This window comes from Mustela nivalis (genome assembly GCF_964662115.1).
Source record: "Mustela nivalis genome assembly, chromosome: 11".
NCBI lineage: Eukaryota > Metazoa > Chordata > Mammalia > Carnivora > Mustelidae > Mustela > Mustela nivalis.
The window spans coordinates 39,127,024-39,271,202 of record NC_139030.1 but is presented as its reverse complement, the minus strand read 5'-3'; the positions used below and the strand labels follow the sequence as shown (position 1 = coordinate 39,271,202).

The 144,179-nt window shown below is 36.3% G+C and overlaps 1 protein-coding gene and 1 pseudogene across 4 annotated transcripts; one reads left to right on the top strand and one right to left on the bottom strand.

Annotated features, from left to right (window-relative positions):
- The first annotated feature begins 54,579 nt into the window (after window positions 1–54,579).
- Window positions 54,580–140,637, top strand: UBE2E3 (ubiquitin conjugating enzyme E2 E3). 3 transcript variants are annotated; one of them, XM_082690577.1, is made up of 6 exons: window positions 54,580–55,188; window positions 56,237–56,455; window positions 58,256–58,306; window positions 133,407–133,539; window positions 138,660–138,807; window positions 139,999–140,637. In XM_082690577.1, exons 2-6 carry the CDS (start codon window positions 56,262–56,264, stop codon window positions 140,094–140,096), a joined length of 624 nt encoding a protein of 207 aa, XP_082546703.1. In that variant the 5' UTR covers window positions 54,580–55,188; window positions 56,237–56,261; the 3' UTR covers window positions 140,097–140,637. The 3 variants fall into 3 exon arrangements, with proteins under 3 accessions (XP_082546703.1, XP_082546704.1, XP_082546705.1); XM_082690578.1 differs by lacking the exon at window positions 54,580–55,188 and adding an exon at window positions 55,350–55,790; XM_082690579.1 differs by lacking the exon at window positions 54,580–55,188 and adding an exon at window positions 55,495–55,601.
- LOC309844200 (large ribosomal subunit protein mL48 pseudogene) lies at window positions 137,259–138,603 on the bottom strand (annotated as a pseudogene). Its single transcript has one exon. The product of its transcript is annotated as a large ribosomal subunit protein mL48 pseudogene (transcript).
- Window positions 140,638–144,179: the final 3,542 nt, after the last annotated feature.

Here is a 144,179-nt window from a genome sequence, read left to right as displayed (position 1 = left end):
TTCTTTCCTTTCTAAGTTTTCTATTCCGAAGTGTTTACTTCTAAATCATCCATAGGCCTGCATTCCACCTGAATTTCACTTGACTGTCATTTTAGAAGTTGTTACTGTGCTCTTATAATTACCATTCCCAATTAGATAATATATAGCTTCCTATATATTTTTATTACTATTGTTATGATTTTTAGTATTCTAGTACTACTTAATGTTTAAAAGCATATATATATATATATATATATATATATATATATATGCAATATACTAATTATAGTCAAAAGGAATGTGGATTAAAAAATGTGATGTTGAGGATGGCCTAGGTAATTATATCAGGAAACTGCTTCCATTTTTAAAAAATCTAGGTGATAGTTTATCATTTCTATTACAGCCTAATCTGGTGATTAACAATTTTGAAAAATATGAGATAATATTCTTAAGACGGCATTGGTTCTTCAATCTGTAGAACTGGATTGTCACTACTCTTGTCTTGGTGTCCTCTAGTCTTCTGTTGTGGTATTATATTATCTTGTACCCAACCTACATTCATCAGGCTATAGTTTAATTCTGTGCCGTGATATTCTCTAAACAGTAGAAGTCCTTTCTATGTTTACCTTTAGTTTTTAAGAGGTATTAGGTTTAAATTATCCTTTATGTACCTATCACTTAACTTTTTAATTTATCTTAAAATGTTTTCAAGTCTCATAAATACAAGGCTCTTCTATAGACTTGAAGTCAAACTAAGTATTCTCTCTGCCCAGTGGAATGTCAGTCTAGCTAAGGACATAAAACAAATTATCATCACAAACTGGGTTGCTGGACAAACGTAATCCAAGTTCTTTTGAGCTGTACAGTTTTAACTATGAAGTTTACGGTGTAAACTGCATGTTCACTGGAAAATGGAGATGATCCTGCCACACCAACCCAGACTCCATGAATCACCAGGACTGAAGCTGCTGACATGGCAAGTGTGTCTGCTGCCCCTCTCTCAGAGTACACATCATGAACCGTGATGAATGCTTTCCTCCTAATGACACTGTTGGTACTACTATTACATACATTTTAGCAATAAATCAGGGCTCTGAGAAGTTACATTCTTTGCCCACGTGCCACAGTTAGGGCTCCTTTGGAGTCCAGCCCCTATCTTGGACTCAAAAACTTGGTCACCTTCCCCTGTAGTATCACTCATGGCAGAATCACTGTTCCTTTAGTAAATCCTCCAAAGAACCTCGTAGAGCTATCTGTAGGAACTGTAGAATTTGATCCATGCAAAGTTTATCAAGACTATTACCTTTGCAGGGCACCTGGGTTGCTCAGTGGGTTAAACCCTCTGCCTTCAGCTCAGGTCATGATCCCAGAGTCCTGGGATCAAGCCCTGCATCAGACTCTCTGCTCAGCAGGGAGCCTGCTTCCCCCCCTCTCTCTCTGCCTGCCTCTCTGCCTGCTTGTGATCTCTGTCTGTCAAATAAATAAATAAAATCTTAAAAAAAAAAAAAGACGATTACCTTTGCAACATTCATAATTAAGGCATTTCTAGAAGAACTGAAAAGAAATGAGATCAATAATTGTCACTGCCTACAGTATTGTGTTGTGAAGGATTCTGAATAGGGAAATGTTGCCATAATTAATCACTGATATTTACCACGAGCATAGAAAGGGGAAGTAGTTGTTACAGCTCAAGTATTTTTTTCCATCCCTAAGCATCTGTGAAGTAGCAGAGTTTATATATCTTACCTACAATATAATTTGCTGACTTGTTGGTCACTTTATTTTCCACTATAATCCATGCTTCTATCTACCATGACCCTCTGTGTTGCCCTCCCTTATCACACAGCACACTAATTTTTCTACTCTTGCTGGTATCACTACCTGCTTCAAACAGTTCTTTTTATAATCATTAGGGGGAACGAACTTTAACCCATTTAATTTATTATCTTTATGGAAAGGCTACAGTTTGTTACTTTGAAGAATTAGATATCATATGGACATAAAGAATCAAAATTAACATATAGGAATAAAAAGTAATTTATAGTCACCAAGAATTGAGTAATGGTTACCATAGTAAACTTAACTATGAAGTTAAGGCTTTCTAAGATAGAAAACTTAACCATAATAGTATGGAAACAGGCTTTTTCATGATTAATAAGTTAGACATATTACATATCATAATTGTGAGCAATAAATTCCTTCTGCAGGTAAAGGAAACCTCTAAGATGACAAATTGGCAATTTTTAAGGGTTGACTAGCTTCCTCAAAATGTCCTATGGGCAGAAAAATAATATATCATCTACTGCAAAGTGTCTATTGCTATCTATGTAATAAGAGAAGTAAAAATAAACACTTGGACATCGGTGAGTCTTGAAAAGAAAGTCAAATTTCTAATAAACTCCTAGAACCTGAGAGTCAGCAAGGACCTTAGAGACCAGCCCAAAGCAGAAATGTGTTATATGGATTCCCTAATAGATTACAGCCAGCCTTGGCTTCCACTCCTACAACAGAGATCTTATTTTCTCCCCAGGCAGCCCTTCTCATAGGGCTACAGATTGAAGTGTTATTTTAAAGTTGTTGCCTTGAGTCAACAATCTGCCTACTTTTTGCTTTCACCCCTGATTCCTGCTCTGCTCTCTGGAATGATGGAGTGAAAATAATCCCTGTGCTTGACGATCCTTTAGATATCTGAAGACAGCTATTAAGGTTTTTCACTTGGCTGATTCCTAAGGTTAACCTGCTTTGGTTCCTTCATTTCTTCCTGCAGATCATGGTTTCCTGACACGGCCAGCATCTGCTGGTCACTACCGATTATAGACGTCTCTCTGGAATTAAGGGGGAAGGAGTGCTGAATTAAGCAAAGTAACTTTTTGATGTATCTATTACATTCCAGGCACTGGGCCAATGCGGTGTGATTATCTCAGAATGAAAGGATCGACACTCTTCATAATATTCTTTTAAACCATGTGGTCAGCTAAACTTGCACAGTATTTCACAGGAACTGCTGGGTTTTTTTCCTACTGTTTTATACTTACGTATTTGCCCAAGTCTAGGTAGCAGAGCTTTTTTCCTGCTAAATTCCTTCTCATTTTGATCTGGTATTTTTGCCTAGAAATATGCCTTGGCAGGGTTGAGGGGGAAAAGTTCTGAATCCCAAGGCTAGCCATTGGTAAACATTTAAAATCCAATAATTATGTCTTCTATTTCCATGGGCAAAGTATTGACTAGGACAGAGTCAGGAAAGGAATTCTCTGGTCTTCCATGTTGACTCTCTTTCCAGATTGAAACAGAAATGCTGCTACCCTTATCTTGCATTTTCATGCCTGGGTATGCTTTATAAAACATTTGAAAACTGTGATCTTATTTAAACCTTGCAGCCACCTACTAGATTGATTTATTATATCTTTGTTTTATGGGTAGGGGTATTAGCAAGGCCACACTGCTGCCAAATGGCACAGCGAGGACTCTAACACCGGTTGCTGCTTTCCCTTCTGTACTACTGACCCTTCCAGTGGGATATATGTTCATCCTGAGGACAAATACAGGCTCTCTCACCACCAACCCAAACTGCCATCGAGTTTCAGACAGCATCATGAAGAAAGGGAGATTCTCAATAGCCCCTAACTGAACATGTATTCTACCCACGAGAAACAAAGCAAGCCAATATTTAAAAGTAATGTAGCCATCGCTGTTTTAGTTGTGATTGTTAAGTAAGTTACAGTTACAATGGACTATGATCCCACAATATTACCAGCTTATCCATAAGGATATTGTGATGGTAATTCTTTTTTCTAAAATCATCTTATACCAATCTTAACATTTTGTACATACCAACCTAGTAACTCTGATAGAGTCAAATATTTTGCCATATTTTATCCTAAAAAAGCCATGTAAAGTCTTACATTCTTTTCTAACTAGTAAACATTTTTATAATAACGTATTCTACCATCTCACAATGGATAGGTTTTTACTTTTCTGAAATGGGGTTATTATCATCCTTCAAGTCTCCAGGAAACTTTGCAAGACTCTATGAACTTTTTGAATATTTTCAAGGACATTTTAGAAAACTGATAAAAGTTTCTTTGCCATCCTGGAATGATATTTCATGTTTCTGGGGACTCAAACTCAGTTGTAGCTATCAGAAGGTTCATATTTCCTCCTTACATACCTGGTCCATGATTGCATCTATAATTTGTTGATTTTCCATTTTTATTTGGAAACCATGCCAAATATGGAAGTTAAACAGGGTCTGGATATTGTTTGTGAAATCTAGAAACCTGAGATCATTTGCCTCTAACATTGAGTCTAACACTTTCTTGTTATCCTTTTTTCCTGCTCTAACCAACAGCTAAAAAAGTCACATGGGCTGTGTCCAGTAAAACTTTTTCAAACCCTCAGTTTATTCAGGGTTTTAAACTTTCTGACGCTATTTCTAGATATTGCACTCTTTTGAATTAGTCCTTATTTTTAAATCTCTTCTTCTTTTTTTTTTTAGCACATCTTTTTAAACAAAAGTTAATAATCAGAAAGCTCCTTATATTGTCATACTGATTTTTCACTAATGCTTCCTTGTTTTCTTTTTCTTTGAGATATTTGAATTTCAGTGGCATATTTTACACATCTCCAACCGTCAAAAAATGTTTTTAAAAAAAGAAAGAGGGTGCCTATGTGGCCCAGTCGGTTAAGCATCCAACTCTATCTCATCTCATGTCTCAATCTCAGGGTCATGAGTTCAGGCCCTGCACTGGATTCCACACTGGGCATGGAGCCTACTTTAAAAAAAAAAAAAAAAAAAAAAAATGAAGAAAGAAAGAAAAAGAAAGAATTTTCTTACCCATCACATGCCATGCCATGTACCACTTTAGTCCCTAATTTAGAAGTCTGTCTTTTCACTGAATTTTTTGAAATCTGTTTTCCTACTCTATTACTTTTTTTTATGGCCTTTGAGTTACTGGCAAGGACAAATTAGCTAAGAATATGGCCAAGGAAATCATACTACAGACAAACAGTGTGATAAATGAGTTTGACCAGATGTTTTCCTCTTTGGTTTAAGCTGAAAAAATCTGGAGAAATACTCTTCCCAATCTATACAGATTTCCTTTGGATAAAGCCTTGGCAGCACCAAATGGGATGGGAAAGGTCTTTGTAAAAGTAAACCACTATTCAGTGAAGTTTGATTACTGTATTTCTGTCATGCCAGTACCTCAGAACTTATTGTTTCATATGGTGGAAAATTCGAAGATGTATATGAAAGGATTAAATTTCCAATGCGTTCGGACTTGATATATTTAGGACCTGATATCTTATCTGTATTAAGGCCTCGCAGATTAGTCTTATCAGAAATCCTGACAGGTAGATTTCTATAAATGTCTACACATAGCTCCTGGCATTGTGGAGTAGCTACCTCAGGAGCTAATCAGTTAGAGCAGGGCTAACCAGAGACAAGGTTGCTAACGTGAAGACTGCTTCCACCAAAGTCACTTGGGACCCTTGACAAGCTGTAGACAAAAAGGAACTGGAAGCTTGACAGGTAGAAATTCATTTGTTCTCGCCGAATCTTTTGTGTATGTAGCACAGTGATGCCAGGCCTGTAGGTTAGAAGATTCTTTCCACTTATTTCATCATTTGGTCCCTTTCCAAACTAGGATATTTGAGTCACTAGAATATGGGAACAACAGCACCATGTTTAGGCCCCATAAAACTTTTTTATTACCCTCATTCCTGAATTAATAACATGCCAGAATTGTGTATTCCTAAATCTTTTGGCGTAATAACAACTGTAACATCAGCTAAGATTTTTTCCCGTTTGGTTGGATTTGTAAAGCTCTTTATATCTGCTCTTATTCTGTCCTCACAGCAGCCCCTTTAAGGTCAATGTGACTGACTATTTAAGTTGTACAGATGAGCAAACTGAGGTCCTTCATGAAAAAGCTGGATACTGACACAGCTGTGAGTGCAGATCTCCTTTCATTTCAAACACTGTATTCTTTTCATTATGTTAGTGCTGTGAGGACGTTTATAGTTTCTTAAAAATTCTGTGAGGACTCCAGAGATAGAAGCAGAGGGTGGTATTAGGTAAGAGCAGATTTACATAGCAAGGTCCATGACTGGGGGAAAAGGGGGTAAAGAGCCGTTGCACAGAAGGATTAGATGAGAACTAGCCAATGGTAAGAATGCCAATGGCTCAAGCCCTAGAATTGGCACAATTCTCAATTGGTATGAATCCTAAGATGAATTATTAGGATCTCTGGTGGCTGCGAAATACTTCACTGGACATGATGAGTAAATACAGAAGAGTACCAGATGTGAAGAAAAAAAGAAAGGATTGAGTCGTTTATAGTTAGTATGTTGGAAAAGTGGAAAGACAAAGACATTTCTGACTTCATCTCTTTATCCTTTGTAATAAACTATATTTCTGTTTAGCAAATAGTCTAATTCTTCTGCCTGCTGTGCTCTTTTACCACATGGCCCTCCCGATGGGAGGCTTGTACATTCCTTTCCTGCTGCACTTAGAATTGTTCACCAACAAAAGTTAACGGGTGTTGTCTGAGCGAAAGCTTTAAGAGCTAGCTTGCACTTGGCTCTGCCACTTTTCTCTGCCTCAAGATCAGTGACATCCAAAATAATAGGAGGTCCCTCAGCCTAGTTCCTGGAGACAAGAAATATGGAGGAGGGCCACAGCTACCTTGCAGTGAGCATAATCCCATGAGTGAGAAACCCTCATGGTTATGACCACTGAAATTTCAGGGCTTTTTGTTGTTTTTGTTACTATGGCATAACCTATACTGTCCTGACAGATATATTCCTTTTTCTATGTCTTTATCCTAAAAAAATTGGATAAATAGTGACATACACACTAAGTCAGCCACTTAATAATGAATGTCCTGCTTTTATTCATTTTTATTCATTTTTAAAATAAAAGATACAATGCGTAGGAATTAAATATTTCTTTAAAATATGATGCCAATGCAACAGAAACTGGGAAACTGAAATGATACATGATCATATGTATGAGAAGTTATCCAGATATAAGCAGCATAAATAAACACAAGATGAAAAGTCATGAAGTTTTACACATAGTTAGTGCTTAATCCTTGCAGATGCGGCAGTGACAGAGTTCTCCAAAAGCAGAGCATCCTATTGGACAAAGCAAAAAGTATATACATTTTTGTGAGTAGAGCTAAAAACCTTCCCAGATATTCCTTTAGTTCTAAGAATCTTTCCTAATTGTTCCCATTACACTTTAAAGTTGCCTGGTAATTCCAAAGCAGTAGTTCTGTTTGTTTGGTTTTAACAGCCTATTTTGGGATACCACAGTGGCTCAGTAGGTTAAGCGTCTGCCTTTGGCTCAGGTCCTGATCTCAAGGTCCTGGGATAGAGCCCTGCATTGGGCTCCCTGTTCAGCGGGAAGCCCACTTCTCCCTCTCCCACCGCCCCCCACCCCCGCTTATGTTCCCTCTCTCACTGTCTCTCTCTCTCAAATAAAGAAATAAAATCTTTATTTTTAAAAAAGCCTATTTTACTTAAATTTGCTATCCTCAAACTGAATGTCACAGGGAATTAGTTATTACTCATTTTAATCTTTATTTATTTTCTTACAAGAAAGGAAATAATCTGTATGTCTACACTGAGAATTTTGCCAGTGGTCATTACCTGTATTTTCATTTGTACATCCTCTGTTTAAAGAATAGCTTCTGGTATTATTATCTCATTACCAAAATTTAAAACTTTCACTTCTTTACTTAAGATGATGGGATTGGTTTACTTCAGGTAAGTTTCTTTCAGAGTTACCTTCAAGCTCACCTGTCAGGAGCTTTCTCGCCCTCTGTTATATACCATATCCCCTTAGCAGTATCAACAACACCTCAAAACATTTCTTTCAATGAACATTTCAGAGCACTCCTTATGATCCCAAACTGTGGTGTCCTAGGCATTTAAGGGTTCCTGTCAAAATACTAATGATTCAGTCAGAAGTTGCTGCTATTGATGCTAGGATCATTTCATTTACTGCTCAGCAGGGAGCCTGCTTCCTCCTCTCTCTCTCTCTCTCTCTTTCTCTCTCTGCCTGCCTATTTGCCTGCTTGTGATCTCTGTCTGTCAAATAAATAAAGTCTTTAAAAAAAAAAAAAAGAGCCCAAATAGGAACATATTAAACTACTAGCTCGTCTCTTTCTTGCTCTCACTTTCTCCCTCCCTCTCTCTCCCCCTGGATCCCTTTCAACTTCTGAAATTTAAAGCTAAGGTAAATTACTGCATCCTTTCCCCCAACCTAATATTACAGCACCTTATGGTTAATTCTGGCACTCCTCTCTTCTTTACTCTAGTTGGTCACATCCAGTCCCATAACTTGAACTGACTATTTAAGTTGTACAGATGAGCAAACTGAGGTCCTTCATGACAGTAAAAAAATAGAGTGTGGCTCTACCTCCCCTCCTACTCCCCTTACACTTGAACTGTGGCCTCTGTGGAGTATGAGGGGCTCAATCCCAGAACACTGAGATCACGACCTGAGCTGAGGGCAGAGGCTTTAACCCACTGAGCCACCCAGACGCCCCCCTCTTCTGTCTCCCTCTATCAAAGGTAGCCTTGGAACACACCTATAGATGCAGTATGAGGTCTCATCTACAGCAGAGTCTACATTTTTTGTATCTTTATGACCCAATAGAAATCAAAAGTTGATATCTTTTCCACTTGCATTGTTAGTTCATTCACAACACAATTTAATGTGGAAATTCAGAGTTTTTATTTATGATGTAAGATTAGGACTTGGGTACATGTAGAAGCTACCAGAGGGTACAAGAGTGGGTATTGTAGAAGATGATGTAAGATTAGGACTTGGGTATTGTAGAAGCTACCAGAGGGAACAAGAGTGAAGAAGCAGGTAGAGTGAACGGAAAAGCCAATACAAAGGGATATCCCCCCAGGTCATCGCTATGAGCAACAGTCTCAGTTCCACTGGGACTTCCTCAGAAGCCTATATAAAATGCCTCTCAGGGCTGTCCTCCTGAAGTCAGGAGGCTAGAGCAGGGGTAGGCCTGCTGTGGCCTGTGGGCCAAATCTGCCCTGTGTCTTTTTTTATAAATAAAGGTTTTTTTGGAACACAGCCATGTTAACTCATTTATTGATTGCTTAAGGCTCCGTTGGAGCAAAAGCACAGAGCGTCCTAGATGCCACAGAGACTATAGTCCTCAGAACCTAATATAATTATCATTGGGCCCTTTTCTGAACGAATTTACCAGTCTCTCTTCTAGAGCACTTATCCTCAAGCTCTCATTCACCATTGTAGGAGGATTTCTTGAGGAGCTTTCTCACTTCCCTGCTTCCTGGTATTGATTGTAAGAGGACCAAGTCATCTTAGAGTTGAGAGGCCCCTGGCTGAATGTGGAAGCGTGCTGCATGTGATGCCTGCTGCTTACTGTCAGTGAGAGGTGAGTCCAAACAGGCACAGAACCATCCCTTATAGCTTCAGCTGAAATTAATAGTGGGCCAAGAGATTGTAAATCATGCCTCAGTGGCATCTACTAGTCTTGATTTGGGCACATGCTAACAAGTTTGTACCTGGGTAAGTGAAAATCTATTTACAGAGGAAAATATTAACTAGTGAGGCTCCTAAATGAGACTTGGGGAGAATTGACTTACTGAATGAGGTGATTATTACAAACTAATTGACTAGTGATAACTAATCCTAACAATTGTTGAGTTTCCTTAACTTCTCCCATAAATTACTTTTATTTTCTTGCAAGCCATTGCCAGCCAAATAGTTTTTATTTTCTTTTGAAATTATTGTTTGTAGGCTTATACTTAAATAAAAATTGATAAATGCTTAATGGAAAAAAAAGTTGTAAGAACTTATAAAGAAATGAATGTTCAATCTTATTTCTTATTCCACTGCCAGAAGTTTAAAAAGATTTTGTGGTCGGGATGCCTGGTTGGTTCAGCCATAAGAGCATGCAACTCTTGATCTCAGGATCTTGACGTTGAGCCCATGTTAGGTGTAGAGATGACTAAAAATAAATAAGCTTTTAAAAAATTGTGGTTTGTATGTAATCTTAAAGATTTAAAAAATTTTCTATTTGAATATATATCACTTACATATGTTTAAAATAAACTATGAGCTTTTAACTAACTCTCTTTTCCCAAATGTTATATGTTAGACCTTTTTCCATATCATTACAAAAGTATTTTTATTTATTTATTTTTTTTAAAAGATTTTATTTATTTATTTGACAGACAGAGATCATAAGGAGGCAGAGAGGCAGGCAGAGAGAGAGGGGGAGGCAGGCTCCCTGCTGAGCAGAGAGCCTGATGTGGGGCTCGATCCCAGGACCCTGAGATCACGACCTGAGCTGAAGGCAGAGGCTTTAACCCACTGAGCCACCCAGGCGCCCCACAAAAGTATTTTTAAACACTTTTTAAAGTTTCCTCATTTTTAATGAGCCGTACAGTATCCCATTCCATATACATACTTTAACTGATTCCTCTGATAATGTTAAATGATTTCTAATTTTTTTAATTGATTTATTTATTTTCAGAAAAACAGTATTCATTATTTTTTCACCACACCCAGTGCTCCGTGTAATCCATGCCCTCTCTAATACCCACCACCTGGTACCCCAATCTCCTACCCCCCCGCCACTTCAAACCCCTCAGATTGTTTTTCAGAGTCCATAGTCTCTCATGATTCACCTCCCCTTCCAATTTACCCCAACTCCCTTCTTTTCTCTAACTACCCATGTCCTCCATGCTATTTGTTATGCTCCACAAATAAGTGAAACCATATGATAATCGACTCTCTCTGCTTGACTTATTTCACTCAGCATAATCTCTTCCAGTCCCATCCATGCTGCTACAAAGGTTGGGTATTCATCCTTTCTGATGGAGGCATAATTCTCCATAGTGTATATGGACCACATTTTCCTTATCCATTTGTCCGTTGAAAGGCATCTTGGCTCTTTCCATAGTTTGGCGACCGTGGCCATTGCTGCTATAAACATTGGGGTACAGATGGCCCTTCTTTTCACTACATCTGTATCTTTGGGGTAAATACCCAGGAATGCAATTGCAGGGCACAGGGTAGTTCTATTTTTAATTTCTTGAGGAATCTCCACACTGTTCTCCAAAGAGGCTGTACCAACTTGCATTCCCACCAACAGTGTAAGAGGGCTCCCCTTTCTCCACATCCTCTCCAACACATGTTGTTTCCTGTTTTGTTAATTTTGGCCATTGTAACTGGTGTAAGGTGGTATCTCAATGTGGTTTTAATTCGAATCTCCCTGAGGGCTAGTGATGATGAACATTTTTTCATGTGTCTGATAGCCATTTGTATGTCTTGATTGGAGAAGTGTCTGTTCATATCTTCTGCCCATTTTTTGATATGTTTGCCTGTTTCATGTGTGTTGGGTTTGAGGAGTTCATTATAGATCCTGGATATCAACCTTTTGTCTGTACTGTCATTTGCAAATATCTTCTCCCATTCCGTGGGTTGCCTCTTTGTTTTTTTGACTGTTTCCTTTGCTGTGCAGAAGCTTTTGGTTTTGATGAAGTCCCAAAAGTTTATTTTTGCTTTTGTTTCCTTTGCCTTTGGAGACATATCTTGAAAGAAGTTGCTGTGGCTGATATCAAAGAGATTACTGCCTATGTTCTCCTCTAGGAGTCTGATGGATTCCTGTCTCATGTTGAGGTCTTTTATCCATTTTGAGTTTATCTTTGTGTATGGTGTAAGAGAATGGTCGAGTTTCATTCTTCTACATATAGCTGTCCAGTTTTCCCAGCACCATTTATTGAAGAGACTGAGAAGAGAGAAGAACCACATGGTCCTCTCAATTGGTGCAGAAAACGCATTTGACAAAATCCAGCATCCGTTCCTGATTAAGACACTTCAAAGTATAGGGATAGAGGGAACATTCCTGAACCTCATCAAATCTATCTATGAAAGTCCCACAGCAAATATCATCCTCAATGGGAAAAAGCTTGTAGCCTTCCCGTTGAGATCGGGAACAAGACAAGGATGCCCACTTTCACCACTCTTGTTCAACATAGTATTAGAAGTCCTAGCAATAGCAATCAGACAACAAAGAGAAATAAAAGGTATCCAAATTGGCAATGAAGAAGTCAAACTCTCTCTCTTCGCAGATGACATGATTCTTTATACGGAAAGCCCAAAAGACTCCACCTCCAAACTACTAGAACTCATACAGCAATTCAGTAACGTGGCAGGATACAAAGTCAATGTGCAGAAATCAGTGGCTTTCTTATACACTAACAATGAAAATACAGAAAGGGAAATGAGAGAATCGATTCCATTTACTATAGCACCAAGAACCATAAGATACCTGGGAATAAACCTAACAAAAGAAGTAAAGGATCTGTACTTGAGGAACTACAGAACACTCATGAAAGAAATTGAAGAAGACACAAAAAGATGGAAGACCATTCCATGCTCTTGGATCGGAAGAGTAGACTGTTAAAATGTCTATACTGCCTAGAGCAATCTATACTTTTAATGCCGTTCCGATCAAAATTCCACCGGTATTCTTCAAAGAGCTGGAGCAAATTATCCAAAAATTTGTATGGAATCAGAAGAGACCCTGAATCGCTAAGGAAATGCTGAAAAACAAAAATAAAACTGGGGGCATCACGTTACCTATTTCAAGCTTTATTACAAAGCTGTGATCACCAAGACAGCATGGCACTGGCATAAAAACAGACACGTAGACCAGTGGAACAGAGTAGAGAGCCCAGATATGGACCCTCAACTCTATGGTCAATTAATCTTCGACAAAACAGGAAAAAATATACAGTGGATTTCTAATTTTTTACTATTCAAATGATACTAAAAAATAAAACAATAAAAAGCAAAGAAGGAGTGGTGCTCTATATATACATTGACCAAGCTCCTGTTGGTAAATACCAGTCTCCAGGACTGGACTGGATCCAGGATTCCTTAGGAAAATGGCTGATTCCAGTGGTAGGGTGAGGACAGTGAGCCTAGATCATCTTATTGTATTGGAAAGTAGGAAAGTGCTCTGAAAATGATTGCATTATATCAAAAGGATCCAAAAATTTGCTTGAAGTGGTTCTATTTGCCAAGTATGGTCCAAATTTGAGTACCCAAATATCAAAGGTTCTATCTTAATTAAGATAAAGTTAATATTATATGTTAATAAAGATTATTTTATTGACTAAAATTAGAAGTCACTAGTCCATACCAATACAAAGAAAATTGAAATACATACAGGAAAATAGAAAGTTCTTCCTTACAGTAGAAAGCAAACAATATAGAAGGAATGAGGAAATTAGAAAATCACTGTCTGGCAACCATCACATCAACAATTGACTTGGGTATGACTCAACATGAGATCCTAAAATTAGTGGGTGAAAGTTTGAAGGGTAACTGAATTTTTTTAGTCTCAAAGTATGTACCCACAAAATACCTATTAGTTACAAAGAGAAATATGATAATATTACACTAGAAAAACCTGGCAAGTACCTTAACCAAGTGTTCAAAATTAACATTACCCCTAAGAAGACGAAACTGTAGCATGTGCCTCCTGGTCTGACAAACTAAGGGAAGTACTAAAAAACGTATGATATGAACCCAGTCATGAAAATACATGAGACTGACCCAAAATAAGAAAAGGCTGCAAATTGCCTGGCCTGTATTCTTTTAAAAATGTCAATGTCATGACATACAAAGAAACACAGAAACAGTTCCAGATTAAATGAAACTAAAGAGACATGACAATGAATACAAGCCATGGGTTTTCTTGCCATTAAAAACATTACTGGGACATCTGAAGAAATCTGAGTAAGTTTTCCAGCTAAGATTACAGTACTGTATCAATATGAAATTCTTAACTTTGATAAATGTCTGAGCTTACATGGAAATTCTGGATTTTTAGGATATACAGAATATTTAAATGTTTAAATTAAACACAATGAAGTATTTAAGAGTAAAGGAGTGCTCTGTACAACTCACAAACACTGCAGAAAAAGTTGTGTAAGGCCGTGTGGAAAGAGGAAAAAGAGAAGGAGAAGAAAGCAAATGTAATGAAGTGTTAATCCTTGGCAATTTGGGGTTTATCTTCTTTGGTTATTCTTATAATTTTTCTATAAATCTCAGATTATGGCAAGAGTCAATTTTGTAAAGTACTCCAGTGAACAACATCAGTGTTTATAAGTATTTGTATCATTCTGAAAGAGTTAGTGTAGAAAAAATTTCAGTGGAATTGATAAATCAAGGAATATACACATTCTGGATTTTCAGAGAAACTGAAAAAATTCTATCTTACTCCTGTGTGCCATTTGATAATCCACAAATGATACAGAAGATAATCCATTTTTGACACTTCGATATCAACAAACATTGTCCCTCTTTTGAATTCAAGTCTGATAAGCAAGAAATGAGATCTCTTCACTACTGGGGCTTGCAGTCCTTTGATGAGGAGATAGGTTGAATATCTCTTCAGAGTTTCAGTAATCATTTGAATTTCATTCTGTTTAAAATGCCTGTTCATACGCTTTGTCATTTCAGGTGTCATTTTTTTTTCCTTAATCATTTATAAATTTTATTATGTTAAAAAGAGTAACAAATGTGATATTGATTGTAAATGTGGATTCTTTCATCCTTTTAATTGTGCTTTATAATTTTAGGTACTCAAGTGAGTCTTTTCCGTACCATGTTTAGAAACTAAGTCTATATAAAACTTTGTTTAAAGTTTACAACTTTTTTTTTACAGTTTTATCTTGATAGAAGGGAAGTTAATAACAATCTGTAAAACAAATGCTCCACATGTTCTACATTGAAAACAATTGTTACAGAATAGTTCAATTTTCCTAGCTTGCCCAAGATTTATGATGGATTTAAATCCCAAGGACAGATTTGGTAGATTTCCCTCATCTTCCCCCATCCCAGTCTCAGCAGATGACAGTAGATGTAGGGAAAGTGCTATCATCCTTCCCAAATCGGCTATCTTTTCCCAGAAATAGTATCTTAGTGTAAATATCCACCTGGAGAGAATCTAGTTGTTTTCTGCTCAAATGGGGCTGGCAGGCAGTGTCAGTCCCTTTGATCCCTTGAAAGCACATGGGCCCGTGGGCTGCCATCCTCTTGAAGGATCCTGTCATTCCCTGTCAATCCATATTAGACAAGCATAGTGTTTTGTAACAATTTATCTCCTTCAAGGTGATTTAGTTATTTTCTGCCGAGATTATGCTAGAGGATGTCATTACTTTTGTCCTGTCTGTCTCGTTCTTTTTATTGCCAGAAAATGTTGTCATTTACTTTCACTGATAATCTCTCTCTCTGAGAAAAGATTGTATTAATATTTTTCTGCTGGCTAAAATCTTCATTTTCACATCGAAGAACGTAGAAATAAGATTGCTGTGCCTGTTCTTTGAAGATGTTGTCACAAACAAACAATAAAGGACCCTAAGGAAAAGGGAACTCTAAAAGTAGCAACATGTTATACGTAGAATATTTTTAAAAGATCAGAGCATATTTATAAGCATTCGTTTACATGCACATTGACCTCTTTGAATCATAGTATGTTGAATCATAGTATGTTGGTTAAGAGGAAAGATTTGGATTTTACCATTGCTAGCTCAGTAGCACTGAATGTGTGTCATATGCTGTTATAGCTTACTCTTCTCATCTGTAAAATAGAAATAATTACTGTACTATGTCTTAGTGTTGTTGCAAAGTTTTACTTAGATAAATCCACGGGAAGTATTTTAATAGTACTTAGTACATATTAAGAACTCAGGGAACATTAGCTGTCATCATCAACACTATAAATAATCTTTATACATTGTAGTAATAACTATCCAAAATAATTAGATTCTGAAATAACGTATTTAATACTTAATAGTATTTTCTGTAATACACAAATGCCCTTTAACTGGACATTGACAGATATTGACTAAACCAAATATTCTCATTAACTCATGAACTACTACTATAAAAACAAATATCTGTGCAGCAGTTACAGAGAGCAATATTTCTAAAAATATGGCTTTAGTTATGTCAGACCTCTACAAAGAATATTTTTCATTTTTGGATAAGGATATTTTACCATAATTGCCTCTTGAGCTAAAGAAATTTGTAATGGACTTGCTGTAAATAAATGAAGGCTTCTTCCTCCTGGAGTCTTCTGCCATTTTTTTAGAGCATTCTGGAAAAGGAAAGATGACTCCATGACATCTCTTTCATTCAAACCTCGGACAGTTCCTTACACACTCCCAATCCCCCACTCTAACATTCCTCCTCCTCCAGGATTAGAGGATTTAATTTAGAAGGATTTTATGTTTCTTCCTATTTTGTTAGTCTTTCTTTATATATATATATATATATATATATATATATATATATATATATATATATATATACACATACTCTGTGTATTTCACATTTTGAAACAAAAAACAAGTTGCCAGGCAATAATCACTATATGATGTCTTAAAGAATACCTATCACAATAAAATAAATATGGCACAAATATAAGAAACAGAAAATTAGTGCAAAATGCACACTTTAAAATTATGAAACTTAAAATTGGCTTCTGTGTCTAATCTCATCAGTAGTTTGAATTACTGGATCTATTAACATATTGGGGATAATCACAAACATAGCATAGCTTTATTTAACCTGATGAACTAACTCATTATATCCTTGAATACAATGGACACTGACTACATAAAGATAAGATTGATTCACTGGCAATTGAATTGCCCTGCCCAATATGTGCTAATTAATGGAATAATAAAGGGAAGGTTGTAACAGAGAACAACAATTAAAATGTTGTGCGTACTTTTAAATTTTACTGATATATGCTTAAGACACATGAAATGCATAGATTTTAGAGGTACTTTCAGTTTTAACAAATGCGGACACCCATGTATTCCATATATTTCTCAAGATAACAGGGTACTTCTCTCTTTAGGAAGTTCTTGTGCCCTTTTCCCAGTCAATCTCTTCTACCTAGAAAGCAGCACTTTTCAGAATCCTATCACAAGAGATTAATTGCGTTTGGTCTAGAACTTCATGTAAGTAGAATCATGCAACTTGTACTTTTTGGACTCTGGCTTCTTTTGCTGCGTGGTCTTATTTGAGATAGCCACATTACAGAGTGTGACACTAATTTAATCCTTTTTTTCTGAATAGTATTCCATTGTATGAATATACTAGTTTGTTTATCCATTCTTCTTTTGATGGACACCTGGACAGTTTCCAGATTTTACTATTATGAATAGAGCTGCTATAAACATTCTTCTACTGTGCTTTACATTGTTACATATTTTCATTTCTGCCAGATAAACAGCAGGAAGCACAATACTCTGTAAATATATAATTTTTAACTTTATAAGAAACTGCTGCACTCTCCCAAAGTGGTTTACCGGTATTATTCCTACTAGCATTATGAGAAATCTGAAAGTTCCATATCCTGGACAGCATTTGGTATTGTGAATATTTTTGTGGTTATTTTCATTTTAACCCTTCTAATAAGGGGTGTCTCCTTGTAGTTTTAATTTGCTTCCCTGTGCTTGATAATGCTGAGCAATAAGTTCTTTATCAGATATATATGTTGCAAATATTTTCTCCTGAGTCTATGAATTGACTATTCATTACTTAGTGGTGTCTTTGGGAGAACAGAAGTCTTTGATTATTATGAACTTCAATTAACATTTTCTTTCTTTTATGATTAGTGCTTTCCAGGTCATTGCTAAGAAATTTTCATCTTAGCCAAGGTAGCAAAGCTATTTTGCATGGAATTCTTCTTGAAGTTTTATTAATTTAGCCTTTATGTGTAAGTCTATAAGCCCTCTTGAATTAATTTTAGTGTATAATATGGAGTGGGTAGTGTAGGTATGTTTAGTTTTTCTCCATATAGATATCCAAATGTTCCTAAAACATTGGTTGAAAATGTTCTTTCAGCACAGAACCACTTTGGGACTTTTGTATCAAGTCATTGGACCATCTACACATAGATCTCTTTGAGGGTCCTTTATTCTCTGCCATTAATCTATTTGTCTATATTTTGATCAACTTCACACTGTATTACTATACTTTTAAATAGTAATTTGCTTACGATAGCTTTATGTAAGTTTTAAAATCAAGTAATGTAAGCCCTTTTAAGATTATTTTGGTCATTTTAAGTTCTTTACATCTTTCACATAGTTTTTAGAGCCAGCTTGACAATTTATCAAAAAGTCTTATAGTAATTTCTATTAAGATTTCATTGGATGTACTGGTCAATTTGGCAAGAATTTATATCTTAAAAATATTGAATCTTCCTATCCAAGAATATGGTATATCTTTATTTATTTATGTCTGCTTTAGTTTCTATCGGCAGTGGTTTCTAGTTTCTGGTGTAGAGGTTCTATAAGTTTTTTGTTAAATTTATTCCTAAGTATTTTATAATTTTAGATTCTACTACTGACCATTTTTTAAACCCTTTTATCAGTTGTTCACTGCTATTATAGAGAAAAATAATTGAGTTCTGTATACTAATTTTGGATTCTCAATATGTTAAATTCACTCACTTTTAGTTGGTATTTAGTTGGAGATTTTTATAAGTTTTTTTGTTTATAATAATATCATCTAAAAATAGTTTTACATTTTCCTTCCTTTAAATCTTGTCTGTTTTCTTTTCTCATGGCACTAGCTAGAATGAGAATGTCTAAATAGTACAATGTTGAACAGAATTAGGGAAAGTTTTAATATTGCAACACAAGGCAGTAGACTTTTCAAAAATGAATTATATCGAATGAGTGAAGTATCTATCTCTAATGTTTTATGAATTTTTATTATTAATAGGTTCCTAAATTTTGCCAAATACTACTTACACATTTCTTGCAGTATTGTGGGGTTTTTTTTTCCTACTTTAAACTATTATTTTGAATTACATCAATTTTTTAATGTTTTTTTTAAGATTTTATTTATTTATTTGACAAAGAGAAATCACAAGTAGATAAAGAGGCAGGCAGAGAGAGAGAGAGAGAGGGAAGCAGGCTCCCCGCCGAGCAGAGAGCCCAACGCGGGACTCGATCCCAGGACCCTGAGATCATGACCTGAGCAGAAGGCAGCGGCTTAACCCACTGAGCCACCCAGGCGCCCCCAATTTTTTAATGTTTAAAGAACCTCACACTTATGTCTAAACCCCACATGGTCATGATTTATTAGGGCTTTATATCTATTACTTAATTTGATATGCTAGTATTTTGTTAAGATTTTCTGCATCCATGGTTATAAGCACGATGAGTTCATTTTTTTCTTGTGATATTATCTGGTTTTGTTAATACAGTTATGGTGGCCTTATAAAATAAATTGAGAATTTTTTTTCTTTTCTAGTTTCTGAATTTGTATATGTCTAATGTTATTTATTAGTTACGTGTTTGGTAGAACTCACCAGTGAAGGAGTTTTCTTTGTGGAAAGATTTTTTTATGAAAAGTTCAATCTCTGTAGCAGTATAGGGTATATTAGCTTTTTATTGCTGTGTTAATGAATTATCCCTAAAACTTAACAGCTTAAAAGAACAAATATTGATTATCTCACAGTTTCTGTGGGTCAGTGATCAGGGAGCAGCTTAATGGGTGCTTCTGACTTAGAATCTCTAGAGATTTCATTCAAGCTGTCAGCCTAGGCTGCCATCGTCTGAAGACTCAGCTGGTAGAGAATTCGCCTCAAGTTCATTCATGTGGCTTTTGGCAGGCCTTAGTACTTACTGGTTATTGACCACTAATGCCTTCCTTGGTGGGCTTCTCGAAGGCTTCCTAACTGCTGTGCTCACAAAATGGCAGCCGGCTTACCAGAGAGGGAGTGATAGAAGACAGAGATAAAGATAGATACAGATATAGATAAGGTATATAGAGAGAGACATGTAATGTCTTTTATAGTGGAATCTCGGGACTGAACATGCCATAATTTCTATTGTATTCTGTTGATCACACAGGCCAGTTCAGATAAAACATGGGAGGGGATAACACAGAGGTTTGAATACCAGTATTGTGATATATACAGATTAATACGATCATAAGTGGTGGAAAAAATAAAGGTATACTTTTCAGAAAAAATAAGTATTCATCCCAGTATCTGTACATATATTGGGAGTTTTATGCTTCTTTCTGACACTAATATAGAGAGGCATTGACAAACTGGATGAGTTAGGCAAGATAAAAGACCACAAATATTGCAGTGTTTCTCAAATGCCAAATGAAGAATGGTACTTACACCTGGTTGAAAATCTTAAAAAGCAGCATATTCTATGATAGTCCTCCCTTAAAGGATTTATCCTGAGAAAATACTCTGGATAAGTACACAAAGTTGTGTGTGGAGTCTTCACAGTGCTGGGGCACCTGACTGGCTTAGTCAGTAGAGTGTGTGACTCTTGATCTCAGGGTCATGAGTTCAAGCCCCACATTGTGCATGGAGCCTTGTGTAAATTAAAAAAAAAAAGTCTTCACAGTGTTATTTAGCAAAGAAAAATATGCAAAGAACTTATTTGTTCAAAAGTAAATCATGTCACAGGAAATTGGTATTTTGTAGCCATCAAAATGATTTTCTAAACATATTCACTGACATGAAAATGTTTTTATCTTTGGTTCTAAGTAGAATAGAAACAAGTTGCAAAAAATAGAATTTCCACAGAATGGTTTCATTATATGAAAAATATATGTATAAAAAAGTCTAGATATTATTTTTTTTAAACGATTTTATTTAAGAAAGAGAGCACCCATGCGAGAAGGGGGAAGTGCAAAGGAGAGGAAGAAACAGCCTCCCTTCTGAGCAGGGAGCCCAATCCAGATGCGGACTCCACTCCAGGACCCTGGGATCATGACCTGAGCTGAAGGCAGATCTTAACCGACTGAGCCACTCAGGTGGCCAATAGTATAGATATTATTACTGAAAATATTAACAGTTATACCACAATGGACATCTGTTGTTTTAGCTAACCCAATATCTATTTCTCCTTCTCCTAAAAGCAAGATCTAGACTTTTCAATGATCCTTCTCTTATCCTCTGTTCAAATGACTGGTGGAATTAACTCCAACCCCCAAGTTCAACAAAGGGGTTGACATGGAACCTACTCTCAAGCAACAGTTGTATTCCCAGCCAGCCACAGACACTGATTCAGGCTTAAGATTGAGAGAGTCAAATCCCAGACTTTCGTTTGAATAAATCTGGAGGTAGAGTGGCTCTGTTGCTCCTCTGTGGACACCAAGAGATGGTGGGCTACCTGGGGAGATCATTTGAGTATGCATTTCCAGTCAAGCCCTAGGGTCTCTCTCTTGGGCTCTACTCCCCTATGTTACATCATCATGTTTCTCCCCACCACAGACGCCTCTACTTGCCTTTGCTGCATTTTTTGGCTTTTGGACTGAATTAGGAAAAAAAGGAAGGAAGGAAAGATGGAAGGGAAGGAGCAATGAATAGAGAGAGAGGAAGAAAGCTTGATGTTCATTGATTTATGAAAAAACAACTAGGTACGAAATTAGGGAAATATATTTGAGACAAAGGAAAACAAAGGGGGAACCAAGATCATTGTGATTTTCATGATTAAAGACTCACATATAGAAACAAAAAGAGCTATTTTGAATTCAATGGTATAAGTTACAGGGAGGCATATTTGCTTCAGTATAAGCAACATAGTGATCTAACAATAAGAGCTGTCTAAAGGTAAAATGGGATGTCTTGTAAAGTTATGAACCCTTTGTAACTGGAAGCATTGAAGCAGAGACTGAATGCCAATCATCCAAGTTTTGTACAGGAGATTCATTCCTGCCTTAAAGGAAGGATAGCTCCAAATGACAACTAAATTAGTTAACCTGGGTGGGTAACTAACTTGGGAACCCTGGGCTTTCATTTCATCTTTTTATTTCCTAATATGACAAATGAGTCTTTGCACAGCACGCTTTTTAACATAACTCAAAAAAATGTCTGAAAGAGGATATTTGGGAAAAGCAGTACTAGCAATTCTCTACTAGCAGAAATAATTAGGTCCTGATCTTCTTGTGACTCAGAACAATCAGTAGTCAGTGCATTAAATACAAAGAACCTAACGTGACACAGTGTTCCCTTTTGAAAAATAAAGCTATTTTGAATTATACAAAGAAGAGAAATTTCCCTTAGATAAAATTGAAAACATTACATACCATATCAGGGAAAGAGAAACATTTTATTTTTATCAGCGTGGGACTTTAGAGTGTTTTTTATGAAAACATGAGCATGACAAAGTGAAAAAAAAACAAAAAAATATTGATAAATTTCTGAACTGTCATATTTTAGCTAATGGAGTAAAATTGCTCAGGTCCTTATGGAATAAATTTTACACATGAGTGTTCATTCCTTTAAGCAATAAAAGTTTTGTTTTGCTAGAAGTCTTTTTATAAATGTATAGGTACATTTGTCACTCTCCTGCCTTAACAGAGAATATAATAATAATAATAACAACAATAATAATGCCTTAATGACCCACAGAATTATCACTGTATGCTCAACTTACGTGGAGGTCCTCAGAGTCTTCTGAAGCATATTATGTATAATATATATATACACATATGTATTCCAAACTTAACATGCCATTAATGTGTGTTTTGAGTAATATTGTCTCCTTTTTAAAGTTTTTCAGTTTTCTTCCTTACTCTCAGACTTCAATGCTGCTAATAAATCTATCTCTGGCAGCCTTTTTCCTGATGTTAAATTTGTTGCTTTTTATCTGCTACCCTTTTGAAAAATGGATTACTTAAACAGCATAAGAACACACAAGAAAGATTAGATCAAAACGGTGGGCTGAGCACCTGTGTGTGCCTCGTCTTCATTTCCCAAATCCTTAGAAATGAAGGAAATCAATGTTGTATGTGTGCAATACAAGAATGCATGGCATTTTCAAAATCAGTTTATTTGAGGTGTATAATTCCTGGGGGAGTCAAAACTGTTTGGAGTATCTTGGTTCATAACTCCTCCCTGCAATACTGGAGCTGGGTTGGAGGATTTTTGATGGAGAGACAATCAAAACCATGTGGTTAGTGGGAAAGAGGCTTGACAAAAAGCATAGCATGGTCAATATGGGGACACTAGCTAAAAGGAGACCTTCCCCTCCACCATCCTGGCCACTCATCAAATGTTGAAAAGCTTGGATTTTAAAATGAGAAACTGACCCTTTTCAGTTTAACTTGAGCAGAATTCACATTTTATTTAAGTTGACATGTAAACAGCTTACAAAAATGATAAATTTTAATTTCTATGTAAATTATTTAATCCCTTAATAGTTTTGGAACTAGAGACTGATGACTTTTTTCAGTTCTGGATGATTCCAAGTTAACATTGTTTCAATGTTACCTCTCTGCCAGTCCTTCCAGTCTCTTTCTCTAAAATTCTTCTTAGAAGGACATTAGAATTGTGTCACCTACCCTCCGAATCTCTTAATTGCCATTCCTTATTTTAATTTCTTTTGTCTCTCCATACGGTGTTTTAGGTGAATTCCTCAGACTAACTTCTCATTCCCTAATTCTCTCTTTTACTATGCCAATGTATCAATTAGGTATTGTCTCACAAATCACTTCAAAATTTAGTAATTTGAAATAAGAACAATGTATTTCTTGTTTCTCATGATTTTGTGGGCTGGCTGGGAGATTTTCTGCTAGCCTTGCCTGGACTCCCTCTTGCAACTACAGCTTCCTGGAACGTCAGCTCGAGCCTGTGCTTCACTGGGCTGTGGGACTGCTGAAGTGACCGAACCACTCACTCCATGTGATCTCTCACTGCCCAGGGGAGAGCCTCCGGCTTCTGCATTCCCAGCAGCAGAAATATATTGGGCCCAATACTTATGTACTTTCCAAACCTCTACTTGCCTCACTTTGGCTACTGATCCACTGGCTAAAACAAGTCACAGAGAAATAGATTCCACCTTTTGATGGCAGGAGCTACAAAAAAATGTATGCCCATTCTTCATACTTTACCATACCTCGCTAGAACTTACTGATCATCTACATTTCATATTATAAGTATGGTTTTTCATTTATAATTTTTGTAAGTCTTTCTTCATACCCACATATTCTTTTTTCATGCCATTTTGTTGCATGAAATCTTATTGTTATGATGAATATATATATATATATATTTTAAATTTCTTTCTTTGAAAGAACAAACTTATTTTAAGATCTTTGTCATATTGTTCCATGCAACGAATTTCACAGAGGGTGAATTTATGTTCTGCTTGTTAACTTTGTTGGTTGTCTTTTTTATCACTACTTTTTTCATGAGGTTCATCTGAGGGGTGCATTTTGTTTTGATTTTATGTTTTGGTTCTCAGTCTCTCTCCTCCACCTATCTTACTTTTACTTACTTTCCCACTCCTTCAGACCTCTGGTCCAGAATTGAGTCTTCTAATGTGTTTTTGGGATCCCACACTATTATGACCTATGGGTTTAGAATGGATTTGGGCCTGAGGCCAGAAGGCAGCTTGACTCAATTTTCAGTTAAAGTCTTCTTGCTTCTTGCTTCCTGTTTCCTTAGCCTACACTTTCCTGTGAGTCCCAGACAGAAAGTCAGAAGGAAGAAGGTGGAGGGTAAAAATACAGGGCCTTCCATTTTTCACCTTCCTTTCATTAGGGTGGGTAGGAAAGGTCCCACTCCAGCCACTGGCTTTAAGCTGTGAGTCAGGTCAGACCCCCTATCTCCTGTGGAGGATTTTTAACCTTCCTTACCAGAAGGAGTCATCCATTCCCCACTTCTGTTTTCAGGCTCATCCTCTGGCAGGCCTTTGGCTTTAGTCCCACTTACTCATTCATATTTCTGCTGGTTTATGAGCCATGAAAATGTTTACATGTTTTGGGCTCAGTCTATGGATTTTACATTTTATGTATTATGGCAATGGTTTTCAATGAGATGTAGTACATTACATATGAGTGTATTATCCAACTGACAAAAGTCCCACAATTGTTTCAGCAAAGCACCTTTTATCAACTCAGGAGTATATGACAAGCACAGGAAAAGGTGTTCAATATTGCTAACTATTTGGGAAATAGAAATTCAAATCACAGTCAGGTGTTACCATATAATTATTAGAATAGCTAAAATTAAAATCTGATTGTACCAAGTGTTAACAGGATATAGAGCACTGTTGGTGGGAATGAAAAATTACAAAACAAGTTTGGAAAACAGCCTGGCAGTTTCTTAAAAAGTTAACATACACCTACGCACCATATGATTTAAGCATTCTACTAATGTATTTACCCAATTAATGCATTCATCCCCATAAACACTCATATATAAATGTTTATGACAGTTTTATTTGCAATGGCCAAAAATCCAAATTCTATCAACAGCTGGATGGGTGAATATGCATACAATGGAATGTTACTTGGCAGTTAAGAGGAATGAACTATTAATGCAGAATGAATCTCAAAATAAGCTGAGTGAAAGAAACCAGACAAAAAAGAATGCATACTACATGGTCCCATTTATAAACATCTAGAAAATGCAAACTAATCTACAGTGACAAAAACTAGATCAGTAATCATCCGGAGATAAGAAATAGAGATGGAGAAGGGTGGAAGGTAGAAATCACCGAGTCATAAAGGAGATTTTGTAGGTAATGAACATGGTTATTATGGTGATGGTTTCATAGTACTTACATACCAAGCTTAAATTATAACTTGATATCCAGCTTATTATATACTAACTATGCCTAATAAAGCATTTTCTTTTTTCTTTTTTTTTAAGATTTATTTATTTATTTGAGAGAGAGAGACCCAGTGAGAGAAGGAACACAAGCAGGGGGGTGGGAGAGGGAGAAGTAGGCTTCTCTCCAAGCAGGGAGCCTGATGTGGGGCTTGATCCCAGGACTCTGGGATCATGATCTGAGCTGGAGGCAGCCACTTAACAGCTGAGCCACCTAGGTGCCCCAGTAAAGCTTTTTCAAAATAATTTGATGCCTTGTACTTCCGAGCTAGTTTAACTTGGACATACTGGTTTTACTTAAAGTGAAATTGTAATATTGGGGCACCTGGGTGGCTCAGTGGGTTAAGCCTCTGCCTTCGGCTCAGTTCATGCATGGTCTCAGGGTCCTGGGATCAAGCCCCCCATAGGGCTATCTGCTCAGTGGGGACCCTGCTTCCCCCTCTCCCTCTGCCTGCCTTTCTGTGTACTTGTGATCTCTCTCTCTGTCAAATAAATAAATAAAATCAATCTTTAAAAAGTAAAATAAAAAGAAATTGTAACATTGACAAAAATATTAACAATGACAACTAACATTTTTGGGCATCTTGCCAAGCCAGTTATCATGCTAAGCATTCTGCTGGGTCATCTCCCTTGACCCATTCAACAAACTTGTCAGTAAAGAATTACTAATAACCCCATTACCTACATAAAGAAGCCTGGGCTTCAAAAGACTAAGTAACTTGCCCAATAGTTGACATATTGGTAAGTGGTAAAAATGGGATTTGAACCATAAACTGTGGTTCCAGGGCCCAAACTTTTATTTAACATTACCCCTAGTTGGATGGGAAGGAAAATTTGCCTCAATCTTAATCAGTTTCTTATAGTCTTGTCATTTAAAACTGCTCTCCCTCACCCTGATTTTTATCTCCTCCTAGGAAAAGCTAATAAGTTTTTTTTTTTTTTTCCCAAGGATTGGGGGGTGGTTCAAGAAAGAGCATCACCTAGTTATGTCTTACCAGGTTACCTATGTATGGAAAAACTAAAATTATGGGGTGTCCTTGCTGATTTTTACATCCAGTGATCACCCTCACTTGTCTTTACTGGAGTATTTTATACCTTTTAGAGACAGAAATGGATAGTATACCATAATTCTTGTCCATAGAATTACAGATTATCTTGTGAGATACTATATTGATTATTGCCCTATAGACAGTGACTTCTTTTAGCCTTTGTTTTATCCATTTGTATACAAATTTCAGCATTTATCATCTGACTGTAGGTTGTCTTTTGAACTGATTGTAACATCTACTGGTTCCCTCATGAATTAGTAAGTTACATAAACTCTTTAACTTGTGTTCATTTTGTTTGTATGAGAGACATGATTTTGCCCTTAAAAAAAAAACTATCCTTTAATAAGTGTATAATTTAAAATAATTCTAAAAATATACTACCTAACAGAGCAAGCAGCTCAATGAATTTAGTGATCTCTTCCTAACCCTGTCCAACCACGAAGCTCCCTCTGTATATATTTTTTAATGACTGTGGGAATTACAATTCTAATGTAAGACAATGATGAGCCCCTTCCATTGTGTCTTATTAGATAAAGTTAGGTTTGGGAATGGGAAGTAGAGACCAGACATAAAAAAGAGTTGGAGAAGTTCAAATGGGGTTTTCCCTCCCATAAAGGGATGTAAAGTTTAAAGACAAGAGAGCAAAAGCATGTGCAGACTTTAAGACTGCCTTCTTGTGACATCTGTAAGGGGAAAGGAAGGAAGCCAAATACATGTTCTTTGGCTTGAGGGGATCATAGAAGGAGCTGCAACCTTATAAAGCTGAGTATTTGGAAAGAAAGTAAGAAATATCTGCTTTGTAATGATGAGTGTATTAAATACAGATGACTCATGGTTTTTTCGAGTTCAAATATCCATGTTCTTCTCTGTCCCTTGGTTAAGGAAATAAGGTGATAAAGACAGAGCAGATGAGGAGGCCTGACCAAGATGCAGGCGCCTGGAGCCTAAGATTAAATAACTGTCAGTACAGAGAATCAGAAAAGCATTGACAGTTCTAGAACTGAACAAAGCCTTGTTATCCAGATTATCTTCCATAAAGGAAAACAAATATGGATATCTGGTTCAAACTAAAAGGGAAATTCTGAAAGCTTTCCATAAGAAAAACAGTAAATGGGAATTGAGCATATATACTTAAGGCATGTAAAATAGCAGCGGTGCTATCTTTATAAATAAATAGTGTTTTATCTAAGATGACATTTAAAATGCTTAACAAGAAAGACCTATCTGGAAGGATGCAGGAGCAAGGTTTTGGAGGCCCCAGGCTGTGCCTGACTTTGAGCTGGGATCCATGCTGGATGATGGAAAATCCAATAGCCCCCGGGCAAATAACCAAGGTCACTGAGGCAAGTGACTGGCACTTGGAAGGCTGGGGAAGTGCCTGCTTACAAATTACACGGAATTATTTTTGCTATTTTAATTAAAATGCTTCTCTCTCTCTCCCGATCTCTCTCTCGTTCTCATACGTACTTGGTATGCTCACCTAAGCAGAAAAAACAAAGAACTTTAAAAGAACTGGTCACTGTATGAGTTAGGAATGGGCAGAGCTACAAACAATAGAAAAGTGTAACAGAGGGGCTTAACAGAGTTCTTTTTCATTGCGCGCGCGTGCGCGCGCACGTGCGTGCGCGCACACACACACACAATCTAGATATGAGCAGTCCAAGGTTTGGACATACGATGCGTAGAAGACATCATCAGGGACCCAGTCTCCTTACATCATCGCTCCTCTATCCTTAGCCATCCTCACCATGCTTGTTGCCCCCCACCCTTCACATCTAGGTTTCAGGAGAGAATGAGATAGAAGAGTGCAGGTGTTGTAGCTGTCTTAGGAGAGCAGACATCTGCTTGCCTTTGGCCAGAAGGGTATCTGTCACATTACCTACCCTAGATGCCATGCAGCATCAGTCAGTCAGTATTTTCAGTGATGCACTTTGTTGCCTTGAACAAAACAATAATTTATTAGTGAGGATAAAGGGGGAAAAGCAATATTGGTTGGATAAAAATACACTACACTCATCTAAAAACTCCATCACAAATTGGATAGAATTGGCTCTACCAATGAATTCTTAACATTTACAAAAAAGTCTTAAAATAGCAAAGTACAGCCAGTCTGCTATGGGTTTTTAAATAATGTATTGTGTCATTCAGTAAATGTTGTTATTTTTAAATTTCACATCTGCAGGGATGTATGTAATCACAACCTCATGTTTAAATGGAAACCGTTGTATTACATATAAGCTGTTTCCAAACATGTATAACTAATCAAATTTTTAAGCCAAATTTCTTCATCCATGCAGAAAAAAACACTCCTCATTGATGTTCACATAAAAGCTTTTCATGAATGTAAGATTAATTTTGTAGTGTTTGAGGAGAGAGGAAGGGCATAATTTTAAAATTGTAAAACTATCCTAGTGGAGGCAATCAAGAATAAAGGACTTTTCAACTTAAAAGAAAACATTTTAATTTCGGAGCTACTCATTCCTTTAAGATAGTTATATTTTGCTCTTCCTGGTTTGTCTTCTTTTCTAAGGTGATCTTCAGTTTCCATTCTTTCTCTATTTTTGTTTGAGTTTTAATTTTTTTCTCCATTTCAGAATGGAATTTTTATAAGAGTGGTAGAGAGGTGTTTTTTTTTTTCTTCCCCAAATTGCCCAACTTTAAGTATCTCTATTCTAGAAAATGGTGTTGTCATTTGTCTCTGCAGAAGCTTTTCATAGTTTCTAGTACAGCAAATGAAATGCAGTAAGCTATGTTCCCAGTTTAAAAACATCTATGATGAAATACTGTGTAAGAGTTCATTGGAGAATAACCCTTGCGTAAAGCATTTGGGCATTGCTTTATTTAGTGTGAATCCCAGTTTGGGAAGAAAAATGTTTTCAGAATAGTTTCCTTTTGGTAAGTCTTAATACTGCTGGATTCTTGAAGTGCAGCAGAGAGGAGAGGAGTCAGGTAGAGACCAACATACACAGTCAAGATCCTGCTACCCACATACAGTATATATAGTGATATAATGCCTCAATCAAAAACTAAGCAGTTCCCTGAAAAATAAAGATGGAGAGGAACAAGTGGACATTTCCAACATAGATGTTAGTTCTTTGTTTAATCTATACGTATGTTCCATTTGAATTAACTCAAAGTAAGTAGGCTGAAATACTTACTCCATTGCTTGAAGCCCACTTACCCTAAATTTATGTCACTAATGACAATGTGTGGTGGTGACCTCTTTTCCTCCTTTTCTTTCTCAAGTCCACACAATGCCTATCTGACATTGAATGGACCCCGTGAGTCACCTAGATCTAATCAGAGAGAGCTGTAAACTTGGCCAAGAGTGTGTTGTCACTATAAAATGTCATATGCTGCTAGTGAGGGTATAAGTTGGCTCAATGATTTGGAAGATCATTTGATAATGCAGCAAGAGGCTTTTAAAAACACAGCAATTCTACTTTGTGCTCACATCTCATCATGTCCTTTGAATAAAGCAGATTTATATATAGATGTTTATCATAGCATGTTTATAAGAGAAAGAATAAAATAACTTCTAATTATTAGGTTATTAAGACATAACCTAATATATGGTTATGATCAAAGGGTAAAAGGAGTGCCTGGGTGGCTCAGTCAGTTAAGCATCTGAATTTTTTTTTTTTTTAAGATTTCCTTTATTTATTTGACGGAGAGAAAGAGAGAGAGAGCAGAGTGCACAAGCAGGGGGAGCGGCATCAGAAGGAGAAGCAGGCTCCCCACTGAGCAAGGACCCTGGGATCATGACCTAAGCCAAAGGCAGACACTTAACTAACTGAGCCAGCCAGGTAACCCAAAGCATCTGATTCTTGATTTCAACTCAGGTCATAATCTCAGGGTTGTGAGATGGACCCCCTTGTTGGGCTCTATGTTGTCATGGAGCCTACTTAAGAGTCTCTCTTCTCTCTCTGCCTCTTTCACCTTGTCCTACTCTCAAAAACTAAACAAAACAAAAACAGAAAAAAAAAAAAACCACAGAGATAGAGTGAAGAGATAAAGTTTGAAATAGTATATATTGTGTGACCTGAATTTTTTAAATTATTCATACAATATGACCTAACATTAAAAAATTATAGAAAGAAAATCCAACCATGTCATATCTAGATAAAGCAATTTTCTCCTTCTAAGCAAACTTTATACATTTATCTTATTAATTATTTTGATTAAATTCCTAAACATAGAAATGATCCAGTATATTGTTATGTTTCAATGTTTTACATCACATTTTCAAATGACCATTCAGAAGTGTTATACCATTTTATGTATGTTTATTGTAAGCAAGCTGTGTTTCCTTTCTTCTTCATCTTTTTCTTTTTTTAAATGAGGGAGGTGGACAGAGGGAGAAAGAGAGAGAGAATCTTAAGCAGCCTCCACACCCTGCATAGAGCCCAATGCAGGGCCTCATCTCACAGCCCTGAGATCCTGACCTCAGCTGAAATCGAGAGTCCAGTGCTTAACCAACTGAGCCAGCCAAGCACCCCACCAAGCCAATTTTCTACTTAGGTGCACCCAGCTTTCCAGGTCTTCTTTATATTTTTATTTATTGTCCAAATTATCTATATCAAACAAGAACATTTTAATGATAAAAACACTTAAACACACATGAAAAATGGCTGTGAAGATACATATTAGAAAGACAGATCAACTGAGAGGGAATACCTTGTCCTTCAAGAGTGATGGTCAAGAGTTTCTTGGAACCAGCCTAAGACCCATACATCAACCTCAAGTATCTGTCTTATCTTCCTTTCTTTAACTAATTGGTGTTTCTACTTAAGTATGTCATCACCCACCTTGCATTAGAAGTGCCAAAAATGGGACTCCCAACCTAGCTCCCACTAGCCTCATTTTTATTAGTGCCATCATCCTTCTCTCACACTTGAAACCTTTGAGCAATCTTGCACTTCTCCTTTCTTGCCTACCAAGTTACCAAATTATAAACTTTCCTGAACCCGCTCTCTGTCTTTTCTTTTCTATTCCTATGGCTCCCACCTTAGCTCAGGTTTTCATTGCTTTTTTTACGCAGCAAATATTCAGCACCTCCTCTGCACAAGACATTCCACGACAGCGATGTCACTAGGACAGATGCCGTCCTACCTACCCTCATGGAAGTTGTAGTCTAGCAGGATGGACAGACAGTTAATGACAAATTATGCAATTAATCACCTGACTACAGCTGTGATAATGCTTCCAGAAGAAGGACTGAGAATTGTAAGAGCAAGTAACTAGAGAGACTTATCTAGTCTGGAGAGCTCAGGTTGAAGATTGCTTGAGGAAGTGCCATTTGTTTTGAGCTCTGAAGTGAAGGCATTAACTAAGTGAAGCAAGGAGAGAGCACTCTAGGCATAACGAATGATGTGTTCAGAAAAACTGCGGAGGAAGGGACTTGGGGCATTCAGAATACTGGGGCAAAGCCAAGTTGATTGGAGGACAAAGAGAAGAGGAAAGTGGTCTACCCTGAGGCAGCCAAGGTAGGGTGGCCAGATGATGCTGGCCCTTATACGCTATGTAGTAGACTGCAGAATTCAAACAGCCTAAAAATAGCCTCTGACTCCAGGGTACAGCCTCTTCAATTATTATTGCCTACTGCAACTAGATAGAGCTTTCTAAAAGATCTGCTGGAACACAGCAGTTTCCTAACACACACACACACACACACACACACACACACACACACACAAACCTGGGGGGGAAAAAAAAGATCATCACTAAGTAGCTCGTCACTGCCTATGAACTCACCCTAGGTTTTGGTGTAAGTTGAAATGTGTCCCCCTCAGAATTCATATGCTGAAGTCTTTACCTCTAGTATCTTAAGAGTGTGATCTTATTTGGGAATAGGTGAAATGGGGTCATGGCAGATGTAATTGTTAAGGTTATTCTGGAGTAGCGTGGGCTCCTAATCCAACAGGAGTGGTATCCTTATAAAAGGGAAAATTTGGACCCAGGCATATGCACACAGAGAGAGCGCCATGTAATTGGAGTTATGTTGCCACAAGGCAAAAAACTACGAGCAGCTGTGAGACGCCCTGGAACAAATCCTTTGCTAGCACTTCTAGAGGGAACATGTCAGACTCCTGAACTCCTTGGGAGGCAATAAATTTCGGTTGTTTAAGTCATTCAGTTTGTGATACTTTGTTATGGCAGTCCTAGCAAACTAATACCAACATTTCACTTTAAACTTTTCATTTGAGATCAATTGAACTGCTGTCCTTAGATGCACAAGAGGACTACCACCTTTCTGTTTTTCCTTATTTCCTGACAAAAGAGATCTCCACTTCTCTGTTTATGTTTCAGTTCTATCTTTTAAAACCCACTTATGGGAACCCCCCCTTCTCTTCTGAAGATCCCTATAATTACTTTTTAGTGTCATATTCGTATAACTTTTATAAGCTACCTTGGCTAATTTAGGTGACATGATGGAGTAAAATAAATGGATAAAAAGATGGTGTGGTGCCTCATTGCAATATTGTTCATTGTCTATTATATGATACTGTGTATTGCCATTTTGTTATAAATTTGTCTCAGCTCTCCAACTAGATTGTGTGCTTCATGAACTTTCTTGACTTTTTTGAATCCCCTAGAGTAGTGCACCAAACTCTACTTGATTGTCTAGAATGGGCATTCCTGACTGACCTCTTGTGCAGGGTGATGTAGTTGATTTCCGGGTAATAGCCACCATGATGCTAACTCGACTCTGGGTCAGGGGCTCCACTCCTCATTCTCAGTATTCACCTTCAGCATCCTCTGGGACCATCACAGTGCCTCTTTCCCAGGGGTCTTAGGGCTTTAGAGAACTAAAAATAGATCACTATCAAAAAGGATAAGAAAATTTAGGCCTGAGATGTACATATATTAAAGTATATGCAATTTAGAAACTATAAGATAAGAAAGAATACAAGCAATAGATATGTGATTTTCCATTCTAAGGCTACTTCTATTAAATATGAATGAGGAGCATATAGCCAATAACATGAAATTGCTTTTAAACATGACTGGAAAATTTTGTTATGATTCAGACATGGGCATTAGTTTATTTTGTCTTGCCTTTTCAAGGCATATGAAATTTAATATCTTGTGTTCCTAACTACTTATTTGTTAAAGCACATGAGAAGTAGATGGTGGATAATACTTCATGATAGTATGACCTTAACTGCTAGTTTAGTTTAAGGAATTACACTGAACCACCTAGAGACATATGTTAGTGGGTAAGTAAAATATGGTTAACCTGATCATTAAAAGAACATTAATTCCCCTTCAGTTAAGAGAAAAAGTCAAATGATGTCAATAGTAATTGTTAAATACCATATGCATAGCAAATGATTGTTTTCATTTGTTATATTTTGGTGGTTTGGAACTAAGGCATTAACCTGACTCTAATTCCAAAATAGGCATAAACTATAACAATTTTAATAACTATTAGGTCATTTATATATGTCATATTTATATATGTCAATTATATAACAATAAAACTGGAGGAAATAGTTTAAATATTATTTTAAGCGCTTTCCTTTTTCCTATTTATTTTTGCCACTTAAGTTTTTGTGCATTTTAACCTGTAATATGCTGCTATTTTGTTCTGTTTAAAATATATTTGAAATAGAGAATATGTGTTGGTTGGCAGCCTGTAAAATGGTTCCCAGTGACCACAGCTCCTAATATTCATACCTTGTATATCACCTCCCTTTGAATGTGCCCTGGACTTGGTGACTCACTTCTAACAAATACAGTATGATAAAGGTAACATTATAGCCCTTTTGATATTAGATTATAAAAAGACTATGGCTACTGTCTTGGGTAGTCTTGCTCACTCTCTCATTCTCTTTTGAGTCTCGCTCTCTTTTGAGTCACCTCAGAAATGTCAGCTGCCATTGTATGAGGCTGTCCTGTGAAAAGGTACATGGGAGTGACCTTGGAAATGGATATTCTGAGGCCTACCAAGAGCCACAAGAATGAGCTTTGAAACAGATACACCTTCAGATGAGACTACTGCCCTGACTGACAGCTGGATTGCAACCTTCGGAGTGAACTTGAGCCAAAACCATCCAGCTAAGCTACTTCCAGATTCCTGATCCACAGAAACTGCTTGAAGTGGTAAATGTTTGTTGTTTCCAGCCACTCAGTTTTAGGATAATTTGTTATATAGCAATAGCAACTAATACAGCATGACATTGTATGCTATGTAGTACATCCGTTTACTTTCTGTCTTGAAATTTGCCCAGCCAAGGTTTGGGTGTTGGAAATAAGGCTGCTGACTATATATAATTTGGTCTTCTGTGGGTAAATACATCATTATATAGTCTAATTTGCAGTGATTCCCATAATTAACCTTAGTAGACTACAATACCCTGTTGTGTTCTGTGTTACGTGGGTAAATTTATTTCAAAGATCTTGGTGAAGTCTTAAAATGTCAAGAATCTCCGTATGTTTGGAATATTGGAATATATTATATGACTTGTTCACTCCTGCATTCATTCACTTATCAGTAATTCAGTTAGAAAGCATCTATTGAATCCCCATTATAACCAGGCATTATACTAGGCAATTCAGATACCAAATAGAATAATTACTATTCCTGCCCTCTAGAAACTTAAGGTCTTGGAACGCCTGTGTGGCTCAGTTGGTTAAGGGGCTGCCTTCACCTCAGGTCATGATCCCAGGGTCTTGGGATCAAGTCCCACATCGGGCTCCTTGCTCAGGAACAAGCCTGTTTCTCCTTCTCCTTCTTCCTGCCAAGGCCCCCGCTTCTGCCCACGCACTCTGACAAATGAGTAAATAAAATCTTTAAAAATCTTAAAAAAAAAAAAAGAAAGAAAGAAACTTAAGGTCTAATAGGGTAGTAAACCAATGGCAATGATAATGCAGAGTGATGACTGACAGAAATAACAGTTGGTCCTGGGTGCTATTAGCACTGAGGAGGGGCATTAGGGGGAATGAGAGAAAACTTCCTGTTACTGAGGAAACAGGAACAACTGATTATTGACAGGTTGGTAGACAACTTGCAATCTGTGATACAAGTCTTTATTATTTTTTTTATCATTATCCCACAACACAAATACTTATACTATTTTTCATGCATGTTATTATAAACATAAAAATAAACCAGGACGCTTAATAAGGAAATCATTGTGATCATCCAGAATATACATGTTTAAACTATCTTAGATCATCATGAAAGTGAAAATACAAATGTAAAAATATTCTTATTTATGAAATCCATGACATAATGGGACTTAGCTTCAGCAAAACTACCAGTGTTCTGAAAATCATGAACTGGGACATCTGGGTGGCTCAGTAGGTTGAGCCACTGCCTTCAGCTCAGGTCATGATCCCAGGTGCCTGGGATCGAGTCCCGCACCGGGCTCCTTGCTTGGTGGGGAGCCTGCTTTTCTCTGCCTGCTTGTACTGTCTGTCTGTCTGTCTGTCTCTCTTTCTCTCTGACAAATAAATAAAGAAATAAAATCTTAAAAAAAAAAAAAAGAAAACCATGAACTTAAAAATCAATGCTAGACGTTGTAGAACCATTAAAGAATTTCAAGGAAGTTTATGTTAACAACAATATTAGTTCTCAGAATGTGAGAAGCTATGGAGAGCCAAACCCAAATCTTGGAGGATTTGGGAGAAAGAAAGAGAGAGCAAATATGCACACACACACACACACAGAGTGGAGTTGGGGTAGGACAGACAGAGGGAGAGGGAGAAACAGAATCTGAGAATCTTAAGCAGGCTTCATACCCAGCACGGGGCTTGATCTCACGACCCTGAGATCATGATCTGAGCCTAAATCAAGAGTCAGCCATTTAACTGACTGAGCCACCTAGGTGCCCTGAGGGATTTACTTTTTAAAACCGTATGAATATATCTCCTGTTTGTGTCATACAAACAACAGAAGGTATATTTGGTAAGATCTCTGTGGAACTGCATAGAAGGTTAAGGGAGAATATATTTTAGAAGGCATAGGTTGCAAAAGTTGACAAATACTGCTTTGAAAGACCACTCTGATATGAGTGTGAAAAATCATTTGAAGATAAAACCAGTAGGAAGGCATCCAACAAAGAGGCTATCACTGTTATTCGAAGAAAAAATAAAGGACCTGGACTGTCACTGGAGTGGAAATGAAGAAGAGCAAGTGTGTGTTGACTTTACGTTTTCTGGCTTGGACCGTATAAATGTGGATGGTCTTGATATTTATTAAGTCACTGAACGCAGGAGGAGATGCATGTATCATTTACTCTTGTACCAAATGATTTTTGTTTGTTTCAACTATAAATCACACACTGTTCTACATACTGGTAATGTGATGTGAACAAAATAAACTTGATCCCTTCCCTTTGGGAACTAACACACTAGTGATGGAGAAAAATGTATAAGCAAACAAATTATTGAATTACAAGATGTGCTAAAAAGAATAGAGGGGAAAACTACTGTGCTAAGAGACAGTGAGGGGATTTATAAAGAACAGTGTTACCAGGGATAATAGCTTTTAGACATTTATTTTTTAGATGTTTATGGGATATCTTCTTTGAAAAGCCCAATGCAATGTATACAGAGAATCCCAGCTTCTCTTCCTATACATTCCTATTCCTTCTCTTCCTATACTTCCTATACTAGGAAGAGAAGCTGGTCTTAGGGTTAAAGACCTGGGTTTCATCAGTAGACTGACAGTTAAAACCATGGGTCTCCCTTATGAACCAAGAGAAAATGTATAGGGTTATCAAACTGTCAAATATTTAAGAAGAGTGCTTTTTGAGGTAAATTTTCAAAGTATCTGATTAATTTCCATCTGAGAATGTTACGTTTTTACATCAGATCAGTACAGGGTTTAAAAATAATTTCAAAGAATTTTCAGTAAATTATAATATTATGCTCCATTTAAAAATGGTAGCAACTCCAAATAGTATTATTATTTTTTAAAGATTTATTTGAGAGAGAGAGAGAGCGCACGAATGGGAGGGCAGGAAGAGGGAGAGAAAATCCTAAGTAGACTCTGCATTAAACTTGGAGACCGATGCAGGGCTAGATCTCACTACCCTGAGATCATGACCAAAGCTGAAACCAAGAGTCAGATGCTTAGCCAACTGCACTACCCAGGTGCCCCCAAATATTATTCTTAATGCTATGAGTATTACTACTTATGGCAATAGCAGTAGTTAGTCACAGTTGTAGTAAAAGTTGACAGCTTTCTGAAAATCTGTGTGATATTTTGGGCTAAGAATTATCAATATTCTGATATTTTCTGGTTTGCTGTAGTTTTTCATATGACCACAAAGGAGAGATGTGGGTTTTTTCCTGTTTGAGATACAGACAGGGAAAAAAGAAAGAGGACTGTGAAAACACTAGAAAACAAGGTCAAGCAACCAAACACACGCCTTCTGCCATGGAAACTAAAAATCTTAGGATTTTTCAAGATCCCCGTTTGCTCCTGGGACCTCAGATGCTTGGTATTGCTAAGAAATGTGAAGATTTCTCACTCTGAATAAATGTGGAGATTATTTCTTTCTTGCACTGTTGCATTACTTTAAATATGAAAGTGTTACTAAATTTTCTCAATTGTTGACACTGTGAGAGAGCTAAAGATGTGGCAGACAGCCTTAATTTATGTTTATATTTACCCCTTTATTTTCTTTGAGTTCCAAATTCCATTTCTTTTGGATATATAGCCTGAAGTGGATTTGCTGGATTATATGGTACATAGCTTTGTTTTTAACTTTTTGAGGAATCTGCGTATTGTTTTCCATAATGGCTGTACTAATATACATTCCCACCACCATGTACAAAATTTCTCTGTTCTCCACAACCTCACAACACTTACCTTTTGTCTTTTGGTAATAGCCATTCTAACTGGTGTGAGGTGATATCTCATTGTGGTTTTGATTTCCACTTCCCAGTTGAGGAGGAATATTGAGCCTCTTTTCGTGTACCTTTTGGCCATTTGCATGTCTTCTTTTAAGACATGTCTATTCACATCCTTTCTTCATTTATTAATTGGGTTATTTTCATACATATTTTATAATTCATATTTTGAAATCGTGACCCCCAGTGTGATGTTACCAGGAGGTAAGGCCTTTGAGAGGCGATTAGGTCATGAGCATGGAACCCTCATGAATAGGATTTTATTGTTTGTTGTGATGCCAATATCCCTCCCTCTTTTTAGAGGACTCTAAAACCCTAACACTAAAGTCAACAAAATGCAGCTAACACAGAGTTTCCCAAATGTTTGATCATAGAGTAGTGCTGAAGTGGGAATATTTTTATTGGTCCTTGGCTGAAGTGAGGAAAATAATGTTCTTTTCTAAATTAAATTTATTTAAATATTTGCTCTTATATGTTATATTAATCTTATTATTCATTTTTAAAACTATGTTATAATATGCTAATGTTATGCTATAATTTAGAATTATAGTAATAGTATAGTATAGTACAGTAAGTTTAGAATAAGGCAGCAAAATTAAAAACTGGCAGTTGGCCTTAACATTTTTTGGAACTTTTACTTGTCTATTAAATTTACAAGCCTAGGAACTATTTACCTAATGCAGATAATCAATCATAGAAATTTTTCTACCTTATAATGATATTCCTTACTTATTGCTGATGTAATAAATTGCCGCAAACTTAGCAGCTTGCACCAACAAACATTTATTATCTTCCTGTTCTGTAGGTTAGAAGTCTGACCTGGGTCTCTGGGCTTCAACATCAAGGTGTTGTGAGGGCAGTGTCCTCCTCTAGAGGCTCTAGGAGAGAGAGCGTCCCCACTCCTTTTGCGTCCTTTGCTTTTGCCTGACTTGCAGAGGTCTCCTGCATTCCTCGGTTGTGGGTCTTTCCTCCATTCTCAAAGTCACTAGCAGTTGAGTAAGTCTCATACCAAGTCGTGTCACTACAAGTTCTTCCTTCTTTACATTTCCTTATCAGAGCCTTTTCTTCTGCCTTGCTCTTTCACTTTTAATGATCCTTATGATTACACTGGGCCCACCTAGATAATCCAGGATAATCTCCCTGCTTTAAGAACCACTAAAATGAGCTACCTTCATTCATCTGCAACCTCCATTTTCCTTTGCCATGTGACCTTACATATTCACGAGTTCCAAAGATTAGGGTATGAGACTCTATTTTTTTTTTCCCCAGGGGTTGGGGCATCATTCTGTCTACCACATTAACAAACTTAGTCTACATAGCAACTGAGAGAGAGGTTTTTAATGTGATGTAATTTTGATTATTTCCATAGGATGAATTATAAGCTTTGAAATTGCTGGATATGTGCATATTGCAAAGGATTTTGAAGTACATTGGACATATTGTTTTGCAAAAACCATTGCAAATTATTACACAAAACCTTATATCAAATTAAAGTTTAGATTCTAAGAAGCATTATTATTGTATGTGCCATTAAGGAAGAAAAAGAACTGCCAGTTAAACTGTGACACTATTTTTTATCACTTAGAATTTTTATTTTATAATTATTTAAAGAATTTTCTTTTTTTTTTTTTTAATATTTTATTTATTTATTTGACAGACAGAGATCACAGGTAGGCAGGGGGAAGCAGGCTCCCTGCAGAGCAGAGAGCCCAATGCAGGGCTCAATCCCAGGCCTCTGGGATCATGACCTGAGCCAAAGGCAGAGGCTTTAACCCACTGAGCCACCCAGGCGCCCCTATTTAAAGAATTTTCTTAAACTTACTTGGCCTTGGGTATTTATTACACATTGCGACAACATAGAGAGCTATGGCCAAGCTCACAGAGTCACGGGCAATGTCACCTGCATCAGAAGTGCTGGCTGGCTGAGAGTGATTTAAGACATCATTGATTGGATGGTATCTTTTGATTTCAGAGATGTTAAAATGTGCACACTGGAATCAATGAAATGCAATATTTATAGAATATCAGGAGATCCTTGTAACATGATGATTTAACATTCTTGGTTGCCAGTTTTCAGTGGTCACTGAGACAGCCCGTGATGGGAGGTGGTTTCACCTTTGCTGAGACATATATTACATGTTTCCTGTTTGGTCACAGACCCAGGACCTCAGTTTGTGAATGAGTGTGGTGAGTTATGCACTAGACTCACATAGCTGTGAACGCACCCATGCAGCAACTCACACTCTCCCTGCTGCTCTGCACCTACATTTAAGAATATGCAAAGGTTTCCTGTAACCTTCAGACTGTCAAGTGTGTGGTGAACTGTTAAGAAAAATAGCATATATTACTCAAGAGCAAAATAGGCCTTCAAAATACCTGCTTGAATAATTAAAAAATAACTACCATTTATTTAGGGCTTATTACGTGCCAGGTACTTTGCTAAGGGCTCTGTCAACATTTCCCCGTTTAATCTCTTACAACTAATACCCTTGCACAGAAGATATAAATATGCCCCTTTTATAGCTGAAAAAAGTGAGTCTTGGACTAGGTAAATGATACATTTCAGGAAACATGGCCAGGAGGGCAGAGCTGGGTTTTGAACCCTGGTTTATTTGAATCCAATCACTGTACTATTTTGCCTTGACATTAATTATATTGATTATTTCTAGGGAAATAAATCACTGCTTCCAACTTACTGAAATTACATTAAAGTTGGGGGAATTTTTCTGTCTCTACTGTAATTCATCTTTTTTACAGGATAATGCTTTTAAGATAACTCAGGAAAACATACTTTATGAAAACGAGCAAGCTTCGAGGAGTAACATCACAAAATACAGATTTACTGTTTTTCCCTAAACTGAAAATGACTAAAGTCCACTTCCCAGGGACATCCCTGCTACCTCCAAGTACCATCTGGAAAACATTCATTCTACATCATAACTTACACAGTAGTATGTATATTGTAAAGTTTTTTAATTGAATTTTTGCTAAGCATCTATTCAAAACCACTTTGAAAAAGAACTCCACAAAGTAGAAATAATTCTTATGTATTGATACATTGGGGAAACTGAAATCAGTGTTGTATTTCAATCTTAATAAATAAGTGAACATTTCTAAACTCTAGACATTTACCCTTTCATATAATAAACAGAACTGAAGTTACAATTTTCAAAGAAATCTGAAAAACATAACCAATAATCTCTTTCTTCATACCACTGGTGTACAGCAATTTAAATAATCACTGACATTTACTCTCTAATTTAGTAGGTAGACCTTCTTTTCCTATTGTTTCTCCTCCTCACCAATTCTCAGCATTCTTGCTACTTAGGGGTTCTCCACCTTGACCGTATCCTGAAATCATGTGGGGGAACTCTTAAAAAAAAATACTAATGTCTGGGTCTCACCCCGGGAGCTTACGATTTAAGTAATTGGGAGTGTGACCTGTGCATCAGGATTTTTAACAGCTCCCCAAACACCAAAGAGGATTCTAATGTGCAGCCCAAGTTGAGAACCACTAATAAAAGGGTTAGATAATAGAAAACACATCTGTGAGTGTGTGAAAGAAGACTGATTCTGATGGTTTAATAGTGATACTTTTGAATTAGTTACAGATTTTGACATATATTTTACATCTGTTCATAACACCAGAGATAATTGAGATTTAGTTATGTTGCTAAATACTGTAGGCAGGTCATGGACCAAGAAATATAACCAGATCATTATCTCAGTGTAACTCTGCCCCTAAAACTGTTTTATTTGCTTTTGGAATTCTGTAACAAATTTGTGTTTGGATTATAGCACCAAGGAATTCAATGGTACTGCTGTCTTGGGGGAGGGGAGTGGGAGTGTATAGTAATAAGATTTAAAATTTATAATGTACCATCTTGGTCAGAAATCACGGCCAATTTCCTTAAACGGCAATTTGACACACTAATAAAACTTCTGCCAAAATAATCTTTTGCAGGGCCAAAGTAACTTTAGGTATGATAAACTGGCCCCAATGTATGAATTCATGAAACAAACAATTGTAATAGGCATCTGTCCTTCTGATATTGCTGTTTTCCCTAAAAACACACACGGGGGAAAGCAAAATTTCATATAGCAAGTGGTAGAGATGCGGCTAAGCCCCAAATAATAATAATAATTTCCATTGATACAGAATTTTATAATTTTTTTAAAGCTTCTACCCAATAAAGTTCCTTATTTGGTTTCTATGGTGATTTAAAGTCACCTCACTTCTTGGTAATGTTCTTTCTTAAATAAATGTTTTTACAACTCAAGCGGTGTACTAATGAGGTAATTTAAAAGAAAATTCATGATTGGTTGATTAGACACTATCATGATGCTGTCGAGGAGGATAAGGTAAGCACTATGATGTTTATATCTGGTGTTATCGCTGTTTCTAATTAGCATATTTACCTTTGGTTCAGACTCTACATCATTATACATCAATACGCCACTTTACATAGCTCCTTAGTGTTATGTCTTCTAAATAGACAATTGGCAACCGCAATAGCAAACACTTCGTAAGAGGAAAATATGACCTCTTAAGAGGAAAGTGTCATCTACTGGGATTTGATGTCAGCGAATGAATATTCATTCAAATAAACATCTGTTACTTCCACAAGCCACTGCAGTAAATCAGTTTTAAGAAGCTATACAGAGATGAATATCACATCACCTTCCCTCACCCCAAATCAATCTCTTTAAAATGGGATCTCTTTTGTTTGGAGTTGACATCACACATACCACAGTAAAACACATTGTAGCTACTTAGCTTAGGCAATAGAGAGCCTGTGTATAGGCTCCTGATGTCGGTCCCTGATACTGATTTTTACTTATTCCATATCTGCAGTACCTATGTGGTTTATCAAGTTAGGTGGTTGTGAATGCTGCTGTGTTGATCCTTATGGTTAGTCTTTAACAAACAAGTACTTGTTCTTGTGGCAAACTATCTGGTGCACATGCACAACATATATATGTATGCATATTTGCACTGTTTGGCTAATTAGACTATATTCAGATTATATCATCAATCCACATACTCTCTGTATCAGACTAGGCACAAATTGCCTGGTGATGGTGAGAATTTTCTCTAGACAACTCCTTTAATGACTGACTATTATTTCTGTACATGCACATAGTTAAATGCACAAATGTAATTTATCATTGTTTTAGTGCTGTTTTCAGAAACCAAGAAACTTCAGTGTTCCATAAACAATCCCTTCACTGACGTTAGGCACAAGTGAACTCTCTCCTATTCTAAAGTGAAGAGTCTAAATAATGTTAAAATGTTCTTAAATCTAAATTTGGAAATATTTTTTTAATTTAAAAGAAAATGTTAAATTCAACATGAAATGCTTCATATTTAAGATTTGGCAATCTCTTCTAATATGAAATTGATGGAGTGCCAAGGTTTATTTCCCTAATCTCTTACTTTTTAAGAATTAGTCCACTTTGGGAGAGTCATTGGCCCGCATTTACCACACTAACAAAGAACAATTTTGAAATAACTTCAGTGGGTTCCTTTCATGGAAGTACAGAGAGAGAGAGTGGGATGGTATATAGATTTTATTTAATAAGTACAATAATTTATTTTTTAAGACACTTCTGTTTATTTATTTGAGAGAGAGAGAGAGAGCATGAACAGGGTGAGGGGCAGAAGGAGAAGCAGACTCCCCACTGAGCAGGTTTGATCCCTGGACTCAAGGGTCATGACTTGAGTCAAAGGCAGATGCTTAACCAACTGAGCCACTCAGGCGCCTCTAAATACAGTAATTTAAAATTTAGGTCAACATCGTAATAGTTTAAAAGGGATAATAGAAAAAAAGGGACAAAGGAAGAGAATGACATGAGGAAAGAGGATGAACTAGGGAGAGACTGGCAGAAGAAAAATTGCCCAGAAGGACCACAAATAATTTCTGATTGTTATAGGAGCTTCATACATGTCTCTTTCTCACTGGGCGTCTCTGTTGACCCCACTATCTAAAGATTGTCCAAAAGCCACACCCTTGGGATGTCGAAAATCACAGCATTTCCCCATTCTTCATGGACTGTCATCATCTCCAGCCTTTCCGTGAGGTCCCAATTTTTACTCTTCTGACTGTGAGGCCAGTGATGTTACTGGTTCCTTCTTTCCTCCCTCCCATGCGATCACTGGGAATGACAGTTATTTAGAAGTGGCATAGCATAGTGATCAAGAGCATGGGTTTCCTGGCCAGGGTCTATCATTTACTAGTCAGATGACCTTGGCAGGTTACTTTCATCTCTCTGTGCCTCAGTTTTCTCATCTGTAACATTAATATATAATCATAGTACCTGCCTCCTTGAGGCCATTAAACCTATTAAGTGAGTCAGTGTATATCAAATACAGCATAAAAAACTGTAAGTATTACAGAGTTCTTTTATTCAACAAATATTTATTGAGCTTCAAAACAGTGCTAGGCGGGGTGCCTGGGTGGCTCAGTGGGTTAAAGCCTCTGCCTTCAGCTCGGGTCATGATCCCAGGGTCCTGAGATGGAGCCCCACATCGGGCCCTCTGATCAGCATGTAGCCTGCTTCTCTCTCTCTTCTGTCTGCCTGTCTCTCTGCCTACTTGTGATCTCTGTCAAATAAATAGAATCTTTGAAAAGAAAAAAAGAGTGCTAGGCACCGAGGCTACATATGTAATGGCAGTAAGTAAGTGAAAGAAACCAGTATCTTAAGTACCCTAGCTGGAAGGTCAAACTCTGAACTTTGTTCTCCTAAAACAAACAAACAAACAAACAAATAAATATAAATAAGAATAACTTGCTGCAATGCAAAAAGTAATTCAATGGCTATTTTTTACCCATGTAATTACCCTAAGATAGAACTTGTTTTCCATCTGCTTGAACAGTGCCTACTTCAGCACCTGCTGTGTGTGTGTGTGTGTGTGTGTGTGTGTCTGTGTGTGTATTGAAGGACTTCCTATCCACGTTCAAAAATACAATTTTCTTATTTGTTGAATAGGTACTTAGTGTTTGTTTGTTGAGTAAGCCGGTAAATCCCTCTCTTACGTTCTCTGGCTTCTCCTCAAATGTATTTGAAGGCAGTAAGAGCACAATTCTAAGGCATTGCTTTTTACATGAAGAATAGATGAATGAAATTTTGTCACTGTCTTTTAGGTAGGAAACTCCTATTCTTGGACTGTGATAGCCTCCCTCTTAAACCATCTTCTTAGATTATAAACCCGACAGCAGAGATGGTATCATATCTTCTTCAGCACATATCTTCTAACGCTGTGCTTTGTCCTTTAAAAAGCATTTGATACAGTTGTTAAATGACTAAATAAAATCTCATCTATGAAAATAACTGTATTTCTTAAGTTCTATTTTGTGAGGGTTTTGTGTGTGTGGTCGAAGGTAAGTTATGGAATTTTTTAAAAAAATTATTTTAGGGGCAAGAAAAAAATAAGTTTAGAATTAATCTGACCAGGAAGTGGGAATCTCATCTGGTATAGGCAACCTTATTATTAAAAATAACATTGTTTTCTTTACAAAACTTCAAATTTCTGGAATATATTTTCCCACTTAACTTCGTAGCTGGTTGGGATGTATATATATTCTTTCAGCCAAAAATAATTGGGGGGGAGGTGACAGGAGTCAAGTGGATATGGAGCAGAGTGGCTGGTTATGGTAGCCTTCATTTAAGATAGATGATCAAATTTTTAAAGATATTTATTTATTTATTTATTTGACAGAGAGAGAGATCACAAGTAGGTAGAGAGGCAGGCAGAGAGGGAGAAGCAGGCCCCCAGCTGAGCAGAGAGCCTGATGTGGGGCTCGATCCCAGGACCCTGAGATCATGACCTGAGCCGAAGGCAGAGGCTTTAACCCACTGAGCCACCCAGGTGCCCCTGATGATCAAAAAAAATTTTTTTAAATATTTATTTATTTATTTATTTATTTATTTGACAGACAGAGATCACAAGTGGTCAGAGAGGCTGGCAGAGAGATTGGAAGGGAAACAGACTCCCTGCCCAGCAGAGAGCCCGATGTGGGGCTCAATCCCAGGACCCTGGGATCATGACCTGAGCCGAAGGCAGAGGCTTTAACCCACTGAGCCACCCAGGTGCCCCTGATGATCAAATTTTTAAAAGCTAAACAAAGTTTTAAAAGCTAACAGCTAAATTGCATTTTAGCAGTTAATCAACTTGTGTGGACACGTATGGCTTTAAAACATTGCTGGCTTCGGTCTTGACATGAAGCACTGCTAGTGTTTTGACAAGCACTACCAGCCTTGTTAGTTTATTCAGTTTGTTCAACAGCACTTACTTATACGATAGCATAAATCATACAGATTCCAGAATTGGAAAGAATCTCTGGACTTTCTCATTTTGCTGATGAGGAAACTGGCATCCAGAAGGCTGAAGCAATGTAATCAGAACTAAAACCCCAAGATGGCAGATTTCTGAGGCAATGACCACAATGTTCTGATTAAGAGTTAGAGAAAGCTGAACCAAATATTTAACAGTTTTATTTTTCCATCAGTCCTTTTAAATATCTCTGCCAGTGGGTCAGAGATTGATTGAGGTTGATTGATTTTAATCTTCATTGCTAACATTTAGCTTTTTGGAGCACATAACTAGATCTCTTCTATGTAGACATTGTATAAACAGGGCAAAATTTTTTTTTTTTGCTGCCCTACTGTATTTTTAGAAAAGAATATAAGGCAATATTCATTCTCTGACCATGGTTTTATTATACGTTTGGAGAGAAAATGTGGTCATTGTTCTTCTGACATGTATTTCAGAAGTTAAGAGTCACATGCCAAACACCCTTGATTTATTTGAATTTATGGTCCTATTGTCCTTTGATTTATCTAAATACTTTGGACTCCTATATTGTCTGCCTATACTGCTTTTTGTAAAAATCAGGTCCACAAGTATATTAGGCAGTGTAAAAGGATTGTTTCTTGTTATTGTTGTTTTTCTATAACATTCCCTTCAATAGACTTTGAGTGTGAAGGGAACTTGGCCATCCATTCATTCATTCATTCATTCAGGAATTATTTACTGAATATTTTATGCTGGCATTGTATCGAACATAAAAACCAGATATAGTCCCTGCCCCCATTCTAGTAGGAAGGGGAAAATATTAAAGAAATAATGGCACAAGTAAGTATTATTTAGAAACTGTGGTATTTTAGAATATATATAGGGTATTAGGAGTGATTCTTATAGGATTACCAGATTTATATGAATGTATCAGAGAAGATCATTCTCATGCTCTCAAGGGTGAGAAAAGACTGTTAAACTTAAAAGAACCTTCTGATGACTTCCTTTGACATCTCTAGAAGAGCTGGTGATTTGGGAAACTGGACTATATGCCCTGGTGGGTAGGACAGTATAGTAGAATGTGGACAAAATTCCAACGTTCTGTTTCCAGTTCTGCCAAGAGCTACTTTTAAGACTTTAAGGAAGTCACTTAGTATCTCTGAGTCCAAATTGGTGATGTTATTTACCTTAACCCCACACTGAGTATATATTCTTACTAAAAATTATTTGAAAAATTATTTGTCACTTCTTTAAATCCACTCATATCACTTTGTGATACTTTATCTGAGTTATTTTGGGATATTATAATACAGAGAAGTAAATATATGGACTCTGACATTTTACTAGGCATATGTTTGAGATCTTTGGTAAACTGTAACAAACTTATAGCATTTGGACATGAAAAAACTGGAGTATAACTCTCAACACATTTAGATAATATCCCATTTTAAATATATTGTTTTACTTCTCTGGTTATAATCACATTTAACTAAAATGTAAGCTTGTTTATCATGTCAAATTAAACCACTTTATTTGCAGCCCCATATTAAAGCATACTATTTCCTATTAAATCTCTTCCAAGTAGATAACCACTTGTATAATAAAAATAGGTAGCCAGAATCACAAATAAACAGGCCTTTAACCTGAAATGATTGTTTGCATATTTCTTTCAAATCTTTTTAATGCTTTTTCCACAAAGTTATATTGTACATTTTGTTTTCTGAAGCATAAAGCACACTCTTACCCTGATTTTACACTTGAGATACTGTAAAGTGTCTCACAAAAGTTTAAGTGACATAATGTTAAGTAAAAACCTCAGTTAAAAAGATGATGCACATCTTTTGTTAGTCTTGTTAACGAAGCAGGACATGAAGTGATCTCATAGAAAAGGATTATCATGAGAAGGAAATGATGGCCAAAATGATAGTTATAAGACTCACTATTTTATATTCATGTATATATTCCATTGAGTGAATGAACCATAATTTACTAAAGCATAGCCTTATGTTGGACAGTTTGAGTGGTTTCCATTTTTATATAGTATAAATTACACTGGGATAAACATTGTCAGGCATATGGCATTTTTTAATATTTTGGATTATTTCCTTAGGATAGATTCCCAGAAGTAGAATTACTAGGTTAAAGGGTATGAACATTTTTATGACTCTTGAAATACATTGCCAAATTGCTTTCCAAAAAAAGGTTGTATCAATTTACAATGCCAGCAGCAATATAGGAAAGTGCTCTTCTCATAATATTCTCACAGGTATTTGGCTTCATAGAATTTCTAGATTTGCAAATTTTGTGGACAAGAATGTAGTACCTCACTTTAATACATTTCTTAGTGTGCGTTTATTTGTTTGTTTGTTTGCTTTTTGTTTTTTTAAGGCAACCTACTGTTGAATAACTCCAAATTTCTGGCGTGTTCTTTGATTTTCTATGCTGATTTGATAATTTTATAAGCTTATACAGAATTATATGTGATTATTTTAAATCCTATTCAAGAACAAACTTCTATTTTGTTGCTTCTTTCTAAAAAGATTTTATTTATTTAATTATTTATTTGCCAGACAGGGAGACAGCAAGAGAGTGAACGCAAGCAGGGGGAGTGGGAGAAGGAGAAGCAGGCTGCCCACTAAGCCAGGACCCTGATGCAGGGCTCAATCCCAGGACTCTGGGATAAGTAGCTGAAGGCAGATGCTTAAGCGACTGAGCCACCAGGGCACCCCTATTTTGTTGTTTCGCCTTGGTGCATGTAGGCGCATGTATGTCAGGGAGCATGTTGAGGATTCAATTTTTGTACCCGATCAAATATTTGTTTTCTTCTGTGATTTTTTTTTTCTTATTGGTTTTTAGCATAATGTATCATAACTCCTCTTTATGTACATTAAGTATGTAAGTTATTCTAATTTTTCTAAGGAGTGACTTTTAAAAAGTACATAACTCTTGAATTCATCTGTAATTTATATTGATGTATGGTATAAGGCTTGGATTCCAAGTGATCTTTTTTGAATCGGTAACTAGTTATGTCAGTATCATTTGTTGAATCTGTCTTCATTTTTCTGTGTTTTAGGTGAAGTCCCATTTGTTACATATTAATTCATCTAATTCTTACTTACTTCTTCTGTTTCAGTGATCTGTCTATCCTTGAGCCAGTGATTATTTTTTTTATTTAATGTAGATTTCCCCCAAATGGCTTTCTAAGGATTTTTTAAAAAATGGTCTTTCCTCTTTTTTAAAATATCAACCCGAAAATCTTGACAAATTCTAAAGCAGTCTGCTTGAATTTTCATTTCTTTTCATTTATAAATAACAATTTAAAAAACCCTTTTCATAAACAATTTTTTAATTAAAAAAAAACCTGTTCTCTCAGAATTTTCACCAAATGTACATCTCTGCAGTTAACAACACCTTTTTTTCATTATAAAAGTAGTACCTGCCTATTTAAAAATGATTAGAAAAACATTGAATATAAAATGAAAAAGGTTATTCATTGTTGCTTTAAAATACAAGCATAGTCAACCTTTTGGAGTATGTTCCTTTCAGATACTTTTGTCTTACTAATTGTAAAGATGTGGGGGGTACCTATTTGACAGATATTTATTGAACACTTACTTTGTCCCAGATACCTTACCAGGCACTGAGTTAGGCTCTCACCTCACAAAATAGACAAACTCTGTCCTCATTAACATTTTACCATAATCCATTCTTACATTTAGCATCTCCTCATGCGTCTTATTTTAATAATTGCAAATTTCATTGTGTCATATGAATCACTATGAGTCATAATTTTCATAGAATTGGACATTTTCAATTTTTCAATGTTATTTTTTCCACATTTAGAATGTTTCCTTAAGATACATTTCTTGAAGTGGAGAAAATTGGTTAAAGGACATGAACACTTTTAAGGTTCTTAACACAAACTTCCAAATTGCTTTTTAAAAGTACTAACCTTCATTGCTACTGGAAATGGACAAAAAGAAACTTTTTACCATTTTGTCCTCAGTGATTATAATCACTAAAAATTGTTTCTGTTGTTTTAATTAGTTTTAATTTTCCTTTTTTGATAACTAGCAAGGTTTGAGGTTTTTTTTTTTTTTTTTAATAAGGTTAAACAAATGTAGCTCTTTGAAAATTTTTCTGATCATGCTTTCACTCTAAGATACTTATGTTTTATTTTCATGCATATGAGCTCTTTATGGAATAAAGACATGAGACTTTTTGCTATTTACCCTCCTTCAGAGTTATCTCAAAGGAGAAAAGCAAAATGATCTCTGAGTTTGGGATCCTGAAGTACTTGAAGTCAAACGGAGGCTTACACACCTTTCCATTTTCAGGGCCCAACCTAGGGTCTGGCAAACAGCAGGCTTTCCATCCATGACTCAAGGGAGGAACACACAGATGTGAAGTGTGGTGCACTGGATTCTGGGGGTCCAGAGACGCTGGGACTGACAATGGTAAACATGACTTCTTAAACTAAGCCTGGACCAAGAAATGATTTCCTAGTAAACCCTCCATTTTTATCACTGGAAAGAAAAAAAAATCTATAGCCAGAGGGCAAAATGTTACAAGTAACTGGGTGGCATCTAAAATGGCATGAGAAAAAGAAAGGGGGTATAATGAAGGGCTTGTGAATGGAAAGAAACAAAAGCATTCAGAAATCAACAAAACTAAGTGTTGATTCTATATCCATTATGTTGTGAGGTATGTTATTACAGTGGGTTATTAAAAAAGATCAGGAGTCTCACCAAAGTTTATGTAATTCATCAATTCAGAAACTTCATAGGCAATTCAAATGATATATTCCTGTAAAATTATTGGTGATCACACATATACTTAAGTACACATATAACACTAAGATTCACTGGAAGGTTCAGGAGAGCAATCTCCCAAACTCAAGAATTCTGGGGCCTGCCTTCTCTGCCCTTATAGTGACAGGTCCCTTTTAGTCACAAAGTCTGGGGGGAAAAGGGAGAGAAGGTAATTATGGCACTATCTGTTGCCATTGGATTTAGAATCTTTCTTTACCCCTGCCTCTCTCAGAGTTGTGAGTGAGAACCTGGCAGGACCCCATACCAACATGAAAAAAACAGAAGACTGAAAGGAAACAACCTTCTTGTGGTAGCTGGTGTCTGCTTTGTGGTACTATTTTGAGGGGTCATATGGGAAAGTTTTTATTACATACTTTATGGAATAATTTGCGTTAGGTCAAATTTATATGCCCTCAGGAGTGCCTATAAAACACGATCCCTAATTTCAAGGGTAGACATTGCAAAAACAAAGAGATAAAATAATTACAAAAAAAGGTTGTCTTGTGAGGAAAAACTTCATGTTAAAAAGAATCCAAAATTCACAAGTTATTTCTGATGAAGATGGTGATATGATCTTACCTTGGAGATATGTAGGTTGGAAAGAATCACTTGAATGATACCTTTAGTTAGGTGAATAAAGGCAGCTGGGTACTTAATATTTGGGGGGCAGGCCACTACTCTCCCTAACCTTAAGGAGCTATTCATTCTCTTTATGGTGACTTTAACAATTCGGCGAGTACAATTTATTGGACATCTATTATGTCAGGTACTTTGCCAAGAATGTTAACTATATGATCACCTATGCATTCCTCCAGGCCTAGTTCACAGTTCTTTTACCCCCCCATGACTTATACCCCAAGTTGAATTAATAATGCCATTACTGATTAACTGATTTTTTGATTAACTGATTATTAATAATATTCTACTCATCCTGTTCACTCCTTTAATGCAACACTTCTTTCCATAGCCTACATTTCTAACTATCCCACTACCTACTGAACTTGATAAGACCAGTGCCCATGTTTTATTCCAATTTCCCAGCATCTGGTAGTTCCTAAGTACCATATTCTGTTGAGTGAATGTTAAGTGGAATTTCATGACTTCAAACTCCATTGAAGAACCATGGAATTGCTGAGCAGGAGGGCACTTGGAACCTTTGCTATCTACAACGTTCTTTCACATATGAGAATTAAGTTAGAACAAGTAACTTGCCTGAGGTGACGTGAACCTGGTGGAATGACATTAGAATCCAGTTCCCTTGCTTTTCAGCCCAGTACAGATGCTAAGGAAATGCAAGTAAATATCTTTATTTCCCAATCTCCTGGCCCCACCCAAATCCTATCAGCAATTGGCCTTTGGACCTTCAGGCTATTTCTGCAACTTATATTTTCTAAAAGAACCCACTTTTAAATACAGCTTTTCTTTCGAAGCTCCCCATTCCAAACAAAGCCCAAATTCCAAATTGGTTGGCTTGCACTGTAGCATCAGTGTAAAAGTTGAAACGGGGAGGCTTCTGTCTATACTTCTACTAACAAGCTCTTCCCACAAGCACCCTTTGATTCACACAAATCAGAATGCTTTTCAACACACACACCATGCTCTTTCCTCCCCATCTCTTGAGACCATGTTCGATGTTCCTTCTGAATAGAGTATCCTTCCTTCTTATCAGCCTGGTGAACTTTAATGGTCTGTTCCCCCTCTGGACTAGGAACTTCTGGCACAGAACAGAGAGAACTGGCTTTAGCCTCACACAGCATTTGGGTGGCTTTTGTGTCCAGCACCTAGCAGCAGCGCCCTCAATAAAGTTCACTGCGTGATTCTGTTTGGAAAATTACAGAAATGTAACTTACTCTTCAGGGTTGTAAGCAACTGTTAAACAAAACTTTTCTGTTTAGAGGAAAAATAAGTAAATAGGTTGGCTCATTCAGTCGTCTTCTGCTTCTTTTTTCCTTTTAGTCTGCTTCATCTGTTATGGCTGCCATTCTTACTCCCTCTGTGAACTGCACATTCTCCCAGCACCCCTGCCCCTGGACACTTGTGGGAGAGGAATCCACAAATTCCTCTGGGGCTCCATCAGTGGAACAAGTTCTCAGTAGCTGGAGGAGATCTGGGTTGCAAACAGGAAGTTTTCGTACTTCTGGCTACTTTGTGCCTGGGGCAAAAACTGCAGAGTCCACCTGGACACCGTAAAAGAGAATGACAGAACAAAAGTAACCTTCATTATCCTCATCTGAAGTTTTTTCTGTGTGGACATTCTGACCCAGTATCACTCGGGGCTTCCTTTACCAGAACTGTTGTCTAGCATGCCCATCAGAATAGACCCGCAGGAAAGTCAGGTTTGAGCACCGCCTCCCCCACAACTCCCTTCCTTCACTTAAAAAAATCTTGAGCAAGACATTTAAAATAATGTTTTGGATTTGTAAGTTTTTAAAGCATTCTGAAGGACTTCCCTTTGGAGGCTGAGGGCCAAAGAGAAGCAGAGATTGGTCCCCCCCGTCTCTAAATCCCTTTTTCCTCCTTCAGTACCCTAGACCCCATCTTGGCCCTTTGGCTCCAAGGGGGCAAGAGGCACCTTCCCTCCACGGGCGTGCCTGGCCTCATCCACGATACCCATTAGTTTCCAGCCTTCTAGGGCATTGGGGGACTCCCGACCACGCGTCCACGGTCCTTGCCCAGGCCTAGGGGCCTCGGGGTCCACGCCGTCCCCAGCGCAGACAGAAAGGATGTGGCCAGCCCTGGGGATGACCTCGGCCATCTCGCCCCTAAAGAACCCCGGCCACAGCCTGCGGGGCGGGTAGCCCAATGGGCAGCCTCGCTCCGGAGGCGGGCTCAGGCCGGAAGCCACCCCGCGGCACAGCGGCCCCACAAGACGGCGCCCGCGCCCCCGCCCTCTCCGGCACGGGCTCCACGGCCAAGGGCGGCAGGGGCCAGCCCGCTGGGTCCCCGCCGCGCTCTTTGTCCTGGCCGCGCGCGGGCGGACGCGTGCGCCCCCCCGGGTGAAGGGAGGCGCGGAGAGAGCGCGCGGGAGCGCGCAGGGAGAGCTCGCGCCCGCCGGGCGCCGGGGGCGCGCGCCCCTCCGCCAGGCAAGCAGCGAGCACGCGCGCTGCCGCCGCGCCCGCCCCTCCCCCCGCGCTCGCCTCGGAACTTGCTGACTGCGCGGCCGGGAGGAGCCGAGCCGGGCGGCGGCGGCGGGAGGCCACAGCGCGCGGGGGTCTCCCGCGTCCCCTCCGCCTCGCCGAGAGCTCGCGCCCTCGCCCAGCCGAGCTCCTACCCCCCCTTTTTTCCGAAGGCGCTGGGCGGCGCCACCCTCCGGCCGGAGCCCGGCACTGCACAACCCCCTCCGACTTTCAATGTTCCACACTCCCCGGCCAGAGCCTCCTCGGCTTCTTTTTTTCCCTCCCCCCCCCTTTCCCCCCCCCAGCTGCCTCCATTTCCTTAAGGAAGGGTTTTTTTCTCTCTCCCTCCCCCACACCGTAGCGGCGCGCGAGCGGGCCGGGCGGGCGGCCGAGGTAAGGCGGCGGGGCCGGGGGGCCGCGTGGGGGGCGGCCGGGGCGGCGGCGGCGGCGGCGGCGGTGGGGGAGGGGGCGGGGGCGGGCAGCTTTGTTCGCGCCGGGCGCCCGCGCCGCCGGTGTCCGCGAGCCGCGGCGGGGCCGGCCGGGCTGCTCGCATCACTTGGCGCCCGGCGCGGCGAGCGCTGCCCGCGGCCCCCGCGCGGCCCTCCCCACAAAGGGCCGCGGAGCTGCGTGGCCGCCGCCGCCGGCCGCGGCTCGCCTCCGCGGGCGCGGAAATTTGTTGCACTTCTTGGGGCTTTGTTTGTTTGTTTTGCCTCTGATTTTTCTTTTTCGTTATTTTGGACAAAATGTCGGTCCGTGATGTAAAAATTGAGCGAGGAACCTTGATGGCATTGGGAGCTTTGCAGAAGGTGCAGTTTGGATTCTGCTTTTCCCAGGGTGGCAGCTCGGTCTTGGCCGGATGAATCTTCGCTGCTGGCCGTGGAAACGGCTAGAGCAGCTTGTTAGTTGATTTTTAAATTCCTAAGTGTTGTATTTAAAGGCTTACGTGCACAGAGGAGGAATCGCCACCTTAAATAAGCATATGGGCGATTAACAGGGTATGTTTTCCTCTCGGAAAGGGAATTTGGTAGCTTTGACCAATGTCAGTATGTAAATATTTAGACGTTATTAGTGACTTTTTAACATTTTTCAGCGAGATCTGTTATTTACAGTGTGTCATATGTTATTAATGCTCGTTGCCTAAGTTCCCTGGCAAATCTGTTTCATGCCTTCTGAGAAAGTAGACAATTGATAGATTGTCCAAGGGATGGAAAAAAATGTGAGTGGGTTTTCTAACTTGAGTTCGGTAAATCCTTGAACGCTGGCGTTGCGAGACACATCACCTCCCCTGTAACCTTGCTGTGTGATGAGATAAGTGTGAACACTTTGAAGTGTTTTTCATTAAAATACGACTTCAGGTGAATATCGAGAGAAGAAAATGCTATTGGTTTATTTCTTAGACTTAATATTTCCCCCCTCCCCCTCCTCCTTTTCTCTTTAAAAGTTTTCCAAGAAATAACTTCACCAAGATGTCCAGTGATAGGCAAAGGTCCGATGATGAGAGCCCCAGCACCAGCAGTGGTAGTTCAGATGCGGACCAGCGAGACCCAGCCGCTCCAGAGCCTGAAGAACAGGAAGAAAGAAAACCTTCTGCCACCCAGCAGAAGAAAAACACCAAACTCTCTAGCAAAACCACTGCTAAGTTGTCCACTAGTGCTAAAAGGTAATGTGTCAAAGGATAAAGCACATTATCAGGTTGTCTTCCAAATGGTTGGACACTTTTGTTGGTTTTACAGAGCAGTGGCATTGGTTCAGAAATACTTCGTGATCACTTTTATTTGCACTTGAATGAGTTGTCATTCTTTAGGTGGTATATAAGCCACCTCCCTGGAATTGTACTTTTAAGTGAACTTACTCTGTACTTTGGTAACTTCAGTAAGAGTGTCCTTGAGTAGAGCCTGGACTAACATTCTGACAGATTGTTTTAGGAGTTGGCAAGGAAAATTTGGTGAGCCCAAATTAGCTGGTACATTGAGGATGTTCCTTTTTATGAGTCATACTCTTCTTCATTGAAATTGACACTTCTAGAGATCAGCAGTGCTTCTCCACGAAACTTAATTAATGATTAGAAATGATTATGTTTGCTAGAAAAATTGTAAATTCAAGGCCTTGGCTATATTTGAAAGCAGGTTTAAAATTGTGCTCCAAATTTGCTTTCAGTTTTATAAACATGACTTGAAGTCATGCATCCAGGGACTACTTTTTTGTAGTTAACTTATGGTTATGGCTTGTATTCTTGTGAATGCAAATAAAACAAAAAAGTAGCCATTTATGATTTTGGATGGCACTTGGCTATTGAAAACTTCATTATATTTGTGACTCTTCACTCTGAAACTTGTGGATATGCTTGACATGTTAACACTCAACAGCAGAAGAAACATATTTTGTTGGGTATATATGAAAGGTCATTTGTTTTCTGTTGATTTCTATTATTTTTGATGGCAAAAAAAAAAAAAAAGATTCTGTCAAGGGTCTCCACTGTAGTAGTAGGGGAATATCCATGAAATCTATTTAATTATATATCAAATGTGTCTATAGCATTTGCCAATGTTGACATTTTGTTGATTTTTATTGATCACAACTAAAGGAAAAAGAAAATACAAAAACTGTTCAAATATTGCATTCTGTAGTGATTTATAAGTAATCTTATTTTTCTATGAACTTTCACCTCTATCAATAACCAAGTATTAATAATTTGAGAATGTTTTATTAAATAGCAGCAGTCTTTTAAATAATTTAGAGTCGTCCTCAATTTGCTGTAATCTTGCTGAGGAACATGTTAAACACATCTTAAGTTTTGAAAGCATTTTAAATTTGAATAAAATCGGAGAACTGCTTTTTTCCCCCTTAAATAGGCTGTCTATCTTATTATTTCTTTCCTCCCAGATTTATTCAATTTTAGGGCTGTAGTTAAGATTAAGGAAACAGAATTGGTTAAATAAGAATGTCAGAGTCCTTTAGAAGTTTTTCACTGATAAAGATGTTTGTAAATTTTAAACTTTTTTTGACATAAAATATTGTCAAAACTGTTAACGTACTCATGTAATAACTTGTTAATTCTTACCTCTGTAAAAGTGACTTGAAGTCATTGTCAAATATTCTACTGCTTTCCCTCCTCCCTTTTTATCTCATTTGCATATAAGCTTGAAAAGAGAATTTCTTTGGTAAAAAGTGTTTTAAAATAGATTTTATATCCTTTATTGAGTACTAATAGAGGACTATTTTTCAGATCAGGTGTGAATGTCATACTTATTTACAGTAGCAAGTGAGAAAAAAGCTGCAAAGTTTCTGTTAAGGGATTTGGGTTATGCCTCTGAGAACAAAGAGGAAGCAGCCATGTTAGCATTACTGAAGGCAAAGCCAGCCTTGCATTTAACTGCATGGTGGTAGAGGGCAGTGTAATTCCCCGGTTATTCTGTAGACTATCTCAAATCCTTTTTGTCTGTTCTCATTTCACTAACAGAATTCAGAAGGAGCTAGCTGAAATAACTCTTGATCCTCCTCCTAACTGCAGGTAAGAAACAAATTTTGTTGTTTTGATGACAAAATGTGGGAAAATATCAAAAGATTAATTTATCGGCTTTGGATATGTGTGCTGCAGAAGAAGCTGCATTTGCTTCTCTTCAGCTTTGCAAGTGGATTAAATAAAAATTGTCTAAGGTGAATTAAACAAGTTCGGGGGAAGATACTCCTTATCATGTATCATACATTTTAGATTTTTGAATATACTGATTTTGTGCTTCTTACTGACATTAGTGTGAATGGTGCTGATTTTTGTTCTGTTGTAACATTTCTGTAGAGTGTTTTCTCAGAAGTACATTGCAGAAACTTCTAAAATTTTCTAAGCTTTAAAGTTACTGCTTGTGTGCAATCTGAACTGACCTTCCAAATTTAGAAATTGCTGAATGTGGTGTTACAAAATGTAAATGCAGTAAACAAGAGTATAGTTTCTGTTTGATATATTCAGTAATGTGCCTTAAGGACAAATTTTTATGTGCTAAGCTAATGCTTTTAGTTGTTTTCTAGAGAATGCATTGTTGAAATTATTTATATTTTAATCAAATGTCTTAATTACTTGGGAAAATTCTTAATAATTTTGGTTCTTGAAATATGTCTATGAAAAGGAGTAAATGAATTGGAATTTGTAGGAGCAGTTCATTTCAATGAAACTCATGTAGAATAATTTAAAATTGTTGGTTGGTGTAAGGTGCATTAAAAAGTAACTGGTTGACAATTTTGTTTGTAAACGTTTTTTCAGTTGTCATACTTAGTGCTTTATTTTCAGTAGTGACTTTATGGCTTCCAAAATTCATCAAACTCAGAAAAATAGTTTTGTAGATAATTTACATACAGATATGTGCTCAAGAGCGATAATGCTGGCTAGAAATAAGGCAGTGTTAAGGTTTGATATGAAGATGCTTTCTTGTCTTAACCTGTGTTTTTGCTCTGTGTTATGTTCACTTGTGATGATCAGACGTATCTCTGCATTCTACTTGAGATATAATTGGGATTAATTCAGTTGCTTCTTGTGTGTATTAACCAGATCCTTAGATAAGGTGATCTGATCCTGATTTATTCAGTGAATTAACAGTTTTGCTCATATTTATGATCAGCTATTTGTTGAAAAGGCAAACATGAATGAAAATTTTAAACAGGTAGTGGTATGTCAGATTTCAAAGGATTAAGAACTGTGCTGTCTAGTAATGCCGAGACTAGCCACTTGTGGCTATTGACTGACCACTTCAGTTGTCCAAAATTAGATGTTCTCTAAAGATAAAATACACATTGAATTTTGAAAATTTAGTATGAAAAAAAAATGTAAAACCCCTTATTGATTTTTAAAAGTATGTATTACATGTTTAAATGATAATATGTTGGATATGTTTTTATATACAATGTTTTAAAATTTTATTTTTTTTACCATTTTAATGTAGTTACTAGAAAATTTAAAATTATGTGTGTGACTTGTATTACATTTCTTTTGAACAGTGCTGCTTCAGAGAATAAATAAATCAAAATTTTCCTTCCAGCCTTCTCATTGGTGTGTCAAATCTGTAGCCATTTAGTGAGGTCAAGTTAAATTTGCTCTTTGGAAGAATCACTTAACTTGCAGAGTGTATTCTATTTCCTTTTATAAAAGATATAAAGATCTGTCAATTCAATACTCTTTAATGTTTCAAAATTGCATGTAAGGTCAATCATTTTTAAAGGTTGCTGTTGATTTTTTGCAAATGGTAAAAACTAGTGTACATAAATCTAGAGCATAAATCTAGAGAGCCCAATAGACAATGTGTTGAATGCCCTTGGAGCTGTAGTGTAGTGTTGCAGTTGCTGAAGAAGTATGCTTTACATGTTTAACCCAGGAGTGGTTCCACAAGGTCACTGAGGAATCATCCTGTAGATAAAGTCAAATGTTTCTAGGAGGCAGAAAGTTTAACTTGTTTGTTTTTCTGTTTGTATGCCATATTCATTTCAGTCCATGAAGTGATGCTTCAAGTTTAGTGATCAGTGCAATAGCGAACCTGTGGGCTTGGGAACAATAACATGGACTGGATCATCTGTGCTTTCCCTGGTCACAGTTTGGGATGATGGCAAACTTTCAAATTACATATTTCAGGGGCACCTGGGTGGCTCAGTGGGTTAAGCCTCTGCCTTGGGCTCAGGTCGTGATCTCAGGGTTCTGGGATGTAGTCCCTCCTTGGGCTCTCTGCTTGGTGGGGAGTCTGTCTATGCCCCCCCCCCCCCCCCCCGCCCCTGCCTCTCTGCCTTCTTGTGGTCTCTGTCAAGTAAATAAAGAAAATCTTAAAAAACAAAACAGAATTACATATTTCAGTTCTCTAGTTCTTTTAATATTTAAATTTCATTGTGGCTGTGTGACTAAAGAAAAAATAAACAGAAAATTGTGAGTTTTAATAGGGAACTGGGAGAAGTGTCTTACTAGTTTGGGGATGGTTGTTTTCATATGTTTGATGTGTAAAATAGCCAGGTATTTTTGTGTCTTTTATTCTAAGTGTCAAATTTTTTGGGGTGGGAGATGATCTAGTTCTTGTCCTTGACAGGAATTTGGAATATTGTTTAGTGGAAGCATTTTAGGATTTTGAGCTAAATCTGAATTTGTGTTGTAATCTTACCTTCATATCAGATATGTGATAGATTGTGGTATTGTAATTCACAGGTACATGGGTGAGAATTTTAGCCTTACAGTGATTGTACAGTTTAAATTTATTAATTTATGTTATAATTTAAGATGGGAGTCTGTATTAATAAATTCTAAAATGTGTGAATTAATATTGTTTAAACATGTGAAACCTAATACTTTTTTGACTTTGATGTCTGACTTCCATATGTAGCCAATTAATCAGAATTCCATTATGGTTTTGAAAATAAATTTTACAAGCTCATCAAAGTATGTGACAGATTTAATTCTTCCTTAGGGAAGAAATGTAGAGTATATCTGTGTACATTCAGGAAAAAGTTGATTGAAATACAACAAAACTCAGCAAAACCAAAATTACTCAGATGAGATTAAGAATTCTCTTGGATCCTTCACTCCCTTCCTGTGTTTTATTAATAAAATACCCTTCTTCTTATGTATTTTTTTATTATTATATAGCTGCTCTAATATGTAAATACACCATGAATGATCTTAGGATAGACTTAACTTTGAATTAAGTGTGTGGCTTAAACAGGTTTGAATATATTTTGATAGTAATGATACTTCTTTTCCTGGTAGTATAAAATTTGATAAAATGTTATTTCCAATGATTTGATGGCATTTCAGTTTTTAGGTCTTAGAGTTCCTTATTAAGCCAGAGCATTCTATTTTTTTATGACTTTTTTTTTTTAAAAGATTTTATTTGTCTGTTTGAAAGACAGAGATCACAAATAGGCAGAGAGGCGGGTAGGGGGTGGCGTGGAGCAGGCTCCCTGCCGAGCAGAGAGCCTAACCTGGGGCTCGATCCCTGGACTCTGGGATCATCACCTGAGCTGAACCAGAGGCTTTAACGCGCTGAGTCACCCAGGCACCCCAAGGCCAGAGCATTCTCAGCATAGGAATTTAATATTTATGTAGTGGCTTTAATTTATATTGTTTACATATTGTATTCTAAATTATGGTATAAATATTTCATACATCAGTGAGAATGAAGGAAAGTTGTGTTATGGGCATTTCCCTATATGTTTTTGGAGAAAGTGATTGACTAGAATTGTTGAGTAGTATTCTATTAAGACATTTACATTCCCACTGTTTCCTGGAGGGTGCCCTTGTCCTCTCACAGTAACCACTTATTCAAGTGGCAAATGTTTAGGAAATTGTTGGATTTTTAACTCTACCTTTAATTCTTTCCATATATGAAAAGGCACAAATTTATACTTCTTATACTGTTCTTCAATATATTGAGATTAAAGAATCTGTGTTAAAGTTAGATATTCAGGAGCATTTGTACATAGTTTTTGGATGTGGGAAAGGCCTTCTCCTTGGAGGGAGATGTAGTAGTATCAGGTTATTAACAGTATTAATAATGTGTGTGCTTGTAGAGCTGAAAGATACTATAATTCTTGTAAATTTTGCTAACATCCTTCTTTTAAAAATAAAATTAATACAAGAAACAATTAAGTTCTAAACCAGAAGCTGGCAACTCTTGTTTCCTCATAAACCTCTCATTGTCTAACTGTGGATAAACTCCCTTGTGTGGGTTACTGCTGCTTGCCACCATTTTCTAGGGTAGATTAGAACTTTGCTGCTCATAGGGTGCTCTTCAGATCAGCAGTGTCTACAGCACAGCTAAGATTGTTAGAAATGTAGAATCTTGCCTCTGCTGCAGAAATAATGGGTCAGAAACTGAATTGCAGCAAGATTCCCAAGTGAATTGTATGTATGTTAAGGTTTTAAAACATTGGTCTGGGTTCAAATCCCTGATCTGCCTCCTATTATATTATTTTAGATCAGTTAGGATATATTTCTGTCTTTCAGTTTTCCTAAATGTAAAATGGAAATTAAAATAATCCCCACAATAGGTTTATTGTTAGGATTAAATGAGTTAGTATGTTTTAAAGTTTAGTAATGGTGTAAATTAGATCAGTAAAGTGACCACAGCATAGTTAAAGGGAGAGAGGCAGTTTAAACACATGCCCTTACTCTTGCTAGCATTTTCTCTAGTGGGTCAGCATCATACTATAGGAGTAATTTTACTTTAAGCAGTTTAGTGTCTATTTGAGAACACATCAAACAAAATTTTGGTTGTGTGTGTGTGTATATGTATATATATATATTTCATATATATACCTTGGAATATATATATTCCTTGCAACTTCAGTAAAAAAAGAAAATATAAGGACATTGGGCAAAGATGAAAAACTAGTATATCCCTTTTAAAGGAATATGCATAGAGTTAATGATACTTAATTCGATATGGAATGCTGTGACTCTCTCTGAAGTAAATTGTAATGAAAAATTTTAAAATAAGGGTGACAGTTATGTTTTCTCTTTTAAATACCCTGTTATAAAAATTTGCAGTTTTACTGAGAGTGAGATTATATAAATATTTGTAAAATTAAGATTCTGAATTGATAAAGTTTGCCAGTTACCTAAACAGAGCAATTTTTTCCTTGTCTTTAATTTTTGGAAGCTTTTTGTAATAATCAAAATAACGTGTGGTATCTACATAACTTAGTTGCTTATACATCCTTTTATTTTAATTTTATTTTACTTTATTTTGGGGGGAGGAGAGGGAGAGAGAGAGAGAATCTTAATAAGTAGGCTCCATACCCAGAGCAGAGCCCAGCTTGGGGCTCAAACTCAAAACACTTAGATCATGACTGGAGATGAAATAAAAAATCTGTATGCTTAACTGATTGAGTAACCCCCTTGTCCCTACAGTGCTTGATTTTTAAAGTCTTTCACATTTTTTTCTGATTGTTGTTATTGTTGATATTAGGCAGTGTATGCTATGTGAAGGAAGATACCTCTTTTGTAAAATGAAACTGTATCTCTTTAGTCATCTAATTCTTATATTTTGAAATCTTAAAAAAATTTTAGAACTTTTTAATAAAAATTAAATCTTAATTGGAAGCTCTTTTTTTTTTTTTTTAAAGATTTTATTTATTTATTTGACAAACAGAGATCAGAAGTCAGCAGAAAGGCAGGCAGAGAAGGGGGGGAAGCAGGCTTCCTGCTGAGCAGAGAGCCCATGTGGGCCTTGATCCCAGGACCCTGAGATCATGACCTGAGCCTGAGGCAGAGGCTTAACCCACTGAACCACCCAGGCACCCCGATAGCTCGTTTTCTTAAACAGATAAATATGGAACTACTCTGACTGAAGATGTTTTCCGTACCACCCCTCTGTGGTCATCTACTGATGGATAGCTCTTATTATTTTATTAATTAAATATTGGCATCTGCACAGACTCTGAGACTTGGAGACTTGGGCATTACTGATAATTTTAAATGATGTTTTATGTTTCATTAAGCTAATATGAGCTTCTACACATGAAATATGTAATACCTTATGTTGATGCTGTATACTATAATTATTTACTTGCTTGTCTACCTCCTGCAATAGTAAAGCATTCCTTTGAAAGGAGGATGGTCTTCCACATTTTTGTAACTCTTGCTTTTAGATTGTTTTGCATTGGAAGATTTGTTATATTAGTAGATAAATTGAAGTCTGTCAAATTGACAGGAATAGAAATTCCAGGCAAAACTGACTTTGGATTGGAGAAGGTCTCCTTAAAATTCCATATAGGTGCACCTGGGTGGCTCAGTCAGTTGAGTGGTTGCCTTCGGCTCAGGTCGTAATCCCAGGGTCCTGGGATGGAGTCTTGCTTCAGGCTTCCTGCTCATCAGGGAGTCTGCTTCTCCCTTTCTGTGATCTGTCTCTCAAATAAATAAATAAAATCGTTTAAAAAATCCCATATATTCTTTTCTTTTTTTTCATAGTTATGATTTTTAGTAGTATAATTATTTGAAGCATTTAGCTCCTGTTTCTATTATAAAAGGAAATTGGTAATTACAGTAAGCTTAATTATTTGGCTCATATGTGCCAGCATAGCAGGAGGGCCCAGTGCTGTTGTGACCAAAAATTTTTTCCAAAAGAATGACTTGATTGAAAACAATATTTTAACCCCAAAAGGTCACGTTTTTATTAGGGACCTATTATGTTCAAAGCATATAATATACTTAGAACGTAGGTGAAAACCGTCTATGCATTTACTACCAATTGTTTTGTCACTTTTTATAGTTAACCAATTGGTACCTTATTCCCTCCTTGAAAAGAGTTGCTCTAACATGTTTAGTTACAAGAAAATCAGCAAATTTTTCTTGCTTTGAGTGCAGGGGCATTTGGATTGAAAATGGAGAGCTTGATTTGCCATTTTCATCTTCCCTACAAAATAGAGATAAAAAACGTGATAAAACCACTTGTAGATTGAGAGAAATAGAAATGATTTTTTTCTTCCTATACTGCTTTTGACAGGGAAGTATATTTGACATTTTATTAGAATCTAGAAGAAGAAGGTCTCTTTAAACTTATTCTTTCTTTTGCCTCTAGATCAGTAGTTCTCAACTGGGGGTGATTTTTGCCTCCATACTCCTCCCTACGAGCTCCACCCCACTCAAAAAAAAAAAAAAAAGGTCTGAGGAACAGTTGTCAATGCCTGGAGACTTTTTTTTTTTTTTGCTTTCTCAGCTGGGGGAAGAGGAGTTGCTACTGATACTTAGCGAGTAGAGGTCAAGGATCATGCCCTTCAGTGTGTAGGACAACCCCTCTACAATGAAGAATCATCTGGGCTAAAATGTCCCTAGTGCTCAGGTTGAGAAATCCTGCTGTAGTTACTTTGATACCTTGCCACCTGAATTGTTGCATAGATTTCTTTTTACCATTTTCCTGACTTTTTTTTTTTTTTTTTGAGATTTTATTCATTTATTTGACAGATAGAGAAACAGGTAGAGAAGCAGTCAGGGGGTGGGGAGTGGGAAGCAGGCTTCCCACTGAGCAGAGAGCCCAATGCGGGGTTGATCCCAGGACCCTGCGACACATGACCTGAGCTGAAGGCAGAGGCCTTAACCCACTGAGCCACCCAGGTGCCCCCCATTTTCCTGTGTTTAGTGATGACTGTTTAGTACATTCTCATACACCTTCCTCTTCTCCCATACTATGGTTTACATTTATTGTATATTTTTTGACATGTGTGTATGTTGTTTTTTATGTGAAACCACAGGAATGGCTACCTTGAATACCTGTTAAATTATGGTCTATTGAAGCCAGAAATGCTTTCGGCAGTATTTTCATTTCTTTTCTGTCTTCTACCATTTAATTATACCTCTGCATGATCTAGCTTTAGGCAGTTGTATCTGTGTTCTACCAGAAATATTGAAGTGTGGTGCATCAAGGAGAAATACCATAGGAAAAATCATTAAAATTCAGCTTTACATTGAATTTTAAACAGGTTAGAAAGCCATGCTCTTGATTTGGTTTTTAGTTTCATCATTAAGACAGTACAGAGATTATTCACTTCTGTTATTGTTCTAAGTCCACAATCTTTTATTTCCAACCCTTGGGGCCAGTTGTGTTTCAGAGTACAGAAAATTTTAGATTTTAGAAAGGGAATGTGATGTTTGCTGTACCTTATGTCACAACTCCAGTGGGATCTTCAAACACATAATATATCTACATCAAAAATGTATGAATATTTATATTAAGTGGATAAACAGAGAATAAAGGTAGTTTCAGGTTAGTTCATGTTTGGTGTTTCTGCCAGATTATTTTTCTCCAGACTTATTTTAAAAACCTTTGGTTTTTAGAGCTTTTGGGATTCCAGAATTGTGGATCAGTTGACTGCAGCCACTTACACGAAAGAGTGTTTTGAAGTTGGTCTGCTTTCCTTTCTTTTACCTGTTTCCTAATAGCAGTTTTCAATTTCTTACTTTTTATTTTTGGATAATTGCTTTTGTTGCTGTTGTTATATGACTCATATGTTTAATTAGAAAAAAATTTTAGACTCTTGATTTTAGAATTCTTTCCTCTTAAGGTGAAACTGTAAGTATCAGTTTCTTTTTAAGTTGTATATATTGGATTACTTTTCCTTGGTTACTAAATACTGTCTTTTAATCATTCCGTTTTTTTCTATAAAGAATTATACCAAAAGCAAGACATCCTTTAATACTTAAACATAGGACTTGCCATTTTTATGTATGCATTTTGTCCTGCAACATTTGAGTACAATTGGTCAATAAAAGGATACATTAAATTTTGCTGTGCTAACAAACCAACCTAGAAGTCTCATAAGCATAAACATACAAAGGTTTATTTCTCTTGCTCGTATGATGAAGTCATACCTGTAGGTCCAGGAGCTCTCCTGGGTAGCTCTTCCACTTGTGGACTCAGATTGTACTTCTTGCATCTTGTAGCTCTGCCATTTGAAGCATGTGTCCAAGCAAGAGAGGTAAAGGGTCACGTGCCAGCTTTTAAGAGCTTTGGTCTGGAAGTAGACCTGAGTTAATCTCCTGGCCTCAGCTAACCGCAAGGTGGCTGGAAAATGTGGGGGACCATATGGATATTCAGTGAGAAATCAGTTTTTCTGCCACAAAGAATATATACTTCCATTAATAGATGACTTTCACTCTTACTTCAAAAGAGGAAATAATAATTGAGCATCCAGCCTGACACTGGACTGGATTCCATAGTATAGTACATGTTAACACACTAACTTGTTTCATTCCTAGAAGAACCCTCTAAAAAATCATTCTTGTTAAGATTGCAAACCTGAATCTTAGAGTAGTTGAGAAGATTGCCAAATGTCACGTATGTAGTGCATATACATAACAGATGCAGGGCAAAAATCTAAGTTTACTTTTTGACATAAAAGTAAGGACTTCTGCTTTTGTACAGAACTGCTTAAGAGATCTGGCAAAAACATTCAGAGTTGATTATGGGTCTGTAGGTGCATGCTTAGTTTAAGTATATCTCCCCTTTGTTTATAGTTCCTTGAAGGATCCAAAAATACTGCTTGTTGTAGGGTTTTAGGACCTGGTATGTAAGGTCCAGATGGTGAGTTGGAGAAAGAAAAGTGTTTCCTTCTTTGGCTTGGGGGTGCTAGGCTTTCTTACCTTTTTTTTTTTTTTTTAAATCATTTAAGCATTTTTTAAAATAATTTAAGCTTCCTCCCCCCCCCCTCCCCCCAGGGAGCATTCCCCAGTTGTCAGCTCTCTTGCCTTATTCTCTTCTCCTGTAAGAAAGAAGGTCAGAAACTGAGTATAGCCATAACGGAAAAGGCAAATCTTTGTTCTTTGCCTTGTAGTTCTTTGTGTATGACTTTCCTGTGGGCAAAGGAATATCTTTAAATCTACCTCTGCTTTTTTCTCTGGAGTATTGTGAAGCAGTCCATGTTTATGAATTGCTTTGAAGTTGGAAAAAATCACTCTGCAGATAAGAATTCCTGGCTTTATGGAGAAAAGTCCCAATCACATAGGATTTTAGGAGAATTTGAATGCTGATTTCACAACACTGTATGCACTAACTGTTTTTTGATACTGGCACTAGATCCACTTTTTAACAAATTTGGCTTCATGTTAGAGTCCTCTTAATTTTGTCTTGTTTTTTTATAGTTTCATAGTTCATTTAATCACTGTTTTTCCTAAATTTGTGAATTTGTACAGAAATTATTCCCAGACAGTAGTATGGGGATTTGCTTTCTTCTTATGAGTCTCTTTGGAAAAGGAGCTGGTCCACTTGGCAAAACAGACCTACTAATGTTCTCAGAGTGACCTGCTAGGTTTATATGGTTTGTTTTATATTAATGAAACTGAGTTTTATGAATCAGTCTGTGCCTTGCATTTTTTCTAAAGGCGGTCTTAAAGTTGGATTCTAAAGCTTTGACATTTTTCTGTTGTTGACATTTCATTGGTTTTATAAGGGTGTGTAGCTAAACAGCATAAGCTTATTAATAACACCTGTTTCAGATGTGATGGTCAGTCGGAAGCGATTAACCTCAAGAGTAACAGTAGTAGGGCCAAATTTCTAGGGTCATTACATTTAAAAATGTTTTAGTCCCTTCTTGGTCCTGAGTATATGTTATAATTATTTTAATTTATTGGTTATTTGCAGCAAACAAAACTGAAAGGAATTGCGGTATTTCCATCGTCATTCATTGTCTGTGGTTTAGTCTGCCTGGTTTGGAAGGATTTGGACCAGTTATGCCCTTCCAAAGTTTTTTTGCTACTTCACTGTCCCAGAGCAAATACACTTTGTCATTCTGTTTAACTTCTAGCTTGTCTGGGGAAAAATAAAGACATCTCTTGTCTGAAATTGCTTTTGGGAGTATAGCTCCACATGTTTTGGTCTGAATGAAAGGCCTAGGGAAACATGAATTTTGTTACCTTTTTATTTTATTTTCCTTTACTTCTAAATCATCATGATGATCCTCCCTTTATATCCATGCCTCTCACTTTTTATAAACAACATTCATTCCCTTTCTGAGGGTGGTTATTTGTAGTTTGTTTTGCCATTTACAATCTTATAGGTCCTTTACAAATGGATCATTTTTTCACATTAAATTTTAGTAGGTCAAGAATCCATTTATTCAGGGTCCCTCAAGAGAATTGATCTCAGAAGACTGTGGGTACATATTTTTTATGGCTTCCTATTGCTTTCTGTAGTCTTCTCAATTTAAACAGTAGCAACAACAAAATATAGAGGGCACCATAAGGCCTTGGCTTTATGGTTTTATTTTTGTTTCACACTTGCTTCTAAGGGTATTGGTAATACTTGTTGGATTTGTGATATATATGCTTCTGCTAAATTTACCTGCTATCCCAATGAGGAAAAGGCTGGCATTTGATGGGTTTGAACACAAACTTAGATGCATGTGTTCCATGTGGAATTCAATGGCAGTTTTAACTAGTATACCTTTAGATTTTCTTTATTTTATTTACACCATTGTCTGTTTAAAATTTTAAAAGACATTTCTGTTTTATCTTCCCAGATGCTTAATATCCTCATATCCATTAGAGGACTATGCCAAGCATTCATTTTGTTCTTTTTTAAAACCCTAAAATAAACATGTTGCAAATGATTGCTTTCCCCTCCTGCTGAGGTTTCTTAGTTTTTTTTTAAATTAACTTTTTATTATGGACGATTTGAACATCTATGAAAGTAAATAGACTATTACGACGAATCCTCATGTAGCCTTTATCTAGTTTCAGTAGTTACCAACCGTTGACTAGTTTTTTTTTTTTTTTTTATTAAAGATTTTTATTTATTTATCTGACAGAGAGAGATTACAAGTAGGCAGAGAGGCAGGCAGAGAGAGAGAGGAGGAAGCAGACTCCCCGCTGAGCAGAGAGCCTGATGCGGGACTCGATCCCAGGACCCTGAGATCATGACCTGAGCCGAAGGCAGCGGCTTAACCCACTGAGCCACCCAGGCGCCCAACCGTTGACTAGTTTTGTTTCATCTGTAAGTTCTTCGGTTTTACCCTCCCATATTACACTGGATCAGCAAATCTCCGATATCATTTCATCTATGTTTTTATTTTTAATTTTTTTTTAAAGATTTTATTTATGTATTTGACAGAGATCACAAGTAAGCAGAGAGGCAGGCAGAGAGAGAGAGAGGGAAGCAGGCTCCCCGCCGAGCAGAGAGCCCAATGTGGGGCTTGTTCCCAGGACCCTGGGATCATGACCTGAGCCAAAGACAGAGGCTTGAACCCACTGGGCCACCCAGATGCCCCTTCATTTACGTTTTTAAAGAGCAGATATTTGGCTGTGTATTTTCAAAAAATATGGACTCTTTAACTTAGACTCTTTTAACTCTTTTAATTTAACTTAGTGTTATTAACACACCTACATTTTTAAAATCTAAGTTCCTTAATTGTTCAAATTTACAAATGTCTCGTGGATGTCCTAGACAGGTGCCCCCTCAAAACTTACCCGAATCAGTATCCAAATAAAGTAGACAGAGATATTGGTTGGTATGTCTTTTATATTTCTTCTAATCTGTAAATTCTCTCTCCCCCTGCCCCCCATTTTTGCAATTTAATGAAAGAACTGGGTGGTGTTTCTGAGAGTCTGGATATTGCATTCCTATGGTGTAGTTTTAATATCTTTATTTGTGTTTAGTATTTCCTTTAAATTTGGGAGTTAGGTCAAGACGTTTGATCAGATTCAGGTTTGATTTTCTGTCTTTTTTTTTTTTTTTTTTTGACATAACTGCCTCATAGGTTGTGTGCTTTTTCTATCAGGAGAATTGTAAGATCTGATTTTCTTTTTGTGCTGTTAGCAACCATTGGAATAGTTCTCTAAAGAGAATCTTAACCGCATCTTGCATTTGTTTACCCAGTTGGGTGAGTTACCTAGTGAAGGCTGAGTTAAGTGTTTAATTTTTTTTCTTATTTACCAGTTTTATTTTTAGTGCTTTTTCAAAATAATAGTTTCCTAGTATCCTTTTTAGAATCATTGTGAACTCAAATCTGTTGTGTTTCAGTCTGTTGCAGTACTTCTGTATATTGCCATTATAATCCTTATAGACCTTATTAATTTTAAATAAACTTCAGCTTAAATTGCTTTACCTTAGGGAACTTTAGATGTATAAAAATTGCCTGGACATACTTCATGGTAAAAAATAATGCAAAGGCAAATACATACATTCAACTTAACCATTGCCTTAGATATTATTTAAAAAACTGAATACCTAAGCTATTGTTTTAAATATGTGATATTCTCCTGGCCACCTCTTGATCATTTGTCAAGGGATAATTCAGTAAGTCTTAGCATTAGGATGACTGAAATACCTTTATTGGAACTACAGATCTGTTTTTAAGTTCTGAATTAAAATAGATCAAGGTGGAATATAAAGACCTTTATCAGAATCAAATTAATTTATCACAGGAAATGAATTTAAAAATCAACCCTGTTGTAATATAAATATACAAGATAAGCAGGCTTACTCTCTACTTACAGTGTTTCTCATTAGGGCTCCCCTTCGTATTTTGGGCTGGATTGTGCTTTTCCTTGGAAGACCTTGAGCATCCTTGGATTGTGCTGCCCAAATGCTAATAGTGCCTGTCCCAGTATAATGGGCACCAGAAACTACCTTCTCCTCCCATTTCTAAATGTCTTAAGGAGGGAAAAGGGGCTAATCACTTCCAGTTACAAATTACTGGTCTAGATTTCACATTGTAATGATAGCTAATCATAACATTGTAATAAAATTGTGTAGTATTGCTTCAAATAATATATAACAATTTTTAGTAAATTTCTAATGTAGAATCTGTCATGATCAAATGTGTGTGAATTTACTGCCTATGTAATTATCCTCCATACAAAAAAATATAGATCTTTTTACAGCTTTTTACAGCTTTTTACAGCTCCGCCAGATTCTGAACTATCATATTAATCTTGAACTTTATGCATGAGCTTAACATACGTATATACACACTCTCTTGCAGATATGTTTCTTTGAATATTCTTTTGGTCTTTTTATTATTTAGTGAATGTTATTTTATTTAGTGAAAAAGCTGTATACCTCATGGGATTTTTATGCTGGCCCATTGCCTCAAACTGCATTGTTCTGCTTTCTTTTATTTCTAATCTATGTTAACCTCTCCTGTTTTTCAGAGATTATTTAAAAGCCCATTTAATTCTGTCCTCTTTTCTCTCATTATCTCCTCTCTGGCGTCTCATTTATCTTTATTGAGCCATGTATATAGTTACGTCTCTACTTTTCTGTCTTGTATGTATTTTTTTCATCTTTTTGTAATCTGGCTTTTTGTCTTCCATTTTATTTAGGAAATGTCATTTGGCAATCTTAGCTGTCAGTGTTTTCTTCATACAACTTACTTGTAACTTCTTTTTTTGTTTTGTTTTAAGTGTTCACCTTGTTAATGTCTCTTAACTTTTCAAATTCTTTTCTGTTTTTCATGAAATTTTTTTTCTCCGAATTACTCTTCTTTAGTATTTCTTCCTACATGTGATACTGTTCTTTCTTCACCTGTGTATCTTTTTTTTTTTTTTAAGTTTTATTTGAAAGAGAGAGCACACAGATGGAGAGGATGGGCAGAGGGAGAAGCAGCTTCCCCACTGAGCAGGGAGCTCTACCTGGGACTTGGTCCCAGGATGACCTGCGCTTAAGGCAGATGCTTAACTGACTGAGCCACCCAGTGGCCCCACGTATGTATCTTTTATTTCTTATCTCCTCTGGGCACTCATGTCACACTGTGTCGGAGGAGCCTTTGATTACAGAATTTCCTCAGAAGTCTCAGTGGTTACAGGGCACCTGAGTGGCTTGCTCAGTAGATTAAGCATTGGACTTCTGGTTTTGGCTTAGGTCATGATTTTCAGGGTCCTCACATTGAACCTGCAGCCATGCGGTTCCATGCTCAGTAGGGAGTTTGCTTCAGATTCTCTCTTTCCTCCCTCAGGCCCTTCCCTCCCCCTTCTTACATGTTTGTGTGCTCATTTTCTCTCTCTTTCTCTCAAATAAATAAAAAAAATCTTAGCAATCTCAGTGATCAAACTTTTGTTCATTTGGTTCCTGACTTTTTTTTCCTGTTAATGTCTACAAAAGTCCTGTGCTCCAATGAAAATGGGTCTTCATCCCATCTTCTGGGCAAAGCATGGATTTTCTAGGCTCTGCATCTGTGTTTACCTCCCCTCATTGCCCAGACTGGCTTTCATCCAATCAGTAGTGATCTTTTAAGGCCCATTTCAAATCTTGCGTATTGTGAAGTCTTTCCTGCACATCTCCTTTTTGAGAGGCTTATGTATTATTTATTCTTTGCTACTTACTACCTCTTGTCATTTGCCCTTTCTTCCCAGCTAGACTGGGTACCAGAATTGGGTATGGGTCTCTTGTTTCTTTATATTTTCATCTCTTAGTATAATGTTCTTGCATTACATTTTAGAATAATTTCAGTAAACTTGTTAGTTGAAAGTGGTTCTGAAACTAGCCAAATTCTCAGAGTATGGAGCATGCTATAGAAACCCTTCTTTGACCATACATCCCGGCTTATAATTATTAGTAGCATTTTTTTCACTTTCAGAAATTGCCCAGCCAGTATGCTAAGTCATCTTACTCTGGTGCTATATGTGGGCAGTGTTCTGGTTTGGCTTGGTGAATTAAGATTCTCATAATCAATTATCCAGAGCAGAGATTCTGATTTAGTAGCTGTAAGAGTGGCCTGAGAATGTGCATTTTAAGAAGCATGTCTTAGGATTCAGATACTGGTGGCCCTCTAATAATTTTTTGAGAACTAGACTCTTGAGACTTAAGGTCTTAGTTGGGATAGAGCTAGTGGGGAATTGGCAGAGGAGATAATAAAATGCCATTTATTTTCAGTAGAGAAGAACAGTTAAGCTCATGTTTTTTTACTTGATTATAATGGCTAGATATTTTAAGTGTCACCTATACTTTGAGTGTCATAATACAAAAGTATTAGTAAAAGTGTGTGTGGGATGAGTCTACTAAACCTAAAGGCTTTGTATGTGTAACTAATGACTTAATTGAGGACATGAAATTTTAGTGCAAACAGCTGAAAATAGAAGTAAATCAGAACTTAGTAAGATACAACTTTGGAGGAAGATGGCTGAGCTAATTATGCCAGAGACATCTCTAAATCTCATTCATGTGTTTCTACTTAAAAAAAAAAACAAAATAAAACAATGTCAACAGTAGTCTCTTCAGGTAATTAACAAAAGATGATTCAGTCAAAAACATTAAATTATTTGTAGAATAACCTTAAAAATCTTATACTTCTGCTAAATAGTTTTCTCTGTAGATTTATGGATGTGTTAAACTTCTAAGCGATAGATATTTTCTTATCTGTTATTCTAGAGCATAGATGTTTTCTTATCTTTTATTCCAGAAATGAAAAACTACCTTAAACATGTTTTGAGGCAAGTATGATCTAAATCCCCAAGCATGACCCCAGCACTGCCAACATGACAATTGTATAATCTCACCGAAGACCAGCAGTATTAAAATTGTAAAAACAAGTAGAATTCATTTATTAGACTATTAACCCTACAATCAAAGAATGTCTGTTAGAAGATCGTGTAGAGTGGCCGTTTCTAGTCCTGTGATATATTACTTACCATAGGCTACAGAAGAAAATTACAGAGCATTTTGAGATGAAGATTACAAAATAAAAGCATTTGGTATATTTTAATCCATTCATCATTTATGGACATGGGGGTCATTTCTACCATTTGGCCACTGTGAATGGTGCTGCTATGAACATTTGCGTAAAAGCATTTGTTTGAATACCTGTTTTCGGTTATTTGGGGTATATTTCTAAGAGTGGAATTGCTGTGTCATGTGGTAGTTCTCTGTTTAACTTTTTGAGAAACTGCCAGATCGCTTTGTACAATGCTGTATGTAGCATTTTAATTTCCCACCAATAAATATATGAGGGGTCCAATTTCTTTATACCCTTATCACACCTATTTTTTGGCTTTTGACTATAAGCATCCTAGTCAATGTGAAGTGGCATCTCCTTGTGGTTCATATTTGCATTTGCCTAGTCATTTGTAATACTATGCATCATTTGGTATATTTTAACTGACTTCCAATTTAAACATTGAAGTAGAATTTTCCCTTAGAATAATAAAATATACTGTTCTTTGAAAAAGCCAATATTCTGCTTGTTGAAAATACTGTGAACAGGTCTTTTACATTTGTGGGGAGAAAAGCCAGGGATACTCCCATTGTGGTTTTATAATAACTGTGACTATAGTATAAAGAACAGAGAACAAAGACTATAAATATTGGAAGGCAGAGACAGACAGAACCTCCCCACTATCCCCAAAATGTCTTTTTTAATATATCCAAATATATTTAATATATCCAAGAACTCCAACTGACTAGACAAATAGAAGTTCCCAACTCCACAAGGTAACTGTGAGATTTTTAGTAAGTTATTTAATTTCTCTCTCATAAATGTGGATAATAATTCTGTTTCATCTGTCTTTTAGTGTATTAAATTGTATACCTAGAGTATGTTACACATAATATTAAATAGCAGTTGTTATATGGAAAAATAAATCAGCATGTTTATGAAGGAGGATTTTGAAAATAAGGTATTAGAGTCATTATGTATAAAGATTTACGAAATAGGGCGCCTGGGTGGCTCAGCAGGTTAAGCCTCTGCTTTTGGCTCAGGTCATGATCTCAGGGGTTCTGGGATCAAGACCCGCATCGGGCTCTCTGCTCAGCAGGGAGCCTGCTTCCCCCTCTCTGCCTGCCTTTTTCTACCTACTTGTGACCTCTCTCTCTCAAATAAATAAATAAAATCTTAAAAAAAATAAAAATAAAAAAATAAAGACGAAATAATTCTAGTTCACAAAGAGCAGTGATGAGTGGGATAAAGTTTAAAAAAAATATGATACGCTATGGTAATTGACTTACTCTGTGGTAAGACTAGGAATTCTGTGTTATGGAACTATCTTTGGCATTTTTTATTGTCAGCATTTAGCACAGTTTCTGGCACACTGAAGATATATTATCTGTGTTTTAAAGTTTTGCTGAATAGAGGTTCATATTGAGACTTAGTCTATTAAACTAATACTTTTAAAAATACTCTGTTAAAGTGACTTTCCAAAACATGGGGTTAAGATTACTTGTTATGTGAAATTGGAATATACAAATAATGTTTTAAAAAATTGTTAATCGCAACTTTTATAATATAAGCTCCAGATGGATGAAATTCTTAAGTATATGGTAAAAAGTCTAACTGTTGGAAACCTTTGGGAAATGGGCATCTGTACCACTGGTTGTTCTGGAACATCCACATCGAACGACTGCAGGGGGTATCATTTATACTGTAGTCTCTTGAGCACAGCATAGAGTGTAGTAGACGGGGCACCCTGGAGCTGTGCAGTATGGTGGCTGTGATCAGATCCGAAAATTAACTTTAATTTTTAATCCATAAGCAAAATCATAAAGGTGATTGAAATTCTAATATATATATGTAAAGTAAGAGCTCTTGTGCTATGAAAGGAACAAAATTTTAAACACAGGAAAAATATTCGCAGCAGCGTTGCAAAGAATATGTATTGTAAGGCACTTATATCAATGATAAAAATATCAAGATTCATAAATAATGACTAGATGAAGGATATGAATTCACACAAGCTCTTAGAGAGGCACAAACTGAAAAAACAACATGAGAGGGGTGGGTAACACTACGTGGACTGCTTCAAAAACCTTTGAAAGCTATGAACCAACTCTTCAGAAAAATACTTATCCATAACATTTCAGGAAGTTTAGGGGACCATAAAGTTCTTTCTGAGTTCAGGAGTTTTATAAATAATGATTACATTTAATGTCCATTAGTGCAAAGAAAGTAAAATATGTCTGTCACTTATTCAAGAAAGATAGGTAGGAGAGAAATAACTAGATCGCCTCCAGAAAATTGAGAGCTTGCATGTTGAAAGTAGAATTTAAGGAGCTTCTTAAATACCCAAGAAAAGAAAAATAAAATTATGTTTTGCCTTGAGTCTTGGAAGTCCACCTGCCAGTGATCAATGTGTAAGGGAACAAGATGTGGAAATAGAACAAAGGAGATGATTTGGAGACAGGGTAGGTTGAGAGAATACCTCAAATTCAATGGGGAGGATTAGGCAGAGAAGTAGAAAAAAGCCAAAAGTAGCCTGATGAGTCCTCTCACAACTGAAGGTAAGCATTCCCACATGAAGGGCAGTAGGAAGTCTTTGGAGGGTATTGAAAGAGGAGTTGGGATTTAGAAGTAAAGGATTAGGGTGCCTGCGTGGCTCAGTGGGTTAAGCGGGGAGCCTGCTTCCCCTTCTCTCTCCTGCCTGCCTCTCTGCCTACTTGTGATCTCTCTCTCTTTCTGTCAAATAAATAAATAAAATCTTTAACAACAAAAAAAGAAGTAGCGGATTAGCCTGCAACTTGAATTGTGGTGGTTAAACAGACTTGGGTAACTAACTGACAAATGGATGATTCTGGGGGAAGAATGGTCCGGATGCAGTTCAACTTGAAATCTGTTAAAAAATACTCTTTTTAGGGGCGCCTGGGTAGCTCAGTGGGTTAAGGCCTCTGCCTTTGACTCAGGTCATGATCTCAGGGTCCTGGGATCGAGTCCCGCATCGGGCTCTCTGCTCATCAGGGAGCCTGCTTCCCTCTTTCTCTCTCTTTCTCTCTGCCTGCTTCTCTGCCTGCTTGTGATCTCTGTCAAATAAATAAATAAAATCTTTATTTAAAAAAATACTCTTTTCAAATAGGGATAAGGAGATTTTATAATTTTATTTTTTTAATCCTCCAGTAAGACAGTACTCTCCTCACTATGAAATATTTAGTGGCTAAACAAAAAGATGTGATGCTTGTCCATGTCTGTTTTAGTAATGGAAGTTTACAAAGAAGTTGTGCTTTTCTATTTGTTAGACATGGGAGATTCAAAGGTCTCAAAATCACAAGCCACAGGCAATACAGTGGAAGCCCAGTTGGCATTAGCTGGAGGCGAATGTGGTCTTCTACACCTTGCTTGCAGATGAAATTCTAGGAAGTAGGTTGACCTATGGTTGGCCTACTACCTACTTCTTGGAATGGATTAATTTTCATGGATTTGTTTTAATGAAAATGTGTATAGGTTATTGCCTGCATGATAAAAACACTAGTTTGCTAGTCACAGTATAATGTTTTCTGATCTATTTTCAAATGTAATCTGTATCATATATTAATATCTTTATTTCATATTCACTGCTTTTAGCCAGGCATGCTAAGTGGTTGTATGAAAATGTGTGGATGGGGTACAGGAAATGTAGATTGTGTAAAGCAGCAGATACTTACCTCTTTTTGCTGTTAAAAACAAATTTAGGAAGGATTACAAAAGAAAATTTTTTAAACTCTTAAATTAAGGTGGCATGATTTAAAATAGTGCTATTTATAAAAATATAATGCATACCAGCTATGTAACTTTTTTTCCTAATAGCCACATTAAAAATTAAGAAATCTGTGAAGTTAATTTTTAATATATTTTTATTAACTCAAATATCCAAAATTATTATTTCAACATGTAATCAACATGAAATTATTGATGAGCTATTTTAACTTTGTTTAGGTACAATATTATGAAATCTGGTGTATATTTTACACTTAAAACATATTTTAATTCACACCAGCTACTCTGTAAATGCTTAATATTAAGCACAGGTAACTAGGAGCTACTGTATTAGACAGCATGGATTTAGAATGTTTGCCCTGAGTCCTTCCACATACTGTGGATTAACTTGTTGTTACTTCCTTTACCTCTTTTTATTGTGCATAGGTATCAAAAACAGGGGCACGCCCCTGTTTGGAAAAGCCAGGTTTATAATCCTTTTTTTGGCTAGAGGTGATTAGACGTGAAAGGTCCAAAAGTTCAACAGTCAGTACAGAAATGCAGGCTGTTTTCTAAAGGATTTTTTTTTGAAACATGTCTCTCTGCCCACGCTTCTTCATTATTGGTATCTTATGGTAGTATGTGCATAATTGAGAGGGAATCTCTCTGTTCTTTTTTTTATTGGTTTCATTGGTTTTATAAGCTGAAATGTCATTTGTTATGAGTTTGATTTTTTTAAAGTAACACTTTCTCAACAAACATGAGCTAACCTATTTTAAATGTTCTATCTTGTTAGAGATAATCTTGCCATTAACAGTACTCATATTTCAGGCAACCTATAATGAGCAGATTTAATCTTCTCACTCTGGACTTCTTTAATTTTTGTAAATAGTTTTAATTGAAATTATTTATGTCTTTCTAAGAACTTACTTCTAGGAGGGATAACATTGCTTCAGGATTTAAAGTTGACTTAATCTAACTATAGTTTGTTGGACTTTATTTGATAAACTTTAAATAAGATAGAGTTCCATTTTTTGGATTGTGATTTCTATTCACTACCTGAATGCCATAAGGCAATTTGCTGTTTTTTTGTTTTGCTTTGTTTTTTTAAAGATTGTATTTATTTATTTGACAGAGAGAGATCACAAGCAGGGAGACAGGCAAGCAGAGAGAGGGGGAAGCAGGCCCCCCTTCCCCGAGCAGAGAGCCTGATGCGGGGCTGGATCCCAGGACCCTGAGATCGCAACCTGAGTGAAGGCAGAGGCTTTAACCCACTGAGCCACCCAGGCACCCCCAATTTGCTGTTTTTGAACACTAAATTTTAATATTAGAAACTTTGCACGTAGTACCTGATAGAACCAAACTGTATTTTCCAAGATGTTTAGCCTTGTGCATTTTTATTGCCATTTACTTTTTTTTGTCTATGTTGAGTTATGACAACTGTTAGTTAATTGCAGCTGTGCATGCCCATTTGAAACAATAGCTATCACTTATTGACTATGCTTAGGTAATTTTGTTACATAATTTACATATATTATTCTTTAGTTCTTTTCGGGATGTATTATCATCTTTATAGAAATAAGAATAAATCTTTGAGGGATTATGTAACTTGTCTAAAGACATACTAATTAATGATGGAAACAAGATTCAAACTCAGAGTCTGTCTGATCCCAGAGGTCATGCTGTTCTTCACACTGCCTTGATGCTCTCATGACATCAGGTGGTGTGGGCAGGGTAGGAGGTGAAGAGTAAAGATAATCAGTTTGGACAGTACTTTGTCACAAGAAATACTTGTCAGTTTATGTTTATGCTGTATGCACATGCATAGAGCTTGTTTCTTTTTAAAGAGGTGAAGGTGGTATAGTCTACTTTGAAAAAAAAGTAAATAAAATAAGTAAAAAAAAAAAAAAGTAATAGTAAGTGATAAGCAATGCCACTGTTGCTTCTTGGCCTTTTGCCAAACGTAGTTTTAAAGGCTAGTGTTTCTATGTTAAATCTTAAGGGAGACTCTCTCTTATATAGAATATGTTTTGAAAGAATTTTAACTAAAACCCAAGGACTTCTATTTGCATATACTTACTTGCATTTTGGCAGCCTATAAGCCAAACTCAGCACTGTTTGTGAGTTATTTTTAAATATTGACTTTGAATGCATGTATCAAGACTCATTTGGTTGCATTAGTAGAAAACTCAAAACAAACTGGCTTTAGAAGAACATGTTTGTTGGCATAACTGAATAACGGCACTACTAAAAAAGTTGTTTCACATAACTGAAAAGTTCAGGGGAGAGTTGGCCATTAGGTATATCATCAGCATCTGACTTACCTCTCCATCTGCTAGCTCTGCTTCCATTTAGTTGACTCTATTATGAGACAGGTTTTCTTGTGGTGGTGACAAGATAACTGCTGGTATCACCCAGCTACATCCTTCAGGCTCAGATGCAGTGTGAAATAGTGTGAGATCCTGGCTCCAGTATTTTCATCAGAAGTCTAATTGCATCTCATTAACACTAATTGCATTCACCATTGAATCAGTCACAATGGGGTGAGTGGAGTGGAGTGAAGGGTTCTGTACATGTGGTTCATGCCTAGGTGACTGCTCTGTGCCTGAGACTGGGGCAGCATCAATACCACTGGAGGGGTATGGAGGTATCGAGAAGGGCTGCAGGTGTGAAATGAGTTACCGCAGGTCAAGCATGTAGAGCTGAAAAGCAAATGCAGTATGCATCTCTTTCGGGGTAGCAGGCATTTTCTATTTCACCGTAGTCCTCACTCTTCCCAGTATGCTGGCTTACATAACTAATATGCATTACTTACTTGGCACTTTAGAGCATTTGAGTTTGATTCCCCTGGCCTATAGCTTCCCATTACAAGGACTGTTGGAGAACTTGTGGTTATATAAATGTGTATTTTTCTCAATTTAACAGATTTATTTTTATAGTTTTCATCTTTGGATATCTGTGTCTTAGATGTTCTCATAAGTATGTTTGTTTGAGTTGTGAAGCAGCAAAGATGTTTATAGGCATACCTCTGAGATTTGGGGTGTGGGGGTTCAGTTCCAGACTCTTGCAATAAAGTGAATATCACAATGAAGTGGGCCAAATGCATTTTTTGGTTTCCCAGTGCATATAAAAGTTCTCTTTGCACTATTGCAGTAGTCTGTTGTGTGCAGTGTCATATTAAAATGTCATACCTTAATTTAAAAATGCCTTATTGCTTAAAAACCCTAATCATCTATATACGCTTTAAAGCAAGCCCTAATCTTTTTGCTGCTGGTGGGTCTTGACTTGATGAGTACTGACTGGTCAGGGTGATGGTTGATGAGAGTAGGGGTAGCCGTGGTAGTTTCTTAAAGACAGACAATAATGAAGTTTGCCAGGTCGATTGACTTTTTCTTCCGCAAGCATTTTCTGTGTAGCGTGTGATGCTGTTTGATAGCATTGTGCCCAGAGTAGAACTTCTTTCAAAGTTAGAGTCAGTTTTCTTAAACCTTGACTCTGCTTTATCAACTAAGTTTGTATAATACTTTAAACCTCTTGTTTTTTTCACAATCTTCTCAGCATCTTCACTGGGAGTAAATTCCATCTCAAGAAACCACTTTGCTTATCCATAAGAAGCAACTCCTCATCCCCTCAGGTTTTACCATGAGATTGCAACAATTCAGTCACATCTTCAGGCTCCATTTCTAATTCTTTTTGCTGTTTTTACCATATCTGAGTTAACTTCCTCTGTTGAAATCTTTTGAACCCTTCAGGGTTATCAATGATGATTGGAATCAGCATCCAAACTCCTGTTAATGTTGATATTTGACCTCTTCCCATAAGTCACGAATGTTCTTCATGGCAGTTAGAATGGTGAATCCTCTCTAGGAGGTTTTCAATTTACTTTGTCCAGATCCATCAGAGGAATCACTTTCTATAGCAATCTATAGCCTTACAGAAGGTATTTCTTAAATAATAAGACCTGAAAATTGAAATGACTCTTTGACCCATGGGCTGCAGAATGGATGTTGAGTTAGCAGGCATGGAAACACATTAATCTCATTGTACATCTCCATCAGAGCTCTTTGGCGACCAGGTGCATTGTCAATGAGCAGTAATATTTTGAAAGGAATCTTTTTTTTCTGAGCAATAGGTCCCAACAGTGGGCTTAAAATATTTAGTAAACCATGTTGTAAACAGACGTGCTGTTATCTAGGCTTTGTTACTTCATTTACAGAGCACAGACATGGTATATTTAGCAAAATTCTTTAGAGCTCTAGGATTTTCTGAATGATAAATGAGTCCCGGCTTCAACTTAAGGTCACCAGCTGAATTAACCCCCAACAAGAGAGTCAGCCTTTGAAGTTTTGAAGCCAGGTATTGACTTCTCCTTTCTAGCTATGAAGGTACTAGATGGCATCATTTTCCAATAGAAGGCTGTTTGATCTCCATTGAAAATCTGTTCTTTACTGTAGCCACTGTCATTAATTATTTTAGCTACATGTTCTCATTTTCTTTAATTATCCTAGCTGCATCTTCTGGATTACAGGCTGCAGCTTGTACATCAGCACTTGCTGACTTGCTTTCTACTTTTATCTAAGAGGGATGGCTTCTGTCCTTGAACCTCATGAACGACATCTGCTAGCTTCAGACTTTTCTCTTGCAGCTTCCTCACCTCTCTCAACCTTCCTAGAATTGAATAGAGTTAGAGCCTTGCTCTAGATTAGGCTTTGACTTTCGGGAATGTTGTAGCTGTTTTGATCTTTTGTCTGGACCACAAGAACTTTATCCACATAAGCGGTAAGACTGTTTCACTTACTTATCATTAGTGTGTTTACTGAAGTAGTGAGAGACCTGTGACTGTTCCTTTCACCTGGGCACTTAGAGGCCAGTATAGCATTATTAATTGGCCTAATTTCAGTATTCTTGTGTCCCAAGGAATAGGACGGCCTGAGGAGAGGGAGAAACAGGGGAATGGTCACTAGAGCAGTCAGAACACACAACATTTATTAAGTTTCTCGTATTATGGATGCTGTTTGTGGAGTCCCCAAACAATTACAGTAGTAACATCAAAATCTCTGATTAAAGATCACTATAATAAATAAAATGATAATGAAAAAAGTTGAAATAGTACAAGAATTACCAAAATGTAGCTCAAAGACACAAAGTAAGCAGATGCTGTCGGAATAATGGCCCTGACAGACCTCTTAGGGCAGGGTTGCCACACACCTTCAATTTTGTAGAAAAACAGCATCTGTGAAGCACAATAAAAGGAAATGCAGTGAAGCAAAGCACAGTGAACTGAAGTATGCCTGTATGAGGAGTTAAATAAATTAGTTTTTTAGAGTGAATTTACCAAGACAAGTTTACTTGTTGGTTACACCTCAGCTGGATGTCTTTTGTTTTTGCTTCTGGCAAGTTTTTAGAGGAGCCTGTAGCCAAAGTGGTTTTGTCTGTATAGTTACATCTGACCAAGAGCTACTGATCTAAACACCCAGTGGATGGGCTGAGGGTCAGGTGGCTGCCATAGCTGGAATGGAGAGGGTCCAGACCTACATCTTCTGTAGGAACAAAATCAGGAGACATTTCCAGAGTCCTTCACTCTGAGTACAAGCCTGAACTGAAGAGGGTAGAGAGGCACAAGTCTGTGCCACTATTTTGGATTTGTGTCAACAGGATGAAATCAACAGAGTGGGAGCTCGAATTGAGCACAACTAAAATTTCTCCAACAAGATTCTCATGAACTGACTTTTGATTCAGAGGCTTAGGGTTTGCTCATATGCATGTCTTTCCTTGTTTTAAAAGCCCACCTCTGTAGTATCTCTATTTACTCTATCCATATTAATTGTGATTTCAGCTTTTGTTAACTTCCACTCTTTCTCTTTCCAGATTCTGTGAAAGCTATACTTTTGGGTCTAGAGAGGCCAGATAAAATACAGTACACCTCATTTAAGCTGAATTTCAAGTAAATAACAAATAACGTGTTAGTATAAGTATGTCCCAAATAGACATAGGATATATTTATGCTAAATATTCTTTGTTTATCTTAAATTTCAGATTTACCTGTTATTCTTTGTTTTTCTTTAATTAAACTTTTTATCTTGAAATAATTGTAGATTTATGTGCAGGCATAAGAAGTAATTCATAGAGATCATCCCGTATTTTTATTTGCTAATTTGAACAAACTCTGGGTCTTTTCATCGTAAGGTAACCCAACCTCAAAATGATTGTGCTTTGCAAAAAATAAATACCTGTTAGAAACCTTTGGGGGCCCTCTAACACTTGAGAGGAGACTGATATTTGAAAGAATACTCTCTGAGGAAAGATACTACCAAAAGTACTTAAACATTTATAAATTTCAGAATAAAATTACTTTAAAAGCCATGCGGCGTTTAGGATGCCCTGTGATTCGATCTCCTTTCTAGCAAGATGTAATACATTGGAAATATTATGAAACCATGAACTGATGTAGCTTGTGACATCCCTGAGCATTAATATTTTGAGCCAGACTCAGGTCTCTTTCATCTCTTAGTCTTTCAGAGTTGTTCCAACTCTCTTGACCCAGATTTGTATGAGGGTTATAATCCTATCTTTTCCTGCAGTTTGTGGGGATTTCAGGCTGGAATTATAATTTGAATAAGTCAGATCCTCTCTGCCAACCACTCCTTTGAATAAGATGAGGAAAAGAAAAGAAGTGATCCTTCAGGTTTTCAGAGCTTTTGAGTCAAAGTAGAACAGCTTGCTTCCTTATCCTTTTCCTCATCTGGATAGTGGGTGGTAGGGCCTAGGAAGAGACATGGCCAGTTTGTTTCCCACACAGCTGGTTAGTCTGTTGCAGCTGTTACTCTCCATTGGTAAATGGACCTGGTTAGTACTTTTTCTGTTTTACTAAGCAAGTAGACTAAACTGGGAAAAGAAGAGGAAGTGGAACTAAGTAAAACTGAATTAAGTAAAAATTGATTATCTTTTTTATCCTTTATGCTTGGAAATAACCTGGGTGAATAGCTATAGAACATTATTTTCTAATGGGGAGGTGGAAATTGGAGCTGCATTTAATTAGGCCATCAGACCTTCCATTGGATCAGTTTTGGTCTCCAGCTTTACTTCCTCTGGAGGAGCACCGCATCTAGATGTTCTTTCTGCCACTGCTCAGTGGATGGCAAGACAGTGAATGGAGGCCAGTAGAGCAGGTGGTTAGTGCTGGAGGGCTTTGTCTACACCAGTGTTATCCAAAATAGCTTTCTACAGTGGTAGCAGAGTTTGGTATTTGCCATATGTGGGAATCGAGCACTTCAGATGTGGCTAGTACCATTAAATAACTGAATTTGTAATTTAATTTTACTTATTTAAACATGTAATAACTGCATGTGGCTAGTGGCTGTCGTACTGTGAATGGAGTCTGGAACCTTTATCCAAACTTCTGCAGGTATGAAAAATTCATTTTGTGATTATACCCCAAGCATACGCTGAAAATAAAATCATATAACTACAGTATTTTGTACTCTGAATAGTCTGTAACCTGGGTTTTAAAAAATTTTATTTTATTTATTTATTTTTTTAAAAGATTTTATTTATTTGACATAGAGAGATCACAAGTAGGCAAAGAGGCAGGCGGGTTGGGGGGTGAGGGGAAGCAGGCTCCCTGCTGAGCAGAGAGCAGGATGTGGGGCTGGATTCCAGGGCCCTGACACCGTGACCCAAGCTGAAGGCAGAGGCTTAACCCACTGAGCCACCCAGGCACCCCATGTAACCTGGCTTTTTTAAAAAAGTAGGACTTGACAGATATCAAGATAATCCATTTAAACTTTTACCTTAGTGATGAAATAACCAGTTATGACATTGTGGGGTCTCTACAGTACAAACAAATATGATTGCCCTGCCAACCAAGCAGTTGTTTTGCATAAATGCATAACCTGAAGTTTGGCTGGATACTTTGCAAATCATTCTGTTAATATTTACTGAATAATTACTATATGCCAGGCATTGTTGCAAGTCTATAGCAGTCTTATGAATGCTATTTTCACTTTGAAATGAGAAAACAGGCACAGGGAGTTAAAGTAATTTCCTAATATCATATAATTGGTAAAAGGTGTAACAGAATTTGAACTCAGGTTCCTGAGTTCATGCTCTTAACTGCTGCACTGCACTGGTCTAGCAAGTTGTTGAAGTGGCTGTGGACATTTTGTTTGTATGCATAGAAGTTGACTCTATGGTGGAAAAGGCCTTCTTTGTTCCTTCTGAGGTCCAGGGATATATATTACAGCCCTGACTGCGTCAGGAAAGGTTTCCCAGTTCTAAGCCTTTGAGGGTAGTTTTACAGGCACTCTGGGTTCTAGCAGTGATATATTGGATCTGGCTCCGACACAGTGGACAGTGATAAAGGGAGGGTAATGGAGACTGAAGGGAATTCCTCAGTGGCTTTAGGCTGGGCAAAGGGCATACTGTAAGTGGGTCAGACAGCGCTGGGCATGCTTAAGGCAGGTCAGCTTCTTAAAAGCAAACATTAAACAGTTACTGAGAGGTGATGGTTTAATTTCTTGAGATCTAAGTTTGAAATAATCGATAGATTGTGGCCATGATTGTCCCTGGTAGTCTTTGACAAAGTCAGTCAGTCTCGTATTATTCTTTCCTCATCAGACTAGGCTTTAATTTCTTTTTAACAGAATAACATTGGGTCTTGATGCATTAAATACCTTAGGAATGCTAAAGATGGTTATCCTAAAACAGCATATTTTATACTATTTGCATAAAATAGCAAAAAGGCGGGGCGCCTGGGTGGCTCAGTGGGTTAAGCCGCTGCGTTAGGCTCAGGTCATGATCTCAGGGTCCTGGGATCGAGTCCCACATTAGGCTCTCTGCTCAGCAGGGAGCCTGCTTCCTCCTCTCTCTCTCTGCCTGCCTCTCTGCCTACTTGTGATCTCTCTCTGTCAAATAAATAATAAATAAAATCTTTTAAAAAAATAGCAAAAAGGCAAAGGATGTAGTTATTTTTGTAAGCCAACTGACATTTTGTCACCTGCCTGCCCCTTTTAAAAGAATATCCTGACTAATCGCTGATTGTCTTCAGTAATGGTTAACTTAATGCCAGTGTGATGTTTTTCCTGGCCATGTAATATTTTTGATGTTGAGAGATTGGGCACATTACAGAACAAAAGTAAAAGACTTTTTTTCATTATCTATGAATTACTAAATTGTCATATTATATTTGTTTGTTGTAGTGTATAAACCTGTTTGGAGTTATATAATTTTCTTCCTTTCAGTATTTATTTTCTTTTTAAGTAAAAATTTCTTAGGCGTCCTGTACTCTAAAGTACATGCTAATACTAATTCCTTCAAGAAATGTACAAAGCACTGTTTTAAGATTTTGTTGATATCTAGAATTTCAATGGTGGTATTAAAAGCAAATTGGCACTTAGCTACTTTATAAATTTTTCTTCTCATAAAGGTACAGTCTATTATTATTTTTCTTGATAAACCATTCCAGTTTAATACATTTGTTTATTCTTCATTAATTGTCCTCCAATGTATGTATATTTTGATACTGTAAATGCTATTACTATTTCCTATTCTAGCCAGATATGTGATTGTAATAAGATCCCAGTCACATCCTTTTTTTTTTTTTTTAAGATATTATTTATTTATTTGACAGAGAAAAAGATAGTGAGAGCAGGAATACAAGCAGGGGGAGTGGGAGAGGGAGAAGCAGGCTTCCCGCTGAGCAGGGAGCCCCATGTGGGGCTAGATAGATCCCAGGACCCCAGGATCAGGACCTGAGCCTAAGGCAGACACTTAACAACTGAGCCACCCAGGTGCCCTCATCCTTTTTTTAAAAAAAACCAAAAAGCCTAAAGCACTTCCTGGACTGTGGTAATGTTTTACAAACTAGAAACAGAGTAAGAAGAAAGTTGCCCAAAGTTATTACTTCTGCTATAGTACTGGTGTAATAATTAGAAGATAACATATTTGTGGTAGGTAGACTGTATTCTTTTGTATTACTGTGTGTCTCTATATAGTTCCTGTGTTCGTTCAGAGAAATCAGTAAGTAGTAGGTGCAGTTTCAGGTATGTTAGAACTGGTTGTTAACATGTTACGGAACCACTGTTTCTTGTTTGTAATAGTGAAGGGTTCTTTTTTGAGGTAGTTTCTTTTAACTGATTCTTTTTTAAAATAAGAGTAGTAGTTGATTTTCTTAGAAGTCAAGGGGCTAGTCATGTATTCAGTTTTGCCTATCTGCCTTAATCTTTTTATGTGCTCTTTAATAGAAAGGGAGGGTTTTGGTTTTGTTTTTGTTTTTGTTTTGCAGATACTATGCAGGTTTTTAATATTTCTGTAAGATTCTCCTTGCCATGGTGTAGAAGTTCTAGTAGGATTGGCACCATTTTAGTTAGATTTTGGCAATTGTTTTGTAGCTGCCAAAAACGAATTCAGAAGTTACATGTGAAGTTGGTTTTACAGTTAGATATAAAAGGAAAGCAGTAACAAGTAGAATTTTTCTCAGTATCATATTATACTTTCCCTTTTTTGTATTTGGATAAACAACATTTTCTAGTGGGACTTCAGAATAACTAAAACAGCCTTTGACATTAAGGGAAAAAATGTTTTTTGATAAAAAGAAGTATGATGTTTTAGATTATTGAAAATATATACTTCCTGCTGGTAGTTTGTGTTACATCCTCTTCTTTTTTGCCTTTTATTCTAACATGGATGTGCTTATTGGCAATATTCAAGTATGTCTCAGACTTTTATGTGTGTTTTGAGTACCTCTACAAAAATGAACCTACTCACTTCCTTATTAGTGAGTGTTGTGAGTTAAAATTTCCTACTTAAAGACTTGGTAGCTTTTCTCCACACATCATAGAACAGGCAGGGCCATTATGTACTTAACCAACTATAAGCCCCTCACTTTGTTAGTAAAATCAAGGAGTGACTTAGTGAATTGGCCACAAGATCTTGACTCATTTTAGATCAGAGCCAGAACAAAAGTCCAGATCTCTGGGCTCCAGTCCTGTGTAATTTCTAGTGCTGCTCAAACAAAATTTTCTTTTAGAAAGATAATCCAGAGACAGCAAAGGAGCCATGATATAGAAGTGTCATTTCTAACTATATTAGCTGCCAGGTAATGTTCTTCCATTTTTCAGCTTTCATCTTAATGTCAGCATTGTATAAGCTATAACAGTTTAATCACTGAGCTCCTCTGGCAAGTAGTGTTATAAAAATTGGATCATACCATTATTTATTGTTCTTATTTTAGCTTTTGAAATGAGCAAACCATATGTCCTCCTTTTAACTGCTTTTAGGAAGAACAAATGATAAAGATTAATATTTTTTCTGATTATTTCATTTCACTTTATGGACAGTAATTTTCGTTTGTTTGCTTTTAGATTCCCTGAGTAAGGTGTGTTAGGCAAAGTGGACTCCACAGAATACATCATGTTTTCCTGTCACTTTTGTGTTTTCAGAATTAAACTATCATTTTATGTGGAAAGGCAGCTCTGTTTTGCTTCCCTGCAAGGTATCGAGGACTCAGTTACTAATTGGGAGCTGGAAAAATTAATCATTTACTTTTGAGAGAAAGCACGGTGATTGGTTATTAGCTGCAGATTTGTTTTGCTCCCTGCCAAGTATGACATTGTTGAATAGTATGCATATTCCTTTTTTATTCAGCAGTAGTGTTAGCAACACTAATTAGATGGGTTTTAACGAATCTAGTATATATAAGTGTACACTGTAAATTTGCATCATAGCTCAGACAAATTTTATTTTGTCTTACTCAATTGATAAAAGTCAAGAGGATTTATCATTTACACTTGTCATTTGAAATTAGTATTGTCTTACGATTTACATTATTTCTTAGCTAGTTTGCTGTATATTTTAGGTTCCTTGCTAGACCTTAAAAATCAAACATGTCTAGGGGGTGTGTGTCTGTCCCTGTGTATGTATTTATACACACATGCATACATACATACATGCATTTTCATGGATTCATGTCTGTGTGTGTAATTGATTTAAGTTATTTATATGACAACCAAACATTGTCAGATAAGCACACAAAGATTTAAGATTTAATGTCTCAAAATAATCTCTTTTTTATGCTTGCCTGAAGCCAGTTTGGAAGATTTAGATAGTAAAATGAGTACAGTATATTTTATGTATACTAATACTTTGATAAACACACATGCAAACACACGCCCCTATTTCTATTTGTCATATTTTTATATATATTTATTTATTTGTAAGTCTGTGTTTTAAATTGAGGTATTTGATGGCATCACACATTAAAGGTTTATCATTATAACATGTTTATAGTTATGAATTTAGAGATATTGGTAAACACTGACATTTTTCATTGAATATTTCTGGAGTACTTACTATGCATTAGCCATTACTTGGTGTCCAGCATGTAACAGTGAACAAATGAGGCTTTGTCTCAATGCATATTCTCTCTTATTTAGGAAGCCACATGCATTATTTTTGTTTAAATTGCAAATATGTTAAGCGTAACAAAGAAAAAATACTAAGTGTTATGGTAGTGTACCAGAAGGGTTGTGTTAAATATATATTGCTACTCAATAAATTGCCCCTAACTTAGTAGGCCAAAATAGGAAACCGTATTATCTTATACTTTGTATGAGTCAGGAATTTGAGACAGGATTAACTGAGTGATTCTGCTTCAAGATCTTCCACCACCTTGCCATCATGGTATCAGCAGGCTATAGTTATCTGCAGTCTTGATTAAATTAGAGGATCCATTTTCTCCATGGCTCACTCACATAGCTATTGGCAGGAGGTCTCAGTTCCTCACTGCCTGTTGGCAGGAAGCCTTAGTTTTTCGCCACACAAGCCTCTTCATAGGTTGCACAAATGTGCTCATAATACAGAGCTAACTGCCTCAGAATAAGCACTGGGGCAAGCATTCTGAGAGAAAGATTGAGTGAAAGAGAGAGAGGACTAGGTGGAAGCCACCTTCACTTTTGTGATCTAGCCTTGGAACTCATACAGCATCACTTCTGTATTCTGTTTATCAAGTTAGTTCTAGAGTTCCACCTAAATTCAAAAGAGGAGAGATAGACCATGCCTTTTAATGGGGAATGGCAAGGTCCTAGAAAAGCATTTGCACCAGAAGTATTGATGTGGTCATTTTTAGAAAATATAATCTGCTGTGGAAGGGAGAACAAGAGGAGATTTTAGCAGATCTGTTAACATGCTTCTAGTGTTTCAGGAGAGGTGATGATGGTGCCAGTAGAGATGGAGAGAAGTGGATACCTGTAGGAGATATGCCAGAAGATGGAAAGAAACCAGTGATTGGAAAGGTGTATATAGGGAAGGAGATGGGGTGTGAGGTATGACTCCCGTGTTTCTGATAGGAGCAATCAAGTGAAGGTGGTGCTATATCTGGGTAGGGAAGCCTGGATAAAGGCCAAGTGGGTATGGAGTTTTGGTTTGGTTTTGGTTTTTAATGGTTGTGGTTGTGGTGGGTTAAGTTACTGAGAAGATTCTTAGTTCATTTCTGAATAAACTGAGTTTGAGTTACATGAGAAACATTCAGTGGAAATGGAAAGTTGCTAGTCTAGCTCAGAGAAGCAGTCTGGGCTGGACGTAATTAAGTGAAAATTTCAGGTATGTAGATAGCAATTTTAGGTGTGTAGGTATTGATAAAGTTTACTTAGGTAAATGTAGACTGAGAAGATAAATTTTAAAAAGAGCTCTAAAGGAATACCATCTTTTAATGGTTGATTAGAGGAGGGTAATCAGCAAGTGAGGCTGAGAAAGAGTGGCCTGAGAAGTAGGAGGAAAACTAAGAAGATATGTGTCAGGGAAACCTAAGGAGCATCATCTTTCAAGGGTGTATCAAAGTCAAGTTAATTGAGTATTGAATAATGTTTAGTGGATTTGGCTCTTGGAGGTGACTTTAGCAAAATTGTTTTTGAAGAATGTTGTGGTGAGGACAAATTGGAATAGCATGAAAAGGTGGGTGGGAAAGAAGGCAATGGAGGTGCTAGGTGAGGCAACTCTTAAGTTGGGTCACTGTTGGGAGAAGAAGGACTGAGGCCAGTAGCTGCAGAGGAAAAACAAGTAAAGAAATTTTTTTAACATGAAAAATTTATTTATTTATTATATTTAATATAATTTTCATTTGCAATACTTTTCTTTTATTTGACAGAGAAAGGGAGAGAGAGCACAAGCAGGGGGGAGCAGGAAGTGAGAGGGAGAAGCAGGCTTCTGTTGAGCGGAGTCCAACATGAGTCTTGATCCCAGTACCCTGAGCTGAAGGCAGATGCTTTTTTTTTTTTTGGTGAACAAGAACAAAAAAAAATCCATTTTTAAAATGGAAGGAGCAGACTTTCAATGTTTAAGGATCAAGAGGGAGAGAAAAATCAGGGCAGAAGTATATATGTATGTTGTCAACTTAGTTTAAAGGAGCATACAAAAGGATACTTAAAAATGAAATAAGGTATTTATGGAGCCACTCCTGCCTGTGGCCACAGTTAACCATTTTCAAAATCAGATTTTTACTTAACTTTATTTTATCATGTAGCTTGTATGTGTTCTTCACAAACTAAATTGGGTTTTGTTTGTTTGTTTGTTTCCAGTAAATCTGGAACATTTGTCAATAACTTCAGTATTGAAATAAATCAGGAATAGATGGTACTTGGTGGGCTTTTGCAATAAATATGAATAAAGGTAAAGGATTTTATTTTTTAGAAAACCAAGTTGTGAAGTAAATGGTAAAGTGTAATCTTGTGGAAACAAAATAGTGGCAGTGTTAAATGACAATGTCTGCATCGCTTGGAAAAATGAACAATTTCCATTAAAAGATAAAGGCAAAACTACTCTTTACTTTGAATTTATTATTTCAACAGGATAAGAATTGGTAAAAACAAGCTACTTGGCTTAGGAAGTCCCCAAGAAATAATAAGACATTTAAAAAACAGATGCTACAATTTCCATCAACAGTGAATGGTAACGAAAAATTGGCAAGTACTTAAAAGAATGCAAAGTAGTCTGAAATGGGTATAATCACTAAGCAATCACTTGGTCCTTGCCCCCATGTTCTAGAGATGAGACTTAGAGAAATTACAGCTAACTATATACTGTAAGAGCCCAGGTAGGAATTGGGTCCTCTTCTTACCCTGTTGAGAATGTTGTATAATACCTTGGAGCATGTTAGAGCTATGAAAATTGGATTGGGGTAATTGAGTGAAGATTAAAATATGTCCAATTAGCCTAGTTTTATCAAGTTGCAGGAATTATTAGGAAGTAAAAAATACCTGCATGCTGCCTCTGGCATTCATATGCAGGCTTTGAAATAAATGATAATGAACAGTGTAACGGGTTCAGTGTTAGAGGAGCTGAATTTTAATCCTCACTTTGCTACCAATTTAGCTGCACAAACCTGGGTAAAACCTATAACTTTTCTGTTTGTCAGTAAAATGGCGGAGTTGGAGACTGGGCTATGAAAAAACTCAAATTATTAAGCAGCATCTGTGTGACAAGCATAGTGTCATTTTCTTAAAACTTTCTCATTTAATCCTTACAACCATCCCATGAAGCTTCCCACATTAGCTCCATTTTACAGATGAGGCTAGGTAACTTGAACAGTGATAAAGGTAGAATACCCACCCAAGTCTGTTGACTCCCAAACTGATACTTTTTAAACAGCATCAGTGTGTCAAAAACTTCATCATTTTTATACCTTTTTTTTTTTTTTTTTAAACGGGGAGAGGGTCAGGAAAGGAAAGAGAGTCAAAACCTTGAGCAGGCTCCACGCCGGTGTAGAGCCTGACACAGGTCTTGATCTCACAACACTGAGGTGTTTTTTTTGTACCATTTTAAAAAACTGTTTTGTTATCAGTGTGTCACTACTGCTGTTATTTATTTTATATTTTTCTGCAGTGATTCTGTTTCTAAACATGGTGTCACTTTGAGGCACACTATAAGTTAGGACTTCAAAACATCTTTGGTGGGGGGTGGGGCCTGGAACATGATACATTTTAATTTTAACCCATAACAACTGTTAAGGTTGTGTTCCTAAATAATAATGTACTAAACCCAGATTATTGTCCTTTTACTCTCTCATTTCTGAATTCTTTCAACACTGCTGTTACTACCTTTTCATCTGCTGAGCAAATGTTACTGAACTCTTGTTTCTGGCATCTAAGATCAGATAGAAGCCCTAGTATAGATTCAGAGGAAATGTTTAAACTGGTTTTCATAATAAAGCTAAGAGAAAGAAGGTGAACAGTTAGAAGTGGATTTCATAGATAATAATAATAAAAAAGAAATTAGGTAGTCATAAGAACTAGAAAATTTTAAATTCACCTTAACATATCCAGGAATTCCTTGATGTTAGTGTAAAATCTAGTGACATGGTTGTAGCTGATCGGTAGATTAAATTTTTTATTAAATTTTTTGATTTAGAGAATAATAAAGTCAGAAAAAGAAAGGGGGGATTTTATTTTTCCTGTTCCATAGTATTTTATTTGGAAATGTTTCGGTATTTTAACGCATTTGAGGGGCGCCTGTGTGGTTCAGTCATTAAGTTGCCTGCCCTTTGCCTCAGGTCAGGGTCCTAGGATCAAGCCTCATATTAGGCTCCCTGCTTTCCAGGAAGCCTGCTTCTCTCTCTCCCACTCCCCCTGCTTCTGTTCCCTCTCTCGCTGTGTCTTTATCTGTCAAAGAAATAAATAAAAATCTTTAAAAAAAATTAATGCATTTGAAATTAATGGAAGGGTTATTGCATACTTTGTCAACAATTTTATAGACTACTGTGCATAAAAAACAGTAATTATGTTGAGAAAGGTTGCTTAACGGGTACAGAAATATGGAGTAGATAATTGCTACAGCAATATACCAGTCTTTGTGGACTTGCATATATAATAACATAGTTAAAACTAAAAAACATGAGCTTAGTCAGGATTGTGGTGCTTTTACTGGCAAACAAGATACTAATCCCAGTGGAATGTTGTTTTTTCTCTTGATATTATACATTCATTTAAATTCTACTTCCCTGTTCTTATCCAAGTTTTAAAAAATTAATTATTCAAGTAATTATAAATTGTTCTTAGAACTTTTCTTTTAGATGTGTAATGTTTCATAGTTTGGTGAATTGGTGGTATTTGAACTGCTATATTTCTTAATACTCTTTAGATTAATTATTTCGGGGTGCCTGGGTGGCTCAGTTGGTTGGGTGACTGCCTTTGGCTTGGGTCATGATCCTGGAGTCCCGGGATTGAGTCTCGCATCGGGCTCCCTGCTTGGCGGGAAGTCTGCTTCTCCCTCTGATCCTTCCCCTTCTCATGCTATCTCTCTCTCTCACTCTCTCTCAAATGAATGGATAAAATCTTAAAAAAAAAAAAAAAGTATTAGGCTCTAGATAGCAATCTGTATTGATAATTTCCAATTAATGTTTGCTATGGTAAATATACTGTAAGTCTAGGAATCAGGGACCACTTTTTAAAAATGAATGTTTCATACTTATCTGATAGGAAATACAAACTTTTCAGTAAGACTCTTAAAAATATGATTATCATTTCAGGAAGATTTATTAGATGATTAGAAAAGGAAATTCATTTGATTTTAATTATTTGCAGTGGTTATGTTGCCCTGAACACTGAATTAGTCAACGCTGAACCATTGCTCCTAAGAGAAATACAGGGTTATGTTCCTGTGAGCTTCTGGTTACACTTCATCAAGTCAGTACATGATGTATGTTTCTGTTTAAAGACACCTTATTTACTAAATATTGTTAACTCATTAATACTGAGTATGAATAACTCTTCAATACTGAATACTGAATATGTGGCGAGTGACACTGTATAACTCATGGCTGAATGAAGCTTTCTTACAGAATTCATGTATTTTCTTGTAAGGCACACAAGAGCTTTCTTGCACTTTTAGGGACACTACATAACACTTTAGCCCTCAGCTTGGGGGCCATTTCAAACAGTGAAAAGCACAAAAAATGCAAAAATGTACTAAATAGACCATGAAAAGAGCAGTTGTTTACAGTGTGAGAGCTGAAGCAAGAAGGCAGAGTATTGCCTTATTCTACTTCAGCGGGGACTCAAATTTTCTGTCACTCTGCGTATGCCTCCAATGACTGCACCATATACTGCTGATACTCATTTGGGTTATGTAAATACAATATACATTCAGGGGTAGGTGAACTCACAATTTCAAAATCTGGGGATGAATGAAGATACTGTATATGGAACAGTGAAAGAATGAGTTATTAAGTTGTTATGGTTGGATTTAGATACTTTTTATCTTAATTTCCTAAATTTATGTTTGCAATAAACAGTACATCCTCTGTCTTTTGTCTTCTAATTTCTCAGACACTGTAGCCACAAAATCTCCATTATCACTGATATTTGTAACAAATAATGCAGTACCTTGCCCTTTTATTTGATGATAAGGAATCTTCAACTTAAAAGAATCCTGAATTGTTCCATGGTGCCAGAAGAAGAAAAGAGGACTTTGATCATTGTAGTGAAGGTGTAACATCCTTACACTACCTGATTCAGTTATAGCCCTGCTCTTTAAGTAACTCCACTCTCTCACACTCCAGGTATTTCTGGGCATAAAAATCAGGGACATTCAGTATAGTAATAGGGTTAAGAGCATGGACTCTATCTTGATACCATCACTTACTTGATATGTGAATTTAGGTCTGTTACGTTCTTTGTGCCACAGGTTCTTTTATATGGTGAGGGTAATAATAGTATCTGCTTCATGATTTTGGTGGGAGAATTCAGTGAACTGACACATAGAACATACTTAAAATAATGCCCACCACTTAAGTTTTATTGCTCAGTAAATGTTAGCTATCATCATTACTATTATTATTCTTCTAAATTTAAGTAGACTCTTTTTATTTCTCCCTACCCCTTACTGTCAGGGGTGGTAAAATAATTGAAAAATCTGTGTGTTATGATATTTCTCATATTTGCAGCCTTTCCCAGCACTCATGTTTATCATTGATCTGATTGGTTATGCACCTCCTCCCCATTTTTACTGTCATTGCAGGAGGTCACCTAAGAGAAGAGACAAACATGTATGTTTAGTCCTCCATTATGAGCCAAAAGTGAATACGGGACTTTAGTAATGGATCAACGAAGGATTTTTTAAAATGCATGCTAATATCTTCTTCTGTCCTCTTCCAAGATTCATCTTTTGACTGACTTGTTCTCAGAAAATGGTTGAGAGTGTATATGGAAGATTGATTCTTAAAGTGAATTATGGATTATGTTAAGACTTTATTAGGAAAAAATGAGACTGTCCTTCGATCCTGCCATACTATCCACTTGCCTTGTATGAAAAATAATCCAGAGAAGTGTTCAAAAAGGAAGGAAGACTTAATAAGTATTTTAAAAACTGAGTTTCAGTCATCATGCAATGAACAAGCAATAAGTAGGTTAGGTAAAGCTCTAATAAAGAATTCTAAAACTACAAATTACACTTTGAAATTTTTTAAAATTTATTTTCAAACTTTACATTTTGTATATAATGATTTTGTAATGATGGAATTTGCAGTGTTCTCCTATGTAGAAAAGAGTGTAATCTATTTTTCCTTCAGAATTTTATTATGAAAATGTTTAAACATACAGCACAGCTAAAAATTTTACAGTGACTACCTGTATGCCCACCATCTAGATTCTGTTGTTGAGTAATTTATTTTTATAAAGGTAATTTGGTGTAGCAGTATTATAAATGAAAAACCATGCCCTCTAAAAAGCAAATATGTGAGGGGTGCCTCAGTGGCACAGTAGGTTGAACTTCCGACCCTTGTTTTTGGCTCAAGTTGTGATTTCAAGATCTGGGATCTCACTCCACGCTCAGTGCAGAGTTGGCTTGGGTTTCTCTCTACCTCTCCCTCCCCATGGCCCACCTGTGAGCACGTGTGCACACTCTCTCAAATAATAAATCTATTTATTTATACAAATTAAACAATGAGCCTCCCAATAAATAAATCTCTAAAAAAGAAAGAAAGAAAAAATATCAGACTACAAAATCTTTAATAGAAATGAAAGGTCATTTGATTTTTTTTTAACTTAAATAATTTGCTTGAATCGTACTTCAAATGTAGTAATTTCAAAAATGGGCTTTTCTGATAATATATTTACATATTGTTTCATGTTAGCTCCATTAATAGAAGTCAAGTGATAGAATAACTGTCATGTTCCCATGACAGGATGGCCAATTAAAAAAAATAAATTGTTTGGGTATCTGGGTGGCTAAGTTGTTTAAGCCTCTGACTCTTGATCTCAGCTCAGGTCTTAATCTCAGGATCACGAGTTCAAGCCATTTGTTGGGCTCCATGCTGAGTGTGGAGCTTACTTTGAAAAAATTTATTAATAAAGAGTTTTAGAATCCTGCAAAACCGTTACTTATGGTTTTAGTCCCATATGGGTGGGTTGTAGGACCAAAGTTGAAGTATTCTTGGAGAATTAAAAATAATAAATAATTTTTAGGGACAACGTGTTTAGAGGTACAGTTTTGGATTTAGTTTGGATCTGGGCATTAGTCCACAAACCAGACCACTTTGCCCAATGTACTTGAATTCCTAACTCTTTCCACTAGCCTACACACTCCTAAATAGAGCAGAAATCCTGCTCTTGATAAAATAAAGACAGTGAAGTGAAGTGAATTTGTTTTCTGAATGTATTTTCCTTTTCATTACCAACATTTTATTTACAAATGAATGCACTTTTGCAGTGGCATTTTGTTGATTTTCTCAATGAAAATGTTACCTATTTTTGATAATTGTTTGATATTAAAATCCATTCAGATTGGTAGACAAGATAACTTTAATATCTTTCTCCAGTATTTATTGTGAAAAATGGGTATAATTGCCTGGAATGTATGCATTTAAAGGTATTCCTTAGAACAGTTATCTAAGAGATGCTTTTTTTTTTAATAAAATTTATCTATTTATTTTGAGAGAGAGAGACCACAAGTAGGCAGAGAGGCAGGCAGAGAGAGAGAGGGGAAGCAGCCTCCCCACCAAGCAGAGAGCCTGATGTGGGGCTCGATCCCAGGACCCTGGGATCATGACCTGAGCTGAAGGCAGAGGCTTTAACCCACTGAGCCACCCAGGCACCCCTTTTTTAATTTTAATTTTAATTTTTTTTTAAAGGACTAAGAGATACTTTTAATCATACTTATTAAATACTACATGTCACTTTCTGGATTTAAGCAACTACCATGTTGTGTTATTGAACTTGTCTCAGAAATAATGGAAATACATGGTCATTATATTAAGTTAATTCTGGATTTGAATCATATTATTGGCTATTAATAATCTTCCAGAATAAAATCCACATATATTAGCAGTAAAGAATCATTTTAGTGACAATCTGTTAGTCTTAATAGAAAAGAAAAAAGAAAAATTTAAGTTTACACTTTGTCTTCTGTAAGAGCAAGTGTGATGTCAATGTATAGCCCTTTCTTTTTTGTTTTTAAGACATTCTAAAATAGTACAGTATTTTTTTTTTAAGATTTTATTTATTTATTTATCTGGCAGGGAGAGAGAGTACAAGTAAGGGGAACAGCAGAGGAAGAGGAAGAAGCAAGTTCCCCACTGAACAGGGGGCCCAATGACTCGGGCTCTATCCCAGGACCCTGAGATCATGACCTGAGCCAAAGGGAGATGCTCAACCATCTGAGCCACCTACACGCCCCTAAGATAGTTCAGTTTTATATGGAAACCGTTTTCAAAAGAACAGGAAATGGATTTATGGAAATTGGCACGTAAACTTCCACTCACATTTTATCTAAAAGTGTACAGGTTATTTTTCGTGTTAAAAAAAGAATCTTAAAATATGAGGGGCTCCTGGAGGGCTCAGTGGGTTAAAACCTCTGCTTTGGCTCTGGTCATGATTCCAGGGTTCTGGGATTGAGCCCCGCATCAGGCTCTTGCTCACTGGGGAGCCTGCTTCCTCTCTTTCTCTCTGCCTGCCTCTCCGCCTACTTGTGATCTCTGTCTGTCAGATAAATAAATAAAATCTTTTTAAAAAGTTAAAATATGAATAATACCAAGAAGTAATTTTATTTCATTAAGGGTGTCCATAGAATAGTTATTAAAATGGTGATAGAACTGAAGAGACTTTGTCATAGGCTCAAATGTATTGGGGCAATCAATACTTAAATAGTTCTAATTCAAACAGCAGGAAAAACTGGAAAAAGCAAACTCAAACTCATGGAAGATTTATTTAAAAATTTGGAATGTAGTGATTTGAGGTTAATATTTTAGATGTTTTCATTTAAACAGAAAAACAGGTTTTTTAATATTGCAGATATAGAGTATATATTCTATAGATTATTTTTGGCATTTTATTCTAATCTGAATTTTTTTAATTTTAATTTTTAAATTTAAATTTAATTTTTAATTTTTTTAAATGTAAGAATAAGCCTTAGGTAACTCCTTCAGTTAAATTCCCTGAAAAGACAACTGCAGCCTCTCATAGAGCAGTTGGATTCCTTTGATTTCTGTATCTTTTTTGTCTGAAGATGGGGAGAAGAGGGGTGTGTGTGTGCATGTGTTTTCTGTCAGCCATTTATTAGATCTTTCAGCCATTTTTTTATAATTCTGAGGGAATATGCCCTCTAAAAGTTGAGGGGAAAAAGGGGAAAAGCTGCATGTAATGACATTAGATAGAATAATTAGGGTTCTTCAAGTTGCAATAATGCCATTAATTTCAATGTTTGGCTCTGACCTTTTGGTAGATGAGATATATATATCTTGTGTGTCAGCACTATAGTTGTGTTTAATTAAACCTGTGGCAATGGCAATGCTGGATGTATTGTACATATATTGTCAGCAAACTTATATTAGTTTGATAGTGATTGAAATTCATGTCTAACTTTAGTCTGTGGACCATATGACATTTTATATACTTCTTTGGTTACTATAAAGATAAAGTTTATTAACAGTTACCCAGACAACTGAAATTTTAAATGTTTTGATTTGAATTTCACTAATCAAATATCTTTGTCCATGAAGCTAATTATTTGTTAGTAAGAAGATTTGTGAATGAGATTTGTATAGAATACTCAGACTTCTGATTTTATCTCTTACAGATTTTCACTACATTTAGGAATGTTCTTAGTATTTGTTAAAAAATTATTTGTAATTTTTTTGGTCATCTGTACTACTTTAACATAGTATCTGCAACTTCTAAAATTAAAGGTTATATATTCTGTAGCATGTGAATTTCAGATTTGTAACATACATGCTTGTGTGTGTATAAATTAAATTTTAAAATGAAAGGCAGACTATAACAGAAAGTGTGGGATTATAGTCATGGTATCCTTTTGGCTTTTCTGGGTAATATATTAGTAACTATATCATGGCCAGCTAAACCTCTTTTTTGAAATAAGAGACATGGTTAGTTAGCCATAATTAAAATGCCAAATAAACTTGAAAAGGAGAACTGTTTGACCTGTTAAATGGAAAGATCTCACCAGGAATTCCTAGATGTCAAGCCATTTAATTTGGGGATCTAACTTAAAAAAATTTAAGAATTTGAAAAATAAGAATTCTTTTATGGGTAAAAGTTTTATTACTTGCACATCACTAAGGCTCAAGATTTTCTTTCTTTTATTTGAAGATCTGAGAAAAAAAAACCCTCATATGTAATTATGAGAAGAAGAACTAGAGCATATTGTATCTTTTTCAGAAGTCTTTTAGACTGACAGAAAAGTCAAGTTCTTTCCTAGTATCGTTTTTAAATACGGTGTTGAATTTGAATGGAGTTCAGCTAGGTTTTATTTTCTGTCTCCCACTTTAATATCACTGTAGCTCTGCTTTCCTAGTCATTTCATTCTACAGAAAAGTGTATATTTAAGTATACTTTTAAATATTCATACAGCACATAATGCATAGAAAAGAATAAGTGTAACATACTATGAATATAATAATAAAATAAACATTAATGACTCCTCACTTAAGACCTGGAATAAATCATTGAATCTATTTATAATGTTCATTCTTATCCAGGCCTCTGCTTCCCCTCACCCCAAAGAGATTTTTAAAAATTATTTCCTTACTCAGGCGCCTGGGTGGCTCAGTGGGTTAAGCTGCTGCCTTTGGCTCAGGTCATGATCTCAGGGTCCTGGGATCGAGTCCCGCATCGGGCTCTCTGCGCGGCAGGGAGCCTGTTTCCTCCTCTCTCTCTCTCTCTCTCTCTCTTCCTGCCTCTCTGCCTACTTGTGATCTCTCTCTGTCAAATAAATAAATGAAATCTTTAAAAAACAATTATTTCCTTACTATTTTTAAAATACAGGTTCTGTGTATATTCCTGAACAGTAAATCTTTTGCTTATTTTTAAGCATTATATACTTGGTATCATAACGTAACTAAATTTCTATAGTCTTCTTGTTTATCTTTTTTTAAAAAAGTTAATGAGATATAATTGATGTGTAACCTTGTATTAGTTTCAAATTTATAACATAGTGATTCATTATATGTAGATATTGCAAAATGAACACTGCAGTAAGTCTAGTTAACATCGACAATTACAGATAATTAAAAATTTTATTTTTTTCTGATGAGAATCTTTAAGATTTCCTTTTTTGAATTAAATTAAATTAAAATTTTTTTCAGTGATCTGTAATCCATTGTTTATGCATCACACCCAGTGCTCCATGCAATACATGCCCTCCTTAATACCCACCACCAGGCTCACCCAACTCCCCACCTCCATCCCCTCCAAAACCCTCAGTTTCTTTAGAGTCCGCAGTCTCTCATGGTTTATCTCCCCCTCTGATTTCCCCTATCTCACTTCTCCTCTCCATCTCCCAATGCCCTCCGTGTTATTCCTTATGCTCCACCAGTAAGTGAAACCATATGATAATTGACTCTCTCTGCTTGACTGACTTCACTCGCCTCTAAGATTTCCTTTGCTAACTTTCAAGTAGGAAATACAATATTGGTAACTATTGTCACCATGCTGTATATTATGTGTCCAGGCTATCCATGTTGTTCCACATGGCAAGATTTCATTCTTTATTTACTAATGAATAATATTCTCTTGGATATATAAATCACATTTACTTTCTTCATCCATCGGTGGACAGTTAGTTTGCTTACATGTTTTGGCTCTTGTAAATAATGCTGTAATGAACATGAAGTTGGATATATCTACTCAAATTAGTGTTTTCATTTCCTGCAGATAAATACCTAGAAGTGAAATTGCTGGATCATGTGGTAGTTGTATTTTTAATTTTTGAGAAACTTCTATACTGTTTCTTGTAGTGGCTCTAGTAATTTTACATTACCACCAGTGGTGCACAGGGTTTCCTTTTCTCCACATCTCCATTGTTATTTTTTTGTCTTTTTGATAATAACCATTCTAACAGGTGTGATGGTATCACCATTGTTTTCATTTGCATTTCCCTGATTAGTATGGTGGGCATGTTTTCATATGCCTATTGGCCATTTGCCTGTCTTTGAAAAACTATATATTCAGATCCTCTGACCGGTTTTTCCTTCCTCCTTCCCTCCCCCCTTCCTTCCTTCCTTCCTTTCTCTCTCTCTCTTTCTTGGAATTTATTTACTTATTTTAGAGAGAGAGAGAACATGAGGGGGAGGAGGGGCAAAGGGAGAAGGAAAAAAACAGACTACCTGCTGAGTGCAGAGCCAGATGTGTGGCTAGATCTCAGGACCCTGAGACAATGAAGTGAGCTGAAATCAGGTTGGACACTCAACCAACTGAGCCACCCAGGTGCCTCTGCCCATCTTTAATTTAAAAAAGAAATTGGGGGGGGGGGCATTTGAGTTGTATGAGTTTTTTATATATTTTGGATATTAACCTCTTGATCAGAGGAGTGATTTGCAAATATCCTCTCCCATTTAGTAGTTTGTCTTTTCATTTTGCTGATGGTTTCCTTTGCTGTCTGGAAGCTTTTAAATTTTAGTCCCACTTCTTTATTTTTCTTTTCATTGTCCTTGCTATTGTGCCTGGTGTCAGGGAGTTTACTGCCTGTGTTTTCTTTTAGAAGTTTAATGGTTTCTGGTCTTACCTTCAAGTCTTTAATCCATTTTGAGTTGATTTTTGTGGGTGGTGTAAGATAATGGCATGATTTCTTTTTTTTTTTTTTTTTTTTTGCATGTGTTTGTCCAGTTTTTCCAACATCAATTATTAAAGAGACTGTCCTTTCCCCCAATATATATGCTTGTCTCCTTTGCTGTAAATTAATAGACTAAATATGCATGGGTTTATTTCTGGACTCCTGTTCCGGTCATTTCATGTGTGTGTTTCTATGCCAGTACTGTACTATTTTGATTACTGTAGCTTTCTAATAAAGTTCGAAATCAGGAAGTGTGATGCCTCCAGCTTTGTTCATTTTTCTCAAGACTGCCTTGGCTACTTGGAATCTTTTGTAGTTACTCCATACAAATTTCAGGATTGTTTGTTCTGTTTCTATGAAAAATGTCATTGGAATTTTGATTGAGGTTTTTATTTGTTTTTTCTGTTTCTTTCAGCATGTCTTAAAGTTTTTATTGTATAGGTCTTTCATCTTCTTGGTTAAATTTATTCCTAGGTATTTTATTCTTTTGATGCTATTATAAATGGAATTGTTTTCTTAATTTCTCTTTCTGCTACTTCATTATTGAATATAGAAACTCGGTTGATTTTTGTATATTGATTTTGTTTTCTGCAATTGAATTTACTTAGTTCAAATGGTTTTTTGGTGTATATATAGTCTTTGGGGTTATCTGTATATATCATGCCATCTGCACACAGAGATAATTTAACTTCTTCCTTTCTGGCTTGGATCCCTTTTATTTATCTTGCCTACTTGTTTCAGCTAGGATTTTCAATATGGTGTTGAACAAAAGTGTGGTGAGGGTAGTTAACCATTGTCTTGTTTCTGATCATAGAGGAAAGCTTTAGCTTTTCTTCATCAAGTTTGAGTATGGGGGCACCTGGGTGGCTCAGTGGGTTAAAGCCTCTGCCTTCGGCTCAGGTCATGTCAGGGTCCTGGGATTGAGCCCCGAATCGGGCTCTCTGCTCTACAGAGAGCCTGCTTCCTCCTCTCTCTCTCTGCCTGTCTCTCTGCCTACTTGTGATCTCTTCAAATAAATAAATAAATAAAATTAAAAAAAAAAAAAAGGTTGAGTATGATGTTAGCTGTGGGTTTGTTATTGTTAGCTTTATTCTGAGGTACAATCTCTACCCACTTTGTTGAGAGTTTTGGTCATAAATGGATGTTGAGTTTTATCAAGTTCTTTATTTCTTGAGATGATCATGATTTTTCTCCTTCATTTTGTTAATGTGGTGTATTGCATTGATTCATTTGCATATATTGAACCATCCTTGTATTCCTGCAGAAAATCTAACCTGATCATGTTGTATGATCCTTTTAATGTATTATTGAATTTTGTTTGTTCATATCTTTTGAGGATTTTTACATCTATATTCACCAGGATTATTGGCTTGTAATTTTCTTTTCTTGTGGTGTCCTTCTCTGGTTTTTATATCAGTAATGCTGGCCTCATAAAATGAGTTTGGAAGTGTTACTTTCTTTTCTTTGTTTTCGAAGTATTTGAGAAGGATTAGTACAAATTCTTCTTGTAAATGTTTGGTACCAGTCACCAGTGAACTCATCTGGTCCTGGACTTGAGTTTGTTGGGAGGTTTTTGATTACTAATCCAATCTCCTTGGCAGTAATTGGTCTGTTCAGGTTTTTTATTTCTTCATGATTAAATCTTGGCTAGATTGTGTGTTTCTAGAAATTTATCTTCTTCTTTTCTTTGTTCAGTTTGTTGATGCATAATTGTTAATAGTGTCTTAGGATCCTTTGTGTTTCTGTGGTTTCAGTTGTTATTTCTGCTGTTTGATTTCTAATTTTATTTATTTGAGTATGCTTTCTTTCTTGGTGAGTCTGGCTAAAGGTTTGTCTATTTTATCTTTTCAAAAAAACCAGCTTTTCATTTCAGTAATCTTTTCTTTGTCTTTTTAGTCCCTATGTCATTTATTTTTGCTCTAACCTTTTTAATTGTTTTCTGGCTATTTGGAATTCCTTTTTTCCTTTCTTCTCTTGCTTTCTTTGTGATTTATTTCCTGTGGTGATATGCTTACATTCTTTTTCTCTTTATTTTTTGTGTATATACTTATACGATTTGCATTATGGTTACCATGAGGTTTATGTTAAACAACTTCTAATAATCCATTTTAAGTTGATAGCAACTTAACTTTGAATGAATTCATTCTGAGTGTCTACATTTTTACTCTCCTTTCCTATGTTTCATGTATATATTACCACCTCCTATGTTTTTTTATCCTGTGTATCCATTAACAAAGTATTGTAGTTACAGTTATTTTTGTGTTTTAACATTCATACTAGATTCATAAGTGATTAATCCACCACCTTTACAACATTGGAATGTTCTGAATTTTACTATGTATTTACCAGAGAAATTTGTACTTTCATATGTGTTTCTTTTACTAATTAGCACCCTTTCATTTCAGCTAAAGAAGTCCCTTTAACGTTTTTTCTAACGCCAGTCTGGTGGTGATGAGCTTCTTTAGCTTTTGCTTTCATGGGGAACTCTCATTAAGTTCTGAAGAACAACTTTGCTGGTCAAGTATTCTCATTTGGCATTTTATTTTTCTTTCAGCACTTTAATATCTTCCCAATCCCTTCCAGTCTACAAAGTGTCTGCTAAAAAATCTTTTTATAGTCTTTGGAATATGTCACCAGTTTTCTTTCTCATACTGCCTTTAAGATTCTCTCCTTGTTTTTTACTTTTGACATTTTAATTATAATGTGTTTTGATGTGGATCTCTTTGGAGTCCTCTTATTTGTGTCTCTCTGGGGTTCCGAGATCTGGATATCTGTTTCCTTCTTCAGGTTAGTGAAGTTTACAGCCATTATTTCTTCAAAAAAGTTTTCTTCTCCTTTATTTCTCTCTTCTCTTTCTGGGGCACTATAATGCAAATGTTAGTTCGCCTGATGTTGTCTAATAAATCCCTTAAGCAATCTCCACTTCTTTTCTTTATTTAGTCTTTTGGGTTTTTTTTGTTTTGTTTTGTTTTTTGTTTTTTTGTAATGAGTGTGTCTGCTCTGATTGGATGAATCCCACTGCCTTGTCTTTAAGTCATTGATCCTTTCTATTACTTCATTTAGTCTGTTGTTGAAGCCCTTTCTTGTATTTTTCACTTATTGTATTCTTACGCTCTGTGATTTCACTTTGGTATTTTCTTATATTTTCTATCTCTGTTGAAAGTCTCATTTTCTTTATCTATTGTTCTCTTGACCTCAGTATCTTTATGACTGCTATTTTGAACTTTTAATCAAGTAAATCACTTATTTCTGTTTAATTATGCTCTCTTTCTGAAGGCTTATCTTCCTTCATTTGAAATAGATTCCTCTGTTTCTTTATTTTCCTTGAAACTCTGTGTTGGTTTTTATATATTAGATAAAATGCCGCTTCTCCCAGTTTTAAAGGAGTGGCCTAGTTTAGATGAAACTCATTGTTAAACCTTGCTCCAGCTCTTAGTTGTCTTTCAAACCTTGTGATTGTCCATTCAGCTTTCTTTGTTCTTAGGTGCTCCCAGTAATTCAGGTTATGTCAACATTTGTCAGTGTTCCAGAGAAGAGGATCTCAGTCAGCACATAGATTCAGGCTCATTAGAAAGTGAGCTTTTAGGTAGTATCTTTTATTTACTTTTTTTTAAAGATTTTTAAAGATTTTTTTTTAAGATTTTTTTTTAAAGATTTTTTAAAAACATTTTTAAAAGATTTTTATTTTTAATTTTTATTTATTTTTATTTTAAAGATTTTTTATATTTGACAGAGAGAGAGCACAGGTAGGCAGAGCAGCAGGCAGAGAGAGAGGGGGAAGCAGGCTCTCTGTTTAGCAGAGATGCTGGGCTCGATCCCAGGACCCTGACATCATGACCTGAGCCAAAGGCAGAGGCTTAACTCAGCTGAGCCACCTGGGTGCCCCAGGTATTATCTTTTAAAGTATATAGTTATACCTCTTCTAGAGAACAACTGGGAGATGGGTGTTCTCTCTGTTCTCTCTCTACTGAGCCCTGGGGATAACTGATTAAGAACTGTTTGTTTGCTGCCATCTGTTGAACCTGTCAGCACAAGCCCTGGCTGTCAGAGCTGGGCTATCAAGGAGGTGCCAGATTATGTTCATAAGCTTTTTTCTAGGAGATACCAGTGACCTAGAGTGAAATAAAGGGAGATTGAAGATGATGCCCACTGGCCTTTGCAGTTTTTTGGAGAGTATTTCCGTAGGCTTCTAGATGTGTATTAAATAAGATGCCTACCCCATAGGTAGACAGTCACAAAATAAGCGTGTAGGCCTCTTAATGAAAGGACTGGGTATTTCATTCAGCTGCTTTTGTTCTGGGTCCTGTGGCACAGCTTCCATGAATATGGGTGAGCCCCTTAAGACCTGGTTCCCAGCTTGTGATAGCCTTGTGGATATTGCGGGCATATTCCCTGTTGGCTTTTGAAGTGGATGGTTTGTGGGCTCGTCTCTTAGGTGCAGGTCATAAATGTTGTGGTACCAGATATAGGGTCAAACCTTTGCTCTTTAGAGAGAAGCAACCCTTTGTTTCTCAGGGAGAAACTCAAGACTTGTGAATTTTCTCTTGATGTGGTTCCCCACATCAGGGGTGTGGTGAGATCATGTCTCAGCCTCCTCTGGCCATTTCAGTGTGGGGTTTTTCTTGTTCACACAATGTATAGGAGTAACTCCACCAGTGTTTAGGTTTCTTTAACAGAGCATTGTTCAGTATGTAGCTGTAGATTCAGTGTATCTGAGGGAGGAAGTGAGTTCAGGATCTCCGATATTGCCACCACGAGGCAAAACTTTTTCTCTTAAATCTTGTTCAAGATTTAAGTCATGGCGTGTGGCTGTAGTTCCTTAAATTTTACTGCTGTGTATCATTTTATTATGTGAATATACCTTGATATTGTCTACTGCAGTAGGGAATATTGGGTGTTCAATGTTTATTTTGTCATGAGCAAGTAACGAGTTTTGGTATATGTGAGTAGATTCTTTAGTTGTATATCTAGGAATGGAATAGGTGTGGGGAGGTGGTTACAGGGTATGTACAAGTTCATCCATGCAAGATAATGCTAAATCGGTGATACATCATTGTATAGTCCCACCAGCAGAGTGTAACTCCTTTTGCTTTGTATGCTTTTCAGCAGGGACAGATTTCAGACCTTTTGATTTTTTATCCTAATCCATGTGTGTAAAAATGGTATCTTGTCATGGTTTAGTTTTGCATTTTCCTGAATGATAATGAGGTTGAACATCTTTTTTTATTTTTTATTTTTTTATTTTTATCATTTTTTTAAGATTTTATTTATTTATTTGACAGACAAAGATCACAAGTAGGCAGAGAGGCAGGCAGAAAGAGAGAGGGAGAGGAGGAAGCAAGCTCCCCGCCGAGCAGAGAGCCCGATGTGGGGCTTGATCCCAGGACTCTGAGATCATGAACTGAAGGCAGAGGCTTTAACCCACTGAGCCACCCAGATGCCCCTTTATTTATTATTTTTTTAAGATTTTATTTATTTATTTGACAGACAGAGATCACAAGTAGGCAGAAAGGCAGGCAGAGAGAGAGAGGAGGAAGCAGGCTCTCTGTAGAGCAGAGAGCCCGATTCGGGGCTCAATCCCAGGACCCTGACATGACCTGAGCCGAAGGCAGAGGCTTTAACCCACTGAGCACCCAGGTGCCCCTTGAACATCTTTTTATCTTTATCTTCCATTCTAACTTTTATTTCTGCATTTTGTTTTATCAGCCTCTTCTGTAGTCAGCGCCCCCCCCCCCCGCCCCCGCCTTTTTAATGTCATGGTTAAGAACTGTTTACCTGCTATAAGGACTTGAAGATAATATCAATATTTTATTTTTAAAGGTTTGTTCCTCATATTTAGTTTAAGTCTATCAGGAATATCGATTCTTTGCGCAGTGTAACTTAGGGGTCCAATTGCATTTTCATCATAGGAATGACTGTTTGTTGTAATACCTTTTATTGAATAGTCTTTCCAGTGCCTGGAGTGCCATCTCTGTCATTTCATGATTTTGTATTTGTGTGTTTCTATATTGGGTTCTTTTGTTTTATTGATCAAGTTGTCTGTCATGTACAAATACAACATTAAATTGTTTTAATTACTGTAATTCTAATGAATCTTGATATCTGGTGGGGTAAGAATCCACATCTCCCATCAAGAGCTGCTTGACTTATCCATATAATTTGAGAATCAGCTTATCAAATCCTTGAAAATTTCTTTTTGTAATGTTGATTAAAATTTTGTTAAATTTACTTATCAAATCAGGGAGAAGTAAAATTCTTAAAAATGTTGACTCTCATTGTACATGTATATAGCACGTCACCCCACTAATTTAGGATTTCTTTGATTACCAAGTTATAATTTATCTATATAACCATCACATATATTTTGTTAGGTTTATGGTTGGTGCTTAATATTTTTGATGATATTATAAATTACATCAGCTAAAAATTTAAGTTCCTATTATGCTGTGTAGGAATTAAGTTGACTTTTTTCTGTTATTTTATCTAAATCTAACACCCTTACTTAAACTCTTACCAGATCTAATAATTTGCTTATATATATATTTTAGCTTTCTACATAGACAGTGCTGTTATCTGTGAATAACAGTTTTATTGTTTTGAAGACCTTTTCCTTTCATTCTTTTTCTTACTGTAGTGTTCAGGTCTACAGGGTCATAAGTGTGCTTCCTCTCTTGCTCCAGCTTTTAAATAAGAATGATAAACATTTTCATTTTTGAATATGATGTTTCTTATGGGTATTTATCAGTTAATGAAAGTCCCCCTGCCTCCCCCCCCGCCTAACTTTCTAAGAAAATATTTTGGTGGTTTTTGTTAGTGGTGTTCTTATGTAAAACATGTATTGGTTATTAAATTTTATCAAATGTTCATCTGCCATCAAGAAATAATCATGGTGGGGGCGCCTGGGTGTCTCAGTGGGTTAAAGCCTCTGCCTTCAGCTCAGTTCATGATCCCAGAGTCCAGGGATCAAGCTCCCCTTGGGCTCTCTGCTCAGCAGGGAGCCTGCCTCCCCTTCTCTCTCTGCCTGCCTCTCTGCCTACCTGTGATCTCTGTCAAATAAATAAATAAAATCTTTAAAAAAAAAAAAGAAATAATCATGGTTTTCCTTTGTTAATATGAGAAATGACATTTGTATATTTTTCTTTTTCTTTCGTTTGCATATTTTTCTAATGTCAAACTAACTTGCATCACAATTTGGTTATGGTATATTATCTTTTTTAAAACTTATTTAATTTTTATTTATTTGAGAAGAGAGAGAGAGAGAGAACACGAGCAGGGGGAGAGGCAGAGGGAGAAGCTGACTCCCCATTGAGCAGGGAACCTGATGCAGTACTGGATCCCAGAACACCAAGACCATGACCTGAGCTGAAGCCAGATGCTTAACCGACTAAGCCACCCATGTGCCCCATATTTTATTCTTTTTAATAAAAACACTGTAGGATATGGTTTGTTATTATGAGTTTGCATCTGTGTTCATTAATGAGATTAGCTTTTAACTCTGTTTGAATTGTACTTTTAAGGACTTTTTTTTTAAATACCAAATTTATATTGGGCTCAGAAGAAATTTTCTGGGAATTGGAATGATCTATTGCTTAAAATTTGTTAGAACTCTTCTGTAAAGTAATATTTGGATCTAGAAGTTTTGCATTTGGGGTGGTTTGAGGTAGGGAAAACATAAAGAATAAAACTACCAATCCATTACATTTTTATTATAGCAGTATTCTCATAGTCCTTTCCTTTTGATAACTTACATTTTTCTAAGAATAGGATCATTTGTCTAAGATTTATTCATGTCTGTGCCCTCTTATTCAGTCTTGTCAGAGACAAGATATTTTACAAAAAAGGAAAAAAGAAAAAAATCTTTCTTGATTCTGTATTTTGTGTTTGTGTTCTGTTTAACAAATTTATACTCTTCTATAACTTCCTTTCTTTTATATAACTTAATACCGTTGTTCTTTTTGTAGTTGTTAAGGTTTGGCGTCCAGCTTGGTGATCTTAAGCTTTTTTACTTTAAGCCTCTAAACTATAACTTTACCTTTAATTACTGCTTTTGTGGTGATTTTAAATATTTGATGAAATTTGTTTTTTGGCTTAATACTTGGTTGGATTTTATAAGTATTGTTAGTATTTTTGAGAAAAATCTGTTTTTTCTAACTGTTAGCTTTATAAGGTTCTATGTGTCTTTATTATATAAAGCTCTGTATGTCTCCATTGTATTAACTGTGTGGTTCAAATATTTTATATTTTCAGATTTTTTTCCCCCCGCTTGAATTACCAAAAATAAAACAAGATGCGTGGGAATATATTTGTCTAATCTTTCCTCTATCTTGAGGTTATTCTATTAGGTAAAGCAAGTTGAGAATGATACGCTTCAATAAATTGAAACATTTGTCTTCATAGCTTTTGTTTTTTATCTTTTAAAAATACCATATTACTGTGGTATGTGGGTGGGTGTATGTGTCTGTCTGTGCATTCAGTTTGACAGTCTCTGGAAAGTGATCTATTTATATTTATTGTGGTTGGGGCTTGTTTCTGCCATCTACTTATTACTTTATCTTTTCTGTCTCTATCTTACTACCTCCTCCTCCCCTTATACTTTTTCTTCCTCCCATTACAAATTTGAAGGCTACAAGTAAACTTGTTTATTAGTTGTTTTTTTTTTTTTAATTTCAAATTTTTTCCACATCTATTTTAGAAGATAAACACTATTTCAGGTTTCTTATGATTCTTTTGAAATTTTACCATACCTACTTAAATCCTGATGGTATCTTAATGCCTTCTCATATAATACAGGGATGTGGAACAGTTTAATTCTGGTCAGCTTCTTCCCTGATTTAAATCGTCCCAGACTAATGACTTTCTAAATGCTGTTGTTTCAGTCTAACTCAAAGTTACCCAGGCCCACAGACCAAGTAACCTGTTCTTAACTTCCAGAAGTTATTTTCTACAATGGGGAATCTTTGTCAGGGAGGTACTCCATTAACCAAACCTGGAAACCAAAAACTGCCAATAATCACTCTTCTGAGGTTTTTATTCTTTGAAGAAGCAGAAGCTTCCATTACTACTTTGAGCAGGTTCTGTGCTCAGCTTTTGTTGGGAGATGTCTTTATGTTGGGAGAAGCTTTATGTTTTGAAGTAATATCTGATGAAAGCTAAAGTGAACATCATTATTTCAGAGGAGAAGAGAATAGAACTTGGCCTTACTTACTCATCTGGTAACAGTTGTATGAAATAACACATATTCAACATTAATATTTAAGTGGTGGCATTTATTTTTCTGGAAATCAGCTTCTGCTATGTGATAAAAATGTGTATTATTCTTAAATATATAGAGACTATAGAAAAACCATTTGGCTAATTTATTCATATGGTCCCTATCAAAGGGAATCTCTAATGTAGATATGTGGATGAAATAATGAAGTTTTAAAAGTAGTATTAGAGCGAATCATTCTGTATTTGAATATGTTCTTTGTATCTTAGCACTTTCTCATTTGTACACTTTGTTTTGTTAACTCTAAAGCTTTTCTTTTAAGCTGGTATTTTTCTAAATAAGAAAAATTCAGTCTGAAAAATAAAATAAAGTTTTAAGTGCATCATCATAATTTGGACATACAAAGAAAATGAGACTGAAAAAATACTATTTTTAATCCTGCTTACTTATTCCCATCTATGATTCAGAACCACTGAAATTTATGAGCAGACATTTGAAGTAATTTTAAGTTCATCTAACACTATCTGAAATTGGTTGCTACTATCATATTGCAGTATTATTTTATGCCCCACTCCAATTATAGTATGTATATCAACTGTACTTCATTTCTATTTATATTGATGGTACAGAAGAGGTATTGAAAATAATAAAATGTGGCTTTCACTAGGTAAAATGGTTTGAGTATTAGAAAAAATGAGAATTTGAGTTTAAACACAACTTTATCATTGTCATGGAAATTTTTCTAAAGTTAACATTTTTAAAGGATATATGATAACATATTCAGGGAAGAAATTTTGACCCTTGGGATTTATGAAAGGTAGAGGAAAAAAAGAAAGGTAAAGCACTAGTATTTAGATTATTTTAGGTAGATAAATTCTACTTAGATAAATGACAAACTCCCATTTAGAAAAGCTATGTAATATCTATAATATAAAAATCATAAACTTTGGGCGCCTGGGTGGCTCAGTGGGTTAAAGCCTCTGTCTTTGGCTCAGGTCATGATCCCAGGGTCCCGGGATCCAGCCCCATATTGGACTCTGCTCAGCAGGGAGCCTGCTTCCCCCCACTCTCTCTTTGCCTGCTTCTCTGCCTACTTGTCATCTTTGTCAAATAAATAAATAAAATAAAATGTTTTAAAAAATCATAAACATTTAGAGTTATATTCATAATTAATTTGTGTGTATTAAGGAAAAATAACTTTTTTTCCAGTATTTGTATGCATTCTCTTTAAGGAACAACACCATTTTCAATAGTGAAAAGTGAAATCTTCAAAAAATTTCTGGGGTACATATTCTGTGATTTGTGTAATGCAGGGACATATATGGAAATGTATGTAGATGGGTAGGTATGTAAATAGATTAAGATATGTAAGAGTATATAAAGGGGATAGACAGTGATTTAGATATATATATATATAATAATATCCCTTTCCTGCGGTATTTTGGGCATTGTAACAGTCCTTATAGCGACTTTTCTTGTTCATATGCAGGAATTATTTTATTGAGTTTAAAACGTGTTTTTAAAGAGTATGAATTAGTTTTTAAATAATTATTATTGCTAATACAAATCTTACTCCATATGTTCTCAGGGTTCTTGCCCTGGGGGAGTAGGGCCAAGAGGAGGGTTGTCTAATAGGCAATGTAAGCTTGTAATCATTCTTTTGCTCTTTTAGTAGTCTGCTGTCTTAGGATTCAGGATTGATTTTATGTGAAATTGAGTTCTTGATATATGTTAAAAAGTAAGCGTCCAGTGTGAAATCAATAAAATACATTCTTTTAACAGCAGAGATATGTCTCATCTTCTTGAGTGGTATTTTTGAAATAGAATTTATTTAGATTTATGTATTTATTTTAGAGAGGGTGAGCAGGTGGAGGGAGAGAAACCCCCAAAGCAGACTCCCTGCTAATAAGCTCAGAGCAGACATGGGGCTTGATCCCAGGGCCTTGAGATCATGACCTGAGCCAAAATCAAGAGTCAGATGCTTAACTGACTGAGTCACTCAAGCACCCCTAAAATACCAATTTTTTGATTGAAATGGACACATTAAAGGGACTGGATCGTGTCTCGTACCATTTTGGAAATTCTAACTTTTGAAAACAGAAAAACAGGAGGACTTGCCCTACCTGATTCTAAGACATACCATGTAAAGCTACAGTAATCAAGATAGTGTGGTATTGGCAAGAGGAAAGGCCTATAGATCGGTGGAACAGAGTAGAGAGCCCCTAAATAGATCTACATATATGGTCAGTTGACTTTTGACAAAAGTGCCAAAGTAATTCAATAGGGAAAGGATTTCAACAGACAGTGCTAAAATAACTGAATTTCCTATTTCTACTTGTAGAACAATGAGCTTTAACTTTCGTCTCTCATTGTACACAAAAATTAACTCAGTGGGTCATAGATTTACATGTAGAAGCTAACATGATAGAACTTCAAGAATAAAACATGAGGGACGCCTGGGTGGCTCAATTGGTTAGACAACTGCCTTTGGCTCAGGTCGTGATCCCGGAGTCCCTGGATCGAGTCCCGCATCGGGCTCCCGGCTCCATGAGGAGTCTGCTTCTCCCTCTGACCTTCTCCTTGCTCATGCTCTCTCTCAAATAAATAAATAAAATCTTAAAAAAAAATAAAATAAAACATGAAAAAGTTTTCATGACTTTTGTGCAAAGATTTCTTAGGATACAAAAAAAAAAAAAAGAAAGGAAAGAATGGGTAAATTGACCTCATCAAAATAGAAGATTCTGTTGAGAAAATGAAAAGTCAAGTTATAGACAGGGAGAAAATATTTGCAAAACCTATATCAGATAAAAGACCTGTATCCAGAACGTTCAAAAAAATTCTGACATCTTAATTGTGAGAAAAATCCAAAATGGGCAAAAGATTGAATAGACGGGTCACCTACAAAACTTTATAAATTTTAGTGATGCTTAACATCATTAGTAATGAAGGAAATGTGAATTAAAACCACAGTGTAGTACAACTACACGTGGACTTTAACATTTTAGAAAGAAAAAAACATATCGTACCAAGGGTTAGGGAGGATGTGGAGTTGCCACACATCGCTTTTGAAAAGGCAAAATTTTATCATCCCTTTGAATAATAGGTTAGTATTTTGTTATTGTAAACATGCACTTACCTTATGACTAGTACAGGGGGTTAAGTTGTGTCCCTCCAAAAGGGTTTATTTAAGTTCTCTGCCCCTCAGTACCTTTGACTATGACCTTATTTGGAAATAGGGTCATTGCAGCTTAAATTAAGGTCATATTAGAGTAGGGAGTTCTTAATACAGTGTGATTTGTGTTCTTACAAAAAAGTGAGAGCCACAGAAGACATGCAAAGGAGAGATAGCCTCATACAGAGACATAAAAAGAGAATGCCATGAGGATGGAAGCAGAGGTTAGAGTTATGCAGCTTCAAACCACGGGCTGCTGGGATCAGTACTGTAGGAGAAGCTAAGAAAAAAAAAAACGTACAACAGATTCGTTCCAAGAGGCTTGAAGAGAACATGGCTCTACCTTACACCTTGATCTCACACTTCTAGCCTACACACTTGTAAAAGAATACATTTCTGTTTAAAGCCATCCATATTGTGATACTTTGTTGAAGCCTTAGGAAGCTAATCCACTCAGTAATATCACTTACAGGCATTTACTTAAGAGAAATGAAAGCATGCATTCACAAATATGTGCTTGAATGTTCATAGTGGTTGTTTAGTCCTAGTAGCCAAAAGTTGAAAGCAATCTACCAGTGTCTACTGGTAGTTGAATGAATAAACAAATTGTGACATACTTGTGTGATTGAATGAATTGATACACACCACATGGATGAGTGTAAAGGGATTATGCTCCATGAATGAACACAGAAAATTCTATATACTGTATGCTGCTAGTGATAGGACCTTCTGGAAAAGACAGAACTGTAATGGCAAAGTAGGTCAGTAGTTCGAGGAGCCAAGGGTAGAGAGAAGAGATTAACTGCAAAGGAACACCAGGGAGCTCTTCAGATTGTAGAAATGTTCTATATCATGATTATGGCAATGATGTAAGATCATATATGTTTGTCAAAACCCATCAAATTATTTACTTCAGAATGGTGAATTTTATTATAAATAAATTCTACCTCAACAAAGCTGATTAAAACAGTTAAAAGAATGTAATAAATGGTTATATTGAGTATTTAATGAATATACTTTTAGGTTGAGTGGAGAAAAACTTTGATCTTAACATTGTACAAATGATACTTCTAGCTGATAAAATTTTTGATAACGACATTAATTGCACAACGAAAAAGTGCTGCATCTCAGTAACTTAGAAGTGAAGAAAATGTACTCTGGAAAAGGATTCTAGTGATGATAATGACACTAAACTCAAGGAGTTGAATAAAATTTTAATGAAACAGTACAGGAAAGCATTATTTGCAAGTTAATTTATTATTATGTTGGGTGATTTTAAGTATCTGTAGCTGAACTAGTTATTTGAAGTATTTTCCTTGGCATTCTAAAAATCATACATTTAAGGGGGGGCCTTTTTTTCTTTTTTACAAGGAAAATGGAGGATTGCCGAATATTTAGGCATGCACAGAGCTTCCTGTTATACCCAGTTAAGCAGAGTTGATTAAATCCTCTTTCTTCCTTGCGTGGGTCATTGAACTGTGTCTAGTTCTGCACCTGTTACACTGTATTGGGTCTAACATTTCCATATCTGTTAATTTAGTTAGATGATATCTTATTTATCCCTACCACAGTCTACAGTACCTGGCTACTGGTTTACATAAAGTAAAAAATTGGATAGGACAGAACAATTTTTACCAAGAATCAGTCTTGTGCCGTCATGCCTTTTATAGCGTTTGGTATTGCAAGCACTTATTGAGTGTTATGTGGAAACATTATACTAGCTGCTTTGGGACATATAAAAATGCTGTAACAGCTAAACTTTTAAGGTTAGAATAAAATGTAATCTCTATTTAGTGAAAGGTGTAACAAAAAGGATGAGGGTAGGTAATCACTAGAGTTTTTAGGTAGATCATAGTTTTAAAAAACTGGAAAAACTGTTTAGTTTGATGACAGAAGAAATCACTTCAGCCATAATATTCAAAACATTCACAGGTTAAATGTCATTTAACAAAACTCTTCCTGGGATTTTTATAAAACCATTTTCCTTACTGTCATATTGTTAGGTTGATCAAAAAAGTTGGACTGTGCAGTAAATGAAATACTCTTCACCTTAGAAGAGCAAAGACTTGAATTTTCATAAGTAGGCTTAGAGTTTCCTTTTAATGCTTCAGCATATTTCCTTTTCTCTAAAGAAGTACAAGAAAGAATGGTGCCTCTAAGATTCACTGTTGATTTTTACCCTTTTAAATAGATCTCAGTCTTCATATAGGGTGTCAAATAGCTATGAGACAAAACCTTTACCTCTCCTCCTAGGGGCATTTAATAGGAAATAGTAGCTTCGTATGAAGTATTTTTTATAAATGATCATTATAGCTCCAAACTAATTGTTAAAATGGATGTCCGAGTTTTCTGTGAATGTTGTGAAACAGAAGGATTCTTAATACTGCAAATTGTAATAAGCTGTTGTCAAATAGAATTATTCATGGCCAATGTGTTCACTCAGAGGATTAAATGAAAACCAACCCTTGGACATGAAGGGTGTGGTCCAGACAGAAGAGCGCTGGAATGACCAGGTGGAAGACCTCCTCTACCGTCATGAAGTGGAGGGTCATCTCAGTATTTCTTAATACTGTTGACTTAGTACAGTACTGATGCCAGTCCCTTAGGCAATAGAAAGCAATTGTAAATGAGAAATTCTTTTTGAAGGCTTCTGCTACATTTATCAAAACTAATTAATACTAGATGATTAGAAATTAATATTGGTAACTTACTATTAGCCTAACTCTAAGCTTTATTCATATTTTACCAGTTTTCACTGGTAATTTCCTTTTTTGATTCCAGGATCTATTCAAGGATACCACATTGAATTTGGTTGTTAGGTCTCCTTGGTCTAACATAGTAATTTTCAAGTACTTTTTAAGTTTTGCAGATGTCTGAAAATTAATGTATGCCTGTATTAGGAAACAGAATATGTGCTGAACATCACTCAGTCTTTTCTTGTTAACTCAAGGCTGTATTTTGAAACAGGGTACTATTCTGTGCCTTCAGAGGTCGTTTACATGTTTCATGTTTTTTGCCTTGACATCAAGCCACCTTGCTCTTCTTCTAGTTGATCTTTCGTCATTGTATCCTAACCAAAAAGCCAAACAGCAGTACCAAAGAAGTTGAAAAAGAGGAAAGAGTATTGTGGTATTATGGAAGGTCTTCTATTTATTAATGAATTCAGATAGAGTATTGAGAGAAGCAGGGTAATTACGGAGGTAGAAGAAATGACACGAACAGAGGCTTGAGAACTTTTGCACGGATTCTGAAGGACTTCCGTGCCTTTTCAGTACAGTTAGTTTGCTACTACCACTATTGGGATATAAGAAGGTTGGCACAGAAGCACTTCCTGAATGATTGGATGTGGGGCCTAGTGAGGAAGGAGGCTTAAAACTAAAGTTTTGTGTCTGCACTGAAATCATAAATGAAAGTGCCATTAAAAAAAACTAACTTTATTATAAAAGTATAATTATCATAAATGTTTGCTAAGACACAAAGGCAAAAAAATACATAATAAAAGCAACTGAGTTTACTGTAGTTAAAACCACTGTTGTTTTTATACATATACATATTTTATAAATTTAGATTACTACTGATATACAGTTCTTTTTTTTTTTTTAAGATTATATTTATTTATTTGACAGAGATCACAAGTAGGCAGAGAGACTGGGAGAGAGAGAGAGAGAGAGGAAGAAGTAGGCTCTCTGCTGAGTAGAGAGCCTGATGCAGGGTTTGATCCCAGGACCCTGAGATAATGACCTGAGCTGAAGGCAGAGGCTTTAACCCACTGAACCACCCAGGCACCCCGGATATACAGTTCTTATAATCTTTCTAACCTTAATCCATCATATTTTTCCACACCATTAAATAGCCTTCAAAAACTTTTTTGTGGCTACATCATAGTTTGTTGAAAGCCAGAAGTGATTTAACTATTACCTTTTTGTTGGACATTGAAGTTATCTTGATTCTCATTGCTGATAATATTGCTTTTAGCCTCCTTATAGAAAAGTCTTTATCCACATCTGTATTTATTCTCTTAGGACAGTTTCCTAGGGGTGAGATTACTTATCAAATGGGTTTTATACACATGGCTAAAGAACCTTTAAAATGTGCTCTTTTCTCCTTCCACTGGTAGTGTATAAGCATCATTGTTCCTCTCACACTTTGGCTATCAAATACTATAATTGTTGGACTTTAGAAGGGCTAGGTTTGTTTTGAAGATTATTTTGACTTTGTGGAGTTTCAGGTGACAATTGAACAGACAAGTAGAATGTTTAGTAAGTAGTACTAGAAGAATCAAAGCGATAAATGCAAATATATAATGCTACAACTGAAGATTTAGAAACTCTATGTATAGTTTTATGAAATGGGATATTTCTAAGCAATAAAAATATATAGTATGGGTAATTATATCTGTGGCATTACATATGGCAAAAAGGGGGAGCTAAAGACTGAAATTCAGGGAAAGCCCAGGTAATATAGGATGGGAGTGGAGAAAAGGGTCTTTCAAAGTCAAAGACAATGTGGGAGATGATATAGAATGTGGGTTTATATTAGCAGCAGGTTATATTTTCTCTAAGGCCTATCCTAAGGAGTATTTGGTTTTAGCTTACGGTATAGCAACTGCTTTTAAATTCAGATTTCTGACCCAATCTCCATATTCTACTGTTAAACCAATAAAATACTTTTATGTCACATGGATTAATATACTCTTGATCTTTCTAGTGAATCTTTGCTTCTTATATTCTTTTAGATGGTATGGTATTACTGAAGTCCTTGAATGGCAGTTACAGGCCTCAAAACTGTTCAGTTCTTCGTAAAAGTATTTTATAACACACCGGTCATAACAGTAACTACTGATGTTACTGGTGCGTATCTTAGACTTAATAATTATATACTATGTATAATTAATATATTTTCCCATTATGTAACATTTTCTAAATGTCGACTATAAAGTGAGAGGATTTAATAAATGTTTAAGTAGGATTTTAAAGTAAGATTTTACCTGTGAGAGGATTTAATAAATGTTTAAGTAGGATTTTAAAGTAAGATTTTACCTGTTTCTGATAGCTCTGCTTTGTGTTTATGCTTTTAATTCTTTCTGCTTTGTAGCAGAAAGGCAGGGAAAAGGCAAGAAAGCATAGAGCAGAAAGAGCAAGGATCTTAAACTGTGGTAACAGCATTTTATTTTGTAATGACAAATGTTATAGGCAAAACTACTTGCACATTGTGTGAGTAAGAATATTTTTGAGACCTTTCCTCATTTGACCAATGTTTTGAAAAAAGTTGTTGTATTCTGCTGGTTATCATTGCACCTTTTTGAGATGATGATAGGGAAGTTGTCCAGGAAGGCTGGCATGAACCTGGCTGAGCCTAGCAGAGCAGCAGCATTACCTTAGTAAATTCACTGTAGTCCAAAGACCGTAATGAGTTTTGGCAAAAAGTTACTATAGTCTCTTAACATCTGTCTACCCAGTAGGAGTAACAGTTACAGAGCCCAGGTAGTTATGCCATATATGAGAACTGGAATATTTTCTTATGTCCATTCTGTCATTCCCCATCCTTCTTGCATGTCAGATCTCTTCTTTCCCACAGTTGTTTTGAATCTCAGCTGCACCTGAGAGTTTTTAAACCTCGCTAAGCTTGGCTCACACCTGTTCTGAGTAAATCAGAATCTCCTAGGTGTAGGACCTAGGAATCAGTAATTTAGAAGCTCCTTGAGCAGCCAGGGTTTTGATTTATGATTTTAGATGTAGTAATGCCATCAGTGAACTTCATAGTTCTTAAGCGGGTTGTATATTCAAATCACCTGGAAGATTTCTCCACAGTGTTCCTTCCCTCCCTTTTCCCCTTACTACTTGAGTGAACCAGTGTTAACTGATGGGAGTATAGCCCCCGTGCCTTTAACGAGTTAGGACCAAAAAATCAAAGAATCAGTACGTTAAGTACTGTTTTCCTGTACTCTTTTTGGTAGATATTCTGCTTATGTAAGTGACTTTGCATTTATCCCCATATTAATGATTTTGTGTTGTTTGCTATTTGCATATTCTCATATCTGTTTTGTTCATCACTCTATTTTCAGTACTTAACAGTGCCCAACACATAGTGGGTACTCAGTAAATGTTACAAGAAGGAATCATTAACACGGAGTTTTGGGAATACCTTACTATTTTATGTCTGTATGTACTACCTACCTATATTTTTAAGCTTTATAATTACATTTCCAGTGAGGAAAAAGATCTGTAAAGCAGAACATAAACAGGAAATAGATTTATTAAATTTTGAAAGTTCTTTTCAGGTCAGGGGTTCTGTGTCAGGGACATTATTAAGGTTTGAACAGAATTGAGCTTACAATACAAACATTTCCTGGTAGAAGTATTCATTTGCATATTTGACCCTCTTATCAACTGTCAAACCAAAACGTATAGAAAAGCTAGTGAACAAACAGGTACTCTTAAGTCTGTGCTTAGTTTAAACTGCATGATAAACTGGACTAGAGTCTAGGCACACATATATCAGCCTGTTAGTTGTATTTTACCCAGTCATAGTCTGTCTTGTATAAGGTGGAAATTAAAAATGAGGTGACCCTGTCCAATATACTTGATTTGTGATACAGATTTACAGCATATTAGCAAAATGGCTTAAATTTTGGATGAGCCCTTAATTTTATAGTGTAAAGAATGGGGTGAAGGTACCAAAGAAAGTGTAAGTAGCTCTAGCCAGCATATCTAAAAACTCTTCTTAAATCTATGTTATTTCAGAATTAAGGAGTCTCTGGCACCAGAATTCTCCAGTTCTAGAATTGAGGATAACAAAATATGTCATATAAATTCGCTCTGCGTATTTAAAATCCTTTATGGTTTAGATTTTCTTCTGTAATCTTATTAGTGCTTCAGTGATATAAAACTCACTGGGAATTTTCCCCGTTTATTTTTTTAAAAAAAGAAACTAAAACAAAAAAAAGACCTTTTTTGGACAAGTAAATAATTCAGAAAAGGGGGTTGAAATAATTCAGTGAAAAGTGGGTTCCTTTCTATCCCAGAGTATCAGATCCTTCTTAGAGGAAACCACTATTAGGATTTTCTTGTTTATTTTTCCAGAGAGAGTCCATTCTTATGGCCAGAATACACATGCAGATAGCTTTTGTAGTTTATAGTGTAATAGAAGCATTGATATCCACTGCTTTACACTTCCTTTTTTTTTTAATTTAATAATATGTCTTAGATACCTTTCTAGATTACTTTTTAATTTTCCTCATTGCGAGTTGGTGTGATCTCTGTATCTTTACTAGGTGAAGTCTTCTCTACTTTTTCTAACATCCCTTTCAAACCCAGCTTCTTCTTATATCTCTTCACGTAGTTAATCTCTCTTCTGCTTTGCTTCCATTTACTTTCTTCATCTTTCTCTTAAACACTTTTCACAGGTCTGCCCTTTCATGACTTCTATATGATTCTCTCATCCCAGGTGTCCCTTATCTCAGTCTGGCTCATTCCACCTTCAGTACTTCATCCCCAACTAAGTACCGAGGTTTCACAAATATATATGTACAGCCCAGGCCCCAGTTACTGAGTTGTCAGTATGCATCTCCTTGACATATCTATTTCTTGTATATCTCTGAGACCTCATAATCCCCAAATGTCCAAAATCAGCTCCTTTTTCAGTGTCACTATCTTAGTAAATGGCATCTATATCCATCTCAGTCGTATATTCCAGAAAACTATGAGCTATTCTTGATAGCCCCTTCTCATGTCCCATGTTGCAAAAACATAACTTTGGTTGATTTTTACCTCCTGTATCTCTCTCAAATCCATCCTCTTCTTCTTTTTTTTTTTTTTTTAAAGATTTTTATTTATTTATTTGACAGAGAGAGATCACGAGTAGGCAGAGAGGCAGGCAGAGAGAGAGAGAGGAGGAAGCAGGCTCCTGCTGAGCAGAGAGTCTGATGCGGGACTCGATCCCAGGACCCTGAGATCATGACCTGAGCCGAAGGCAGCGATTAACCCACTGAGCCACCCAGGTGCCCCCATCCTCTTCTGTTTGCCCCTAATACTGCCTTAATCTAGCCTACCATCTTCCCCTGGATTGCCACAGTAGTCCACCCATAGCCCCTCTGGTCCTCTTCCAGACCATTCTCCACACAGCAATCTGAGGAAGCTTTCAAACTGTAAATAAACTGTAAATATTGTATGACCCCCCCCCCCATGCTTAAATTGTTTACTGACTTTCTGTTGCTTTTAGAATGAAGCCAAATATTTTTAATATAGCCTGACAAGGTCCTGCATGGACATCCATTACTATTTCCCTCTTTCCTTACCTCCTAGTGCACTCTCCCTTTGTTCTCTTTGTTCCTGCCACATTGGCTTTATTTCTAGTCCCTGCTACACCACCTTGCTCCTTACTCCCTCAAGGCATTTGCATATGCTATTTAGTCTTTCCCAGCTCTTCCCTTTTACCTTCTCCTAGTTAACTCTATTGGGTGTTTCAAATATCATCTCAAGCATTGCTTCCTTTGTGAAACTTCCCTGATCTTCCTAACTAGGTCACTTCCCCTGGCACTGAGCAAGGTATAACCCTCCTTTGTAGCAAATTTTCTGTTTTGCTTTTTTTGTGTGTACACTTATATTTGAATAATATTTATATCCCCCACTAGATGGTAATCTCCCTGAAGGCAATGGCTATTATATCTTTAGTTTCCAGCATAGGAGCCCAGCACAAAAGAGCAGACAGTTAAATCTTTAGTGAATGAATGAATTTATTTCTATTTTTTCCATTGAATCTACTGCGGAAAGTATGCAAAGTACTGTAGTTTGCATATCGTAAAAGCTCAAATGCATTTTTCAGATTCAGAGTGAATTCATATGCAGCACAAGGTACAGTATGGATTAATAAGCAATAAATACCATCATTTTCCAGCAGACTTCACAGGTCTTATATTTACTGGAGAGAAGTCATTTACTGGAAAGAAGTCATTCTGGGGGAGGGGAGTAGTAGGAAGATAAAATAATTGTGATCTGGTAGCAGATAGCTTGGTCTCTCTTTAGTTAGTAGAATTATTTCCTTGTATTGTTTCCTAAACCATCTCCCCTCTCCCATTGTCTTGTATCTCTCCCTAATAAGTCGTGAACTCCTAATTACATTCAAACTAAAGAGCTATGACTGTTTCCAAAGCACTTAGGAATAGCACTTGGTTACCTAAAACAAATGGCCTGAAGTCTGGAAGGAAATACATTGATGTAGTTAGGCTTATATTCTGTCCAGAATCACTGTTGATGAGAAGTAGCTTTATTCTGTTGTTTTTTGCCTTAAAACATTCATCCTTCCATCCCTCTTTGGATAGAATCATCTGCCTTCCTCCTCCTAGCCAGAAGACTTTAGGGGAAGCTGCTTAGCTGTAGTGAGCTTTGGTTTTCTTATTTGTGAAGCTGGGATAGTTATAGTGACTTCTCTTTCATTCTCTTGACATTGTCTTTTACAGAGCAGAAGATTTTAATTTTAATGTAGTCCAGCTTATCAATTTTTTTAATAGACTGTGTCTTTGCTGTTTTAGCTAAAAATTCACTGCCATACCCAAACTCATATAGGTTTTTTCTTATGTTCTCTTCTAGGAGTTCTTAAAGTTTTGCATTTTATAGTAGTTCCGTGATCCATTTTGAGTTAATATTTGTGGAAGATTAAAGGTCTCTAACTTTTATTTTTTTACATGAGGATGTCTGGTTGTTTCAGCACCATTTTTTGAGACTGTCTTTATCTTTGCTCCATTCTCTTTCCTTTGCTCCTTTGTCAAAGGTTACTTGACTTTATCTATGTGGGTCTATTTCTGGGCTTTCTATTCTGTTCCATTGATCTGTTTTTCTGTTCTTTTCAATACCACACCGACTTGATTACTGTTGCTTTTATACTAAGTCTTAGAGTTGTTGGGTAGTGTCTGGCTTGATTCTCCTTCAGTATTGTGTCAGCTATTCTTTTGCCTATCCATATGAACTTCGTAATCAGTTTGCTGCTAGCCACAAACTAACTTGGTGGGATTTTGACTAGGATTGTACTGAACCTATACAGGAAGCTGGGAGGAACTGACATCTTAACACTTGAGTTATCTTACCCATAAATGTAGATAAAGTATCTCTGCCTGTATATAGTTCTCTTTTTTTGTTCTATTGGTATTTTTAATAGGTTTTGTATTAGTATGTTAAAACTCAGGGAGGGGTGGATAAGTCCTATCGAAGTTAAATCAGTATAGCATCTTAATTCAGGCTCTTCCATTATGTAACCCATGCTTCAATAAGAACTTTGTGTTAGTTTTTTTTTTTTTTTAAATTTCAAATGCATCCTACATTGTATATATTCACACATATGCAATATACATAGGAATATTCATTTTAACACTGTAATGATTTTAAAAGGAGCACAGCATTATACCACAATTTTCACAGTTATGTCAAGTCTTGACTTAAGTTGTTGTTATGTCCTTTTCTCTTTGAACTTAGTTTATCTCATTTTAAGATAAAAGTTTTTTCCACAAGGATAAAAAAACCGTAGAATTTTAGTATAAATCTTTGCATTTATCTTGGTGGGGGACTAAAAAGTTGTGTGTGTAAAAGCATTGTTTAAACAAACGCTTATTTATAGAATGAACCAATTATTAAATTGAGCACTTGAAACCTTGTATTGAGAATCACTCCAGTGCTGGAAAAGGATAGTGTTAATGACCCCTGAAGTGATCGTAATTGTTGGATTAATATTCAAGCAATGAGAAAATGGATTTTGCTAAGATATGAGTCCGCATGCTGCTAATGTTTAAAGTTATGTCACTGGTTAACAATAAGAGCAACTAGTAACAGAAAATTTTTAGGTTAAGTTTGTTGCTATCTAAGCTTTTTACCTGCTTTTTACTTTTGTTGTTTTGTGTAGAACATACAATAATAGCTTATAGGAAACATGGTATTTAAAAGAAGGGATGAATGTTTGTAGGGCAAAAAACAATAGAATAAAGCTACTTGTCACTTTATTAATAGCATTTAAACCAAAAATTGTGTCCTCAATTATGGAACTTAATAATAGATTTTTTTTTTTTTTTACATTTGTGCACATTGAGGTTTCAGTAAACAAAGCCCCTGTTAATTTTGTCTCTGTTTTCCCATAACTTGACTTAGAACTGGAATAAATTTTACTTTTGCTGTATTGATGAAGTAAATTAAGTAAATGAACTCTTTATGAAGGTAATATAAGAAAACATTCCCTTCCCCTTCCATCCCCCTCCCTTCCTTTCCTTTCCCCTGCTATTAAATTGCCTCTATGGCATCTCCCTTTCTTCTCATCTTGGGCAGGTCCCGCAGCTCTTCTGTCACTTTGAGTTACTCAAATACTTTTTTAACTTTCAGGGCATAAAAAGCACAATCCACTGTAAGTTGTAGAGCCCAATCTATATCTTATAACCTCTTGAAGCTTACATTCTAGGGAGACAGATGATAAGTAAGATAAATGGGTGAACTATATAATATGTTAGAGAGTGATAAGTAATATGGAGAAAAACATTGAAAGGAATACATAAAATGTGTGGAGCTCATGTGTGACATTTTTAGATAGAGTGTCCAAGAAAGGCCTCACTGAAAAGGTGACTTTTTTGTCAAGACCTGCAGAAGGTGATGAACCCAAACCATGTTACAATCGCGAAGAAAAACATTCCAGGCAGAGCTTTATCCCTGCAGAAGCCCTGCAGTGGAAATGTACACTGTGTGTTGGAGAAACAGGTTGCTACAGCCAGTTGAACAAGGAAGAGAGGAGCAGACAAGAAGGATATGGTAGTGGTGGTGGCAACAGATTGTTGGGTCTCAACATTGCATTGTGAATCTCATAAGGCTTTGACTTGAACACAGGATAGGGTAATAAGCCTTTGGAAAGTTTTGACCAGACTTATATGATCTGATTTACTAACTATTGCTTTGCCTAATTGTCATTTGCAAATAGACTACCACGGTGGAAATAGGGCCAAAAGTGGAAGCAAAGAGCTATTGTAACTAACCAGGAGAGGATTCTAGTATTTTGAATTAAGGTCGAGATGGTAGGAGTAGGGAGAAGCAGTAGAATTTTGAGTTTATTTTGGAGATAAAATCAGCAGAATTTGTCAAAATACTGGATGTGGGAAGATTGTTATCAAAGCTAGGTCTTTGTGTTTGTTCTGAGGAACTAGAAGAATGGAGTTGGCATTAACTGAAACAGGGAAGATTATATGAGGAGTCCAGGAACTTAGTTTGGGACATGTTAAAAATGAGGCACTTTTCAAAATAAATAGGTTTTGAAATATTAGATTTCAAAATAAAAACTGTTTAGTAAGCATTTAGATGTATAGCTCTGGAACTCAGGATAAAAAAATCTGGTCTGGAGATAAGAGATTTGGGAATTGAGAGCCTTCTGGTGCTGTTGGAAGCCATAAAACGTCATGAGGTCAGCAAAAGAAGGGTTGTGAGTACAACAGAGAAGAGGTCCAAGCACTGAGTTCTCAAGGACTGGCTGTATTGTTAGGTTAGGGAGTTAAGGAGCTGTACTTAGTGGTTGAGAAGGAAGGACCAGAAAAGTTAGGAGGAAAACCAGCAAGTATGTTATTCTAGGAACAAAACAGACAAGTTATATCAAGGAGGAAAAAGTGATCAACTGTGTCTAATGTTGTTGGGCCAAAGAAGATGAAGATTGAGAAATAAGCATTGGGTCTCCTGTGAGGTCATTGGTGACCTTTGATGAATGCTGTTTCAGTGTAGTGAAGGGGAGTAAAAGCCTGCTAGGAGATCATTGAGATGGGACCTGGAAGGCATAGAGTAATAGATGTTTGATTTTTTTTTTAAAAAAGGTTGGGAAAATAGTATGGTGATATTTTTCTGAACATGATTCACCAGAGAGGGAAAAACAAATGATCTAGGATGGCATGTGGAACATGCTTTTACACAAGCATGCTACATTGCTTGTGTAAAAGAGAAAGAAGGTGAACCAGTGAGAAGGTATAAATAGTACATGTCTTGAGATTGTTAGCATTTATCACTCATTTTCTACTCAGCTGTGAAGCCTCAGTGGCAGATCAGATGCTAGCCTGTAAAATCCTTTGCTTGAATTTGATTGGAAACAACTTCTGCATCCAACATCTCACCCCCTTTCCCCACCACCAAGAATGTCTTGATTTGCAGATGGCACCTTTGTGGGAAGAAAAAGGGCTCCTTACTCTAAACAAAGCAGCTTAAAACAAGGGCTGGATTTTAGCTGTCACTCACTCTAGGCTTAGTATTCTTGGAACAGTAAAAGAATCATACTGCCACAAGCTTCTGCCTTGCTCAGTCTCCCCTAAGACGAGAAGGAAAGTCACATTTAATATTCTGCTATAATAAACATATCCTTTGTCCTATGGCAAAACAGCATAAGTGAGAAGAAAGCAAACTTAAGAACGAGTACGAATTTGGTTTAGGAATCCCAGTTCTGCCAGCTGGCAGAAGGGATTTAAGATTCATCATTTGCTTTCTCTGCATTGGCTTTTTCAAGTATAAGGGCAGGGATGGGGGTGGGGTTGGCTTCTACCAGATTCTTTTCAGTCTGAAATTCTATGATTCATTAAAATATAGTAAAACCCAACTAAATTTGAATGTATCCCCTGAAGCATAGCATAGTTCTACTGAGAACTAATATTACTGAGGAAGTTTGTTTTGGGGTTTTTGTTTTGTTTTGTTTGGATAACAGCACCCCTTGGATTCTTACACAAGTAAGTATCAGCAGAATTTGGAGATTAAATTAGGTGTAGTAGCACTGACATTAATAAGAGGAAATATAGCAAACCATTGAGGACAATACAGACTAGTTCACAGACTTTGTCTAAGTTCTGTCTGAGTCATTTTCTGGCCATGGGACACATGGAAAATTATTTAACTCTCTGAACCTTTGTTTCCTCATCTAAAAATAGGAATGTACTAATAGTACCTACTTCATGGATTTTTAAAGAGAATTAAATGAGTTATACACTATGATGCTTTGAACAATGCCTGGCATGTAATAAGGATGGGCTAAACCTTAACTAATGTTGTTACTACTACCACCACCACTGGGTGGCACATGTAGTTTAGAATCATTTTAGTAAGACAGCCACACCATAGATGTCTTTGACACTATAATTTAATCATATAATGATTACCTTAAATCACCAAGGGAAAAATTAACTTGGAAAGGAAAATGCTTTTGAATCAGGTTAAACCTTTTTTGTTTGTTTACAAAATTAGGACTCAGTTTGATGTTTTTAGTACAGTAAAAATTCACTTAGGGAATATACCTGATTCTCAAATGATGACAGAACAGTGAGCCATTATTGTAATTAGTTTGTTTCTGTGTATACTTGAAACATATAAAACAGTATTTATTTTGAAAAATGTTTTTCCCTAAATATTCCAAAATAGTAAGGGTTTTATTTAAGTACCTTAAAGATAGGTCTTTAAAACAGGCTGTAAACATTTTGATTATACCATCAAGTTTTCTACATCCTTTCTGTATGAACTATTTTTTCAGAGCACACATTTGATTATTGATAGTATCACTTACCATCATGTTTACAATTCTCAGCTTATTTTACAGAATTAATAAGATACAGTCAAATTATTGTAACTATACTTGAAAGTCCTGTTGTGATTAATGTGGGTGATTTATCAATGCTGTTTACACTTATTTTAAATTAAACATGCAGGTGAATTTCTAAACTGGTGGTTACTTTTAAAGAGGAAATGCTGTATATGTATTATACGTTAGTTCAGAAAGTCAAGATAATTCATGATGGCAAAGATTAGGGAAGAAAGGAAGTCTGAGGGTAAATTGGAAGAGAATTTAAGGAACAGTGGATGTGCCTTACCAGCAAATAATTGTGAGGCTAGATTATTTTTGAATTATTTCTCTTGTTTTGAATTTTATAAGTGAAATGATGTATTGTTAAGCACAATGTAATGTACCTGGGACTTAATAGCATCTAGCACGCAGACTTTGGTTTCTAACATTCCCTGTGTGAGACTAAATGGAACCAGGGCTCTCTGAGGAAATGACTGATTCCAAGACTGGAATCCTGGGACATCTAGTTATGGCAGAAAGTAAGGAAGTACTCCTAACATCACAGCAGCCTGTCACAGGAGTAGAGGGGCGATTGGGAAGGGGCTCTCACTGGCCAAATTTGTCATCAAAAACAGTTAAAGGTAGTAATGAATTATATAAATCATCAGGGGAAAAAAATCCATGAAAACCACACCAGTAATACACAGATTCATACAAATAGGAAATGAGAGGGATCAAGGGCTAGCTGATAAATGTAGAAGAAATACTGAAATTGGAAAAACCGTGATTTTATCACCATCACAGTATAGTTTATATACTGTTACTATATATAGTTTATATTTTAGAGCTTGGATGTTAAATCTAGGGGAGAAATTTTGATAAAGAGCAGAATGTTTGCGTGGTCTTCAAGTGTCTATCCAAATGTTATTTATTGGTTGCAGGGAAAAAATAGTAAACAGTAGGAAAATCAGACAGCACTTGATCTAGGTGATAAAAATTAACATCACCAATTAGGGATAGGTAAATGAATACCATGGTAGCTTGAGAACACATCACTTACATACTATTTGGCCGGGAATGCACTGTCTGCATCTAATTATGAGGAAACCAGATAACTCAAAAAAGATGAGCATTCTATTAAAAGAAGAAGGAGGTGATGGGGAGGAAGATGACTGTATTCTTCCAAAATGTTAATGTTTGTTATAAAAGTCAAAGGTGGAAAAGTGCCATATTAAAGGAAACAAAAGACATAGAACATAGATGATCACAAGATGATCACAAGAGTAGATTCTGTATCTGGAGGAAAATTAAATTTTTAAAGAGACATTATTTTGCAGATTATTAATATATTTACTGAAGTAGCTATATTGTAATTATATTGGAGGTTAATTTAGGGAATGTGCACACTTAAGTATTTATGGGGAGGGGGCCAGATGTATTCATTCAGCTTATTCTCACATGGCTCAAAAAAAGCACTGTGGGTGTGTGTGTGTATGTGTACACATGTATATATATACACGTACATAGAGAGAAAGCAGGGGAGGGAGGGAGAAAATGAAAGAGTTGATGGGTCCAAATGCTAACAGGAACAGTCTGGGTAAGATTATACTTGTGTTCTTTGTTCTCTCAGTTTTTCTGTAAATTTGAAATATTTGCAAATAATTTATACATATATGTATGCACACACTGGGACTTACATTTATCTCATTGTTCTCAATTGCTAATTTACTTTTAATACTTAATTGGTTTTAGATGTTAACATTCATTACTTACGGATATACACATTGATTTTTAATTTCTTTTAAATAGTGCTGGGCCTAAAGGAGATAACATTTATGAATGGAGATCAACTATACTTGGTCCACCAGGTTCTGTATATGAAGGTGGTGTGTTTTTTCTGGATATCACTTTTTCATCTGATTATCCATTTAAGCCACCAAAGGTAAGAACCTTAGAAGTCCATTCTTTAATATTTGTCCTTTTCCAAAATTCTAGAGGTTAAATGTGTATTGATGTAATCATTTTTATTTCATTATTTTTCATGAATTGATACAGAAGCTCTCATGTAACCAAGAATTTTAAAACTGAAAGAAATTGATTACTGCCTATACAAATAACTTTATAATCAGCAGGAAGAGGGTTTGTTAATTGTAAATAAAAGTATGCCACTTTGCATACCAGTAAAACAGGTACATTTTAAATTTATGTTATAAGGGAAAATATCCTATGGACTTTGTTGAGAAACATTGGGGTTAAAAAAAAAAAGTAAACCTGTTGGACAGCTTGCAGAAATAAGAATTAAATAACTTGAATTTTATGCTTATACCTTATCTTTACAGATCAGCAAAAACTAGAAAAACAGCAAAGAAGAGGGAAACTACTATTATTTAATCAGCTTACTCTGTGACCTCTGTAGATACGATGTAGTAATGGGAGTAAGGGTGGCTGGGTGGCTTATGTCTCAGCTGGCTCGCAATATTAACTAGATGGATAACAGAAGGGTTGAGTTGTACCTTGTAATGACTGGCAATTATTTTTCAAGTCTTAAACATAACAATTACCTGGATGGTTTCCTCCTCTCACTTCTCATTATAAAGTGGTCAAGCCAACAGGTAAAAACTGCCAATGTTAAGCCTGAACATAATTATGGTCTAGTTACAGAGACTTCTGATATGTCAGGGGAAAAGTATGTTGTTATCAAGCCTTGAACTATGATGAAATGTTTTTCTTTTCAACATAGTTCCTTATGTTCCCTACACTATTTATTTAGAATACATGTAGCAATTTAATGCCTGCGTGGCAATTCAATGCCTGTGCTCACTTGCATGCTTGGGTTGGGGTGCCTTGAGAGTAAAAATTAAGGTTTTTTGTTTGTTTTTAGACCTGGGATTATTTCTCCCATTATCTAATAAGATAACAGTTCCACCTAGTGGTATTTACCTCAAAGTACAGACATCAGGGTTCCCTATCACCTAAAGGTATTTTGCTGTGAACTAGAGTTATCAGTATTTTTTGAGTATTATACTATGTGATCCCATTAAAATTTAAGATTTTTAAATGATTGTCTTATTGAATGTGCTCACGTATGTAGAGTATATCTTGCTAGTTCAAATAAAAGGAACAAAGCCTTCGTGTGAATAATACTACAAATTGTATTAACATTCAGAATGACACATGTTAAGTGCTGGTGTATCACTAACTGCTCAATTTATATTCATTGGTTAAGTTTCCGGTATTACAGAAAACAAAATCATAGCTGTCTTTGATAAATAGTGATACTTATTTCTAGATGCCTCATTTTTCTTGAAATTGGTTTTAATGTGGTAGCAAAATTAGAAAAAAGTTTGCAAGATTTATTTTTTACAAAATTATTTTTATGAGGGAATATTTGTTAAAGAAAAGGCTTTCCTATTTTACTTGGCCTCTTTTAATGTTAATTAGAAAATGACTAACATAAACCTTTCAAACCGTAATTCTATGTATGATTTATTAGTTGTTTTGGTTAATATAGTGGTTATGTTTTAATTTAGCATTTAATTTTTTTGTATTTTAATTTTCTAATCCTTCCATGATGAATCATTCCTCTTCCCTAAGATATCTGACACAGTATTATGAAGCACTATCCAGATCTGTGGTTGAACAAGTGAGAAGGAAAGAATACTGCTGTTATTTTGGTGTTAGATGCAATTATTTCTATACAATTCTGCTTATTCTTGAAGTTCAGGTAAAGTGTTGAACTTCTTGAGGAATAATAAAAATTTAATTCTCTTCCGTTCACCAACTATTAATAGTTGAATGGATTCGAAGTATTTTTTTAAGATTTTGTAAAATTTATTTGAGAGAGAAAGCGCACACGCATGCATGTGCCAAGAGTGAGCAGGGGAAGGAGGAGAAGCCACTCCCTACTGAGCAGGGAGCCCAACTCAGTACCTGATCCCAGAACCCTGGGATCATGACCAGAGCCAAAGACACACGCTTAACCTGCTGAGCCACCCAGGTGCCCCAAAAGGATTCATATTATTAATTGTGTTTATAAATCACGCATGTCTGTTGATTAGTCAGCTCTTGGTGATCTAAACATGTTATTCTAGAGCAGAAGCATCTGACTAGAGCATATTCTAGAGCAGAAGCATCTGACAGAAATCTAATGCAAGCTACATGTGTAATTTTAAATTTTCTATGAGCTACATTATAAAGGGTAGAAAAAAGCAGTGAAATTAATTTTAATAACATCCAGTATATCCAAAATATTGTCTTTTGAACATAAAATCAATGAAAAAATATTATTAATGTCAGTTTCATTCTCTTTTTGGTACTGTGTCTTTGAAATGTTGGTATGTATTGTATATTTTTAGCTGGTCTCACTTCAACAAGCCTTATTTTAAGAGCTATAAAGGTAACATGTCCACTCTGTTACACAGAGGTTCTGGAGGTACAGATTCTTCCTTTTTCTCCATTGCTAGACCACTGGTTTCTTTTTTGTTTTTAATTATACATCCTTATCAGAAATATACTTTTGAGGGCTTTTAATTTTATTTATTTTTTTAAAAGATTTTATTTATTTATTTGAGAGTGAGAGAGCATGAGAGGGGAGAAGGTCAGAGGGAGAAGCAGACTCCCCGTGGAACTGGGAGGCTGATGCAGGACTCAGTTCAAGGACTCCAGGATCATGACCTGAGCCTAAGGCAGTTACCTCACCAACTGAGCCACCCAGACGCCCTTTAGAGGGCTTTTAATATTTTCTTTCTAGACTCTACCAGGGAGATCATATAGTACATTGATAGTTCCAAGAGCTCAGGAGCTGTTTATTTCTTTTTTCTCAGCTACTCTAAATTAAGAATTAGCCGCCCCATTAGTATTTGTGACTGGTTTTTTTTTAAAAGATTTTATTTATTTATCTGACAGACAGAGATCACAGGCAGGCAGAGAGGCAGGCAGAGAGAGAGGAGGAAGCAGATCTCCCCGCTGAGCAGAGAGCCTGATGCAGGGGCCCAATCCCACAATCCTGGGACCATGACCTGAGCCGAAGGCAGAGGCTTTAACCCACTGAGCCACCCAGGCGCCCCTTGTGACTGTTTTGAAACTTGCCAGTATTTGTTCCTACGATTTACCCCCTTTTTTCATATATCTGAGAGATAAATAGTTTCCTTTATTCATTACCTTATGACCTTGCTTTTATTTCATTTTACTGTCTTAGTCTAACAAGGCACTGAACCAGTTGCAGAAACAAAAGGCTAAAAAATAGACTGATGATTTCATCAACCATCCTCTAAATCCTTGTCCAATGTTTTCTGATACGTGACAGGACATTAGCTGAGTTGATACTGATGTTTTCTACTAAGAAACGAATGTAACTTTTGTTTTATGGTAAAATAATTTCTTCCTGAGTTCCTTCTTACCTTTGACGCTAAAACAGAGCTGTGCGTGCACGTGTGCATGTGTATATGGTATATATATATATGGTCATACATACACAAAATTATTTTGTGTCATTTGTTTATAGTAAACCAACCAAATCAGCTGCTTACTTTGGTGTAAAACTGATATGGTACTTAATCTGCTGGGTAAAAAAATCTCAACTGAACTGAATAAAACCATTTCCTTTTTTATTTTTTCTTTTTACTTTTTTATTTTATTTATTTATTTATTTCCAGCTGTAGATTTTTATTAGATGGAGAATGTCTTAGGTTGGCCCAAAGGAAAGTGGTGAGAGTTGGCAAGCACTCCTCTTTATCAGAGAGGAGGCATTCCTGGCTAATGGGGACGGGTAGTTATGATAGCTAAAAGTCAGGGTCTTCTGCTTAACTTTGACCACTCAATATCACGAGTCCTGACATGAGAGTTTGCAGTGAGCTAGTTCAACTTGGCCAATAGTTCTTCCAGCTCTGGCTGAGCTTTGAACCTTCCCTTGAAGTCTTCTTCAGTGTGCTCCTTCACTGATAATCTCACTCCTTCGGGAAGATTGCTTTGGATTATTTCCAAGAAAATCTCTGCAAATGTAGCACTCAAACCGCTGATCTGAACCACTCGCTCATGGGTGGTGAGAACTGAGTCCGGGAGCATTTTGCTGCCTTGGTCCTGTAGCCGTAACACTTCCATGGTTTTGGTGGGCATAGAGTAACTTTTCTCAACTTTAATGGATAGATGGTTACAGAGGTTGTGAACATATTGGGCATAGCTCTCCACCACAGCCATGTCGTATGCAGTCAGGTGAATGTTTAAAACCCCATATTTATAATCTGCCCCCAAATTAATGGTTCTCACTTCCACTTTTGCCCTCTTCTTCTTGGGCTCCTGTGGTTTCACTAGGTGCTTGTATCTTCCAATGCCATGGATAGGCCTTGTCTTGTAGTGCCGACTGGTACTCAGCAGAATGCCACCTGCAGAACTGATGGGATTTTCTCCTGAAGTTCTGACCCTTAAGAGAGAAAAGGCTTGCTTAAAAATGATATCATTCCTCAGACACAGCATCTTTCCCAGAGCTCCGTTCATCATCTGCTGTTGCGGTCGTTAACTGTAAGCTGAAACCCTGCCCAACCTGCAGCGATCCCTGGGCCTATTTTTTCTTTTTAAACTAGGCTCCACGCTCAGTGTGGGGCTTGGACTCACTACCCTGAGATTAAGACATGAGCTGAGATCGAGTTGGATGCTTAACTCAGGCGTCCCAAATAAAATCTTTTACTTTTTTTTTTTTAAAAGATTTTATTTATTTCTTTTGAGAGTGAGACAGAGAGAATGAGAGAGAGAGAGCATGAGAGGAGAGAGGTCAGCAGGAGAAGCAGACTCCCTGCTGAGCAGGGAGCCTGATGATGGGTGACTTGAGCTGGGGACTCCAGGATCATGACCTGAGCTGAAGGCAGTCGCTTAGCCAACTGAGCCACCCAGGCGCCCCTAAAATCCTTTACTTTTGATATTAGTTAAATCTGATATTTATTAGCTCTTCAGTAAATTATTTTCTATTTAGCGTCTATGATGTATACTCTATACTTTACTTTTGCTGATGAGAGTTTTAGTTGGTAATAAAGCCTTCCTTTTCTTTGTTTTTAATGGAATTGCCCTTAGGTTACTTTCCGCACCAGAATCTATCACTGCAACATCAACAGTCAGGGAGTCATCTGTCTGGACATCCTTAAAGACAACTGGAGTCCTGCTTTGACTATTTCAAAGGTTTTGCTGTCGATTTGTTCTCTTTTGACAGATTGCAACCCTGGTAAGCAAACCTTTATTAACACACGCAGTGGAGCTACAGAAACCATTGTGTTCTTACCTTAACTATGGATTTGAGGAAGTAAATGCTGTTGGTGGAAAGATAAGCATAAATCATTTTGCAAGGAAATTATCAAAGCCATTTCAGTTAGAATAGACCAAAAGTCTCACAGTAACTTTGTTTATTTTATTAATGGCATGCTACCTATAATTACTTTCTTTCTGTCGTTGATGGACTTTTTTCTAAATTATGTAGTGGTATAAACCCTGTTTGATATGAAGAAAGCCGTGACTGGCACCAGTGCCTCCTTTTCTAGCTCCTTCCATGCTGTCGTGTGCTCTAAAGCAACTGCTTACTTAGTAATTAATGTATGGCTTCTTGTTCTCCCTTCTTTCTTGGATTATAGTTAGGTTTTATAAGTAGTAATAGTGGATATTAAAGTGATAGTTGATGTGTTGAACTAGATTATGATTGTATTAACTCAGATAAAGTCATTAATAAAATAGTTCTAACATTTTCAAGAAATGCTTAATTACCACATATTAACATGTGTAGTTGACTTGAAAGAGTGATGTTTAAGCCTGGGATTTTACATATGTTATCTTACTAAGTGGTCATTTTTTAAAAAGTTGAATTACTTTTTCTACATATTGAACTAATCACCAAAGGCTTTTACTTTTATTGTAAGCCCAGCAGTTTTACCTATGCCCAAGAGAATTAAAAAGGGTGAGGCAGCTCTAAGTGAACTGATAGGGAAAGAGCAAGGCACGGAAGGAAAGTACATATGCTTAATAATATTTTAAATGCTTGTGAATGTGCATACTATCTAGATAGAAATGCTATAAACTATATTGTAAGATTTGCATTTTTATTTAAAAATCACATTTTTAAACATCCAGAAGAAGGTAGAAATATAATCACCAGCCACACTTCCATTGCTGAATAAAATGCAGAGTAGTAGTATTTAAAAAATCAAGTTTATTAAGTCAGCATGTATTTTTTAGTTAAAAGGGCTTTTCTAATTTGAATATTAAAATATACAGATGCTTGTGTTATTTAAAGCATTTTAATCTTGAAAATTTAGCCATTATATAAAAAGATGCTGCTGAAAAATTAGTGTTTTAATTTAATAGAGTATTAAAACTGTAATAAGACACTTTGTAATATCTCTTACTGTCCTTTCTATTTTTCCAGCGGATCCTCTGGTTGGAAGCATAGCCACTCAGTATTTGACCAACAGAGCAGAACATGACAGGATAGCCAGACAGTGGACCAAGAGATACGCCACATAATTCACAGAATTTGTATGCGGTGTGAAGGAGCAGAGGACCCCTTCCCACTGTGCTGCAAATCTTTATAGCCTTTACAATACGGACTTCTGTGTATATGTTATACTGATTCTACTCTCTGCTTTTATCCTTTGGAGACTGGGAGACTCCCCAAAAAGGTAAATGCTATCAAGAGTAGAACTTTGTAGCTGTAGATTAGTTATGTTTAAAACGCCTACTTGCAAGTCTTGCTTCTTTGGGATATCAAAATGTATTTTGTGATGTACTAAGGATACTGGTCCTGAAGTCTACCAAATATTATAGTGCATTTTAGCCTAATTCATTATCTGTATGAAGTTATAAAAGTAGCCGTAGATGACTAGGAATTATGTCATTTGTATTAAACCCAGATCTATTTCTGAGTATGTGGTTCATGCTGTTGTGAAAAATGTTTTACCTTTTACCTTTGTCAGTTTGTAATGAGAGGATTTCCTTTTACCCTTTGTAGCTCAGAGAGCACCTGATGTATCATCTCAAACACAATAAACATGCTCCTGAAGGCATAGTTTCCTGTCGTAATATTTTAAGTCAATCTTGTTAGAAGGTGTGTCTGAGATGATTGTTGATGAAACAAAAATGCGGATATGAAGATTGACTACTAAGGACCAGTACAAATAAAGGAATTGTTAAAGTGAAAACATTTGAAATCTTGTTAAATGTGTAGTTTTTTTTCCTTGAAATACTTACTAATGAGAGCATATAATGAGCTTAAGTATGTAAAACTGGATTTTAAATCATTGATCTCAAAACACACAATGCTCTACTTCCATGATAGTTAAGCAAAGGATAATGTAAATTGTGACTCACTCAGGAATCTGGTATTAACTTACGGAACATTTTGTTTCCCAAGTGGTGATTTCCATCCACCATTGGACAGTGTTGTCAGATAACTTTAATCTGATAATACTTCTGTGTCGTTGGTACATTTTTTACTTTGCTACTAATCCTGGTCTTGAATTTTCATGGTGTATTGTGTGTATTACCATTCTTTTTAGGCCCTTAGCCAGCAGATAATAGCTAGAAGCAGAGTTGAACACAGAAGCCGTTGTCTGGCCTAGAGATGGGACAGAACTCTGGGTTAGTGTATGGATGTGGCATTTTTTCCTCATTTGAAAAAAATAACTAAATTTTAAGGGTTTTACAGGTTACTTCTTTTTGGTTATAGTTATAAATATTAGATTTCTTATAGGAGAATTACTTTGCAATATTCAGGTTTGGTAAATGTTATAAATGTGCTTAATTTTTTTCTATGACTATGATAATTATTGAGGTAGTTCTCCAGTCCTGTAGCCAAGGTTGTGGAATGTGGTGCAAATGTCTTCTCTAGTCCTAAATAAGGAGTTTAGCATACCATCTTCAAATTTATAGAGTAGAGTTATTAGCATAAAAATACATTGCTTTAAGCTAATAAAGTAAAGCATTTATAATAGCGCATACCCTCACTAAGAGTAATGGGCCTCCTACTTGAGAATTTTTAATGGAAGTCTTAAATTGTCTTACTCCATCTCTCCATATTACAGAGGAACACTAAGCAAATATTTTGAAGAATTTAGGCTTGGGTCTATGAAAACCTCTGAGTCTTGACTATTTTGGGTGGTGATAATCGATACTGGAGTTCAAGTCAGTGTGATGTAAACTGTAAGGATTTCTGTGTAGGTGAGCTGCAAAAGGTGTTTTTTTCCCCACTTCCAGTATCATTTATTCTGCATCCTAAAGTAGCGAACTTCTCTCTTGATGCCAGAAAAGCTTTCATCATAATGAGTATTAGGATGTTTGGGATGCTATCATTAGACTTTCTGTATTTGTTACCCCCTAATTACTACCACCAACCTTTTTGCTGCTTTGTAGGCTTACTTGAGACAGAGGAGAAGGACGTGGTTACTTAAAAATGTTCCTGGCTCTTTCACAAACTACCTTTATGGCCTTGAGTAAGACACTTTAACTTCTTTGAGTTTTAGTTTATTCATATATGAAACAAAAGTTGATTCTGATTATCTCCTTATTCTCTATTAGCCCTCAAACTCAGTAGGTCTAATGCTATAACATTTGTTACCCTTGTTCTGCTTTCTCTTTCAGGGAACAGGCTAAAATTTCAAAGGGACTGAAAAATAACAATTGTCATTTGGTTTTTACTATTAGTTTCCCTTAAAATCCTGAATATTTCTTTTTATCTTGTTTTCTATTTCTGAAAAACTGTAGGTCCGCTTTTCAGTTTTATAAGTATTCATCTACAAATAGGGTGGGGGTTTTCCCCCCATAAAACTTTGCTCTGGATGTAAATGGTGGTATTTCAGAAACTGGATTTTTTTTCTTGCCCATTAAGAACAAATTATATAAGTGAAAGTCCAAATATCACTTTGTAGGTGTTCAAGAGTAGTCATGGCCTTGAGCATCGCATTGAGCCTGCTGTGCTCAAATCCTCCTCTCAGAGGAGCCCTGCAGTGTACCATGCAGGGCCATGCAGCCACTGAATGTCCTCTGCAAAGCTCATGACAGGATACTCTCTGACCATGTTTGGTTGACAGAGTGAAACTGATGCACAGGTGGGTTCTGTAACTTGCCCAGATTACATGGCCAGTACGGTGGGGGAAGGTACAGTCTCCATTCTTCACCAGGTTGTGATTTGTAACATCACAGTTAATATTGACTGTATCTATGTAACAGCAGATATTGATAGATTGATAACTTCTGAAAATGACTCTCTAGAATAAAGTACAATTTGCATCTTAGTAAATTCTTATTTTAAATTCTGATTTAAAGTCTCAAATGTAACCTTACAAAATAAGGCTTTGTTCATTGATTCCAATGAAGTTGAGATATGTTTGTTTATCTTCTGCCTTAGATACTTAAGAATACTTTTAACATCACTAATTTCCCTTTGTTAATTGGGAAAATGAGATAAATGTCATCTTAATTTTTTTTTAGTTATACATCACATAACCCCATCAGGAAATTTATATTGATAAATATGTATCAAGCATTTAATAACTACCTTTTTTAAGCTAACAAGATGTATTAGTTATCTAGTGGTAGCTTTTTTTTTTTTTTTTTTTTTTTTAAAGCAGGAAATCTTAAGTAATCACAGGGATAAAATTGTGTAGGCATTTGTGGTTTGGATTGACCCTAAGAGTTCTAATAACTTCGAGGTATTGGACTTAAGGAGTCAGCCCACTAATCTATCTAAATATAACAATACAAGAATGACTATATTATAAAATTTAAGTCAATTTCCATCCTATGACTTCACATATTAACTTGTGGTGTAGTTATGTTAATGCAGGGCATTAACACATTTTCACTTGACATTTACATTGTGGTCTTTGGACAGAATGATGGCATGATATGAAAACATTATTTTTATAAAACCAATGCAAATAATTTTAAGAGGCTGAGATAATTAATCTACAATGATTACATTATCCACATATTTCAGTTAGTGTTCTTTATTTTAAATGAGTAGAGTATATAAATAAATAGATTTGTTTCATGTCTAAATACATTACTAGGTTTTTCAAGTAATTCACAAATAATAGAAAAGAATTCATAATTACATTTTGATATATAGGCATTATTTGAAACATCAATTTTTTATAACTTTTGTTATAAAGTTAACAAAATTTGTTAACTTTTTTGTCAACTAATTTGTCAACTTTTTTGGGAGTAAAGTTTGTCCATGGTTTTACATAGGCCTTTCAAAATGATGTTATAAAATGAGTTTCTAAAAAAAAGGATTTCTGAGACTAGTTTGTAAACCAAATTGCCAGCAGTGATGGCTAGTGTTAGAGCCTTGTCGGACAGAATAAACCTTGTTAATTAGGAATGAGAAATGCTCCTCTGAGGTGCATGCATATTGCCACCTGTCCTCACTGACCTCTTTTTCTCCCTGATGCTCTCCATACACTCACAAGCACTTCTTTGAAGGGGATATCCTGGATTTTGAGCAGGGTCTCTTGTTTTAGTTTGCCATCTGTGCTCTCAGCTTCTTGTGGTTTCTTGTGCTCATATAACAGGAAGCCCTAGGTGATTTTTAAGTGATAGTATCCTAAT

Bases quoted from the DNA above. Each gene is read 5' to 3' on its own strand.
- UBE2E3 (XM_082690577.1), top strand. From the start codon at position 56,262: ATGTCCAGTGATAGGCAAAGGTCCGATGATGAGAGCCCCAGCACCAGC. The intron at 58,307-133,406 runs GTAAGAAACAAA...TCTTTTAAATAG, and splicing joins GATCCTCCTCCTAACTGCAG to TGCTGGGCCTAAAGGAGATA. The intron at 133,540-138,659 runs GTAAGAACCTTA...AATTGCCCTTAG, and splicing joins ATCCATTTAAGCCACCAAAG to GTTACTTTCCGCACCAGAAT.